The following is a 123,281-nucleotide window of genomic DNA, read 5'->3' as shown; positions in this document are numbered from 1 at the left end:
CCTTTGTGACTGAGAAAACTGTACTGATGCAGCGTTCCCATGACCCTGCGTCTCCATGCTGCGGCCCACCGGTGGGTCCTGACCCACAGCTTGAACATCACTGCTCTTAGGTAGAATGGCTTTAACAGATGCTCACTTCACTCTTGAGAGTTTGTTTGTTTTTTTTTTTTCATCGAACCATCACCAAAGTGTCGTGATGTGAGGAAGTGTGTTTTCTACTCATCGCGGCTCTATGAGGTCCAGGGTGTGTTGGGAGGATAGAAGCGGGACGTATAGATAAGCAGGACATCCTGAGGCTCGCGGCGCGGCGGTTACGTAACCCGGAGAGGCGCAGGGCCGCTCGCAGGCTGATTAAGATGAAGTTCACTTTTCCAAACACAGTGTCGTGAACTTCCTGCCTCCTGCCGCTGCTGTGAACACATTCTGCTCACGTGCCAAGAAAAACATCTCAGGGGTGGAAGTTACACATTAAAATTTTTTCTTGTTATTGTAAGGAGGTGAGCAGCCTGGAAAGGTGACATTTCACCCTCTGAACAAAATTCACTTTTTTCTTTTCTTTTGTTCATGTACTTATTAGTTCATTTGTTTTTTTTTTTGTTTTTTGTAATTTTGTAATAATTGCGTCATTCTAACAAATTTTGCTATTTCTCAGATAATATTTGGCTGATCTTTATTTTTTAATTTGATTTATTTATTTATTTGGTTGGTAATTTTTATTTATTTTTTCTCTTTAATTTCTTTTTGAACTTATTGGCTTATTTGCTTATTACCCTTAACCCGATGTTTCTAAAAGATTTTTTTTGTCTTTTAATTAATTTTTTGGCAAATGTAAAAAAAAAAAAAAAAAAAAAAAAAAATGTATATATACAAGGATACAAGGAAGTTTATTTGTCATTATACAACAGGTTGTATAATGAAATTAAAATGTGGTTCCCTCTTGATTGATTTATTAAACATGGCATAATATATATGGCATAATATGGCATAATACAGTATATATATATATATATATATATATATATATATATGTGTGTGTGTGTGTGTGTGTGTGTGTGTGTATACACACACAAACACCCCCACACCCCCACATATATACTGTAATTTTCTTCCAGTTAAATTTAGTATGTAATTATAATTATTATAAAGGTTGTTTTGTGTCATTTTAACAATTTTTTTTGCTATTTTTCTTGTCACTTTGCTGATTTTTATTTTTTAAAGCTTTTTTGAAAATTTGATTTTCTAATTTTTCATTTTTTTTTTTTTCTCAACTAGTTTTTGGCTTATTTGCTTCTTAGCCTTTAGAATGCCATGAAGTGAATTTGCTCATTGTGTTTAATTTAATAACTGTTTGTACCATCAGGTGTGGCATTTAAACAGCTTCATATGGGATCGATAAAGTTGTTGTTGAATTGAAGCTCATTACCTGCTCCGTCTCCTGCAGGAGAGTCTGGTTCTGACTGACGTCTACACCGAGCTGAAGACGGGCGTCGTCCTGATCCGCCTGTTGGAGCTCATCTCCAGGGAGACGCTGCCTCCACCCAGCCGCCGCAAACTCCGCGTGCACTGCCTGGAAAACAACAGCATCGCCATCACCTTCCTCAAAACCAAGGTAACTTCCTGTCTGCTGCTGCCAAAACTAATGCCTGTTACACACTACAGGATAATCGAGCCGATTTTTGTCCTGATCTCCCCCATCAACCATGTTGTCTGTGTCATTGTCTGTTGTGCTGCTGCAGCTGCGTATGAAGAAAAGTTGATTTATAATGAAAGATATATATGCAGTGGCGGTTCTGCCCATGTTGCCGCCCTGGGCGAAATTACTGCCTTGCGCCCTTCCGTGTCCATATACTTTTCATTATAAATCAACTTTTGTTCATACGCAGCTGCAGCAGCACAACAGACAGTGACACTGACAACATGTTGATTAGTGACTGCGCAATGCCAATGCGGCTATTCGCCGGTAATCGCGGCATCAGGCGAGCCTACCCAGCTGGCATTCAACCGACAACCAACATTGAAATATAATTTAAAACATGTCAGTTGTTGTTTCAACACTGAAACAATGTTGAAATTATATATAAACCTAACAATTGCGGAAACGTTGACAACCTATCAATAAATCAATGTTGAAATATAAACAAGATCTATATGTTGATTCAACCTATTGGCCTCTTCCACCCAGCTGGCATTTTAACATTTAGTCAACACTGAATCAACATCATAACTCATGGGTGAATCTGTGTTGAATTTGGTTTTGATTTTGCAAAGCGAATCAACGTTGATATCGTGATGTTGTTTCAACATGAGTGAACTAATGTTGAAGGCACAACAGTGAATTAATATTGAATTAAGTGTTGATGTTGCAAAGTGAATCAACGTTGATATCGTGATGTTGTTTCAATGTCTTCCCAGCTGGCGTTTTAACATTTATTCAACACTGAATCAACATCATAACTCATGGGTGAATCAATGTTGAATTTGGTTTTGATTTTGCAAACTGAATCAACGTTGATATTGTGATGTCAACATGAGTGAACTAATGTTGAAGGCCCAACAGTGAATTAATATAGAAAATTCCGTTCCCGCTGCCGGGGGGTGCGCGTCTGAATCACTAAAAATTAATAAGGAGAAATTCTGAACGTGTTTGCCACCTTTGCGACCGCGTGGTAACCCACCAGCCCTATGCTGTTAGTAGGTGGTGGGGTGTTGGTGTGTTGGAGTGTTTTCAAGATCACCTGAAAACACATGGAATGGGAATTTGCTCCCCTCAAAAAGGGGGGGAAGGGACATGTTTAGCCATGTTGGTCATACCAATTGATTGACAATCCTTACAACTTATTTCTCATTGAAAAGGGGACTAATCAGGCTTTCTAACAGTATAAAAGACAACACCAATCGGTATTGATAAATGGGAGAAATGATCAACTGAAAAAATATCGGAGGGGATTTTGTCAAAAAAAAAAAAATAGGTCGCTTCCCACACAATTCCCGGTGTCATTCATTCCATAAATGCAGGATCCTTACAAGTTGTATCTCATTGGAAAGAGGACGAATCGGGCTTTATAACGGTATAAGATACAACACTATCTTGTATAAATAAAGGGGAGAAATTATAGACTGAAAAAGCGGTGCAGAACTTTTTGCCTAGTTTACATAAATCATTGTTTTAACATGGGTGTCAATGGGAAATTGAGACATCACCTATTTCAGCATTTTTCAATACTTTCCACCACTGGGATTTCTTAGGACTTTTGATATGTTATAACCAACATATTTATGAGACTAAAAAAGTTGAAAGAGTTTCTGTTGCAATTTTTCCTAGGTCACTTTGCATAATGCCTATACTATAAAGTATAATCAATCAATCAATCAATCAATCAATAAATCAACCTGTCTGTCTTGGTAGTATCTCTGCTCTTGTCGTTGTGTACAGGGCTAACACGCTCACACCAACCAATCGCTTTCTTCCCTTCAGATTCGAGTGGATCTGATTGGCCCAGAGAATGTGGTGGACGGCGATCGGACGCTGATCCTGGGTCTGCTGTGGATCATCATCCTCAGGTTCCAGATCGGAGCCATCAACCTGGAGGAGGTCGGGAATCAGAGTATTAGATACTCAGCGGGATTCACTTCATGACATATTGGATAGTTTCACACCAGATGTGTTTTTTATGATTTATCTCAGAATCTGAATCAGAATCTGAATCAGAATCTGATTATTCACATGAAGGCAGTTCCTGTTCAGTGATGTTGGGGTGTCATCTGCTCTGTGAGGGTTAGGGTTAGTCTCGGTTTGTCCTCACTGGACTGGGATCTCCTGTTAAGGCAGTAACAGGATGTGAATCCGGCGTCATGTGCTCTGCTCCTCAGATGGGGCTTGAGGCCAGTGTGGCTCGCCGCTCGGCCAGGGAGGCTCTGCTGATCTGGTGTCAGAGGAAAACAGCGGGCTACGGCGGCGTCGACGTCCAGGACTTCTCAACGAGCTGGAGGGACGGACTGGCCTTCAACGCCCTCATACACGCCCACCGGTACGCCCACCCGTCCAATGAAAACTGGGGAACTTGCACATTTAAAGTATAGATGTTGTTATTATATGAAACTAGATGATCCAAGGAACCTGTTGCAGCCATGCATGTCATACTAGGCCGCTAGCAAGGCGGATAAATGTCACTCCAAAGTTTGGCAAAATGTTGTTGAGGTAAAAACTGTCATGTCTGTTTCCAGCGGGTCCCTTGACCTCTGACCTCCAGCTGTGTGAATGAAAATGGGTTCTCTGGGCAGCCACGGCTCTCCCCTTTGCAGACACGCCCACCTTCTGCTAATCCCATGCAGTTTGGGCCCCAAAGCCTGCAGTCCACATGTGTTCTTGTGGCCTGTTGTAAAATGGTGTGTGTGTGCAGACTGGGGCCTAAACAGTCTTGGAGCTGCATCAGTTGGCTTTGACTGGAAAGCTGAGACTCTTGTGGATTCAATGAGCCACATTTGATTCCTGTGTGATGATGTTGGCCCCCATAGCAGCCATTTCACTGCAGGCAGAGACTTTTGTCCAACTGTACGTGGCTGGAGAAAATGACCTCTAGTGACCTCTAGGAGAATCACAGCCTCATCAAACTTTACAGACACAAACTAGAGGAGGATTTTAAAACAACTAAAGCATCGTGACAGTATCGAATCAGGAGATAAACACATCGTCCCGGCCCTGTTAACTCTACGTTCTTCTTCTCTTCCTCTCCTCTCTTGTAGGCCTGACCTTTTTGACTACCGCCGTCTCCATGGCGACGACCCCAGGCGTAACCTGGGCCACGCCTTCTCTCTGGCGGAGCGCGAGTTTGGCATCATGCAGCTGCTGGAGGTGGAGGACATGGTGGTTCCTCACCCCGACGAGAAGTCCATCATGACCTACGTGTCCCTGTACTACCACTACTTCTCCAAGATGAAGCAGGGACAGACCATCCAGAAGAGGATCGCCAAGGTCTGTGCTCCGGACATTACTGTGGAAAAAAAAAAAAAAAATCCTGTAATTTTACACATTGATCTTTACACATATGGAAGTCCAGAGTGCTTGTGGAAAGTCTGAATTTCTTGATTTCTTGGCTAGACATGGTGGAAGTCACGTGACTGCTCGCTGTTAGTTTGCTAAATTTTCCATTTTCACCAGAAAAGCTGGGGCCAGCTGTGATGCCGAGTTCAGCTGCAACAGATGTGAAAGTATTTGCTTGCACTAGCATTGCTCAATAGCTAATTTAACATGAGCTGATGTTAGGTTTGACTCTAGTATCATCATCACTGTGTTACATAAAGGTGAACTGGCAGAGTAAAGGCAGTCGCCCTCTTGGACAACACTTGTATACTATAATTTTTCATTTGAATTAATGAAAGACAAGAAAACATGTATTAAGGTGCATGTTAGCATGCAGTGTATTAAATAGTCAGAAATTTGCAATTTGATTTTTACAGCATTCAGCTTTTACCATTACAGCTTTTATTATTATTATTATTATTATTATTATTATTATTATTATTATTAACATTATCATTATTGTTGTTGTTGTTATTACGATTATTATTATTGTTATTATTATCATCATCACAAAACATGCTGGGTCATTTAACCCCAGATGCCGGTTTGAGGCTGGTGGGGTTTGACCCGGAGCAGCGGGTGGCAGGTAAAGGCTCACCTGGCCTGACCTTAAACCTGACCCTCCAGCAGGTAACAGGAAACAGTCACACAGTAAAAGTGTAACTCATTCAAATTTCACTGATAACATTAGTCCAGTAATTTAAGGCCAAAATTGGGGTCAACCTAGGACAAATTGCAAGAGAAGCAAACTCAACTGATTTTGTATCCTCAGTTTGTCCTGAGTGAGGGAAAAAAGTCCCAGGAAATCCCATTGGTGGAAAGTTTTGAAAATCACCTATTTATGACCACATATTACCAAAAAACACTGTTTTTAACACACAGGGGAAAGGGGTTCAACATTTGACTTTCAGATATCACTATAAAAATTCACAAGTTGATTACACACACAAAGACAAGAAAAAAAGTCAATTACAAGTTCTTTGAATTATTCTGTTTACACATGCATATCACACATTATCTGATTTGATATGCGCTAATAAGGAATATAAGGACTATATATATAATAACCTTTTAATTCACTGTTTAAATATCTGTTCTGGCATTTATTCCTTATATTCCTTCCTTAAACTGAGGATCCAGAATCAGTTGAGTTTGCTTCTCTTGCAGTTTGTCCCAGGTTTTTTCATAAAATGACTGGACTACATGAACTAAAAAATAATGTTATCTTGATGTATTATTAACTCTGGTTCACACAAGACAACAAGCTAACAAGCTAACCGCTAGAGTCAGCTAGCGAGCGCGACCTTTAAACAGCTATACATATAAACAGAGCTACAGATCACGTTAGCTAGTTTATGCTAACTGTTAGCACGCTCCCAAGCTATAAACAGTTTGTGTTAGCTAGGGTCAGTCAGCGCGGGCTAATTATAGCGTATAGTGTTGTCAGCATCAGCTATTTATAGGCACCTGTTTACACTTTTAGATACTGTGACACACTGTGCTAACTATTAGCGCCATGCTAACGGCCAGCACGAGGAGCTAACCGTTAGCGCCATGCTAACGGCCGGCACGAGCTAACCGTTAGCATGACGCTAACGGTTAGCATGAGTCCAAACCAGCGCGCACAGTGAACAGGTGTAAACAGGTGAGTCGCCCTGAGGCCTGTCATGATGACAGTGATGATGATGCAGTTTCATTACAGTCAGAGGAAGATGCTGACAAACGGACAGGTGTGTCAGGTGTATCAGGTGTATCAGGTGTGTCAGGTGTATCAGGTGTATCAGGTGTATCAGGTGTATCAGGTGTGTATGTTTGGTGAAGCTGCTAGCTAAACCTTAAACATGACATGAACACATGAGCAGCTAAAATACAGACAGCTAAGCTAAGCTAGCTGTACACACCGAATTTAATGCAGAAAAACGTCATACTGGGAGCAAATAATAATCACGTCATATCATTACCAATAAGACATAATAAACATATTTGGCATAGTTGTAATAGTAACAGTCGTGTGGTATGAGTAGTGGCAGTAGTAGTTGCAGTACTACTGTAAGTATCCTGCTGTAGTTGACAGCAGCTGTAGCCGACAGAACTTTTACGATCACAACTTATATTATAATTTATTATTTTACTTATTACATTGTTGTTTATCACACATTAATAATAATCGTGATGGTAAGGTGGTAGTGGTGGTGGCAGTAGGCGTGGTAGTAGTACTGTAAGTATCCTGCAGTAGTCGTGGTAGTGGTTGTAGTAGTGGCAGTAGTCATGGCAGTAGTCGTGGTAGTAGTACTTTAAGTATCCTGCAGTAGTTGTGGTAGTGGTTGTAGTAGTGGCAGTAGTCATGGCAGTAGTCGTGGTAGTGGTTGTAGTAGTGGCAGTAGTCGTGGAAGTAGGCGTGGTAGTGGTTGTAGTAGTGGCAGTAGTAGTGGCAGTAGTCGTGGTAGTGGTTGTAGTAGTGGCAGTAGTCGTGGAAGTAGGCGTGGTAGTGGTTGTAGTAGTGGCAGTAGTAGTGGCAGTAGTCGTGGTAGTGGTTGTAGTAGTGACAGTAGTCGTGGTAGTGGTTGTAGTAGTGGCAGTAGTCGTGGTAGTGGTTGTAGTAGTGGCAGTAGTTGTAGTAGTGGCAGTAGTGGCAGTAGTCGTAGTAGTGGTAGTAGTAGTGGCAGTAGTCGTAGTGGTTGTAGTAGTGGCAGTAGTCATGGCAGTAGTCGTGGTAGTGGTTGTAGTAGTGGCAGTAGTCGTGGTAGTGGTTGTAGTAGTGGCAGTAGTTGTGGTAGTGGTTGTAGTGGCAGTAGTCATGGCAGTAGTCGTGGTAGTGGTTGTAGTAGTGGCAGTAGTCATGGCAGTAGTTGTGGTAGTGGTTGTAGTAGTGGCAGTAGTCGTGGAAGTAGGCGTGGTAGTGGTTGTAGTAGTGGCAGTAGTAGTGGCAGTAGTCGTGGTAGTGGTTGTAGTAGTGGCAGTAGTCGTGGAAGTAGGCGTGGTAGTGGTTGTAGTAGTGGCAGTAGTAGTGGCAGTAGTCGTGGTAGTGGTTGTAGTAGTGACAGTAGTCGTGGTAGTGGTTGTAGTAGTGGCAGTAGTCGTGGTAGTGGTTGTAGTAGTGGCAGTAGTTGTAGTAGTGGCAGTAGTTGTAGTAGTGGCAGTAGTGGCAGTAGTCGTGGTAGTGGTAGTAGTAGTGGCAGTAGTCGTGGTAGTGGTTGTAGTAGTGGCAGTAGTCATGGCAGTAGTCGTGGTAGTGGTTGTAGTAGTGGTTGTAGTAGTGGCAGTAGTCGTGGTAGTGGTTGTAGTAGTGGCAGTAGTTGTGGTAGTGGTTGTAGTAGTGGCAGTAGTCATGGCAGTAGTCGTGGTAGTGGTTGTAGTAGTGGCAGTAGTCATGGCAGTAGTTGTAGTAGTGGCAGTAGTCATGGCAGTAGTTGTGGTAGTGGTTGTAGTAGTGGCAGTAGTCGTGGTAGTGGTTGTAGTAGTGGCAGTAGTCATAGCAGTAGTCGTGGTAGTGGTTGTAGTCATGGCAGTAGTCGTGGTAGTGGTTGTAGTAGTGGCAGTAGTCGTGGTAGTGGTTGTAGTAGTGGCAGTAGTGGCAGTAGTCGTGGTAGTGGTTGTAGTAGTGGCAGTAGTTGTGGTAGTGGTTGTAGTAGTGGCAGTAGTCATGGTAGTGGTTGTAGTAGTGGCAGTAGTCGTGGTAGTGGTTGTAGTAGTGGCAGTAGTTGTAGTAGTGGCAGTAGTCGTGGTAGTGGTAGTAGTAGTGGCAGTAGTCGTGGTAGTGGTTGTAGTAGTGGCAGTAGTCATGGCAGTAGTCGTGGTAGTGGTTGTAGTAGTGGTTGTAGTAGTGGCAGTAGTCGTGGTAGTGGTTGTAGTAGTGGCAGTAGTTGTGGTAGTGGTTGTAGTAGTGGCAGTAGTCATGGCAGTAGTCGTGGTAGTGGTTGTAGTAGTGGCAGTAGTCATGGCAGTAGTTGTAGTAGTGGCAGTAGTCATGGCAGTAGTTGTGGTAGTGGTTGTAGTAGTGGCAGTAGTCGTGGTAGTGGTTGTAGTAGTGGCAGTAGTCATAGCAGTAGTCGTGGTAGTGGTTGTAGTAGTGGCAGTAGTCATGGCAGTAGTCGTGGTAGTGGTTGTAGTAGTGGCAGTAGTCGTGGTAGTGGTTGTAGTAGTGGCAGTAGTGGCAGTAATCGTGGTAGTGGTTGTAGTAGTGGCAGTAGTTGTGGTAGTGGTTGTAGTAGTGGCAGTAGTCATGGTAGTGGTTGTAGTAGTGGCAGTAGTCGTGGTAGTAGTCGTGGTAGTGGTGTAGTAGTGGCAGTAGTCGTGGTAGTGGTTGTAGTATTGGCAGTAGTCGTGGTAGTAGCTGTGGTAGTGGTTGTAGTGGTGGCAGTAGTCGTGGCAGTAGTCGTGGTAGTGGTTGTAGTATTGGCAGTAGTCGTGGTAGTAGCTGTGGTAGTGGTTGTAGTGGTGGCAGTAGTAGTGGCAGTAGACGTGGTAGTGGTTGTAGTATTGGCAGTAGTCGTGGTAGTAGCTGTGGTAGTGGTTGTAGTGGTGGCAGTAGTAGTGGCAGTAGTCGTGGTAGTGGTTGTAGTATTGGCAGTAGTCGTGGTAGTGGTGTAGTAGTGGCAGTAGTCGTGGTAGTGGTTGTAGTAGTGGAAGTAGTCGTGGTAGTGGTTGTAGTATTGGCAGTAGTCGTGGTAGTAGCTGTGCTGTCCTGGTGTCTGTGATGGTCTGAGTGTTTCAGTGTTTGATGAATTAATTTGAATTTTCTTTCTTTCTTTCTTTTTTATTTTAAATGTGAAAACAGAAACTGAATATTGGCATAAAATATCATCTGTCAGTCTTCTTCAAAAACTTTGCATATGTAAAAGAAGACACACACACACACACACACACACACACACACACACAAACACACTCCCACATGTACATGTTTCAGTGTTGTTATATTCAAAAGTGGTAGTGCTGCTCCCTCTGCAGGCGACTCTGAGAACTGCAACATAACATTTTTACATGTTAGGGTGGCATGTTTTGTGGCAATGCAGAAGAAGAAGAAGAAGAAGAAGAAGAAGGAGAAGTAGAAGGAGAAGTAGAAGAAGATGATGATGATAATGATGGTGGTGGTGCAGGCACATGGCGGCCCGCTGGCCACGGTGGGTTCACATGACAGAGCCCCGGTCAGTGAGAGTGGATTAGTGCTGGATTAGACAGGAGGCTGATGGGAAGTTCACTGCTGACAGAACTAGAGCAGATAGATCAGACGTTGTCACTCCAGGCAGCGCTCTGAACTGCAGCTGGAAAAGAGGAGAAAGCATGGAGGAGAAGCAGCAAACACACTCCAGAAAACTCGACTAAGTAGACCAGGGGTCACCAATCATGTGCCATGGAGGGCCGAGAGGCTGCAGGTTTTCATTCCAACCAAGACCTCCACCAGGTGATTTCACTGATCACCTGGAGCTAATCGGTGAAATCACCTGGTGGATGTCTTGGTTGGAATGAAAACCTGCAGCCTCTCGGCCCTCCATGGCACATGATTGGTGACCCCTGAAGTAGACCTTTAAATGACAGATTCTTAAAAAAAATTGTAAAGAAATCAATTATTAAACCTCCGTAAAAATGAATTGCTGTAAAAAATTCTGAGGTGTTGATCACTGAAGAATTTTCTATCATAATGCAGTTTTTTTGTTTTGTTTTTGTTCAGTGATGTTGCTGAAGTATGTAACGTTCAAAGATTGTCAGTATATAGACCTAAACTGAATTTGGATTAACCCTTTGAAACGTGAACACATTCATTTGATTTCTATCTTTCACAAACATATATTTAAAATTAAATGACAAAAAATGCACCTTAAAGTTGCCACAAAATTACACAAAACTTTGATTTGAAGAAAATTGCCAGAAAATTACCACAAAAAAAAAAAAAAAAAAATTGGAAAAATAGTACGTACACACAGACACACACAACAGAAAATGACCAGAAAAAATAGAAAAAAAAGAAACAAGCAAAAAATACAAAAATGTGACCACAAAATTACTGCAAAATCAGAGAGAAAAAGAGTAACAGTACATAAAATTACCAAAAAAAAAAAAACGTAAGCAATATTTATAATTATTATTGTATATAATTATCTCTAATTATTAATTCTTATTAAATTAATGATAAGAAAACTACAAAGACAAACATAAAGTTACCATACAAGTAAAAGTTTAGTTTATTTTGTTATAAGAATAAATAAATTAATTAAAAATAGTAATTAACATAATAATAACAAGTAGCAGTATGAACAAAGCAGTATGAAGTGTCTACTTAGTGCTTTAAATGCAGAGAGACACTAAAAAGGCGCTGGCTCAGCATCCTGTGGTAAATAGCGTCAAAAGCTCCCAGTTTTCTGACTCTTGCACATTTGCATATTCTCCAAGCATGAAATGAGGCTCAGAGTCCCACAGCCCCTCAGCTGGCCTCTCTATCCTGTGTGGATCTGTGTGTGCGGCTCGACACAAACTAAGCTAATCTAATCAGATCAGCCTCCTGCAGAGACGCTGAGATGTTGCCGGAAGCAGCAGCAGCGGAGTGTGTGTGTGTGTGTGTGTGTGCAGTCATTGAGGAGGCTGGCAGGATAGCTTCCATTCAGTCAGTGTGAGACCTGCCCAGTGAGCCGGGACATGCGGCGGTGTGGACGGTCCGGTCCCGTGTCTTTAGACGCACAGAGTTGAGTGTGCTGGAGCTCAGGTGAGGCCAGGTGAGATGTCAGGGCAGAGAGTGAGGGAGCTGCAGGCTGCAGCCGACGCACCCAGAGCAGCAGGCAGCCCGGCAGACGCAGCTGTAAGTTACATTTAAAACATGCACACTTTCATTTTTCTGTCGTTCAGTGGCACAGCGTGGAGCAGACAGCCCTCAGAGCCTCTGTCCTCCTGCAGCATTTCAGCAGCTCCTCCTAACTTTGGCTGCCAAAACTATTTTAACTCTTTAAACCCGTGGATCCAGTGGGCAAGCTTTTGTTAGTGTATGTTGAGATTTGAGGTGCAGGATTTTCATCAGGCTTAAGTATGTTTTTTGTTGTTGCTTCTTATATTTTATTCAGTATTTTATTTTATTTTATTTTTATTTATTTATTTATTTATTTATTTATTTATTTATTCATTTATTTAAAATTAACCATATTTTATGAGCGTGCATCGGTCTCCTTGTCCTTTCACTTCTTTATGCTTATTTGTCAATCAAGATGTAAAGCACCTTGAATATCATGCATTTGTTTGAAAGGTGCTATATAAATAAAATTTGATTGATTGATTGATAAGTATTGGACGTAACAAGTGGACCAGGTGTGTTTCAGGTGCGGTCTAACCATCTAGAGGCATTCTAGTGGTTACCTGGGTTATGTACCGTAGTAACAGGTGAGGTCATCAGCTGCAGGCTTGATATGCCACAAGCGCCCGCAAAGTCAGCACATGTGGCTCCTTGGCCAAAAAGTAAAAGAAAAAGTTTTTTTTCTTGTACTTTTGTGACTTTTTAATCTCTGAATTTCCCGTTGTACTCCTCGTAAATGTATGACTTTGATCGTGGAAATTCTGAGATTTTCTCTTAAAATGTTACCCCCCTCCATATTTTTTTCCTATAATGGCACTAAAATGCCGTCTTAGATTCTTACCTTCCTTTCAGTGTGGAGAGTCTTTTTTTTTGTTTGTTTTTTGCAAATTGAATGCAGGAAATATAATGCAGTAATTTCCCGTGTGTGCTTGTGTCTCTTCCCTCAGATCGTGGGGATGCTGAAGGATCTGGACGATATGAAAGTCCGGTATGAGAAAATGGTGTCGGAGCTGCTTCACTGGATCAGAACCAAGGTAAAGGAAAGAACCAGACAGAGTCAAACTGGGAATCCGACACCGACGCCGGGTGTCGGGCTGCTCCTCACACTCCCTCCTGTGAAGAGTCTTGTGTTACTGCGTCTGTATGACATTTAATTAAATCAATTTATTCGTCCAACACTTGTACATGTGAGGAAAAAAAAACGGTTTAACATTTTTACGCAAACACTGTGCAGCCCTGTTGCCTCAGGTTAACATTTTAAGGTTGTGTGTGTGTGTGTGTGTGTTTGAGATGCTTCATTAGATTGGAAGTGTTGTCAAACTTGCCAATATTTTCACATCAAATATTGATTGTTGATGCTGTTGACTTCGGACCGTCTCTGCCAGAGATGATCTTAGATTAACTATTAAAGCACCGGCTGGTTTATTTTTGTTTACACTCAAATCAGTTCAAATCAAAAGTACGACTGACACGGCTGCTCTTCGCTTAATGAATATATTTTTTTTAGTTTGTAGCGCCAACTATGTGTACAGCAGTGATAATTATGTTAAATACCCGTCCTTACAGATTCTTTTTTATTTTTCTGAATTTATGTTTTGCTGTGGATTATGAATAATTAATATTTACCAGCTGATAAATTAGCTGTTCATATTTATTTGTGTCTTGTTGTGGAATGAATAAATCTTGATAAAAAAAAAAAGCACTTAAACATCGAAACGTTTGAACATATTTTGGTAATTAGAAGCGGCAATGTGTTTCAGTCTGTCGACACCAAGCCTTGTATTGATATGTATTGATCGATTAACTGACCGACTGATTGATTGAAGGTGGTGCAGCTGAACGACAGGAGCTTCCCCAACTCTCTGAGGGAGATGCAGACGCTGATGTCGGCCTTTAAGATGTATCGCACCGTGGAGAAACCTCCGAAATACCAGGTGAGGAGGCAGCACACACACACACACACACACACACACACACACACACACGCCCAGCTGAATATGAGTGAGTGATGATAAAATAAAAAGAAAAATGTCCTTAAAAAAACTTTAATTTTATCTACGCCGTGACGAAATGCAGTTCTCTCTCTCCTCAGGAACGCGGGGCGATCGAGGCTCATCTGTTCAGTCTGAAGACTCAGCTGGCAGCCAACAACCAATGGGCTTACGTTCCTCCAGAGGGTACACACACTCACACACACACACACACACACACACACACATACTCACAAGCATAAAAACACATTTGTAGATGCAAACACAAACACACTTTCTCATAGTTTTCTGTGTGTGTGTGTGTGTGTGTGTGTGTGTGTGCAGGTAAAACCGTGGGTGACATAGAGAAGAGCTGGGTTTTGTTGGAGAGAGCTGAGCATGAGAGAGAGCGAGCCCTGCAGGGGGCGCTGCTGCGGCTGCAGAACCTGGAGCAGCTGGCCCAGAAGTTCGCCAGGAAGGTAACAGGAAATACAAAAAAAACAAACAAACAAACAAAAAGAAGGTAACAGGAAATACAAAAAAAAAAAAGAAGAAGGTAACAGGAAATACAAAAAAACAAAACAAAACAAAACAAAAGAAGGTAACAGGAAATACCAAAAAAAAAAAAAAAAAAAAGAAGGTAACAGGAAATACAAAAAAAAAAAAAAGAAGGTAACAGGAAATACAAAAAAAAATAACAAAAAAAGAGAAGGTAACAGGAAATACAAAAAAACAAAAAACAAAAAAGAGAAGGTAACAGGAAATACAACAAAAAAACAAAAGAGAAGGTAACAGGAAATACAAAAAAAAAAAAGAAGGTAACAGGAAATATATATATAAAAAGAAGGTAACAGGGAATACAAAAAAAAAAAAAAAAAGAAGGTAACAGGAAAAACAAAAAAAAAAAGAGAAGGTAACAGGAAATACAAAAAAACAAAAAACAAAAAAGAGAAGGTAACAGGAAATACAACAAAAAACACAAAAGAGAAGGTAACAGGAAATACAAAAAAAAAAAAGAAGGTAACAGGAAATACCAAAAAAAACCCAAAAAGAAGGTAACAGGAAATACAAAAAAAAAACAAAAAGAAGGTAACAGGAAATACAAAAAAAAAAAAAAAAGAGAAGGTAACAGGAAATACAAAAAAACAAAAAACAAAAAAGAGAAGGTAACAGGAAATACAACAAAAAAAAAACAAAAGAGAAGGTAACAGGAAATACAAAAAAAAAAAAAAGAAGGTAACAGGAAATATATATATAAAAAGAAGGTAACAGGGAATACAAAAAAAAAAAACAAAAAGAAGGTAACAGGAAATACAAAAAAAAAAAAAAAAAAGAGAAGGTAACAGGAAATACAAAAAAACAAAAAACAAAAAAGAGAAGGTAACAGGAAATACAACAAAAAACACAAAAGAGAAGGTAACAGGAAATACAAAAAAAAAAAAAGAAGGTAACAGGAAATACAAAAAACCCCCAAAAAGAAGGTAACAGGAAATACAAAAAAAAACCCAAAAAGAAGGTAACAGGAAATACAAAAAAACCCCAAAAAGAAGGTAACAGGAAATCCAAAAAAAAGCACAAAGTGGCGGCGCTCCGGACACGCTGGGGGAGTTTAGATGGCGTCTTTGGCATCTCAGTTTTGTGGCAGCATATTTGGGCCGTTGTAGGGAAAAATATTCAGAGAAAAAAAAATATAGAAGATTGAATTTGTAGATTTATGAGAAAAACACTTGGATATTGACCGATTTTTAAAGTGGTCAACTGATGAGAGAAAACTCACAAATTTATGAGAAAAAAACTGTTAAAACTAGTTTGTGACTTTATAATCTCAGAATTTGTTCTTTTTTCTCTTGTTTTCTCCCCTAATATACTGGTGTATCTTTGAGTGTTGCTCATTTAGGTCAGATGTGTGTGTGAGTGTGTGTTGGTGCTGCTGGTTATTGAGACTGGGACGTGGACATGACTGGGAGTCTCTGCCTTCACAAAGAAAAGAGCTAATCTGACAAACAGCGGCCAGATTAGAATAAAACAACTGACTCCCACTGACACTGACAGCAAGAACAGCTCAACTTGACAACACAAGACCATGGCTTGGCTTTAAATGATTTTATCAAATGGTGCGATGACAACTTCTTGGATCTTAATGTAGCAAAAACAAAGGAGCTGATCATTGATTTTAGGAATAATAGCGCAGAGCCAAAAAACAGCCAGATACATGGGGAACCGGTCCAAATCGTGGATACCTATAAATATTTAGGAACCACATTTGACTCCCATCTAAAGTTTGACAAAAATACAGAGTCACTTGTCAAACGGGGACAACAAAGAATCCACTTGATGCGGAAGCTCAATTCTTTTAATGTTTCTAAAACCATTTTATGTTCCTTTTACCGTTCTTTTGTAGAGAGTCTTTTAACTTTCTCTTTTATTTGTCGGTTTAACGGTCTGTCTGTGAAGGACAAGAACAGTCTTAATCAGATAGTCAGAGTCGGCTCCAGGATTATAGGAGTCCAGCTAACAGACCTGAGTGTGCTATGGAAAAAACGTGTGGTCCAGAAAGCAAAATGTATTGTGAAGCAGGGAGATCATGTCATGTCCAGTGGATTTACTCTAATGCCCTCAGGGCGGCGCTATTATGCACCCCCGAGGAAGACAAATCGCTACTCCAACTCCTTTATCCCTTCAGTCATCAGGCTGATGAATGCTAATTTTAAGGAGTAGGTTGTGCTTGCTGTCTTTTTACTTATTATTTATTATTATTATTATTTTTTTTTTTTTTCTCTCTATTTATTCATTTCCTGGATTGAATACTTAATTTTGCATACGAGCCATGTACAAGAAGTTGCTGCTGGGAAACCATTAGCTCACCTGACTTACTGACAGTTGAGCATTAGAGTTGTATGGCCAGTGAATAATTGTTGTATTGTTGTGCTGTGCGTGAACTGGGAGCTGTAAACTGAATTGCCCGTTTGGGATAAATAAAGTTTTCTGAATCTGAATCTGAATCTGAACTCCAACTCAACATTTTCACACAACAACAACTCAACTGGGACCAGTAAACCCAGTCTGGAGACTGAGCTGAAAATAAACTGGACTGACAGCAGAAATTAAAAAATGCAATAAAAATAAAGGCTGATGGTGATGCCTGTGGTCCCAGGCGGCGCTGAGGGAGAACTACGTGGAGGACACGCTGCGGCTGATCCGCCGGCAGGACGTCCGGGCGCTGTCTCTGTCCGGCCTGGAGGAGGCGCTGGCGGCCCGCCGCAGTCTGGAGGCGCTGAACGCCGACGTCCAGGCCAGAGAGCCCCGGTTCAGTGCCCTGAGAGAGATGGCAGAGAGCATCGAGAGAGGAAACTACCACAGCAAGGAGCAGGTGATGAGCAGGTGAGATTTTAATCCACTTCTTCATTTTCATTATTAATGTTTTTTTATTATCACCGATTACCACCACAGCTTTAGCAAAACATACTGAATTGTCCATAAATTCAGAAACTCTGCCTCCAGAGTTTTAACTAGAAATAGACACAGAGGGCAAAGGAGATCCTGCTGATCTGACCCAGAATCAGCAGATTGTTTTCTTCTAAATCGGCCCAAGTCACAGCAATGTCTCTTCAGAGTCCAGATGCTGAGGAGGAGATTGGGGTTCTGGACTCAGGATTTCCTTCAGACTGGATCCCACAGATTATAAATTTGTGAATTTATAATCTCAGAATTTTCATTTTTTAGTCTGATATTCAGAATTTTATTTTCTGAATATTAGCTCCGTCCCTGGATTCATGATTTTTTTCTCCTTACAGTGGCCCTGAACCACTGTCGTACATCCCTGCATCAATCAGGCTGGGGGTGTTGCAGCTGGTGTTCCACTAACTGATCTGTGTGTGTGTGTGTGTGTGTGTGTGTGTGTGGCAGGGAGCAGAGTATCAGCCGGCGTTGGAAGAACCTGTTGCAGCAGCTGGAGGAGCAGAGAGGGCTGCTGGGAAATGTAGTCCAAAGTCTGAGTGTCCTCCGAGACATCGAGCTGGTCTCCCAGGAGCTCCAAGAGCTGCAGGTGTGTGTGTGTGTGTGTTTGTGTGTGTGTTTGTGTGTGTCTGTGTAATCTTCACAATTCCCCTTTTCCAGCTTTAGAGACATGAGAGCATCTGTCTGTTTTTGTGGTGTAAAATTTCAACTGTTGAAAATCAAAAAGGATGCACAGATGAAGGACTGTATGAGATCAGTGCTGTTTTAATTTTTTTTTTTAAATAAATTGAAATAATAAGATAAATGATCAGATCAAAATTATAGGAATAATAAAGATAAATAAAGATAAAATAATAGGATAAAATAAAATAATAACTGGGGAAACAGGATACCTTTAGGAATAGAGCAAACAGTGTTTTCAAAGTAAAGCGCAGCTGATATTTCCAATATTTTCAGAAATGTTAAGCTGAAATATGTGAATTAAAAAAAAAAACAACAGTGTGAATTATGGTTGTGTGGGACCAAACTGAAGCAAAGAGAACAAGAATGTAAACGAGAAGGCTGCATCATGGAACTATTCCTCCAAGTACACTTGTATAAAACTATGAAAAAATCTGTTTTAATTTTAGTCTTATCGCCCTTCCTGCTTCCATTCTGCTGAGTCATGATTTGCATCTGTAGTTCACTCCTATGTAGCCACTCATAATAACCTGATAATCCTTAGAGCACATTAAACAGTGGATAACAGAGTGACTAATAAACTGGAAATTATTCTGGGCAAACAACAGAATAATTAAAACAAGAATAAAAAACAGAATACAGACAACACAGTGAAACCAAGCCAAATAGCATAAAATAATAAATGAAAAATAATAAATCAAATGTGTTTTTTAAGAAAGTTGGCGGTGCTGTTGAGTTATTTCTGAACATCAGAGGAGGACTGGAGGAGGTGAAATACTGGAAGGTAAAGTGTGAAGATGCAAGTTGGAGTTTCCTTAATAATAGTAACAATATGACCTTTCATTTTGTTTTATTTAAGGCGTAAATGAAGACAGTGCAGCTGCAGCAAAACTTACTGAGACCGAAAATAAAAGTCTGGAGTGCGACCCTCGGCCTCTTTAACCGGCTCCTTTAGTTTCATCTCTCTTATTATGTGATTGTTGCTTTCAGATCTTTTCTATTTGCTCAGTGGGTGTGGGTTAGCTCCTCCCTTTATACTTAAGCCACGCCCCCTTCCATAACCTGCTCTTGGATAATAGAGCACATTCAAAATGTTCTAGTTTTTATTTCCTGTTCTCTGGCAAAGTGAAGTCAAATCCTGCAGAGATTTAAATCTGAGCCTCGTCCTGTGCAGTTTGGTGTTGTGTCCAGTGGGGGCAGCACTGAGCTAAACAGAGCAGAATATGTGGCGGTCAGTGGGGCTAAATGCTCTAAACTGATCAGTCCATTTGATTCCAGATATTGATTGTGCAATAATCCATATTGTGCAATAATCCATATTCAATACCATACTTATGTGCAATAACCTGTAGTACAATAACTCCTGTCCATGTTTGCACTTGTACATATTTTTTTATTCTATATATATTTATATTTATATTTATATTTATATTTATACATATATTTATATTCGTTTCTTTATTTTTCTTGACTATTTGCTCTTTTTACTTACTTTTTACTTACTTACTTGGAGTGGGAGTTGTTGTTATTCTGATTCTGATTCTGATTCTGATCAGTAACTGGACTGTTCCTGTCAATATTTCTAATGCTGACAGGATTATAAGCTGAGGTGAAATCCATGCAAAGTAAAAAAAAAAAATTAAGATTTACGGAGCTGATTTTCTGGAAAAGTCCAACCGACCACCGTTCATTTGACTCTGTTTAGCTCTCTGTTGTGTTCACTGTAATTTGATGAATGAGTGCATGTTGTGTTAATAAACTGTGCTGTGCTGTGTGTGTGTGTGTGTAGATAGATAGATAGATAGATACTTTATTCATCCCGAAGGAAATTCACAGTTTTCAACAGTATCCACAGATTACAAGATTAAATAAATAAAAAATAAAGAATAAAAGATGACACTAGAGATCTAAGTACCCAATGTGCAAAAAAACATGTGCATAGATGTATACGTGTGTGTGTGTGTGTGTGTGTGTGTGTGTGTGTGTGTGTGTGTGCAGGCCCAGGCCGGCTCCACAGAGCTGGGGAAGCAGCTGGCCGAGGTGGAGTCTCTGCTGCAGAAACAGGACCTGCTGGAGGCTCAGATCTCCGCTCACGGAGAAACCATCAGCTCCATCAGCAGCTCGGCGCTCAAGGTCCTCACTGCACAGACAGAACAAAACAAAAACAAAAAACTCTGACTTTTTTTTTTATTTACTATTTTTCTATTAATTTTGTTGGAATCATTTTTTTTTTTTTTTTTAAGCAGTCTAGTGAATTTTCTCAGGTTTCATCCACAAATTAAACCAGAAAGAAGAAAAATAAGCACAACAAGTAACAGTGTACTTGTAATAGCTTTTTGATTATTAAATTATGTTTCTGACACACTGAAGTACGCTGCTTTTTGACCTGGGATGTAACTGCAGCCGTCAGATAAACACTGTGCAGGAACATTTCCTTAGTTCTCCTCTCCTCTATGGAATAATTTGGTTTGCCGTGCAGAAAACCAGAAGAAGGAATGGAGAAAGACGGAGGAGAAGAAGTGCCAGAGGAATACAAAAAGCACTGCACAAGTTCAACGCCTCAGAGATTTCTGTTTATTGATTTGATTGCATTATTTAATCAGATCTGTCTCTCTCTCTCTGTCTCTGTCTGTCTCTCTGTCTGTCTCTCTGTCTGTCTGTCTCTCTCCCAGGTGAAGGTGACAGAAGGTCAGCAGGTTCACATCAGGGTCAAAGCTCTGGATGCTCAGTACAAATCTCTGGTGTCTCTCAGCAGCAGCAGGTTTCACCTCCACCGTCATTTATCCTCTTTCTCCCCTCCTCCTCCTCCTGCTCCTCCTCCTGTTTTTCCTCCTCCATCTCCTCCTCTCCTCTCCATCTTTGTTCCCTCCTTCTACTCGTCTTCATCTCTCTCTCTCTGCAACTCCTTCTCTCCTCCATCATCTCCTCCTCCCTCGTCCCCCTCCAGTCATTCATTAACTCCCTTAAAAAGAACCTCTGTTCATCAGTGTTGGATAGTTTGAAGATTTTTTTTCCCATGAAAATAAATTCCTGAGTGCCTTAAATGCAATTCTAAATCTTGCCAATTAAAAATGCGCAGATCTATGAAAATGCAAATTGTCCCCTCCTGCCACCGTCATTAACATTATGCCAGATTTGAAAATCTAACCATGAAAAACAATATTTTCTTCAGTCAGTCTCTTAGTTCCACTAACACTGTTGATGTGAAGCAGCCGTTTCCAGTTTGGTCTGGTTGTGTTTTATTCAAAATGAAACACTTTTGCCACTCCGATATCTCACATGCCTTTCCTGTCACGGTCAAGTAAAGCAGAAATGCCAAAAAATAATCTTAAAAAAAACAAACAAACAAACAAATAATTGAAAAATAAAACACTCGAGATGGAGAGCTCTGTGTTCAAAGAACGTGGAAATCCTGTCCTGTGCCACTAAAGAAAATTGCAGAGCCCAGCTCACACACTTTAGGAGGCAGAAACAGAAAAAAACTCATTTCTGAGTGGAGAGGGACTTTAAATGTTACATAAAAGTAAAAGTATAAATCAATGAAACACAAGGATCAGTGAAGATGACACAGATCCCCCCGCAGGAGGAGGCAGTTGGAGGCTCAGCTGCGGCTCTTTGAGTTTTTCCGGGACTGTGAGGAGTTGGAGGCGTGGCTGTACGAGCGCTGGCTGCCGCTGCAGACCGCCGGCCTGGGACGCGACCTCAGCCACATCCAGCTGGCTGCACACAAACACAAGGTCACAGACGCACACACACACACACACACACACACACACACACACACACACACTTTTGTATCGTACTTTGTCACTTTCAAAAAGTCGGAAAGCTGGCAGTTCCATATTTGGTGATTTTCAAATCAGCAAAAGTGTGACTTTGATATATGTTCATGGGTTAGATTTCTGTACAGGATTTGGCGTTTGCTTGTTTGTAAAGGAGTTAAAGATCTTTTCTGAGCGCTCCGTCTGGTTCCAGGTGCTGGAGGCGGAGCTGCAGGCCCAGCAGGCTCTGTTCCAGGGAGTTGTGGGCCGGGGCCAGGACCTGCTGGCGAGGCCGAGCCCGGAGAGCCAGCGGGCCGTGCAGAAGTGGATCCGAGCCCTGAAGAAGCAGTGGAGCCGGCTGAGCGACGAGGTGGCGGCCCGACGCAGCCGCCTGCAGGCCGCCGCCACCATCAAGCAGGTCCGTGTGCAACTGTGAGCCGGAGGGACGGCAGATGTTAGGAAACATAAAATAATTTACCCATAACCCTTTGAAAAATGAGCAAATTCACTTGATTCTTTTTATTACAATCATAAAAATTTACCATGAAATTACTACAAAATTAGCTAAAGCATTGTCAAAAAAATAAAAAATGGAGTAAAATTATCATGAAATTACCACAAAATTACAGAAGAATATTTTTGGAAAATTACTAAAAGAAAGAGCAGAAAATCAGCGACCAATAAATAAATAAATAAATAAATAAATAAATGAATAAAATGTACAAGAAAATTACCTGAAAATGACCAGAAAATTTGGACAAATGTAGAAATTTTAATTATTATTATTAGAGATACATATTAAAAATAAATTGAAAGAAAATTAACCAAAATTAGCTAAATAAATAAATAAATAAATAAATAAATAAGTATCCTGCTCATTTTTTATTCTAACATATTTTGAAATTATTGTTTCCATTTGCCGTAAAATTTGGTGAACACATTCATACCTGACCTGAGCTGGTGCTCGCTGACAGCAGCCTCCTCTCCTCTGCTCAGTACTTTGCAGACGTGGCGGAGGCCAACTCCTGGCTGGGCGACAGGAAACCGCTGCTGACCAGCGAGGATCATGGGAAAGACGAGTTGAGCACGGCGGCACTGCTGCAGCGCCACCTGCGGCTGGACAAGGAGATGGCGGCTTACGGCTCAGAGATGAAGAGGCTGACGGAGCAGGCGAAGAACGCTGCACAGCTGACTGCTCTCACTGTGAGGACACACACACACACACACACACACACACTCACACACACACACACTCACACACACACACTCACACACTCACACACACTCACACACACACGCACACACACACACGCACACTCACACACACTCACACACACACTTACACACACACAGTAGGACAGACAGTTGGATAGACAGGCAGATCTTTCTAGAGTGGAGCAGAGTGGAAGGCGTTGCCAGCAGGAGGCGCTGTGGCGTCTGTGACACGCTGTCGGTTTTTGTTTGAAGTGATTCTGTGTGTCAGGCTCTCCCCGTGTGCTGCCTTCAGGTTCAGCTTCATTTTAAAACAGGTTTCACTGTTTCCAGTCCAAGTGGGTGGAAGTGCCGTCAGACTGTTGACCAGTTGGAGCAAAACGTGAAACTTTTGTTTCGTAAATTTGAACGATTTAAAGACGGCGGAAACATTTCCACTTCCTGTCGTAGGCGGAGCCTCAGCAGAGCAAGAAGACCCAGTACAGCGACTCATCTGATGAGGAGGAGGGGCCTGGCTCTGTGACATCATCACCCAGCGCCAGAGGTGGGACGGGTGCTGGGAGGCAGGAGAGCAAAGCCAAGGTCCGCTTCAGATACAGCAGAGGTAAGCAGAGAGAGTGAGTCTGTTACCTGCACAGGTGTGTCACCAGCTACTTTATGCTGCACTTTGTGCTGAAAATGAATCCTGTGCAAATAATGACAATGATACTACTTCAGTAGTAATAATCTCTATGTTATAGGAGTTCTCATCATTACATCATAAAGAGATAAAACACTAAGAAAACTTTAATAGTTTAATTGAAATGTTTAATTAATTCAAATCAAACTTTAATAAAATAGATGTGATAGTGATAATAATGAAGGGATTATTATCTGTCTCTGTATGGTTTGCTTGATCTATTATGTTTACGACATACGTGTTGATCTTCTGACATTTTGGCCAAGACTCGCTGGCAAAACAGATTTTTAATCTCAGTGGGATTTTTTTCCCTGGTAAAATAAAGGTAAAAAATGCATTAACCGTCCTGCTGCCTTCAAATTTACTAACATTCTTTATCAGTTGGACTCATTTTGACCCCACTAATTTAAATCTCCAGAGACTGACGATAATAAAAATTGTTACCCAAGTTCATGAGCCATTATGTTACCACAGGTGTGGTTCTGTTGCTCCAGGTGTGTTATGCTTCAGGTGTGTTATGTTCCAGGTGTGTTATGTTCCAGGTGTGTTATGTCAGGTGAGGCTCTAAAGCAGAGGGCAGTTCTCTGCAGATTATAAAGGTCATGTTCTCGCTCCTCAGTGTCCAAAACAACAGGAACAAATGTGGGTAAAATGTTGATGAATGATGTTTCTTGTGTTTTGTGCAGCTGAAAGAGGCTGCAGGTCAAACTGAGGCCAGAGAAACACTGACGCTACAAAACGTGTCCAGGAACCTGAAGACACATCATCATGTTCATGTTGACCCGCTTATCCCTGTTAATTTAGGAAAAGCCATGAAATATGAAGCAAAAAAACAACGTTAATTATGAATTTAGAGACGTTAAACATTGAAGTGGGTCAGATTAACCCCAGAGATGACAGGAGGGTTAACAACAGAAAAAACAGACTCATATAAATACAGTTACACATGGAGGATTGGTTTAATCTGCTGTGACGGGAGCTGGTTGAACGTAACGGCAGCCGGCAGACGAGCGTCCTGCTGTGTGTTGGGACGTGTTGATGTGAAGGCGCTGCCGTGTCCCGTGTCCCCGCAGGCTCGGTGCCCTGGGACAGGAACGAGGTCGTGAGCGTCATCAGCTCAGAGCCGGACGGAGACAAAGTCCTGGCCCGAGACAGCAGAGGAAACCAGCAGCTCATCCCCAAAACCTACCTGAACCTGCTGCCGGCCGCCGTACGGACCACACACACACACACACACACACACACACACACACACACACACACACACACACACACACGCACACACACACACCATCAGCATCAACACACACCATCAGCATCAACACACACCATCAGCATCAACACACACCATCAGTATCAACACACACCATCACCATCAACACACACCATCAACACACACCATCAGCATCAACACACACCGTCAGCATCAACACACACCATCAGCATCAACACACACCATCAACACACACCATCAGCATCAACACACACCATCAGCATCAACACACACCATCAGCATCAACACACACCATCAACACACACCATCAGTATCAACACACACCATCAGCATCAACACACACCATCAACACACACCATCAGCATCAACACACACCATCAACATCAACACACACCATCAGCATCAACACACACTATCAACACACACCGTCAGCATCAACACACACCATCAACACACACCATCAGCATCAACACACACCGTCAGCATCAACACACACCATCAACACACACCATCAGCATCAACACACACCATCAGTATCAACACACACCATCAGCATCAACACACACCATCAGTATCAACACACACCGTCAGCATCAACACACACCATCAACACACACCATCAGCATCAACACACACCATCAACACACTCCATCAGCATCAACACACACCATCAACACACACCATCAGCATCAACACACACCATCAACACACTCCATCAGCATCAACACACACCATCAACACACACCGTCAGCATCAACACACACCATCAACACACACCATCAGCATCAACACACACCATCAACACACACCATCAGCATCAACACACACCGTCAGCATCAACACACACCATCAACACACACCATCTACACACACCATCAGCATCAACACACACCGTCAGCATCAACACACACCATCAGCACACACCATCAACATCAACACACACCATCAACACACACCATCAGTATTAACACACACCATCAGCATCAACACACACCATCAGTATCAACACACACCATCAACACACACCATCAGCATCAACACACACTATCAACACACACCGTCAGCATCAACACACACCATCAACACACACCATCAGCATCAACACACACCGTCAGCATCAACACACACCATCAACACACACCATCAGCATCAACACACACCATCAGCATCAACACACACCATCAGTATCAACACACACCATCAGCATCAACACACACCATCAACACACACCATCAGCATCAACACACACTATCAACACACACCGTCAGCATCAACACACACCATCAACACACACCATCAGCATCAACACACACCATCACCATCAACACACACCATCAGTATCAACACACACCATCAACACACACCATCAGCATCAACACACACCATCAACACACACCATCAATACACACCATCAGTATCAACACACACCATCAACACACACACACCATCAACACACACCATCAGCATCAACACACACCATCAGCATCAACACACACCATCAACATCAACACACACCATCAACACACACCATCAGTATCAACACACACCATCAACATCAACACACACCATCAGCATCAACACACACCATCAGCACACACCATCAACATCAACACACACCATCAACACACACCATCAGTATTAACACACACCATCAGCATCAACACACACCATCAGTATCAACACACACCATCAACACACACCATCAGCATCAACACACACTATCAACACACACCGTCAGCATCAACACACACCATCAACACACACCATCAGCATCAACACACACCATCACCATCAACACACACCATCAGCACACACCATCAACATCAACACACACCATCAACACACACCATCAGTATTAACACACACCATCAGCATCAACACACACCATCAGTATCAACACACACCATCAACACACACCATCAGCATCAACACACACTATCAACACACACCGTCAGCATCAACACACACCATCAACACACACCATCAGCATCAACACACACCGTCAGCATCAACACACACCATCAACACACACCATCAGCATCAACACACACCATCAGCATCAACACACACCATCAGCATCAACACACACCATCAGTATCAACACACACCATCAGCATCAACACACACCATCAGTATCAACACACACCATCAGCATCAACACACACCATCAACACACACCATCAGCATCAACACACACTATCAACACACACCGTCAGCATCAACACACACCATCAACACACACCATCAGCATCAACACACACCATCACCATCAACACACACCATCAGTATCAACACACACCATCAACACACACCATCAGCATCAACACACACCATCAACACACACCATCAGCATCAACACACACCATCAACACACACCATCAACACACACCATCAGCATCAACACACACCATCAGTATCAACACACACCATCAACACACACACACCATCAACACACACCATCAGCATCAACACACACCATCAGCATCAACACACACCATCAACATCAACACACACCATCAACACACACCATCAGTATCAACACACACCATCAACATCAACACACACCATCAACACACACCATCAGCATCAACACACACCATCACCATCAACACACACCATCAGTATCAACACACACCATCGACATCAACACACACCATCAACACACACCATCAGCATCAACACACACCATCAACATCAACACACACCATCAGCATCAACACACACATCAACATCAACACACACCATCAGCATCAACACACTCCATCAACACACACCATCAACACACACCATCAGCATCAACACACACCATCAACACACACCATCAGCATCAACACACACCGTCAGCATCAACACACACCATCAACACACACCATCAGCATCAACACACACCATCAGCATCAACACACACCATCAGTATCAACACACACCATCAGCATCAACACACACCATCAACACACACCATCAGCATCAACACACACTATCAACACACACCGTCAGCATCAACACACACCATCAACACACACCATCAGCATCAACACACACCATCACCATCAACACACACCATCAGTATCAACACACACCATCAACACACACCATCAGCATCAACACACACCATCAACACACACCATCAATACACACCATCAGTATCAACACACACCATCAACACACACACACCATCAACACACACCATCAGCATCAACACACACCATCAGCATCAACACACACCATCAACATCAACACACACCATCAACACACACCATCAGTATCAACACACACCATCAACATCAACACACACCATCAGCATCAACACACACCATCAGCACACACCATCAACATCAACACACACCATCAACACACACCATCAGTATTAACACACACCATCAGCATCAACACACACCATCAGTATCAACACACACCATCAACACACACCATCAGCATCAACACACACTATCAACACACACCGTCAGCATCAACACACACCATCAACACACACCATCAACACACACCATCAGCATCAACACACACCATCACCATCAACACACACCATCAGCACACACCATCAACATCAACACACACCATCAACACACACCATCAGTATTAACACACACCATCAGCATCAACACACACCATCAGTATCAACACACACCATCAACACACACCATCAGCATCAACACACACTATCAACACACACCGTCAGCATCAACACACACCATCAACACACACCATCAGCATCAACACACACCGTCAGCATCAACACACACCATCAACACACACCATCAGCATCAACACACACCATCAGCATCAACACACACCATCAGTATCAACACACACCATCAGCATCAACACACACCATCAGTATCAACACACACCTTCAGCATCAACACATACCATCAGTATCAACACACACCATCAGCATCAACACACACCATCAACACACACCATCAGCATCAACACACACTATCAACACACACCGTCAGCATCAACACACACCATCAACACACACCATCAGCATCAACACACACCATCACCATCAACACACACCATCAGTATCAACACACACCATCAACACACACCATCAGCATCAACACACACCATCAACACACACCATCAACACACACCATCAGCATCAACACACACCATCAGTATCAACACACACCATCAACACACACACACCATCAACACACACCATCAGCATCAACACACACCATCAGCATCAACACACACCATCAACATCAACACACACCATCAACACACACCATCAGTATCAACACACACCATCAACATCAACACACACCATCAACACACACCATCAGCATCAACACACACCATCACCATCAACACACACCATCAGTATCAACACACACCATCGACATCAACACACACCATCAACACACACCATCAGCATCAACACACACCATCAACATCAACACACACCATCAGCATCAACACACACCATCAACATCAACACACACCATCAGCATCAACACACTCCATCAACACACACCATCAACACACACCATCAGCATCAACACACACCATCAACATCAACACACACACACACCATCAGCATCAACACACTCCATCAGCATCAACACACACCATCAGCATCAACACACACCATCAACATCAACACACACCATCAATACACACCATCAACACACACCATCAGCATCAACACACACCATCAACATCAACACACACCATCAACACACACCATCAGCATCAACACACACCATCAACATCAACACACACCATCAGCATCAACACACACCATCAACATCAACACACACCATCAATACACACCATCAACACACACCATCAGCATCAACACACACCATCAACATCAACACACACCATCAGCATCAACACACACCATCAGCATCAACACACACCATCAACACACGCCATCAACACACACCATCAACACACACCATCAGCATCAACACACACCATCAACACACACCATCAGCATCAACACACACCATCAACATCAACACACACCATCAACATACACTATCAGCATCAACACACACCATCAGCATCAACACACACCATCAACACACACCATCAGCATCAACACACACCATCAACATCAACACACACCATCAACACACCATCAGCATCAACACACGCCATCAACACACACCATCAACACACACCATCAGCATCAACACACACCATCAGCATCAACACACACCATCAACACACACCATCAGCATCAACACACACCATCAGCATCAACACACACCATCAGCATCAACACACACCATCAACACACACCATCAACATCAACACACACCATCAGCGTCAACACACACCATCAGCATCAACACACACCATCAGCATCAACACACACCATCAACATCAACACACACCATCAACACACACCATCAGCATCAACACACACCATCAACATCAACACACACCATCAACACACACCGTCAGCATCAACACACACCATCAACACACACCATCAACATCAACACACACACACACACCCTCAGCATCAACACACACCATCAACATCAACACACACCATCAATACACACCATCAACACACACCATCAGCATCAACACACACCATCAACATCAACACACACCATCAATACACACCATCAACACACACCATCAGCATCAACACACACCCTCAACATCAACACACACCATCAACACACACCATCAGCATCAACACACACCATCAACACACACCATCAGCATCAACACACACCATCAACATCAACACACACCATCAATACACACCATCAACACACACCATCAGTATCAATACACACCATCAACACACACCATCAACACACACCATCAGTATCAACACACATCATCAACACACACCATCAACACACACCATCAACACACACCATCAGTATCAACACACATCATCAACACACACCATCAGCATCAACACACACCATCAACATCAACACACACCATCAATACACACCATCAACACACACCATCAGCATCAACACACACCATCAGCAGCAACACACACCATCAGCATCAACACACACCATCAGCATCAACACACACCGTCAGCATCAACACACACCATCAGTATCAACACACACCATCAATACACACCATCAGCATCAATACACACCATCAGCATCAACACACACCATCAGCATCAACACACACCATCAGCATCAACACACACCGTCAGCATCAACACACACCATCAGTATCAACACACACCATCAATACACACCATCAGCATCAACACACACCATCAACATCAACACACACCATCAGCATTAACACACACCATAAGCATCAACACACACCATTAACACACACCATCAGCATCAACACACACCATCAATACACACCATAAGCATCAAGACACACCATCAGCATCAACACACACCATCAGCATCAACACACACCATCAGCATCAACACACACCATAAGCATAATATTAGGGATCAATACTAAACATTGCCAGTGTTGATGATTGATGTTATTTCAGGTTATAAATGCATCATAGCTCCTCTCTCTCCCTCCAAACAGGCTCCGCCCCAAACCCCTCCCCTCTCCACCAGTGGCGCGGCAGAAAGCCCGAGCAGGAAGCTGAGCGCCCCGAGGCGGAGCCGCTCGATGCGGCGCAGCACGACGGAGATCCAGACAACATGGCTGCCCGACCCGCAGTACCAGAGGGACGCCGTGGAGGCGGCGCAGAGCGGCCTGGAGCAGGACTACAGCGCCCTGCACAGCCTGCTCAAGGTCAGCAGGGCATCATGGGAAATGTAGTCCAGTGTTTAGAATGACCCTGAGCCCTGAGCCTCACACACCTGCTTGATCACAGTGAACACTGAAGTGTGTGTGAGTGTGTGTGTGAGAGAGTTTAAGGGCCTGATGGGGCGCAAATAAGAGCAATGTGGGACTCTGTGACATCACGTTGCCATGACGACGACACCAGCTGTTACTGCTCTGCTTCCTAATATAATTATTATGGATATTTTCACTCCTGTGTGTGTGTGTGTGTGTGTGTGTGTGTGTGTGTGTGTGTGTCTTCATTCACTTCATCTACCTCGCTCGACCACCTCTCTCCCACTACGGTCGTCTCTCAATGCAGTTCACTGTCTGCCTCGCTCTACCACGGATCTCTCTCTCTCTCTCTCTTCTTTTTTTTTAAATCCTGTTGTGGGTGTATCTGCTCTGATCGTGGCTGAAAAACTCACGGAAGTACATGTTCTGCAGACTGCCAGTAAATAGTTGTGGGAAAAATCTCCCCAAAATAATCAGATTTACAGAGAGTCTGCTTTTTGTGTGAACAGCAAATAGTGTCCCTGATTTTTACTTTATTCCATGTTTTGCTGAGACTGCAGTGACTTTCATGTGTGTGAAGTCTTTAAAGTGGTAGTTTATTTTGACGTGTGTGTGTTGTCAGTCGAAGCTGAGGAGTCTGGAGGAGACGCTGCGTCTGCATCGTTTCTACAGCAGCTGTCAGGAGTTTGAGTCCTGGATGGAAGACAAGGAAAACGTCCTGAACACCTTCAGTGGCTCCGCCCACGACGTGGCGGCGGTGCAGGCCAAATACGAGGTAAAGACTCCGCCAGGCCAGATGAATGAATTTTAACATTATTTTGTGATCACTTCATAACAGCCAAAACCTGTGTATTAAGAAGATTCTGAAAAACCCAGGACCACCAGACTTCATGAACAAACATCATTCAGAATAATTGTTAATAATTATTTTCATGGAAGTGAAAGGAGTGTAAAGTTAAGATTATGGCCAGGATGTATGTGTGCCATCATTAGTGCTCAGTAAAAAAAAAAAAAAAAAAAAAAAAAAAAAAAAAACATGAACTAAATGAAATAAAATAAAGATTAAAAAATTTAACAAAATAAAAAAATATAATACAGTATAATAAATAGAATAAAATAATATAATAAAATGAAATAAAAAATAAAACATTAAAAATAGTAAAAAAAAAAAAAAAAAAAAAAAACATCTTAGCATTGTGTTAGCTTTTCTCGTCAAAACCAGCGGGCTTTTTTAGATGACAGTTATTGACTCCGCCTTCGTGTTTCAGAACTTCCTGACTGAGCTGGCGAGTGGGCGGGGCCAGCTGGACGACGTCATGCGGCTGGCGGAGGAGCTGGTGAAGAGCCGGCACAGTAAACACAGAGAGATCCAGGCCAGGCAGAGACAAATCTCCAACAGGTACAACGTCAGTCCCTGTGGAGAAACACCTGCGATTCAGCCTCACCTGATGGAACCAAATGCACACTGAGCATTCCTGTTAGCTTAGCATAAACACTTGAAGTCTATGATGAACTGAACCGCCGGACTTACACGTCTGCTCTGATGTTTCCAGGTGGGATCGGATCCAGCGGCTGAAGGACGAGAAAGGCCACGAGTTGCTCAGCACGGCGGACGTCCGGTCCTTCCTGCAGAGCTGCGAGGAGGCGAAGGTGCAGCTCCGAGGCCAGCTGGCCCACCTGGACACGGTGGACGTGGGCTGCACCCTGCCCACCCTGCGGGCCGAGGAGAAGAACCAGGCTCAGGCCCTCAGAGACATCCAGGCCCTGGAGGGGAAGATCGCCTACCTGAAGAGCGTCGCCAAGATGTAAGAGCCTCCTGCTGCTCGGCCTGCCACACCTGAACCTGAGAGGCGCTGGCTTTGATTTTAAATCAGTGGTTTTAGTTTAAAATTTATGAGAAACACACTCTGTTATTCTGGGCTAAAATCAGCAGGATTTCCTTCTTACTAAATCCCATAGCAGAAGGAAAACAACTTTTCCCAGTTTTTTTCCTCATAAATTTAGGACTTTAATCTTGGAAATCCTGAGTTAAATTTTTTTCCTTCCAACAGTGGCCCTAGTACACCGTCACACATTTGGGATCACTGTATGGATCATTTTTCTGACCTGTGATACGTATTGTTTTTTATACCACAATAAATTAAAATTCGGTCTCATATTTTGCATTAGTGTTACAGATGTTATCATATTTCAGTTCCTGTGTTTAATGAACTGGTTGATGTTTAAAAAGCAGCAGTTTTCTGTCAGAAGTCCACGCTGCAGTGTGCTCATGTCGCTGTGCTGATCAGTGTTGTCTCTTGTCTTTGTGCAGGAAGCAGGACTGCAGCCCGGCGGAGAGTGCAGCCATCCTGGAGGAGGTTCGGGCGCTGGAGGCTCTGCTGGAGCAGGTGAGGGTCGACTGCAGACCAAACTGATCTGAGAGCTGCTCATCTCACCGGAGCGTCCTCTGATCTGTAGACTGGACTCCCCTGGCAAGTCGGTTATAAACTAACAAGAAGAGAAAAACAACCTCAGGGTTCATTTCCTGGTCTGATAAAACACCTGGAAGGATTTATGGTGTTTTTGTTGATGTGAAATTCAAACTCTGTTCATGACATTCAGTCCAGGAGCAGTAGTTTTTGCAGACGGTGCTGCTCTGTGTCGTTGGAATCTGCTCTTAAACCGTGGAAACAGAAACCTGTGACTGCCCTCTCACCAGCTCATTACTATTATTATTGAAATGAAGTTTGTTTCAGTTAACCCATTTATGAATCTAAAAGCTTCTCCCTTTCCCTGTGTGTGGATGTAAATTATGTAGGGTCATTTTAAGAACGAGGTGCCATCAATCAATCAATCAGTCATAAAATTTAAAATATCGAAAGAAAATTAGTAAAAAAATGAATTACAGTAATTTCATTAGTACCGCCGTCAGAGTGTCATGGTGTCACCCGACACGTCAGCGTTCAGACCGCCTGACCAGAAACCACATTTTTAAAACTCCTTTTTTCTTTATTTTGTTGCTTTTTGTTTTTCCTCCCATGTAAGTGCGTTGTGTGCACGACATGTACCTCATGATTTTTCTCTCAGGTGAAGCAGCAGGCGGCTGACAGACAGCGCCTCCTGGAGGAGGCCAGGAGGCTGCAGAGCTTCCAGCAGCAGGCCAAGGAGCTGCAGCGCTGGATGGGATCTGTGCAGGACCGCCTCCTGCAGGAGGAGCCCGCCGCTGACATGGCCTCAACCGTCGCCCTGCTGGAGCAACACGAGGAGCTGCAGCGGGAGATGGAGGGGCAGAGGAGCAGGTGAGGGGAGGAGAGGACAGAGGAGCAGGTGAGGGGAGGAGGGAGGAAGGAGGAGGAGCAGGTGAGGGGAGGAGGGAGGAAGGAGGAGGGAGGAGGAGCAGAGGAGCAGGTGAGGGGAGGAGGGAGGAAGGAGGAGGAGCAGAGGAGCAGGTGAGGGGAGGAGGGAGGAAGGAGGAGGGAGGAGGAGCAGAGGAGCAGGTGAGGGGAGGAGGGAGAAAGGAGGAGGGAGGAGGAGCAGAGGAGCAGGTGAGGGGAGGAGGGAGGAGAGGAGGAGGGGAGGAGAGGAGGAGAGGACAGAGGAGCGGGTGAGGGGAGGAGGAGAGGAACAGGTGAAGTGGGGAGAGCAGGTGGGGGGACAGGTGAGAGGGGGAGAGAGGAGGAGCAGAGGAGCAGGTGAGGGGAGGAGGGAGGAGGGGAGGAGAGGACAGAGGAGTAGGTGAGGATAGGAGGAAAGGGGCAGGTAATGGGGCAGGGGGAGGAGAGGAGGAGAGGACAGAGGAGTAGGTGAGGATAGGAGGAAAGGGGCAGGTAATGGGGCAGGGGGAGGAGAGGAGGAGAGGACAACACAGTTAACACAGTTTCATTAACCCATCTTTGACTTTCTTTTTATGGTTTATTTGTGTTTCCTTGCTTTTATATTTCTCACATTGCTTTATGGCTTTTGCTTTTACATATTTTTATGTGTTTTGCCTCTCATGTGTGAAGTTTGACGGGAGTGTTTTTATTATTATCGCTGTGTAAGTTAACTGTTCCAGGCTGAATTCTGCTGCTCTGCCTCTCAGGATGACGGAGGTGGAGAAGCTGGGCAAATCTCTGCAGCGGGGTTCCTCCCGCGGGACGAGAGGAGGCGTCGACATCCAGCAAACCGTGGATAAGCTCGCTGCCGATTGGTCGAAGCTGGATGGGATGTGGGCCAGTAGGATGGGGCGTCTGATAGAGGTGCATATGTGGCATTTGCTCAACCATGACGGAGACCGGATCGAGGCGGCGCTGTCCGGACACGAGGCCCGGCTCAGGGTCAGGGATGTCGGGGTGAGAGAGGCAGGCGCCTCGGCTACCTTCATCACAAATGAAAATTAAGAATAAAAAATTAAGAATAAAATGTGTGCAGCCTCGTAGCTCACCTGGTGGAGCGCATACCTGTTGTCAAGGCTGAGTCCCGACTGCAGCGTCCTGGTTTCGAATCCAAGTCCAGGCCCCCTGCTGCATGTCGTCTCCTCTCTCTCCCCCGCCCCTCCTGTCTCTCTATACTGTAGCTATCAAAATAAAAGCAGAAATGCTGTAAAATAATCTTTAAAAAATAAGATTAAGATTGTACTCCAGACTGTAAGCAAACCCCATGGTGGGACATCAAAGTTTAATAATAATAATAATAAAAAAAAAAAAGGTCCAAAAAGAGGGAGCCGGATGCGAAGCTTCACTGTTGCCCGTTAGCGTTCGGTGGGCAGTGCTGAGGGTCCGGAGATCTGTCTGAGGTGCAGTTAGGGATAAATTAACTTGAACTAGTTCATGTGTTCGCTGATGGCGTGTTTCTGTGTGCTGCCTCAGGACTCGGTGAACAGCGTTCACAGTCTGCTGGGTCGGCAGGACGAGCTGGAGGGTCTGCTCAAGGCTCTGGACCAACAGATCAGCTGCTTCACCGAGACGAGCCAAGAGCTGGTGGCCAAACGGCACCACGCCGCCGAACAGTAAGAGAACAGAGGAGGGGAGAACAGAGGAGGGGAGAACAGTGGAGAGGAGAACAGAGGAGGAGAGAACAGTGGAGAGGAGAACAGAGGAGGAGAGAACAGAGGAAGGGAGAACAGAGGAGGAGAGAACAGAGGAAGGGAGAACAGAGGAGGAGAGAACAGAGGAAGGGAGAACAGAATGGAGCAGAAGGAAAGAAAAGAACAAAACTAGACAGACAGAAAGAACGAAACAGTATAAAACTGAACAAAAGCAAAGAGAAGTAAAAACAAAACAGAGCAGAGCGAAAGAACAGAGCAAAGTAAAATAGAAAAAATGAAAATGAGTAAAATACACAGAGCAAAATAGAATAAAAAAGAAACAAAATAGAACCATATAATCTGTATTTCTGCCCATAGGCCTAATGATCACTGCAGGCCTGAATCAGACGATGATTTTCTTAAACATTTACTTACACATCAGTGTTTTATTTACACGGGCCGATTTCCTAATTGGCTCCGTTAAAGGTTCAATATATAATAATTTACTTGCTCAAAGTGTTTTTGATCAGTATCAGATAATCAGCTGTTACCTTGATGGCTGCTGGGATCCAAGCTGGTTCGGTCCCTTTATTTTATTTTGGAGAAAATTCTCTGTAAACATTTGTAACATTTTTTTGTAAACCTGACTTGTGTTTTTGGTATGAAACAGTAAAACCCATAACAGTGACAAATGAAATCTTATTTACTGTATAACTGGTGTCCTCTTGAGTCTATATAAAGTATAAAATTACATATTGTACCTTTAACTTTAAACTGTATCTTATGTCAGGGTCAAATGTGGGCTGTTTTTTCTACAGTGGCAAATTAGGGCCATTATGGAGGAGAGAAATATTTCAGAACTGGGCGAGGAGGGGAGGTATTCTGAGAAAAAAATCTGAATTTCTGAGATGATAAATTTACGAGAAAAAAAACTTGGAAAAATAGTTATTATCTTATCCGAGTCAGTGTGTTGTTTTCTTCTGAATCGACCCGAGTCACAGCAACGTCTCTTCAGAGTCCAGATGCTGAGGAGGAGGTTGGGGTTCTGGACTCAAACCAGCAGGATTTCCTTCTGACTGAGTCCAGCTGCTGTTCTGGACAGAAGACACAGTAAAAATTCAGCAAATTTCTGAATTTTTACTAAAATGTATTACTTTATAATTTCATTTTTTTCCTAAAAAATGTGTGACTTTTTTCTTGTAAATTTATCATGTTAATCTCAGAGAACATCCAAGCTCTTTTCTCATCAGTTTAAAGTTTTCATCATGTTCCTGTACCAGGAAATGGGCTGCTCAGGTCTGGGTAATGGCTCCATCTCATTGGCTGATTTGTGTTGTGCTAGGCTAACAGCAGCAGCACCACTATCATGATATTTCTGTGCACATGAATATATCCCTACATCTGTTCTGTGGCTACAGGAATATATTCATGTGCACAGAAATGCTTTTTGTTTTGAAATACTGTTTGTAGTGTTTGATTGATTTAATTTAACTGTGGTTTGTCTGGTGGGAGGGGTTTCCGGTATAAAGCCGGGGGAGTTGAGGCTCCTCTCGGCAGTGCGGCTCGGGTCTGGAGGGGCAACAGCTGCTGGAGCCCTGCAGCCACAGGCCTACCGTTTGTTGTTCCTTATGCATTAGAAATAAGTTAGGTTCTGATAAATTGAAGACTTTGTAATTTAGTGCTTCTTGTTTCATATTTTTCCAGTTTTATAATTTTTATTGCAATATACCTTGCACTTTGCAGTGCACTGGTGACGGCAATAAAAAAACATCAGGGGAATATTTTGAATCTCTGTCTCCTTCTTCCACCAGTCGGCCACGTCCTCCAGTTCCCGTCTGAATTCTGTGGTTATAAAATGAAGGAAAATGTGTGTTTGCAGGAGTGTGTTTGTGTGTATTAGTGGAGGTGTGTGTATTTCTGTGTCAGAGTGGCACCAGGTGAAGTGTTTGTGTGTTTTCAGCATCCAGCAGAGGAGCAGCAGCATCCAGGAGGCCAACAGGAGGCTGAGAGAGAGCAGCAGGCAGAGGAGGAGTCTGCTGCTGGCCTCCAGGAAGTACCAGGTACTGAGAGCGGCACGCAGCCCTCACAGGGTCTGGGCCTGTCCGAAAACACACTAAAACAACACATTCACAAAGTCACATGTCGAGCCGTTATATTGCAGCATGTTTTTGAGTAACACTCAGAAATCTCCAGGAAGATCTGCTCTGCAGGCTTCCTGAGTGAAAACTGCCAAGCTGAAAACATTCCCTGTATCCTGTGACCCTTTTCCTTTTGCCTGATTAGACATGTTGTTAGAAAATATCTGTCAAAGTCTAAAATCTCACCTCTATGTGGCTTACTTAAGATAAGATAAGATAAGATAAGATAAGATATTCCTTTATTAGTCCCACGGTGGGGAAATTTCCCGCATCACAGCAGCAAAGTGGATAGCAAGATACGAAGCACAATTTACACAATAAAGCAATATAAACACTGTAAACAAGGAATGAGCAATATAAACACTGTAAACAAGGAATAAGAAAAATACTCTGTGAACAATTTGAACCACAGAAGAAAAAAACCCAAAAACCTGGGGAACAACACACTCCGGAGGTTCAGGGTTAGTGTGAACCCATGAGACCAAGTGGCAGAACCTGACTCCCGGACTGGGTCTCAGGAACTGTCACACTTGATCCTGCCTTATGGGTTCACCCCTTCCCTCCCGTCTTTATGTGTGTGCAGTAGTGCAGTGTGCGTGTGTGTGTATGTGTGTATGTGGGTGGGGGTGGGGGTGGGGGGGGTAGTTAAGGTGTCTTAACTACTTACAAACGCAAGTTCTCTATCAACATTCGTTTCGGTATCTCACTATGGGACACGCTCTCCGAGCTGTCCCCCAGAAGCTTTACATTACGCCAGTCCTGACTGGCAGGCAGACGTGACGTCTGCCTCCTAGAGGAGGGACTTCCTCCTGCTATAAAAGCCTGACGTAACGTCCTACCTTCAGTCTTAAACCTCTTCTCGCTCCCAGAAGCAACCTCTCAGACGGCCGGTGTGGTTAACGGGCTAGCATCCCGGTTCTCAGAGCGAGCTAATCACTCGGTCACTGATCGCTACCTGGCGCTGCACCGCTGCTGAGCTAGTAGCTAGACTGTCTCCAAACAGTAGCTGCTGCGGCTGGACACCATACCAGACGCTCACCGCTTCTCGTACCAAGCAACTTGAACGGAGCAATGGCGGAGCCTACACCTGCCCTCACCACGGACAGCTACCTGCTAAGGCGTGCGCATGCGGCAACAAAATTGCCGGAGCAGACACCCATTCTGCTTGTGGCGCGTGTCTAGGGCTGCAACACGCCCAGGCCGTGTTAGCATCCCCGGCTACCTGTGAGCACTGTGCACGCCTCTCAGTCAAGACCCGACGACGCAGGCTAGCACGCCAAGCTAGCCTGTCGGAAGCGGACCCTATGATGGGGGTAGCCAACCCCCCACCTCAGGGATTGACGGAGAGCCCCGAGGGACACACCATCCCGGCGGGAGCCAGCTGGGGCGAACAGCTCGACGCCGTCGCCCCGCTAACCGACCCCGACAAGCCCATAGCCAGCCTGATGGCGGAGCATGGTGACGTTGTGGCGGATGAGTCAGGAGATGAGTCAGGAGATGAGTCCATCAGCATTAGCCTCGGTTCTTACGACGACGAGGACGATGATGATGAATCCTTTATCCTTCCTCCGGCTGCAAAGCTGACGGCCGTGGGTGGTGCAAACAGCGGATCTCCAAATCCGGCTGCCAGCATGGACATACACGATGTCTGCAAGTGAGCGGCTGCAAAGCTGGGCATCGAGTGGCCTGTCGTCCTCACCGAGACCACCACTTCCCGCTACGAGGGAAAGAGGCTGCCGACAGTCAAATCCTCAACCTGACAGCTGATGCCAATTTTCCCCGAGTGCCTGGAGGAGGCTACTCGGTCATGGAGCAATCCACTCTCTGCCAAGAACTCCGTCCAGGGAGGGTCGGCGTTTGACTGTGTCGACATTGGAGGAAAAAGGTTTTTCCCACCTGCCCCCGGTCGAACCCCTGCTGGCATCACCTCCACCCGGCGCAGAAGTCCACCATGACTTCGGCAGGCCTTGCTTTGCTCTCCAAAGCAGACTGCTTCCAGTTGTCGCTGACCGAGACAGGCTACAAGGTGGTGGCTATGTCGGTGAGGTCCCTGAACGTGTCGTCGATGCTGCTAGCCTACCAGGCCAAACTGCAGGATGACATGTCAAGCTCGCTCACTTCAGTGCTGTGGGACAAATTGTGCGTGGTGACGGACCTCTGCCTGCGTCTCCACAGGTGTGGCTCCGGAAGAGCCATGGCCTTTATGGTCGCTCAAGAGAGAGCTAGATGGCTCAACCTCTCCAGTCTTTCCCAGAAGGATAAGACTCAACTCCTCGACATTCCCGTGGGCCCGAAAGGCTTATTCGGCCCAGCGGTCGCCACTATGCAGAAACGTTGTGAGGAAAAGAAGAGAGAAGGTGAAGCACTGCAGCTGTGCCTTCCCAGGAAAGTGCCACCTCCTCCTTCCCCAGCCGCACCCTGGCAGACGTTTGCCCAAGCCGTGGCTCGACCAGCCTTCCGCATCCCCAAACGTCAGCCCCAACCCCAGGAGGGCGCCCGTTTTGTTGAAGGAAATCGCTTCCCTGCAAGACAAGAGGGCTATTCGAATAGTTCCGCCAGAGCAGTGCCAGAGCGGTTTCTACTCGAGGTACTTTGTGGTCCCACAAAGGGTAGGTCTAATATGGGTCTGAGGCCCATATTAGACCTACGCGCTCTAAACCAATACATGAGGCGGTACAGGCTCAGAATGCTGACTCATTCGACTCTGATACGCCTCGTGCGTCCAGGCGACTGGTTCACGTCCATAGACCTGAAGGACGCATATTTTCACATCCCTATTTATCCCCCTCACAGAAAATATCTCAGATTTGCCTTCCAGGGCGTGGTGTACGAATATCTGGTGCCCCCGTTCGGACTGTCATTAATCCCACGGGTGTTTGTAAAGTGCATCGAAGCTGCCATTGCACCCCTGAAGGAGGGAGGAATGCGCTTGGCGACATACATAGATGACTGGCTTGTGGTGGCACAGTCCCCCCAACAAGCCCAGGCTCACACCAGGTTGCTCACGCCACATCTGGAGTCCCTGGGTTTCACGATAAACCGGGAAAAGAGCGTTTTGTTCCCAGCCCAGAATATTACATTCATAGACCTGTCTCGCATTCAGGGCTCATCTGTCAGCGGAAAGGGTGAAAGCCTTTCATGCTTGTCTGGCGCTTTTTTGCAGGAGGGCGATGCTGCAGTTCAGAATGTGTCTCAGACTGCTGGGTTTAATGGCATCGGCAGTGATAGTCATCCCACTCGGCCGCCTACACATGAGGCCTTTTCAGCGGTGGGTCGCTTCACTCAAGCTGAACCCCGTGCTCCACGGCCACCGTCGTGTCCCGGTTTCCATGGCGTGCGTACTCACTCTGCGCCCTTGGAGACGCACAGCTTTTCTAACCTCAGGCGTCGCCATGGGTGCTGTCCTGGCAAGAAAAGTTATTACAACGGATGCCTCTCGGGCGGGCTGGGGAGCCACGCACGAGGGTAGGATAATAAATGGCACATGGAGCTCTCAGATGCAGTCGGTTCACATAAACTGTCTAGAGCTCCAAGCTGTCGCACTGGCACTGAAACATTTTCTGCCCTTTCTGAGAGGGCAGCATGCTCTGGTCAGGACGGACAACACCACGGTGGTGGCGTATGTCAACAGACAGGGGGGGCTGCGTTCACATCATCTGCACACGTTGGCACACAGACTGATTATTTGGAGCAGCTCCCGCTTGCTATCACTAAGAGCCACGCTCTATTGAACCTGGGGGCAGATTTGCTGTCCAGAGGCAATCCTTGCTACAATGACTGGAAACTCCACAGCAAGGTAATGGTTCAGATATGGAAGAGATTCGGTCGGGCAGAGATAGACCTTTTTGCGTCGGAAGAGAACGCTCAGTGTCCTCTGTTCTATTCCTTGACTGGTCAGAGTGCTCCGATGGGGTTGGATGCTTGCGCACGAGTGGCCGCGTGTCCTCCTGTACGCCTTTCCCCCATTAGAGCTGATCACTCCTACTCTCGCGTGGGTGCGGGAGAAGGGTCTCACTCTGATTCTGATAGGTCCCCGCTGGCCGGGGAAACACTGGCTAGCGGAGCTATTTCAACTACTGTGCAACCAACCGTGGCCCCTGCCCTTTCACAGGGATCTCCTGACGCAGGCACACGGGGAGATCTTCCACCCTCACCCAGAGCACATGGCTCTGTGGGCCTGGCCCGTGAGAGATTGAATTTGACTACTGTCGGTCTTCCTTCGAGTGTCATTTCGACTATCCAGAGCGCCAGAGCCTCCTCTACACGCTGCGCATATGATGGTAAGTGGCGCGCGTTTGAGGATTGGTGCGTAAACGCAGGGGTGGTGGCTTTCCAGAGCTCTGTCCCCGTTATTCTGACATTTCTGCAGGAACTGTTGGATAAAGGCTTGGCGTTCTCCATTGTCAAGGTGTACCTAGCCGCAATATCGGCGTGTCACATTGGCTTTGGAGACAAAACAGCAGGCCAGCATCCTCTTGTCTGTCAGTTTATGAAGGGGGCGCGGTGCCTGCGGCCGGTGTCAAAGAGCCTCACTGCTCCATGGGACCTGTCCATGGAGCTGGATGCGTTGTCGCGCCCACCCTTTGAGCCGCTGCAACAGGTAGAGCTTAAAGCGCTCTCCTTTAAAACGGCTCTGTTACTCGCATTGGCGTCGGCGAAACGCGTAAGTGACATCCATGCTTTGTCAGTAAATCCGGCATGTATGCAATTTGTAATGGGGGATACGAAAGTTTTGTTGAAACCCAATCCCGTGTTTGTGCCAAAGGTTTTCAGCCAGGCATTGTCATACCTGCCTGCCAGCCAGGACTGGCGTAATGTAAAATAGCTTCTGGGGGACAGCGCGGAGGGCGTGTCCCATAGTGAGATACCTCACTCATGTTTCAGAGAACCGGGGTTAATTCCTTAACCTAAAGTTTCAAAATGGCAGCTTTTATTCTTTGTCTGTTTTCTGTGCGGTGGAAAGGTGGGAAAACAGCTCATTGCTGCCCCCTTGAGACTACAATGGAAACTGTATTCGCTGGCAGACTATTTGATTATTTTCCCCACAGGGATCAATAAAGTATTTCTGATTGTGATATATTGTATCTGTAGCTGTATTTTATCCCTGCTTTTCCTCGTTGTGCCTCTGTTTTATTGATCTGTTATTAATCCTTTAGTCCTCCTGATTGTTCTGAAAAGTGCTTGATAATTAAAGTTGATGTGATTTGTCTTTGCGGTGCAGGAGTTCCAGCGGGATGCGGACGAGCTGCTGCTCTGGATGGATGAGAAGTTCAAGGTGGCGGAGGACGAGTCGTACCGCGACCCGACCAACGTCCTCAGGAAGCTGAAGAGACACGAGGCGGCCGAGAAAGAGATGCAGGCCAACCAGGTGTGGCTGGAGAGGCTGGTCCAGGTAAAGATGAGGCGGATCGGCGGGTCGGCCGCCAGGAGACGTTGGAACGCACCAGTCACTTTCTTTTTGTACATGAATCGCAAGGAACGCTGTTCACTTTCCTGACAACACAAAAGATAAGAGGAATGGGTTAAATATTTTCTCTCTGTGTGTGTGTGTGTGTGTGTGTGTGTAGGCGAGTCAGGACATGCTGGCTCAGGAGCACTACAGCAGTCAGAGTATTGGCAGGACGCTGGTGGAGCTCAGCAGCAGGTGGAACGACCTTCAAGACAAGATGGCCGACCGCGGAGACAAGCTGAGACAGGCGGGCCAGCAGGAGCAGCTGATGGAGCTGCTGCAGGTCGGTGGACCAACAAACTCCTACAGGAGTCTGACCAGACGACCGAATGAGTGAATGAATGAATAAATGAATACATGAATGAATTTATGAATAACTAATTAGCTAACTAGCTGACTGACTGAATAACTAGCTGAGAAGCTTCTTGAGGAACAGCCCAGCCTGCGGTTGGCTCTCATCTGGAAAGCACTGAGGGAGAGGAGGAGGATGAAGAGCAGAGAGGAGGAGGCCAACTCTGAACCGCAGCGACTCATCCTGCTCCTCCTGCCTTTAACTAACCGACTAACCGACTGAGTGACTGACTAGGAAACTGAATCACTGCGTTAACTAATTAACGATGTAACAAATTAACTAACCAGCTACTCAGCCAACTAACTCTGACCCTCCGTCAGGGCGGGTTGTTCCTCAGGTTTAGGTTATTTTCTACTGTTGTTTAAATTGTTGATATTTCTATTTTTTCTGTATTCCTTGTTTATAGTGTTTATGTTGCTTTTTGCTATTTATTATCTGTTTATACTGTTTATAATGTAAATTATGCTTCATATTCTGCTATCCACTTTGCTGCTGTAATGCTTGAAATTTCCCCACCGTGGGACTAATAAAGGAATATCTTATCATATCTTATCTTATCTTATCTTATCTTATCTTAACTAACTAAGTGTGTGCCTTCTCTCCTCAGGATGCCAAGCTGAAGATCGAGGCCATCCAGCGGATGCTGCACAACGCTGTCAAAGGTCACGACCTTCGCTCCAGCAGACAGCTGCTCAAGGTGAGCTGCCGTGACAGGACAGCAGTCAGATATTGTTACTGTAGATCAGGGATGTCAGACATATGGCTCGGGGGCCAAATCCAGCCCACGAGCACGTCTCATCTGGCCCCCAAGAAGATTTTTTAAAACTGAAATATTTGACTTGTAGAAAAGTAGAATTTTTCCAGAAAGATGGAAAGAGCAGTTATTTTGTTTTCTTCTGGGAGGCAGATGGCAATTTATGCTATATGTATGTTTGTGCATTTCTCTCTTCTGCTTGATGTAATTCTACATTATTTGTTAGTTTCATGCAATTTACTCATTGACTGGTCGGCTATAAATTGATTGATTTAAAATAATAAGTCAGAAAGTAGCCTAACATATCCATGTGAAGGTCTTATTTGAACTCGTACTTCCTTGATTTGATGTATTTCCTGTTGAAACAGGAAGTTTGGGCGAGACATGGAAGGAAGAGGATGTTTAAAGATTTGTGAAAGTCTTATGGATTGAAATTTGAATGTACAGCCACTAGTACAGGATGACGTCACTGTTTAAGATGTTGTTTTACTGTAAGTTGAGGTCATTTGAAGTCATTTCATGGGGACTTTAGCCAAAATATAGAACCACATACATCTGACCCCCCCCTCCCGTAAAACCTCAGTAAACTATGGAGCTTCATCAGAGCTTCCAGGAGCCAGTCAGAGCTCTGATGCTGCACCTCCAGCCTCCTCAGCCTCCTCAGCCTCTCCATGTGTGCAGCGATTTGTAGATTTGTAGATTTATTTATTTTTTAAAAGAAATGGGACAGTACATGTTAAGGCACATATAAATGTGAACACATGAGATTGTAGCCGTGCGGCTAATTTCCATCTCTAGTCCCATTGGGAGGTTGGTGTTGTACATAACGCTCATACACAACAGAATAAAAAGAAACAAAACAAAACAAAACAAACAACATAGTTGATCATAAAACATACAGGCCAAGGCTCAGGGGACCATGCGCATTTCACCACAGCTTAAACACTAAATTATATATCCAGGGGCTGATTAAAGTGCAGAGTGCTAAAGTGTAAAGTGCATTATTATATTGCAAATTGCCCAGCGAATATAAAGTGCTATTTTGATTGCCCAATACTCAATTGCATATTACAATAATTTAATACCAACGATGGTAATTTGTGATACCTAGAGTGCCTAGTTGTATAGAAATATAAAGTGCTTGTTGCATTGCACATTGCCCTAGTGCCTAATAGGTGAGAATTGCACACTGCTCGATTACATATTGCAGTAAATGAATATATACCAACAATGGTAATTTTATGATACTGAGAGTACCCAATTGTGTGAAAATATAAAGTGCATGTTGCATTGCACATTGCCCTACTACCTAGAAAAATAAATATATAATAAATAGAAAAAGAAAAAAAAGTTAATAAGGAAGAGTAAAGTAATAATAATGTATGTACTCAGTAGAAATTGCGGATGGAACCCTTGACATTTTAGATAACATTAAACAAATACACAAGTTTAGGCATGGTGATGCTCAGCAGCTGCTCTGTGTGTGTGCACAGGAGCACCAGCAGCTGGAGCAGGAGGCCAAGGAGCTGGCCGACAAGATCCACTCCATCGTCAGCAGAGCCAAACACCTCGCCTCCAACCACTTTGACTCCCAGAGGATCCTCCAGGAGACCGACACCTACCTGAGACTGTGAGCCGCTCCGCCGCCGCTGCAGTACTGACCGCAGCAGCAGAGATAGGACCGATATGAAAATTCAGAATTACAATTAATGTCACCAAAATGATCATGATCTCTAGCATTGTTGCGGTAACGTTGTGCTACCTGTTGAAATCATTTCTTCCCTGGTCATTTTCTGTATCCGCCTGCTGCCTGGCGCCGTCTCTGCCGCAGGTTCGAGTCCCTGCAGAAGCCTCTGGACCAGCGGCGAGCCCAGCTGGAGGCCTCCGTGCGGCTGTTTGGTTTCTACCACGACGTGGACCTGGAGCTCAGCTGGATCTCTGAACACTTCCCCGCCTCGGCCGCCACGGGCCACGACAAGACGCTGGCCGGAGCCATCAGCCTCATGCAGAAACACAAGGTACACTGCCAGGTGTGGTGTGTGAGCACGTACCTGGACCCAGCAGGCTAACGCTGACCCAGTTATTTAATTTAATTTAAGTATTTATTATTTACATATTTTTATTACTTTTGTTTAATTTTTAATTTAACTTAATGTATTTATTTCTGTTTCTATTCTTTATTTTTGCATTCTTTATTATTGTATTCACAGCTGTGTTACCTTGTCATTGGTGTGTGTGTGTGTGTGTGTGTGTGTCCCCTCAGGAGTTGCAGGCGGAGGTGAATGCCCATCGTAAACACCTGAGCCGCATCTTGGAGAAGGGGCGGAGCCTGGCAAAAGCCAGCCAGTCAGATGGAGAAGAGGTGCTGCAGAGGTGAGTTTTTATTTTTTCAGGACTGTAATTTTAGCACTTTCATGTATTTTTTTCTCTTACTTCTCCCAGCCTATCACAGCTCAGTAGTTCAGACTTTTACATTTGAATTTACTTCTTGAAGGAAACATGCATGCTGATAAAAATCAGTGTGGAAGTAAGTGTGGATGTGTGGCTGCGTCGAGGATAATCTTTGACTAAAATGTTTCATAAAAGGAAGGCACTTACACTTGTTATTGATGTAGACTGATGTGTGTGTGTGTGTGTGTGTGTGTGTGTGTGTGCGTGCAGGTGCAGTCAGCTGAGCGCTGAGTGGGAGGAGCTTGAGGAAGCCTGCGAGACGAGATCAGCTCACCTCAGCAAAGCTATCACCAGGGAGCAGGTAAAGACAGAGTAAAACGGCTGACTTTAAAAATACTGAAACAGAAACAAAAATAATATAATATTGTGGCTCTTGGCTAAAAATCACCAGGATTTCCTTGTTACTAAATCTGACTGCTGTTCTGTATTTGTATTAAAGCATTTGGAAAAGAAACACTGGGCAGAGGAGACTTCATTTACTTCGTTTATTTACTGAAAGTAGACGACCAAAGGAATCCGTTGGTGCCAAGCATATCACGCCAGGTTGTCGTTGAGCTAAACATCGCTCCAAAGTGTGGCTAAATTTTGGCCAGAAAATATTGGCCATTTCCAGCGGGGTCCCTTGACCTCTGACCTCCAGATGTGTGAATGAAAATGGGTTCTCTGGGCAGCCACGGCTCTCCCCTTTGCAGACATTATCTCCCCATTTCATTGTAGTGAAATCGTTGTTTGAACTTTGACATGACTGTATAAAATAACCTACAGGGTAATCACAGCCAAATCGCAATACTTAAGAATTACAGTACATATGGAATCGGCACCTAAGTATGGTGATAGTATTGAATTGGGAGATAAACATATTGATCAGTCCTATTGAAACAGTGTGTGCTGGGAAAAACAACAGCATTGGAAGTGCTGGAGCTGCTATTGAGTGTTCACTTGTTATCCAGAACGGTTCAGTAGTTTAATAGCCTGTGGTATGAATGAAAACTGTTTGTGTCCTTTATCTACAGCCAGATGGTGTTCAGCTACTATCTGGCCAAAGATTTAAGACCCCTATGGGACTGCTTTTCTGTTTTCTCTGAACATGAACCATCTTTTCAACCTGTTCTGTGTCCAGCTGCTGTTGGACTGCGCCGAGCTGGAGTCCCGGCTGGCAGAGACCCTCAGCCTGGTGAACACCGACGACTACGGCAAGAACCAGCTGGCCACCCAGAGCCTCATCACAAAACACCAGGTACACCGCAAACTCCCAGCGGGAAAACGTCTTCCACATAGCCGGAGTGGGTCTGTGGGTAGCAAACGTTCTTCAAGGAACCCAGAAGGTTCCTCTCATGAAGAGTTCAGGGGCAAATCTGTGGGCATGCATTATGAATCTGAGACCACAGTTTGTAAACTACACTCTCAGATTTCTGAGCTGGGAGTGCAGATTTGCTTTTTTTCCCTCAGCTGACCTCACAGGGGCTTCATAGAATCCAGATACTTTAAACAGAATCAAATGAAAAGACAAGGGCAGGGAGGAATTTGTAATAGCAAATGATAATTTAGTAAATAATATTAAACTGAATAAATGGGGAGCCCCCACAGGTTCCTTGGGGCACTCCATGATCAAGAGACCATGAACCCTGAGTGCACCTCCTGGAATGTCTAACATATTTAAGGTTCTTCAAAGAACCTTGTTGGGATATTTTTTTCTACTGAGGAACGTTACGATGTGCCCCCCCAGGTGTTGGTGGGGCAGCTGGAGGTGCTGGAGGTGGAGGTGGAGGAGCTGGGAGACCAGGTGGAGCAGGCGGTTCAGACCTGGAGGCTGGAGGAGCTCAGCAGGCCGTTTAACCGTCTGAGCAGCCTGGCACAGCAGCTGCAGCACCTGGCAGCTCTCAGGTGACTGCACCCACACCCAGGACGCAAAAACACGGAAGTTCAACAACTGCCTCCCTCGTGGCTCCCTGTCTGCTGATTTTTTTTTTTCTTCTACAATATGTTATACATATTCAGTGAAGCCATGCAAAATTTTACCTTCCCTCACTGAGCATTATCATGATTGTAAATCCTTTCAAGAGTTAGTCCAATCAAATTTTACATTTTGTGAACATCAAAATATGTCTCTGTTAGGAAAAAATGTTGACACAGAAGGAATTATCGCTAGAACATGAGTCTGGTCTGAAAATGTGGCTAAAAATGAGAGCTCTCTTCTGCCAGAACGTGTTTTTACCAGCCACCTGTCCCACATGGTGATCTGACTCGTGAAAGATTTACCAAAATGCACTTTTTCAAGTTTTCTCTGAATTATCAGAAAACATACGACACCTCCAGGACACCAATTCTTGTATTAGCCTGTGTCACAGACATGACACTGGTCCAGTCTTGCTGTTGAAACTTTCATTTTTCCCAAGATATTGATGCTCAAAGTTAAGAATACAGTTAAGAAACGTCTAAATATGGGCATCAGTCCAGACTTGATTTTGATTGTTTTTTAGGGTGACTTCCTGTAGCTGATTGCGATTACGCTCATTGTGTTTCCGTGCAGTTCTTTGGTGCTGTCATCATTCAAATGGCTGTCTCTGTCTGTCTGTCTGTCTTCAGAGGTCAGAGGCTCAGGGAAGTCCTCCACCTGCACGAGTTCAGACGGGAGTCTTCAGAGTTTGAGGACTGGATGAACCAGCAGAGACAGATGGCAGAATCTCAGGATCTGGGAAACGACTACCAGCATGTTCAGGTGATCTGATAACGACTGAGACCTGCCAGCCTCTCAGAGGAAACTAGCAGCACCATATATTAAACAAGCACCATGCAGAATTTTCCAATAGTTGACTGAAGTGGGGACCCTTTAGGCTCCAGTGACAAAGCAGATTATTTGATGGTGTCCAGACATTACCAGCCTATCTGCATGGGTTGCTGTGGTAACAACGTAGATGTCAGTAACTACGGAAAACTGGTAAAGCAGGAGAAATGTCCAGAGGCACCCACCAAAGTGCCAGCAGACGTTTATTTCTAATATTCATAGGGGCTAAGGGGTGGCATGAAAATTTTACAGGATAGGACAGATAGAGGACTTCAGTGCACACAGATACAGGAAACAGGGTAGACAGATACTTTTGTTAATGAGCAAACAGCACAAAGTGTTTGAATCCAGAGCCTCCAGCCTGACTCAGGTCAGATTACTCTCATTTCTTCTGATTGAACAGTAAAAATGAGCTTCCTCTGGTTGTATCAGTGGCTCTCTTTCTATCACTGCTGAAAAATGCGCGCTGCAGTTTCATACCTCAGTCACTTGCACTTGGGCAAGTTTACTTTCAGTCTTGTAAATTTCCACCCGGCGACAACATTTACATTGTTCTTTCGATCAGATTGCCCACCCTGGGGTGGCAGGGCCTGTTTCCAGGGTGGCAGATGCTAGCCCATGCCGCCGTGCTACATCTGCTCCTGTGTCATCATCGTATGTCGTGTTGTGAGGAACGCAAAAGACGGTTTGAAACCCCAATTTGAGCGTTGGGACTGAGGTGCATCTGTAGAAATCTCCAGATGTGGCTTGGATTTCATGTTTTTCTGTCTAGACTTTCTAAAATCAATCTGAATGCAATCTGGATATCTGGACAAAAAATGGGTTTTGGCTGTCAGTCTGAACAAAGCCTGAAGGATCCTCATTTCCGTTCTGCATGGTGCATCTGCAATATGAAGGAGATTCAACAATAGGAGCATTAATCAGTATGTTCAGATTAGCACTTCTAAGGCTATTATATCAGCCACGTGCAAACATAGATTGGAAATAAGTTTTAATTGAAAGATGAAAACTACAAGCAGAATAGATTTTTATTATTAATGAAGACGTGTGAAACCATGCATTGAGTCTTAATAACTGTAGTTGGGAGCAGAGGTCGCGTTAACCGAATATTTTCCGTCATTGACGTTTTTTTTTAAACGGTGACGGAAAAATCTGAACGCCATCTGTCATTTTGACAGATTGCAATTCACACGCCTGACCACTTGGTGGCAATGACAGGGCAGATTGCAGTCCGGTGCCGTGCCAGTTCTCCGGCTTACCGGTGTGACTGCGAAAAAAAAATCTGGGTTCGCCCAGCTTTATCTAACAGACATATCTCTGGATCCAATAGAAGTGCAGCTTTCGTTCTCAACCACACTAACAATAGGCCTCCTAGCCAATCAGAAGTAGGGCGGGGCGGGACTTGGGTGTTGACAGTGAGGCGCTCCATGTACCGTCCAAAGTGAGCCTCGTCAGCCTCGTCAGCCTTCAGTGACGAATTGCAGCCCACAGGATGGACCGCAGGTTCATGAAGCCCGGGGAAGACAGGAAGCATGTCTCTTAAACCGATGATGTCGGCGCCGACAGGATTCAGCATGCCTACTCTACATATCTTTATCTCCTAGACCGTTTATGACATACAGAAACTTAAAAAAAACGTCTGAAACCGGAGAAACGGAGCTTTGCGCCTATATACAGTGCCATTACGGTAACTCCTTAGGACTACTGACACTTCGACCGTCCAATCACAGAAGAGTCCCCGGTGTGTCACGTTTGTAATATGAACTACCGTAACTCCTGAACCAATGGTGCGACCGAAAAAAAATGAGACGGTTTCTGAGAGCAGAGAACCGGAGCTTTCCGATGGTGTGCGAAATCACTCAGTTATTGCACAATTCTAACAGTTCTACAACCATAAAAAGCAAAATAAATCAAGGCGGATTTAGTTTAATTGCAGAGTTAATAAGAATAAATGGCGATGGGCTTGGAATGGCAATAGATAGTTACAAGATAGTTAATATTTCAAATAATGTATATATGTTATATGATGAAATTTGCCGCATTCAAAACGTCGCGGCAGTTGAGTGGCAGAAGTTTCTTTAAAAAGATATGGTTTGGATTTTCTGTTCAGCTAACTTTGGACTGAATATTAATTAAAAATGAATGAAAATGAAATGCTATTGCATATGTCCTTCTTATCATTTAAAAAATTAAAGTGACTGGTAAAAATAGATTATGACGGGATTTTTATGACCCTGTCAGTCAAAATGACAGACAACGAAAAAGTGTAGCGCGACCTCTGGTTGGGAGTAAACCAGCCTCTCTCATGGGTTTCAGCAGGATAAGAGCAGGATAAGGCTGTTGTAGTGACATGTTAGCTTGTGTGTGTGTGTGTGTGTGTGTGTGTGTGTGTGTGTGTGTGTGTGTGTGTGTGTGTGTGTGTGTTGCAGCTGCTGCGTGGGAAGTTTGACGGTTTCGTGAAGCAGCTGGATGTCGGAGAGGAGAGGCTGCAGAGCTGCAGCGACGTGGCCAACAGGCTGATCCACAACAAACACCCACAATCCCCTGCTGTCAGGGAGAGTCTGCAGCAGCTCAGGTAAGCAGCTCCTCCCGAGGTCCCTGCCTGTTAGTGACGCAGTTTGTTGGTCATCCAGGTGGTCAGTTTGTCAGTTTGTCAATTAATTAACTAATCAGTAAGTTCATCATTAACTCAGTCAGTCTGTGAGTTGGGGAACTGATCGGTTAATTTGCATGCTAATTAGATAATTTGTGTTAACACCAATGCTGGTTGTGTGTGTGCACATGTTGCAGTGCATGCTGGGAGGATTTAAGGGGTGTGGCTGCACAGCGTCAGGACCAGCTGCTGAGAGCTGAAGAATGTCATCGTTTTTACCAGGAGCTGAGCGACGCCCTGACTCTCATCCGGGTACCACGCCCTCTTCACTCAGCTGCAGTCAGCCTGAATGTATTATATGTATATGTATATGTATAAATTCAGACTAATGCAGATCTCTCTCTCCAGGAGCGTCAGAAGAGCATCCCAGACGACGTCGCCAAGGATCTGAGAGGAGTGACGTCCCAGCTGAGGAAACATGAGGCTCTGGTCCACGAACTGGCCGCCACAGAGCAGCAGGTAGAGAGACAGAGGATCCCATCCAACCCAAATGTCTGTAAATTATGATGCATTCAGATCAGAATAAATAGAAAGGCTACATTTTAGATTGATTTCATTAGGATTTTACCAAGTACATCCATAGAGAGGGGAGAATAATGATAACAACAACAATAATAATAATAATAATAATAAGTTGACCAACACTGATCACGTCTTGAAAGACTTTGCAGTTTTTTGGTGGATGTTTTGTGATGTCGCTCCTCTCTGTGAGGTCACTTTATTCACTTCAGCGCCGCCAACAGGAAGTCTGAAAACTTATTTACATCTGATTTTTGTGGCATGTCAGAAATCAGATGAAATGGAAATGTGTGAATGTGTGTGTGGAAACGTGTGTGTGTGTCACAGCTCCAGGAGCAGCTGGATAGAGTCGACTCCATCCTGGACCTCTGCTGGCCTCACCTGAGGCTCCGCCTACAGGAAGTGCAGCAGGAGGTGGTGGAGAGGTGGGAGGAGCTCCGACTTCACACGGAGCAGAGGGAGGCGGAGCTAAAACGGGCCTGTCAGAGATACCAGTTCCTCAACACGGTGAGGAGAGACCATCTCTGTTACTACTGCTAGTACCGCTAGTACTACTACTACTACTACTACTACTGCTACTGCTACTGCTAATAGTGCTACTGCTCCTGCTACTACAGTACTACTACTATTGATGATGCTATACTACCACAACTGCTAGTACTACAGTTGCTACTACTACTGTTACTGCTGCACTACTCATGATAACCTTTATATAGATCACACTCAATGATATTGATTAAAGAATCAAATGAGAGACAGTTATTACTGCTACTAATAAAAATAATCAAAGTTATTGATATAGAATTTATTGAAATTTACAGGAGTGCAGAAAGCATGCAAATTAAATTAAAGGTGCAGGATACGAAGCTCCGTGGTTCATCACAGACTGAAGTGCATCAGTCATCCTGCGGCTGCTCTCAGACCCTTCTCCCCTGTGGCTTTGCTCTCCAGGCGCAGGACTACTTCCTGTGGTGCAGCCAGCTGATTGGCTCGATGGCTGCGGAGGAGAGCATCAGCGACGTGGCGACGGCCGACCTGCAGCTGGCCCAACACCAGCAGCTCCGAGCCGAGATGGAGGCCAGGGACGAGAGCTACCAGCGAGCCCTGGACATGGGAGAGGAGCTGCAGGAGCAGGACAGAGCTCACAGGAAGGAGGTGAGAGGAGGAGGAGGAGGAGGAGGAGGAGGAGATCCAAGAGAGGCTGGAGCTCTGGGAGAGACGTTACAGGAACTAAACAGGGATCGACTGATATTGATTTTTGTATTTTGGGGGCTGATACTGATTATTAGTGGGGGTGGGGAAAAATATTCACCTAAGTAATGCGTTTTTTAAATCATTTTTTATTTTTCTGAAAGATACTAAGGAATCTGTTGGTACCAAGCATGTCATGCTAGGCTGTTGACATGGTGGCTAAATATTTTTAATTAATGAATTAATTAATAATAATTAAATAATCTTGGAAATCCCCCCCCCCCCCCTCGATAGGTTGTGAGATCTTAAATGACTGGATGGTTCTGATCAGGTGTAAAGTGTAAATGTTTTATTTGGTCCGATCCGGCGTCAGACAGTGCAGCGGTGTGTTTCTCGGTCCTGCCAGGTGTTGGAGAAGCTGCAGGCCCTGCAGGTGGAGCGGGATCGCCTGGAGGAGCAGTGGAACAGGAGGCAGCGCTGGTTGGAGAGCGTCCACCAGGAGCAGGTCTTCTACAGGGACGCCAGCAGCATGGACAAGACCTGCAGCTCGCAGGAGGTAAACCCACCGTGTGCTCTGTGAGGAAACGCCTCCACACGGGGCCGTTCCTGTCACATTTGTTCTCTCGGTGTTGCTTAAACGTGCTCTGCTTGTCATTAGATCCTGTTGCAGAGCAGCACTCTGGGAGGCACGGTGGACGAGACGGAGGGTTTGATCAAACGACACGAGGCCTTCGAGAAGCTGCTCGGCTCCCAGGAGGACAAGGTCCGCTCCGCTCGGTCCCCATCCTGTGAAGCAGGACCAGACCGCTGTGCATGATTTTTATCCAGTGCAGACAACAATATAAACACTGAGCAGCTCACACTTAACAGGCCACATTAGTTTCCTTTCTACATACACACATAGCAAAACACATCTAAAGACCAAGTACAAATGGACGTTTTTTTGGACTCGCGAGAATGAATTTTCCCACCGTATTTTGACACCAGAACAAGCTTTATAAATAAATCAGTGATTCTGGATCAGATTTCTTGCTTATAACTGTGAAAGACGGAATGCATCTGGTGAAACCAAAATGAAAATTGTAGCCTTTCTCTCCTTAAGTAATTCAGACAAAGTGGTTTCATATCAGCCATCATGTAAATCAAAATTACAGTACCCATTGGAAAATATATTTTTAAGTTTGTCTCTCTCACTGATTAATCGGTTGACCCCTGGATCCCAGCTGCTGAAAACTTCCCTCTTTCCCTCCAGCTGTCGTGTCTGAAGGAGCTGGCCGAGCGTCTGAAGAGCGAGCTGAGCAGAGACGAGAGCGGGCGGATCCAAGCCAAGCTCAAGGCTCTGCTGCGTCGGCGTGACAAGATCAAGGAGCTGTCCGTCAAACGCAGGGAGGAGCTGGAGCTCTCCAGGCTGCTGTGCATCTTCAACCGCAACGCTGCTGAGGTAAACCAACCGAGAGACTCCAGAATGTGTTCATGTTTCCGTTATGGCTACATGACCTTTAGTTGGTACATTAGAAACATTACAATGGATGAAAACGTGACGAAGGGTCAGGGTCAGCTTACAGTAACTACCTGATCCCTACTAATAAACTTGGAAACTACTCTGGAAGTGTTTTCTGACATGGCTACATCAAGGAAAACACATTTTATTCCAAGCTTTACTTAAAGCACTTAAAGCTCCATTCCAGTGATTTTGAATGTTTGGTCCGTTTACTACGACGCCCCCACATTTTCTACATCAACAAACCATTTATCAAATGGTGGAACTGAAGATTTCACTACACAGAGTCAAAATGTGAGTTTCTGGCTGAAGCAGCCGCCTGTTCTGCTTCTGCGGCGAACAAAGTCCTCAACATTTATTCTGTTGATGGAAAACTGGAGTGAAGAAAGTCTGAAGTTCATGTTCATATCGTAGTGGAATGAATGGAAACCACCAGCTGGAGGAAAGGGAAAAGGAATGATGTGGCAGATATTACACCGAACATGCAGAAGCTCTGGCATGGAGCCTGAAAAGTCACTTGACTCTTGGATGAAAACATGAATTCTCATTGTGTGCTGGTCTGTGTTTCCACTTGTCTGTCTGTGTGCAGGCGGAGGAGTGGGTGGAGGAGCGGATGCAGAAGATGGCGGAGGACGGGAAAGCCGACCTCAGCAGCCTCCAGACCAAGATGAAGCTCCTGCAGAAGCACCAGGTGTTTGAGGCTGAGATCCTGGCACACAGCAAGATCATCAGCTCCGTGCTGCAGGTAAGCCCCCCCACCTGACATGATGAAACCAGACCAGGTGAGACCAGAGGATTTAGGGGAGTTATCAGTCGTGTGTTTCTGATCACTTGTTCTGTTGATTTAACTCTCTGGTGTGTTACAGATGATGCCATATTTGTCCAAATATCTGTTTGTTGTTCAATGATTTTGCAATCCCTGTGCAATAATTTCATATGCATATGCTCAATTTGTCATTTCTGTATTTATTGTAATATTTTGTAGGAATAATGCACATATTTATACATGATGCACATCTTATTTCTTTTGCTGATTCTTATTTAATTCTTCTCTTGAGAATTTGAGAAACTGCACCTGAGCCGATTTCCCCTCGGGGATCCATAAAGTATTCCTGATTTTGATTCAGATTTTGATTCAATTCATGGCCCCACGACTGATGAGAGACGATGTCATTATGTCCATTTAACTCCAGCTGTTACATCACAACGCCGTGTTTCTGTTTTAGCCGCTTGGTCAGGTTCCTCATGTTTCCTGAGTATTTTATCTCATACTGGCATCGTTTGCATGCGGGATATGATTTGTCAATTGACCTGCCTTTGCCCTGAGATCCAAAATATTTCCATGCTGCTGATTTAATCCCCAGAGGGCAGCAGACATCCTTATTGTCTTTGTCTTGGCTGCTGCTGTTTTCTGCCTGGCGCTACCGCTGTTGAACATTTAGGAAGCCGGTTTGCTTGGACAGACGTAGTGACACAGACGTGCCATGGGAATTTTAAAAAAAGGCGGATCTCTATGATGATGATATAAATTGATATTTTCAATCCAGATTGATGGATCTTTATATGCCTAATCCCTACACTTCAGACTTACTGACTCAGACCTCCCTTTTGTCCCGTGGCTCCAGGCCGGGGAGGAGCTGGTCTCCCTTCACCATCCCCAGGCCAGGGAAGTGCGTCGGAGCACCGCCGCCCTGAAGCTCCACTGGGAGGAGCTGAAGAAGGCTGTGGCCGCCCGAGGGAAGGTTCTGGAAGACAACCGAGACTTCCTGGAGTTCCTGCAGAAGGTTGGAGAGGTGGAGGCGTGGATACGACACAAGGTAGGAGACCTGATGGAGATCAAGCAAAATATTTTTTGCCTCCAGGAGGAGCAAGTATAGCTTTGGCGACGACACAAGGATCGATGAGGTTGATATTGTCTTTAGTCATTAGCGCATAATCTGTTAATCTGTTCTTGGTGCAGCTAAACTCATCAGGCCTGTTGCACACTTGAGGTACAGGTGTGCCGGCTGACCGCTTCTTCAGTGATTTCCTCTTTCATTTTGCACTAAATCTTTCCAACATGGCACATGGTCCAGTTTTTGGACTATATTGCTGTTGTCACACAATAAAGTCATGCCATTATTCCAGTTTTTCATATTTTAACTTCTGTTGCAGGATTACATGCTCTTCTGTGTTTTTTAGAGAATTCTGCCACGCTTCACAAAAACCTTTCAAAAAACCATAACTGAAACTAAAAAGTTGCGGTGGTCAATCTGCAAACAAGGCTAAACTTCTTAGTAGGGATGCAAGATATTGGATTTTTTTGCCGATACTTTCTAACTCTTATAGTCAATATATGCACATATTTTTTTGCACCTGATTGCAGAGAACATCAAGTCTCTCCTGCAGTGGAATAAACATTTTATTATTATGCCTGCTCTTATTATGATGGCTCACTGGCAGATGCAGATATAAAATGCAATGCTTTTCAAAATGTACACATTCACATTCAGAATAAGAAAACTACTTCAACTTAACATTTTCTTTCATACAAAACTTTAACATTCATCGTACATAACAGGCTTGGATGACTCGCTCTCTGAGACTATCCTGACAGCAGCCACAGCGAGACCCCAACCCCAACCCCAACCCCAACCCCAACCCCAACCCCAACTCCAACTCCAACTCCAACCCCAACCCCAACCCCAACCCCAACCCCAACCCCAACCCCAACCCCAACCCCAACCCCAACTCCAACCCCAACCCCAACCCCAACCCCAATCCCAACTCCAACCCCAACCCCAACCCCAACCCCAACCCCAGCCCCAACCCCAGCCCCTGCCCCAACCGTTGTTCTGAACGTGGTACAATAACTTGGTTCCACATTTTTGTTCACAGGAGTGTGTTTTTGTCGAGTGATGGCTGTGCTCTGTTCTTATGTTACCATTTTTTGACTATGCTGATGTTGTTTATCACAGTGCATCTAAAACTAACCGTTGACCCCTCAGTACAGCATGCAGTAATCTCTGTAGACTTGCTCTATGATGTTCTTTTAGTACTCATCACTGTAAAATGTATAATTCACTTTAATGGCCTCCACTCAATAGAAGAAGACACATTCGTTGGCTTCAATTCATCTTTAAATGAGTACATTTTAATTACCCTCACTATCTACGACAGTTTTGTGTTATATTCATCAGTGTGTCATCTGAGGCTCTGTCTGCAATTCTTTTCCATTCTTCCAGTCAGATAAGCAACTGGAAAAAGAGCTTTTATGTTTGAGGCTCCTCCAGACTGGAATTATTTACCTTCAAACATCATTTGTTTAAAAATAACCTGTCTTCTTATTGTGAGATTAATTGTAAATGTTTTACATGATGCTGTACCTATATACAATATAAAATTCAGTGTAATTTTCTATATTATATTTTTGCTGGGCTAACATTTGTTCATGGTCTTCAAGTGGTCGTGTTCGTCTTCCTGATGATTGTGGGTTGATTGTCTTAGTTGTACTGAGTCTGTTGAATTGTTTTTTTTGTCTTTAAAGACTTTGTTTTGTTTTATTTTGTTTTGTTTTTTGAGTTTGGCTTGTATTGTATGTTAGGACCCCCTTGAAAATGAGAGGGTTCCTCTAAAGAGGTTTATCCTTGTTATGGATTTAAGGTTCGAACTGCAGCCACAAACCACCAGGAAACAAGGGTTACAGTCAGATGTCTGGTTTATTTTATGCTGTTGATGTTGATTGTCATGATGATTGCCACAGTCCTAAAAAAAAACCCATAAGTATTTCAAATAATGATTGGCCAGACGTACTTAACCATAATAATATTACATAAGAATTTAGATCAAAATTATCAATTAAATGTCATATCAATTCTTAGAAACATCATAATGACAATAAATTAAAAAGAAAGTGTTACTTACATTGAAGGCTACTCAAAAGACACAAACAATACAAACACTCCATCAGCAGACAAAGAAAAGAGGGAGGTCCTTTTCCAGGCCTCTGTTTATAAAGTCGGAGGCACTACAACAAACCGCTGGACCACCACTCGATGCTCCCTTGTGGAGATAAAGGGCAATAAGTTTGCAGTTTCTAACCATCCTCATGAATAAACTTAAATCATCATCTGTCCTGCACGGTTTGTGTTTCAGGAGGTGATGATCAGTGTGGGGGATGTCGGGACAGACTACGAGCACGGTGTTCAGCTGCTGAAGAAACTCAGCGAGTTCAGAGGGACAGGCGCTGGGGTGAGTCCTCTGATAAGACAGACTGTCCTGTAGCCATGAGTCGTAGGTTTGATCCCCACAATAGTAGCTGTCAGTCACACTTGACGTGCCTTCTTTGGGTATCCAGGTCCTTGTAAGTTACCCTCGACAAGAGTGCCCAAACTCAAGATACATGGATTGCAGTTGTATCCACAGAGAATCCACGGATCAGGGCGGGTTGGGTCATAAAAATTCGGATTAAAAGCAGGTGGCTTAAAAAAACCTTCATTTTATTAAATACTTGCAGCAATGATGAATCACGGTGATGAAAATCCCCAAAACATGGCTTTGGACACCATCCAAGTGTCTTATGCAGAATTATAAATAGCCACACTAGCATAGGACACTTGACTACAAAGTGTAAATGAACCGAAAAGGATGAACTGTCAGAAGGGCTCAGGGATCTCAGGCTACACAGAGACATGCTTTAAACATAAAAAGCAAAATTGAGATATCTTCTGTATGTGGAGCTGATGATAACGATGATGAAGGTTTATTTAACCCGTAGGAGGTGACGGTGGACGACGCCCACATCACCGCCATCAATACACTGGCAGCCAGACTGGAGAAGAGGCAGAGCGCCGATGAACTGCTCACTGTCAGACAGAGGAAACAGCAACTTAATGACAGGTAACACACTTATGCACACAAAATTACACTCAGTTTACACTCAGTACACTCTGTTTTCTCAGTTTACACAGAAACACCTCCTCCCTTCTCTCATCCAGGTGGAGTAAGTTCCATGGAGATCTGAGCAGTTACAAGAAGAAGCTGGAGGAGGCGCTGGTGGTCCACGCCCTCATCAGAGAGCTGGAGGAGGTCCGAGACAGAGCCAATGAGAAGGTTGGTAACACACCACTACTGTCAAACTGGACTAAACTTAGATTAGCAGAACCCATGTTGTTTAACTCCATACCATTGCCCTTGCCCTTGCCCTTTCTTGGACAAATTTTTGTGATTAGGCAGGGGATCATCATGGGAAAACAAAAGGTCAATGGTCAAAGCCAAATAGAAGTGGTAAACATCTTCTGAAAGCTGGCAACCTGAAGATGAAGATGCAGCTCAGCTCCGTGTCAAGTTATTCCAGTCATTAATCTGGAATAAACATTGTGTTTTGGTTAGGGATTTATTTATGTTTTTGTTTATTTAGTGTGTATTAGGGTTAGAACATTATAATGGAAGAATATGATGTTCATTCCCACGTTCAATTATGTGCCATAAATTTTTGCAGCAAACTTTAGGTTGATGACATTTAATACCCAGGTGATGTTTTCTGTCATTTTGTTTGAACATGGTCTTGCATGTCCATTTGCCTGTACAGATGCTGCTCCTGCAGGGTCAGGACTGTGGTTTTGATGTGGAGAGTGTGGAGAACCTGATACGACGACATGAGGAAACCGAAAGAGAGGCTGGGGTCATCCAGGAGAGGTCAAAGGTCGGCAAGAGTCATCGCTGAAGCTGGGGAACTAGCTCAAGGCTGCAACTTGTTTTACCTGGATTTTATACTCTAGAAATTTACTGGCTGTAAAAGGGTTTCAAGGAACCTGTATGGTCTCTTCAAATAACAAATGCACAGGTGCCCAAGGAGGTTCCTTGCGGAACTCCTTCATAAGGTTTTCATTTTTCCAGGTGGTAGCTCCTGGCATTTGGGGGAATTTTTTCAAGGAGTTCTTCTTAAGTTTGGTGTGGAACTTATAAATGCTTTCTGGTTACCTTTAGTTCTTACATGAGACCTTGATGAATGCCTAGTTCTCTTTTTGTAGGTCCCATACATGGTAGACATAGCATATTGATATGATGGCTTATACCGTCGTTTTGTATGTGTCAGTGAGCAAGGCACACACACAGTGGAGCATGGCACTGTAAGCTAGCCTTCAGCTTTGATATGGGAATATGTACATGTCCCAGTGATAGATATAGTAGATCCAGTGGCAAAGGAGCAGAACTTTGGTCCAGATCCTCACTGGACATGACACTGCTAACACAACAGAACTCTGCACCATTTGAACACCACTCATGGTCTGTTTCCTGCGCAGTTCTTTCAGCACGTCCTGTCCGAGAACTGAAGCTGAACACACCTCAACCACGCTTTCCCCTCCTCCACAGGTCCTGGACAGGGAGGTCTCCGATCACCTGAAGGCCCGATCGGTCATGACAGACAAACTGAAGAAAAAACAGAAGGAGGTCCAGTCTGCACTCAAGACGCTGGACAAGCAAGTGAAGCTCAGGTGATGATAATGATGAGCTTTATTATTAGTGTTAGTAGAAGCAGCAGTCAACAAGACAAGAGGAACCTGCTTCTACTTTGTTGGTTCTACTTTTTGCCATTTCCAAATTTCACAATAAAAGCTGCACCATGAAAAACTGCAGTGAGGACCAGCTAGACTCAACTGGCAAAACATGTGGAATAGGTGTGGGGAAAAATGGAAATGATCACAGCTAACACATTTACTGTTTGGAAAAAGAAACTCTGTAACTTTTACTCCCAGTACATTTTAAATGAGCTACTTTTTATTTTTACTTAAGTAGATTTTTACAGAAGTACTTACACTTCTGGGTAAGTAAAATATCATCAAAGTAAATTCACTTCAACTTGAGTAGTAACTTGTAGTACTCTTTCCACCTGTGGATATTGGTTGGTGTTTAGAATTTGGGGTAAACTGCGTCGTTGCAGCTGCACGTAAGTTTGAGACAAAAAAGTACAAAGGTTGCGTAACGAAGGGGCTTACAGCTGATTATGAACGTAGCAGATGGCTTCACAGGAGATTATGTTCCTTCAGGAAGGAGAAGCTCCAGGAGGCCCACCAGCTGCAGCTGTTTAAAGCCAACCAGCGCCTCCTGCTGGAGTGGAGTGTCAAGCAGAGCAGTGACATGGGAGAGAGGGGCCTTCCGAAGAGCAGGACTGAGGCAGACCGGCTCATAGTGGAGCATCAAGACTGGAAGGTGAATCCACACGGATGAAAATATAAAGCTGAATAACTGCAGTGGTAAAGGATAGACGTTTAGGTAGGAGATCAAGACTAAAAAAGCACTAAAGGAATTGAATAAAATGTAATAAATAATAAAAAAAATGAATTAAATTAAGAATAAATGGCTTGTGATAGATCTACAGAGATGTTCTGACTTTACAGATTTTACAAATTTATAGCCCAGTACTGCTGAGAAGGTGTTGACTTTTCACGTATTATCAGATTTGCAGATTATTTTATTGAAGAGGTGAAGTAATCATTTTGAGCATCTATCGACATATCGATTGTGCTGGAAAAGGTTGAAAATTCACCTTGAAAATATTTGAAAAGTGCTTGAATTTAAGGCTCAAACTAAAACTGTGATAGATTGGCAAGAAAGGAAAATGACGGCTTAAAGAAAGTACTGATTCTGGTTTTCTAGCCTTCTTTGTGGTTCCTCTGCCTGCTGAGCTCTGCCTTGGCTGTCCAGTGCATGAAGCTGTTTGTTTAAATCAGTGAATCAGCTTGTGCGGCCCCGCTGACACTGAAACTCTCCGCTGTGATTGGATGTTTCCAGACGGAGATAGATGCCCGCGCCGAGCGCATCGACTCTGTCCAGGACTTCGGTCTGGGTCTGGTCCGGTCGGGTCACAGTTTGAAGACAGAGATCCAGAAGGCCCTGAACCAACTGGAGGAGGCCAAGACCGGGTTGGACCGAGCCTGGATCAACCGCAAGACCACCCTGGAGCAGGCCCGCGCCCTGCAGGTACTGATCTGGGTGTACAGCAGTCACACATAAATAAAAATGCAACAAAAAAAAAATTAACATTAAAGGTATAGTATCATATATAGTATAGTATAGTAGATTTTCAGTGTCAACCATGCAGTATTAGAAATGCCAACACAAACCTTTCCTTGAATTAACAAATATTTAATTAACATGACTAAATTAGCAAAAAAAAAAACTGAAAATAAGCCAAGAAATAAATAAATAGAAATGAAACAGTATTCGTAATTATTAATGAAATGTATCTGTTTAAACACCAGATGAAATGAAATGAATTGAAATGAAAACTGTGATCCTTCTGTTGCCAAGGCAGTAAGGGCAGCATGCCACAAGTTAGTGTTTTTGTCTCTGTAAAACTAAATTAGAGACAGTTCCAGTGAACAGGGGAATGTAAATTAAAACCACATCATGGGACTCAAACATCGTGTCCTCTCTCCGCTCCACGCTGCAGATCTTCCTGAGCTCCGTGGAGCAATGTGAGAGCTGGCTCAGCAACAAGGAAGCCTTCCTGGCCAATCAGGACCCGGGGGTGAGTCACCTGCTCGTTCGATAAGTGACCTGACAGGCAGTTAGCCGAGCGGTCCGACACCCTGCTGTCTGCCTCTGTCTCCGCCCAGGGCTCGGTGACCGAGGTGGAGACGCTGCAGAGGAAACACGGCCAGTTTGAGGAGGCTCTGGAGGCCCAGACGGACCAGCTGGACCAGGTGGACAGACTGGCCCAGAACATGATCCAGCAGAGCCACTACGACACTGACAGCATCAGAGCCAAGAGCAAGGCACTCGCCACCAGGTAAACACAGGAAGAAGAACACAGCCAGGTAATAACATGACTGCTGAGAGGAGAAACAGTCAGCCAGGTAATAACATCACCGCTGAGAGGAAGAACAGTCAGCCAGGTAATAACATCACCGCTGAGAGGAGAAACAGTCAGCCAGGTAATAACATGACTCCTGAGAGGAAAAACAGTCAGCCAGGTAATAACATGACTGCTGAGAGGAAAAACAGTCAGCCAGGTAATAACATCACTGCTGAGAAGAAGAACAGTCAGCCAGGTAATAACATGACTGCTGAGAGGAAAAACAGTCAGCCAGGTAACAACATCACTGCTGGGAGGAGAAACAGTCAGCCAGGTAACAACATCACTGCTGAGAGGAAAAACATTCAGCCAGGTAATAACATGACTGCTGGGAGGAAAAACAGTCAGCCAGGTAATAACATGACTGCTGAGAGGAAAAACAGTCAGCCAGGTAATAACATGACTGCTGAGAGGTAAAACAGTCAGCCAGGTAATAACATGACTGCTGAGAGGAGAAACAGTCAGCCAGGTAATAACATCACTGCTGAGAAGAAAAACAGTCAGCCAGGTAATAACATCACTCAGCAGCAGCACATTGTTAGCGACTTGACAAAATAAATATACGCTCTTATTGTGAAAGTCCAGCTGAGCCCAGCAGGGGTTAATGAAAGCTGCTGTTCCCGTTCACATGCTGTTTCTCTGGCTAGCTAGCTAGCTAGCTGTAGCAGCCTCCAGGAAACAGAGAGCAGCAGTGCCAGGCTCCGCCCACAGCTCACCTGGTGAATTTTCATTGGTTTAAATGGTGATGGCAGCCTGCAGCATCACCAGCTACTGTTTAAATTTCATTTGTCTGCACAAGATTACTGTGCACCTGTGTGTTTACCTGTCTGTCTCTCAGTGTGTTAACACCTGCCTGTCTGTCTCTCAGTGTGTTAACACCTGCCTGTCTGTCTCTCAGTGCCTGTCTGCCTCTCGGTGTGTTAACACCTGCCTGTCTGTCTCTCAGTGCCTGTCTGTCTCTCGGTGCGTTAACACCTGCCTGTCTGTCTCTCAGTGCCTGTCTGTCTCTCAGTGCCTGTCTGTCTCTCAGTGCCTGTCTGTCTCTCAGTGCCTGTCTGTCTCTCGGTGTGTTCACCTGTCTGTCTCTCAGTGCCTGTCTGTCTCTCAGTGTGTTAACCTGTCTGTCTCTCAGTGCCTGTCTGTCTCTCAGTGCCTGTCTGTCTCTCGGTGTGTTAACCTGTCTGTCTCTCTGCAGGAGGAAGCAGCTGCTGCAGCAGAGTAAAGCTCGTCACAAAGCTCTGGACCAATCCCTGCAGCTGCAGCAGTTCCTGTCCAGCAGCTACCAGGTGCTCTACTGTACTCTATTGTACTCTACTGTACACTGCTGTACTCTACTGTACACTGCTGTACTCTACTGTACACTGCTGTACTCTCTCATACTCTGCTGTACTCTACTGTACACTGCTGTACTCTCTCATACTCTACTGTATTCTATTGTACTCTACTGTACACTGCTGTACTCTCTCATACTCTGCTGTATTCTATTGTACTCTACTGTACAATGCTGTACTCTCTCATACTCTACTGTATTCTATTGTACTCTACTGTACACTGCTGTACTCTCTCATACTCTGCTGTATTCTATTGTACTCTACTGTACACTGCTGTACTCTCTCATACTCTACTGTATTCTATTGTACTCTACTGTACAATGCTGTACTCTCTCATACTCTACTGTATTCTATTGTACTCTACTGTACACTGCTGTACTCTCTCATACTCTGCTGTATTCTATTGTACTCTACTGTACAATGCTGTACTCTCTCATACTCTACTGTATTCTATTGTACTCTACTGTACACTGCTGTACTCTCTCATACTCTGCTGTATTCTATTGTACTCTACTGTACACTGCTGTACTCTCTCATACTCTACTGTATTCTATTGTACTCTACTGTACACTGCTGTACTCTCTCATACTCTGCTGTAGTCTGCTATACTCTCCTGTACGCTGCTGTACTCTATTATACTCTGCCGTACTCTGCTGTACTTTGCTGTTCCCTGACATACTTTACTGCACTCTACTGCACTCTACTGTACTCTACTGTACTCTGCTCTTCTCGTATGTACTCTGTCGTACTCTACTGTCCTGTGCTGTATTCTCCTGCACTCTGCCGTACTCTACTGTAGTGTGCTTGTCTCTTCTGTACTCTACTATCTGTTCTCTTCTCTGTCCCTGAACTCTACTTCAGCCTGTATCTACTGGAGTCTACTCTGTTCTAGTAAAGCTATATTCTACTCTGCTTCACTTTACACGACCCCATGTCTTGTCTGGGTGTGTGTACACGTTTGTTCTAATGTAAGTGTGTGTGTGTGTGTGTGTGTCCTGCAGGTGTGTGTGTGGCTGAACGAGCGTAACGCCGTGGCGTTGGATGAGAACTGGAGAGAACCAACCAACCTTCAGGCCAAACTGCTCAAACAGCAGAGCTTCGAGGCCGAGATCCTGGCCAACCGCTACAGGGTGGACGCACTCATCCAGGTACACAGGGCGTGTGTGTGTGTGTGTGTGTGTGTGTGTGTGTGTGAAAAATAAATGACCTGCCAGTCAGCTAGTAAATTAATGTCAAATCACAGTAAAAGTGATACTGACGACCTGAGACCTAAAGACATCAGAGACACTGTAAAAGTCTTGATGTGATGATGTGAACTAAAAACATCAGCTGATTAAAGTTCCTTATCTTTTGGTGAGCCACAAAAACAAACGCAGAGAAACACCAGATTCAAGTGAAGGAGGAAACCGGGGGTTCACTGAGAGGCGGCTTTTCGATGCTGGACCTCTGAGCAAAATACAGTTGTTTTTTTTAACTTTACCTGCTGAACACACTTATCCCTCCGTCTGTCGTGTCTTTAACCTCCGTATTTTTTTTTTTAATCCTGCAATGGCCCTAACATGCGATTGCACTGATAATGTGTAAAATGTCCCGTTTATCTATGGGACTTTGAATTGAGGAAACTTTAAATGTGAGTGTCCTGACGTGTCGCCGTCTGCAGGAGGGAGAGCGGCTGCTGGCCGGCGGCCACCCGGCAGAGGAGAAGCTCCGCCCACGACTCAGAGAGCTGAGCGACGGCTGGGACGCCCTGATCCACAACTGCCAGGAGAAGAAAACACGCCTGCAGCAAGCCTACCAGGTACACACACACACACACACACACGCACACACACACACACACACACAGCAAGTTTATTACAGTTAACTAAAACTAAGTAAAGACTTTTTTTTTTTCACTTTGGCTTTTCGATGGACCCCGGTGGGCGTCAACGTCGGTTAATGATGTCGACATTTCAACGGGTCGACTTTTAGGTTAATAGTCCAGTAATTTTAGGCCAAAATTGGGGTCGACCTAGGACAAATTGCAAGAGAAGCAAACTCAACTGATTCTGTATCCTCAGTTTGTCCTGAGTGAGGGGAAAAAAGTCCCAAGGAATCCCATTGGTGGAAAGTTTTGAAAATCACCTTTTTATGACCACATATTACCAAAAAACACTGTTTTTAACACACAGGGGAAAGGGGTTCAACATTTTACTTTCAGGTATCACTATAAAAATTCACAAGTTGATTACACACACAAAGACAAGAAAAAAAGGCAATTACAAGTTCTTTGAATTATTCTGTTTACACATGCATATCACACATTATCTGATTTGATATGCGCTAATAAGGAATATAAGGAATAAATGCCAGAACAGATATTTAAACAGGGAATTAAAAGGTTACTATATATACAGTAACCTTGAATTAAAAGGTTACTATATATATGGTAACCTTTTAATTCACTGTTATATAGTAAGCTTTTAATTCAAGGTTACTGTATATATAGTAACCTTTTAATTCACTATTTAAATATCTGTTCTGGCATTTATTCCTTATATTCCTTATTAGCGCATATCAAATCAGATAATGTGTGATATGCATGTGTAAACAGAATAATTCAAAGAACTTGTAATTGACTTTTTTTCTTGTTTTTGGGTGTGTAATCAACTTGTGAATTTTTATTGTGATATCTGAAAGTAAAATGTTGAACCCCTTTCCCCTGTGTGTTAAAAACAGTGTTTTTTGGTAATATGTGGTCATAAAAAGGTGATTTTCAAAACTTTCCACCAATGGGATTCCTTGGGACTTTTTTCCCCTCACTCAGGACAAACTGAGGATACAAAATCAGTTGAGTTTGCTTCTCTTACAATTTGTCCTAGGTTTTTTCATAAAATGACTGGACTATAATGCCGTTGTGTCTGGTAGCATAAACAAATCCTTACTACATTTGGGCGTTTTGAAAGCTGCAGCTGTGCGTGTTGCGTTTCAGGCGCTGCAGTTCCAGCGCTCCCTGGACGACATGGAGGAGTGGGTGGGCTCCGTGGAGAGGGAGCTGGCCAGTGAGGACTGTGGAAGCGACCTGCCGTCCGTGGGCCGGCTGCTGAAGGCTCTGCACGGGCTGGAGGAGGAGCTGGACGGACACCGAGACAGAATCCAGGTCGAGATCTCTGCCTGTGTTCTGCACGAGCTGCACCGACTGCAGGAGAAAACACGTTTGGGAAAAATCTGGTTTTGGCAGGGATTTCTTTGTGGTTAATATTGCAGCAAATGCATCAGATTTTTTTAAGTTTAATTTGCTCTTTTTGTTTGTTTTGTTTTAAATTAACAGAGCCTGGTGGACGCAGCAAAAAGCTTCCAGTCTCAGGGAAACTTCTTGGCTGAGGAGATCCAGACCAGAGTGGCACACACCATCAGCAGGTCCGATATCTGTGGATATGTATTTAACCCCTTAAATGGTTCATACCATTTGTTTGCACAGATTTGGTGCAAATTTTAACCATTTTTGGCTACTCAAGAATAAATAAAAATTCATCCAAAACACCACATTAGGGCACCAAGACCCGCAGAAACACCACAGAAAAATTCAGGCTTTGATTTGGTGTCAAAAACTCTTGACATCTGGAGGTTTCTGTAAGAAATATTTTTTGACAATTGGATGGCGAGCGTTCTGTTGTGGAAATGTGTCAGAAACTCGAAACGTGACAGACTATAATATACAGTAATATATACAGCCCTGTGATATGAATATTTAGGATAAAGCTGCACTAAAATGATGATGAATGTCTAGTAATGAATTAGTAATGCAGGAATGACATGAGTTAATCTTTGCTGTTTTATAAGTCTTAACACTAAAATGATGGGACCCCTCCCCCCACTTTTTTGCACTGCCTGTATGAGCGGTGCTATGTAAATAAAGCATTACTGTTATCAGTAAATGTTAATATTTGGCTGTCCTGCTCACCTGTCAGGTTCACGGGGCTGTCGCGGCCCCTGCAGAGTCGCAGGGAAACCCTGGAGGCCTGGCAGCTCCTGTTCCAGTTCAGCAGAGACCTGGAGGAGGAGGTGGCCTGGCTGAGCGACCGCCTGCCGCACGCCGCCGCCAGAGACTGGGGAGACACGCTGGGCAGCGCGCAGCAGATGGTTAAAAAACACCAGGTACTCACACACTCACTCACCTTCTCCTGCTCTTTGTAGTAACATCTGCATGTTGTAATAACTTCAGCCTCATGTTGAAATAAAAACCTTGAATACAAAACGTAATACATTTTCCAGATCTGCCCACAGAGTGCAGGGGAGGCACTGATCAGGTGTTACAGGCTGTGTGGTCATATGGGCTGGAGGACTTTGCAGGGTATCCGCGGGGTCTTGAAAAGTATTAAAAGGTGATAAATCAATTTTGGGAAAATTAAGACCCTTAAAAAGTATTAAAAAGTCTTATCACGACTTTATAAAGTCTTTTCTGAATTAGCTGTCCAAGAGTTTGAGTCCCAAAAACATCGTAAAAGTGTGTGAATTTATTCATTTTTATTAAAAAACAAAGATGAACAGGTACATAAAAAAATAGGCTAGTGTGGGTGCGTTCGTAAATCGTCTCTGAGAGCGCCAGAGCGGGCGGGCGGGTGGAAATTCAGAAGCACAAAGTACGCTCTGGCGCTCCCAGTGCATATAACGAACGCACCGAAATGTGACATGAATCCATGCGTTCAACTTAACTAGGGCCGAATCACGGAGTTAGCCAAATAAAAAGGAATCTATTTTTTTTTTTTTTTTTTTGAACTTTATTTTTTTTTAAGTAGTAACACAGTACAAACAGTACAAAAGTTCCTTGACAACATCAAAAATTATATATGAGTGCATCGGACATGACAAAAAGACAAAACAAAACAAAAACCAGTAGGGTCTAGAAGGCTGAGTATACTGAATCAGAGAGAAATAATAAATAGACAAATAAATAGGCAGATAGACATTTAGGACAATCCAGCATAATGTGGGATTCTCTTCAGTTAGAGAGATATCTAGCTATAGGTAGCCACCTCCTCCCAAAGACATCAGACCTTAGTTGTAATTGAGCAGTTAAAGCCTCCATTCCATACACCTCCCTCAATTTCTCTTTCCACTGTGCCACTGTAGGTGGCTGTGGATTCAGCCATTTTATTGTTATCATTTTCCTAGCAGTCATCAGGAGTATATGTAACAAGTGCTTTTGGTCTCTAGTGTACATGCCTTCAGGAGCTAGATCAAACAGAAACTGACTTGGAGTAAATATTATATTAATATCCAAAACATTATCAATCTCCCTCTTTACCCCCCTCCAGAAAGGAATAATCTTTGGGCAGTCCCAAAATATATGTGAGTGGTCACCAACCACTCCACATCCTCTCCAACAGTATATTGCAGTTGGGTTATCTAGAGATTTAGAGACAACAGAAGGTGTCCTAAAAAACCTTGTTTTCATCTTCCAATCGAACTCCTTCCACATGTTACTATTAATACCTCTGTGACATCCACTACAAATTGTTTCCCACTCCTCATCCTCAATTATAATATTTAACTCCAGCTCCCATTTATTTTTTATATAAAAAGTATTGTCTGATGTATCTAGTAACAGATTTCTGTATATGTGGGAAACATGTTTTTTATTGGGTATCTGATTATTAATTATATTGATGAAGTAAGATTCTATGTTGGTTGGAGCATTTCTAATTATATTCCAGTCTACATGGTTTGTGATGTAGTGTCTTATTTGAAAATACCGGAACATATCCCTTTGGGGTAAAAAAAAATTATCTTGGAGATATGCAAATGGCTGTATACCAGTGTCACAGAGCAACTGGTCAATGACCTTTAGGTTTCTCCCTGCCCAACTCTTAAAAGTGATATCTGTTGTTGAGGGGGGGAAGTCCGGATTTCCAGCGATCTGCATAGCCCTTGAAAGGGCGACTGTCCCTCTTATTCTCTTTTGGACTGTTGACCATATTTTCAAGGTGTGTTTCACCCATATATTTTTGATTTCATGTTTCTTCTGAGACTGCTTATTCAAAAACACTAAGGAGGATAAAGGTAATACTTGCAATGAGTTCTGTTCAATGTCTACCCACCCTGATTCCGAATCGTTGTTGACCCAAGCTACCACTGCTGTTAATTGTGCAGCCCAATAGTAATATTTCAAGTTAGGAAGGCTGAGTCCACCCCTGTCCTTCCCAAGAGTGAGCGTTTTAAGCCTCACCCTTGGTTTCTTATTTTGCCAAATGAATTTAGATATAAGCTTGTCCAGCATATTGAAGGCTGATGTTGGGATCCCGACTGGGAGAGACTGAAACAAGAACAGAATTCTGGGAAGTAAATTCATTTTAACAGCCTCCACTCGGCCCAATAGAGATAATGGTAGGACATCCCATCTTGCCAATTCATTTCTAAATATCCCAAATATTTTTTTGTAATTCGCCTGGTATAGTTGTGCTACCTGGGGAGTGAGTGTGATCCCAAGGTATCTGAAACCCTGTTTAGATCTGCGAAAGGCCACAATATCATCAAGCTGGCTAGGCCATGCCCCGGACACCATCATCGCTTCTGATTTACTGGGATTAACTTTATAACCGGATACCAAGCCATATTCATTTAGGCTTTGCAGAAGAGCCGGGATTGAATGGGAGGGATTTTCAATGAATAACAATATGTCATCTGCATATAAAGCTATTTTATGTTGGTTTCCCCTCTCATCCCTTATTCCTTGTATAAGGGGGTTACTTCTAATCAATTCTGCAAGAGGCTCAATGCTAAGTGCGAACAGGGCTGGTGAGAGTGCATCCCCCTGCCTTGTGCCCCGTCCCAGCTCGAAGAAATCAGAGCATTGGCCATTAACTCTGACTCTTGATCGCGGGTTCATATAAAACACTAATCCAATTCAAAAAAGTTTCATTGAAGCCCATATGAGCCATTGTTTGCTCCAAAAACGCCCAGTCTAGTCTATCAAATGCTTTCTCAGCATCTAAACTGAGAAGCATTGATGGAGTCTTTCTACCAGAGGCTATAAATTGTAAATTTAGAGCTCGTCTGACATTATTGGTGCCCTGCCGTCCAGTTATGAACCCAGTTTGATCACTGTTAACTAATTTACGGATGTATCTTTGTAATCTATTTGCCAAAATGGAGGTCAGGATTTTTAAATCCTGGCAAAGCAAACTAATCGGCCGATATCCTGTACATTGAGTAGGGTCCTTTCCGTCTTTGTGTATAACTGTGATGATTGCCTCTGCCCAGGTTTTTGGGGGGTCCTTTTCATCCAGTGCGTAGTTATAAACCCGACATAAAATTGGGGCTAGCTCATCAACAAAAGTCTTGTAATATTCCCCAGTGTATCCATCAACACCTGGGGATTTACTATTTTTTAATTTACTGATACTATCTATTATTTCCTGTACTGTTATGGGGGAGGATAGCAACTCAGACTCATCCTGTGATAATCTGTTCAATTGGATTGAGTCTAGAAAGTTTGTTATTTTTTTCTCCTTCCCAGTCACTTCTTGACCTTCATATAATTTTTTATAATATGCAGCAAACGCCTCTGCTACTTCTTTTGGTTGAGAGGTAATTCTATTTGTGTCGGGGTGTTTAATTTTAGGTACCACACGGTTTGATTGAGCTTTCCGTAACTGAAAAGCCAATAATCTACTCGCTTTATTCCCCATTTCATAATATTTTCTTTTTGTAAATCTGAGCATTCCCTCTGCTTTATATGTGAGGAAATCATCTAATTTTTGTCTCTCCTGTTTTAACAGTTCTAATGTGATCCTTTTTCTTGATATTTTGTGTTCTTTCTCTAGCCTGATAATTTCAGTCTCTAGTTCAAGTCTCTTAGCTTCCCTCTGTTTTTTAAGTCTCGATGTAATTTGAATGATGTGTCCCCTGACAACAGCTTTGGCACCATCCCATAAAATAGATGGAGTAACGTCTCCAATGTCATTTAAATCAAAATATTCTTTTAGCCTGTCACGTAGTTCCTGTTGGATAAGGGGGTCATTCAATATTGAGACATTAAGTCTCCAATATCTGATTTGTTTTTCTTGACCCAAGTTTATTTTCATCACAATGGGACTATGATCTGACAAAGTTATAGGTTCTATTTTGCATTCTGTCACTCTGTGCACATCAGCCTTTGAAACAAGAAACATATCTAATCTGGAGTAACTCCCATGAACTTGGGACCTATATGTATAGTCTCTGTCTCTGGGGTGATGATATCGCCATACATCAATCAAGCCAAGTCCATCCATCATTCCCAGAACAGTAGTTGTTTTTCTAGTTCTAGGTCCCTTTTCAGGAGGTAATCGGTCCGTATTTGAGTTTAGTACACAATTATAGTCCCCCCCAACCAATATGATTCCTTTCCCCTCATCCGCCAGTTTGGAGGCTATTTTCTTGAAAAAGAGGGGACAGTCCTCATTTGGAGCATATAAGTTCAAAAATGTAAATCTGTTCTCACCAATCGTACCTATCACCATGATATATCTACCTTCCTTGTCTTTTAACACTTTCTCACAATTAAAGAAAACATTCTTTCTAAATAAAATAGCGACACCTCTTTTCCTCCCTCCTTCATGAGATGCACTGTATATTTGTTCCACCCAGTCTCTCTTTAGTTTTAGATGTTCTGCTTCGGAGAGATGTGTCTCCTGTATCATTGCAGCTGAACAATGTAGAGCTTTAAGTTGGTTAAGAATTTTTTTCCTTTTGATTGGATTTCCCAGACCCTTTATGTTATAACTAACTACAGTTAGATCGTTCATATTACACTTATTTCAATCCTTACTGTCGGGATGTTTTGTAGTCAACTTATACATGACAAGTGCACCATCATCTGTTGTAGAAGACCTATGAGTTGTCAAGGATGTAACACAAAACAAAACAGAAACTATACACATTTCCCAACAAAAAACATTAGAACTCAAACACAACAACCTGGCTTCCAAGTCCTCAACTGGCCTATCTCCAGTAGTGGCCAGTCCCCGTGTAGGATTGGGCAGAGGGTGGCGGGAGCCCTCCGGGATAGTGTCACATCGTGCGGCAGACCCTTCCTGTCGGGTTAACTGCTGCAGCCCCATAGTGGCTGAGTGTAAATCACTCATAATAAGTCAGTTACAGCCGATGCCACAAACCAAAACGACCAACTAATACACTGTTGTTACATTCTGGACTCAGCAAAGTGTAGATAAATATAAATAAGAGAAATATAAACTTAAAACAGTGTTTTTTTAAAAAAAGAAGAAAAAGGATATGTATATTTAAAACATATAGCCCAACACACCATTATCATTAAAGGTAATAAGACCAATTAACTATAACCATTTACCATTAACTTATTTGTTGCTACTCAACTGTCTAGTTAACATGGAGAAACCTTACTTTTTGCCCAGTATTTCTCCTCTCTTCAGTGAAAAAAGAACCTGCAGTCTTTCTCTGTAAACATGTTGACATTCCGTCCTCCTCGGTTGGCAGCCCGTCTCTCCCATCTATGTCTGGCCAACTCGCGCTCTACTTTATCCCTCTCGTCAACTCGGATCTGGATGTTGAGGTCTTTAAGCACCTGTGCTGCGTCCATCACCGTCTGGAAAGTTTTTTCCTCAGATCCCACCATCATCCTCAGTCGGGCTGGGTACATGCACTTCGCTTTCACATTTTTCTCCTTGAGCTGTTTCACAACATATCTGACCTGAGCGCGTTTCTTCTGTAGTTCCGGCGAGTAGTCATTATCAAAGTAGATCTGTTTCTCACCCAATTTCACTGTGCGCTGTCTCCAGGCGTGCTGTAGGATTTGTTCCTTCACTGTGAAGTCCGCAAATTTAATCACGATGGATCGAGGCGGATCGTTTTCTTTCGGTTTTGGCATGAGTGCTCTATGCGCCCGGTCAATCCTGATGTCGTCTTCGGTTAACGGCAGATTAGTCAGCACCGTCGGCAGTAGCTTTCTAATGAAGGCGACCATGTCTCTCCCCTCGCTTCCTTCAGGAACCTGATACAGCCTTAGGTTTTGTCTTCTGTGCCTATTCTCAAGATCCTCACACCGTTCAAATAATTCTGCCTCGCGTTGCAGTAGGAAGGCGATGGCTTTTCCGTGGGCTGTGTTGGTTTCCTCAGTGGTTGTTATGCGCTCCTCCGCATCAACGACCCTCTCTTCCAGCTTTGTTAGTTGTGCACTCAAACCTCCAACTGATGTTTCAAGCCTTGTGAATGATTCCTTAGTTTGGCCCTCAAATTCCTTTACATCCCTCCTCATCTGTAGAATGTCCCCCCGTATTTCTCGGTTCGACTGAGCGATAGCTTGTAGCATCCCCTCCAGGTTGTTAGCGGCAGTTTCAGTTGCATTGCCAGCGCTAGCTTCGTCGGGGTTAGCAGGCTTGATAGCATCAGTTAACTCCGATGATTTTTCATCCCCTTCTCTGTTTCTAAACTGATATCTAGCGAGTCTATCGGTAGCGCTCGTTTTTGTGGTGTCGTTGGGCATATTTTTGCTGAGTGTTGTTCAAATATCGTTTTGGTAAGTTGGCTAATCAGCAGAGCTCAAATTTATGCGTCCTACATGAACTTGGCGCCGCCGGAAGTCCCCAGGAATCTATTTTTTAACGCGGAATTTGACATAATTTGAATGAAATGCTGTTTTTGTGTGGAATATGAACGTATGTCTGGGGAAAATTACATGGAGGGAAGCAAATCTGGGTGGCACAACCCCTCCAGTCGTTTCACCTGCACCTGCACCACCAAGAAAAAAAAAAACATTACAACACCTGCACCGGCACCGTACCAGTCCAAAAGGCAAAGAAACTCTCCAGCTACAGCAGCGCACTGACATAGATTGTGTAACAAAGCGAAGAGTCGCCACTCCGCTCTATTTTCACTGGCTAACAGCAGCACACTGACAGCTTAGCTTGTCTATTCAGAGAAGAGCTATCACTTTGGCTTATTTTTCAATCTATGTTATCACAGGCATACTGCTGCTCATGGTAGTTGAATTGTTAGGTCCGTTTGATAATTAATTTACATTTTTAAAACAAATAATAATTTAGCATCTACTCCTTCAAGATAATTTATTATATTCTACAGCTCATAAACATACGCTAACACTACATACCGAGTGTTTGAGCAACATATCTCCTCTGTGCTACAAAAGATCCGTGGTAAAAAGTACTCTGTTGTTGTGCGCTGACGTATTAAAAAATATTGAAAGGGTCTTGAAAAAGTCTTAAAAGGGTATTAAAATTAACTTCAAGATTCCTGCATATACCCTGCTTTAAAGGAGGGGCCGTGACACACATGACACACACGTATTCTTTAGAATAGTACAATTTACTGCAGTCAAGCTCAGTTTCATTTAAGTAAATAAGGTGTGTGTTGTACTAAGTTATTAGTTGTATGAAGTTGTTATAAATTACAGAGTGACCAGCTGGTTAACCATCTGACTGACTGATTCAGTCGCTCTGAAACAGGACGAGTGACTGACAGACTAATCAGCTGGCTGAGCGAGTGACTAACTAACAGACTTTAATAAAATTGTTTGCTCCATCTTATCTGCGGTTCCAGGCTCTGTGAGAGGGACCCCAGAGGGATTAGTGCTAAATAAAGACAGAGGACTGCGAATGGTCTCTTTGATTGTGATTGTGTGTTTTCAGGCGATGATGCAGGAGATCTCGAGCCGCGCCCCACTGGTCCAGGCGGTCCAGGAGGCGGGACAGAGTCTGGTGAGGAGTCTTTCACTTTTTCTGTCTTTTGTTTGTTTGTTAGTTTGTTTTTTGAACAAAACCTGGACCAAACCTGACACTCTAAAACTGAAGCAAACCATTTTCTGGGTGAATTTGTGATCGTACACACTGGCATGCTAAAAGGAAGTAAAATCAGGAGGATTTTGATGTGAAAATGCTTGAACTTTATTAAAAAAGAGGATATTTTGGCATTTATTGTGGAATAAACTCTATATTATGATGTGAAGAATTGATTAGCAAGGGGAAAAGGTAGTTTTCCTTTACCTGTGAGGTTGCTGTTTTCCTCCCTCAGGTCAGAGGTCGGCACTTTGCGTCTCATGACATCAGGGAGCGTCTGGAGGAGCTGAGGAGCCTCTACGAGCAGCTGAGGACCGAGGCTGAGAACAAGGGCAAGCTCCTGCAGGAGGCGCTCAGCATCCACACCTTCCTCACTGAGGTACGCTGTGTGTGTGTGTGTGTGTGTGTGTGTGTGTGAAAGATGCAGGAGGTGGGTTATGCAATATGATGATGTTTATCATCCCAGTATAGAAAAACGTTTCATGTTTTGCTTTGTTTTGTTTATTTTGTGGTGTCAGAGATCAGCTCACTGTGGGAAGTTATTTTCTCCAACACCTGTGGCTGCGTTTTAACAGAAAAATGAAATGGCTCGGGTAACTGACTGAAGAAATGCTGCTGCATATGGTGCATTCATGGCACTGTTGCTAACTGGGAAAAAATTGCGCCAGCATCTGGAAGCATGTACAGATAGACACATTACTCATGGTCATATTTTATATTTTGTTTAGAGTTAAATTGGTTCAAAATAAAAGGAGAAAAATAATAAAATACAAAGTACTTTTTGTCAACAGTGTAATTCAAAATCTAATGTGAAATAGGCCTTTCCATGTGGTCATTTTATGTAAGCTGTTTATTCATGTAACTTACAGAAAAAGTGCGATATCCCAAAATGCAGGTCTGCGCTCCCAAAATGCAGGTTTACTGGTGGTTCCCAAAATCTCTAAAACCAGATCGGGGGGCAGATCCTTCCAATGCCAGGCTCCCCGTTTGTGGAACAATCTTCCTATCTCAGTTTGGAGGGCAGATTCACTCTCTATCTTTAAGAGTAGACTTAAAACTTTCCTTTTTGACAAAGCTTATTAGTCCAGTAATTTTAGACCAAAATTGGGGTCAACCTAGGACAAATTGCAAGAGAAACAAACTCAACTGATTTTGTATCCTCAGTTTGTCCTGAGTGAGGGGAAAAAAGTCCCAAGAAATCCTATTAGTGGAAAGTTTTGAAAATCACCTATTTATGACCATATATTACCAAAAAACACTGTTTTTAAAAGGTTACTATATATACAGTAACCTTGAATTAAAAGGTTACTATATAACCGTAAATTAAAAGGTTATTATATATATAGTAACCTTTTAATTCACTGTTTAAATATCTGTTCTGGCATTTATTCCTTATATTCCTTATTAGTGCATATCAAATCAGATAATGTGTGATATGCATGTGTAAACAGAATAATTCAAAGAACTTGTAATTGGCTTTTTTTCTTGTCTTTGTGTGTGAAATCATCTTGTGAATTTTTATAGTGATATCTGAAAGTAAAATGTTGAGCCCCTTTCCCCTGTGTGTTAAAAACAGTGTTTTTTGGTAATATATGGTCATAAATAGGTGATTTTCAAAACTTTCCACCAATGGGATTTCTTGGGACTTTTTTCCCCTCACTCAGGACAAACTGAGGATACAAAATCAGTTGAGTTTGTTTCTCTTGCAATTTGTCCTAGGTTTTTTCATAAAATGACTGGACTATATTGTTAGGGTCGGCCCAGGTTGCCCTGGACCAGCCCTTAGTTATGCTGCTGTAGGCCTAGACTGTCGGGGGACTTCATATCACGCTCTGAGCACTTTCCTCTCTTCTAATCTTCCTCTTCCCTCTTCCTTTCTTCTTCTTCCTGTCCCCCCCATACCCTTTTTTTTTTTTTTTTTTTTTTCTGTGCAAGCTTGTTCCAGAGTCCACTGCCCCTTTGCTTTCGTTGTGCTTTTTGTGTCTTGTCTAGGTCAAACTGTCCTGCTCATCCTGGAAGGTCATCCAGCTGCAGATGAGAAGGCTGGATGCTGCGTGTCACTTCCATCTAGATTACCTGTTCAGGATATCCTGCTGTTTCTGCTGTTGTCTGCTGTCCCAGTTTGTCCCTATCTCCCTGTCTCTGTCTCCTTGTCTCTCTCTCTCCCCTCCCACCCAACCGGTAGAGGTAGATGACCGCCCGCCCTGAGTCTGGTTCTACCTGAGGGTTCTTCCCGTTAAAGGGGAGTTTTACCTTGCCACTGTCGCCAAGAGCCAAGAGCTCAGGAGGGAATCTGTTGGGTTTCTTGTTTCTCTACTATAATTTGTGGAGTGTGGTCCTTACCTGCTCTACCTGTAAAGCGTCATGAGATAACATCTGTTGTGATTTGACGCTATATAAATAAAGTTTGATTGATTGATTGATTGATTGATATGTATGGCTATCAGGATATGAAATGACCGATATCAGGATATGAGATTTTGGGCCCTATCTTGTGCCACCCGCTACCCGTGAATTGTGGATTTAGGAACTTCCGCTATCCCTAAACGGTATCTTGCGCCCACGCTACCCGCTATCCGTTATGCCGACTGCATCATTTGCGCCTGGAGGTGTGTCCGTGGGCGTGTTTCATGCGCTATCCCTAAAATTGCTATCTTGCACACACACTTTAGGGATAGCGGATAAATTAGCGGTTAAGATAGCGGTTTGGGCTGTTAGGAGAGCGCGTCCAGGCGGCTTCAATGCGCGCCCCGACGGAGCCTCACCACGCACACGGTCGGACTGATACCGGGACGCCGCCGGAATGGACTGAGTATATTACTCATATAGACTGTTTAGAGGAAAGACTGTTTTAATTGGACACTTACGCAGGCACGTTTTATTGTTTCATCATAAGCCAGCAGCTGTGCTATATTTTTATTTTTCATATTTTATTTGCCCAATCTACCTTGTCAATAAATTAGTTTACACATAGTTCCACCTCTGCCTCTTGTGTGTGTGTGGTGTGACCCGGGGATTTTACTCAATCAGTACAACCTTGTGTATGTGTGCTTGCGAGTGCCCATGAGTTTGTATGTTTTGGATAAATGACAAAACGGCCAGAAGGTTGGTAAGGCAACCCACCTCATCCTCGGGCCCTGAGCTCACCCCAAGTCCGTCTGGCTGCCCAGGTGTCGGAGCTGGAGTTGTGGCTGGAGGAGCAGCAGGTGGCGCTGGAGTCCCGGGACTGTGGGAAGAGCGAGGAGGCGACGCAGGGCCTGCTGAGGAGGCTGGACTCCCTGAACGTGGAGCTGGAGAACCAGAGGACGACGGTGGAGAGGCTGCAGGAGACCGGAGCCTCGCTGCAGCATCTGGGACATCCAGACAGGTACACAGAGAGGACGGACGTCCAAACGGGCACACGTACGGATTAGGAGGGTTCCTCAAACATCCCCTTGTGTAGGCGCTATATTTTGGAAGGGGAATGCCTCTGAAATCGCCCACAAGCGAGAGCCATTACCTCAGACCACCAGCTCCTCCGGGTCCTTGGTCTGCATGTTTTGGTCATTCAGTTTTCCTTTCAGAAACGGGTTATTTATTCATTTATTTTAGATTATTTTCTTGGCATTTCTGCTTTATTTGATAGTCACAATAGAGAGAGACAGGAAAGGAGAGGGAATGATATTTATTTATTTATCTATTATTTATTTATTTATCTTTTTTTCTGTATTCAGTATATCTCATTGTATTCTAAAAGCCTGACCAGGGACAAAGACTGCAAATTAGCTGAAGCTAGACGTCTTATATACATCACATTTTCCCTTTTTTGTGGCAATGTTGTTTGTATCGCCCCTGTCAAATAAATATTAAATAAATAAATAAATAAATATTGCCCTGTGATGGACTGGCGACCTGTCCAGGGTGTCTCACTGCCTTCGCCCTATGTGCGCTGGGATAGGCTCCAGCACCCCCCCGCGACCCTAGTGAGGATAAGCGGTTTAGAAGATGAATGAATGAATGAATAAATAAATATGCAGCAAAGGGCCTGTGCTCTGATTTGACCCCGGGACGCTGCGGTCAGGACTCAGCTGCATGCATTTTATGCATTCTGTGGCTCCGTTATGTGCTTGATATGACCAAAGACACAGTTACCATGGTTACAACATGAGAAGCTGCAAGGCAGAATACGGTCATCTTGATGTGTGGATAGCAAAATAAATGCAGAGTTTTGTTTTTCTGTGGCACTGAAGTCACTGAGAAAACATGTATGACTCTGTTGTTTACTGAGTCCCTCAGTGTGGGAAACAAATGAGAGTACAGACGCTGGAACACCACATGTAGGCGTCTACCCTCTTCCCATTCAAACAGACGGGACTCTCAAAACTCTGACGTTGGGAAAATCGTTATTTTCTGACAAGCGTTGTGGTAGATGGATGTCATTTTAACTGCAGTTGCAGCATTGCGCCGATGCGGTGGCGCTGTATCAACAAGACTGCACCGGAAGTCGCTGCCAAAACTGCCAAAGAGGAAGAACAGAGCCGAGAAAGGGTTTTGTTTTGTGTTTCGGTTTCTTCGCTAGTGTGTGTGTTAATCGGCATCCTGGTAGTGGAAGTGAAAATGCAGCTTAGTTTGACTGCTATATGATGATACACGACGAGCTCACACACGCTGCCGATCTGTGCGGCGTGTGTGTTTGCCCGCTCACGTGTGAATTAAAGGATCTTGTCAAACCAACCGACCTCTCAAATTTCCACTTTCCCAGCCCTCCTCTTAGCTAGCTGTTTGTGTTTAAAACACAGTTCAGTAAGTTAAAAAAAAAAAAAACTGCCAGTGGAACAAGGAAAATGATCCTGAAACAAGTGAAAGTGTCTAAAAACAACTTACTTTTTAGGCGACTGTCTTATTTTACCGGGATTTCCAGGCTACAGCAGCGCACTGACATAGATTGTGTAACAAAGTGAAGAGTGGCCACTCCGCTTTATTTTCACTGGCTAACAGCAGCACACTGGCCTAGCTTGTCCATTCAGAGAAGAGGTATCACTTTGGCTTATTTTTCAGTCTGTGTTATCACATGCATACTACTGCTCATCCATTGGTAGCTGAATTGTTAGGTTTGTTTGATAAGTAATTTACATTTTTAAAATAATAATAATTTAACATATTGTTCACATAAACATACACTAACACTAAATACCGAGTGTTTGAGCAACATATCTCCTCTGTGCTCCAAAAGGTCCGTGGTAAAAAGTATGATCAGGATGGTACCACCTCTGCCTCAATTTGAGTCAGGAAAAACCCTGTAATTAGTCTTCAGTTTTAGTCGGGTACCCACGTTTGTTCAGGAATGTTAGTTGGACATCTGTCTTCTAAGATCTTGACGATCATGCATCCTGAGGCCGTAACACTAAAATCAGTAAATACCACTGAATGATGTTGATTCCACTGTGAAGCCTCTCGTCATGAGGAGCCTGTCTCAGTTCTCCTGTCTGTTTCTCAGCCACCTGGTCGCTCAGTCCCTCCCGGACGTCCTGGAACATTACCAAGCTCTGCTTCGCCTCTGTGCCGCGCACCGCGCCGCCCTGGAGGACCAGCTCCGCCTCTACGTGTTTGAGAGAGAAGCCAAAGAACTACAAACATGGCTGACCTCCAAGAAGGTGGCGGCAGAGTCCAAGGACTGCGGACAGGATCTGGAGGATGTAGAGGTGAGTCTGGATAAGAGTAGATAACCCTAGTAAAATAAAAATAAAAATACAAATTTAAAAAAATCAAGCTTAAGGTAGAGCATTTCTATGACACAGCGGCGTATCGGATAAAATAAAGTGCGGAACCGAGAAAAAAACCCAGAATTTCCGAGATTAACATTGTAAATTTCTGAGGAAGAAACTCAGATATTCTCAGATTAAAGTGGTAAATTTACAAGAAAAAAATCTCAAATTCATGAGAAAAAACTCAATAGTTTTACACATATATGATAAATATAAATATATTATACATATACTATATACATACACTATTATATAAAATAGTATTATACGATTGAATTAGATAACAAGAAAACACTAGTGATTTTGTGCCAATTTTTTGACTTTATCACCACAGAATTTTCAAATTGTTTTTCTCTTGTAAATTTACAGCTTTAATCTCGGAAATTCGTAGTTTTTTCTCAGAATGTTACCTCTCTAAGAGCTCTATAATTTTATTTTCCCTACAATGGCACTAATACGCTGTTGTACTATGGTGATTAAAAAATGTTATTTTTTTCTGCAATGGTGAAAATAAGATTCACATTCGGATGGCTATGGGATGGTTGACAACAGGTACACTGCACCTTGGGAACCTCAGGGTTGAGAAATTGAAAAATATTCAACAGCTTTGTAAAAAAATATTTTGCTATCTGTATCAGTGTTCTTCCTCCTTTATCATCCTCCTCACTCGTCTCTGTGGTTCTCCAGGTGCTCCAGAAGAAGCTGGAGGTTCTGGTGTGTGAAATGTCGGGTCTGGGCCGGAGCCGGCTGGCCTCGGTGCAGCAGCTGGGCCGGGGGCTGCAGCAGGCCGGACCGGCCCAGAGGAGGGAGGAGGCCGTCAGCCGACTGTGGGACGACCTCAACGACACCATCAAGACCAGAGAACAGGTTCAGCCCATGTCCCCGCGTCCTCTCTCACCACTACACTTACATCTCATGTAGATATCTCAGCATGCATCAGAACCTGGCTTTCATGTTAGAGGATTGAGGTGATCAGGGCCGGACCAACGCAGAAGTGAACTAAGTGCCTGCTTAGGGCCCCCCGTGGCCACCAGAGGGCCCCCAAAAGCTCTGCCAGGCCCAGCCGACTTACTGTTTTACTGTTTTAGGGACCCTCCTTACTTTGAGCAACAGACAAAAAGATTTGACTAAGGAAGCTGTAGAGGGCCAATATAGGTCAAAACTATGTCAGGGCAAACAAAAGATGATAAATAAAACAACACAAGAACGCCATCTGCTGGTCAATATTCAGTTCACTCCTTACACAACGAATAAACTTGATAACGGCTGTGCTGGATAATCAGTGGGTGTGTGATTGATTAAGCGTTGACAAAAGTCAGTTGTATTGGCAGCACCGAGGTGGTGGGCCCCCATATTGAATTCTGCTTAGGGCCCCATAAAGTCTAGGGCCAGCTCTGCAGGTGGTGGCGCTGATTCAGTCCTGTCTGCTGCAGAATCTGCGTTCAGCAAAGGAAGTTCACCAGTTCAACCACGACGTAGACGAGCTGAAGACCTGGATGGCTGAGAAGGAGGCCGTGCTGGACTCGGAGGACCCGGACCACGACCTGCACTCCATCCAGACGCTGCTGAGACAACATGAGGCCCTGGAGGTAGGAAATGTCCTGGACTTCTACGCCTCTGAAGGGATACGGAGGCAGGAAATAACCTCTTGTTTGGTAGTTTCTATGGGCACATGGAGGGAGGATGTACCCCCCTGGTCTGCTCGCTTCTCTGAGGAAACACCACAGCAGGAAGCATTTATGGGCTTATGGGCCTTCGGCACATCACTTGGGCAATAGAAAAATGTGGGCTAAACCTTTGCAGTCCCCGAGTAAACGTTGGAACAGCTGATTTTACATCAAGGCTGACAAATGATGGTTAAGTCGTCTGACCCATTTTCAGTTTATTTCTCTCCATAAAAGCTATCTCTTGAATATGTAAAGCAACATTATCAGCTTGTTCTTCACCCGTACACGATACAAGGATGAAAATAGAGAAACAGTTCAACAGTTACTTTATATGCGATTCCTAACTCAGCCAGTGTTTCTAGGGTTTGCTTCTTCACTCAGGACGTCCTGTAGTTACACTGACTTGTCTCTGTCCCCAGCGAGACCTGGCGTTGATTTCGGAGGAGGTGTCCAGGAGCAGGGAGGAGGGCAGGGCTCTGCGCAGACGGCAGCCCCAGGCCCGGGCCGCTGTGGACGGGAGGCTGGAGGATGTGGGGGTCTGCTGGACCGGCCTGCAGGACAAGGCGGCCCGGCGCCGGGCCAGGCTGGGCCAGGCTGAAGCCGTACACAGATACCTAACCCACTGGACCGAACTCATGTAGGTTTCCCTCAGGTTTTACTTTGTGCTGATACAGAATGAGAAGAGCCTGTAAAGCCGCCACTGTGAAAACACAGCAACAAACTGACCGTGCTGAGTAGAACTGCCAACAAGGTATTCAGATATATTGGACTGAAATTCAGACAAAAACTCTGTAAACATAGATTTGACCCATATTGGTTTGGCCCACAGTATTGTGTTGTACTTACTGGCTTAGCACAGATGTCAGTGCAGCAGCTCTGGTCAGTCGGTGCTGGTTCTGCAGACTTTAACCACTCGTTTCCTTCTTCCCTCTCGCGTTCACCACACCGAGTCAGCATGACTGTGGAAATGCAAATGCCGTTTGTTCTTGCAGACTGAGGCTGCGGGCTGTTAGCACCGTCTGGCTGGAGTATAGCTCTCATTCACGGAGGCACCACAGTGGGAAGCTGGCTATACAGTGCTGGGATAGGATTTTATTTCTTGGTGCATATGACAGACGTTGTGGTGTATTAAAGTGGACTGGTGTGTGTGTGTGTGTGTGTGTGTGTGTGTGTGTGTGTGTGTGTGTGTTAAGGGCCTGGCTGAGGGAGATGCTGTCCCTGGTGCAAGGGGAGGCGCAGGGAGGGGAGGGAGCTGACCTGGAACAGCTGATCAAAAAGCATGAGGAGTACCGGGTGCAGATTGACAGGCAGCTCTGCAAATCACAGACTGTGAAAAGTGAAGGGCGCCGCCTGGTGGAGGAGGGCAGCTTCATGAGCCAGGAGGTAAAGGAAAAGCACAAAGCACAGACTGAAACGTGGCTCCGTCCCTGCAACAGCACATGTGGACCAGGCCTAATGTTTTCTCTACGTTCCTCCTCCTGCAGGTGGAGGAGCGTCTGCGGGAGCTGGAGGAGCTGGAGGCGCGGGTCACTCAGGTGTGGCAGGACACCAGGTTGCTGTATGAGGAGGATCTGGAGATCCTGCTCCTGCAGAAGGAGCTGGAGCAGGCGGAGCGCTGGCTCAGCTCCTACGAGAGCTCGCTGAGAGCCGAGGACTACGGGGTAAGGACTGAGATTCACCAGGGCTGTGAAGTAACTCCGTAAAAATACTCTACTTCTACTTCAGTCGAGGTCCAATTAGAAAAAGGTCTTTTCATTGGTATAATCTCAGCTGTTTTTAGATGCTGGTCAGTAATTGATATTTTTTTGGGTGCATATTGTAAACATTCAGCTGATGTCACGGCATCGGCAGAAGAGTTTGTTTATGTCGGGAGCAGAACTGCACCGTACCTTTCACACTGTCACCTGTAAGATTTCTGTTATATTCCTATAGTCTGGGGGGAAAAAAGGGACTGTGTGAATTTGTATTTGTAATTAGCTCATTTCTGAATGTATAACTCATATTTTCAATCTCAGCATCATGTCTGGCATCATTCCTACAGTTTGGAAGACTGCCTGTGTTCTTCCCCTTCATAAAGAGGGCAGTAAATCTGAATTAAATAATTATAGTCCAGTTTCAAAACTATCCTGTCTTGCAAACTACTGGTCTCTCAGTGAACAGTGGAAATCATTTTTATTCCACACTAACTGGATTTCAGAGTGGCTTTTAGCATGACACTGTTTCTGCTGCTCCTTTAGTTATGAACATTATATTCCCCACAGTGTGCGGCTCTCTGTTGATTTAGGCCTCGACACAGTTGAGCCCGCTCTGCTTTTACAGACTTTCTTCTTTGGGTTTTGACAAGAGTAGCTGCTGTTGGTTACTGTGAATTTGTATGTAATGTAAACACTGGAATATGTGACAATGCATTTTATTATTGCAGAAGGCCTATATAAGTAAAACAGTGAGGTTAATAATGCTGAGGTGAGTGTGTGCAGCGTCTCTCCTCACGTTCTCCTCAGGTTCTCCTCAGGCTTTCCTCAGGCTCTCCTCACGTTCTCCTCAGGCTCTCCTCACGTTCTCCTCATGTTCTCCTCATGTTCTCCTCAGGTTCTCCTCAGGCTCTCCTCACATTCTCCTCACATTCTCCTTACGTTCTCCCCAGGTTATCCTCAGGCTTTCCTCAGGCTCTCCTCAGGTTCTCCTCATGTTCTCCTCAGGCTCTCCTCACGTTCTCCTCAGGCTCTCCTCAGGTTCTCCTCACGTTCTCCTCAGGCTCTCCTCAGGCTCTCCTCACATTCTCCTCAGGTTCTCCTCACATTCTCCTCAGGTTCTCCTCAGCCTGTGCAGCTTCACACTGGAACAGGAAATGTGAAGCAGCAGCAGCTGATCTGACCTCTAATAACTAAATGTTGACTCTGATATGTTGCTGGAGAACATTCTTCAACAACAGCACAGATCATTAGGATCAGCGTAGCTCCCATCTCATTAGCTAATATTAATGTTAGCCTGAGACAGGCCTTGAATTATCTTCTGATAAGCAGCATCGTTTTGAAATAACTTTATCAGCAGCAGATGATTTTAATTGGTTGTTGCTGCGACGCCGTGACAGAGAAACGTCACCATGGGCTTTTCAGTCAGGTTATTCAAACTAACTCCTCTGCTGACGCCATGACGTCAGCTGAATGCTGCAGCTATTGCCATGGCAACAGGAATCACCTATAAACACTGACTTGCTGTGAACAAAGGGCCCACAGAGAGTCCACTCCAGCTCTGCCTCTTCTGTTTCTATGTTCTGACATGAGCAGAGGCTTCCAGAGGACCGGATATTTGTCCTTGTCACCTCGACTTTTCTAAATTTTACATATTTGTCAAATGAATTGAATAAATTGAATCATTCACAAACAAGAAGTACATGGAATAAATGGAAATGTGTTTGAAAAATTCCATGTGATACCTTCACTGACCATCAGGGGCTGCAGGCCACTGGTTGAAAACGCCTGATCTAGACTACACTGAGCACTAAGATGGGTCTAAACCACACAGGAGGACTGTGCATTAGGTCTAAACCCATTGGTTCCTCCAGGAGGTGTAAATGTAGACCACGTGACTCTAAAACTCTGAATGTGAGATGGTTTCAGACGGATGGCAGTGCCGCGTTTTTCTTTGAAGCTTCTGGGACCTTCCCAGGACGTTTCCAGAAACCCATCAGACGTGTTTCTGCATGTGTGTGTTGTGTTTGTGTCAGGACTCGGTGTCTGATGTCCTGGAGCTGCTGAAGAAGCAGGAGGACCTGGAGGCCATGATACAGGCGCAGAGCGACCGCTTCATCACACTACAGAAGAAGAAAACACAGGTGGGCTGGAGGAACCGCAGAGTAAGGGAACAGGGGCACTAAGATTACAACGGCATATTAGGATCATAGCTGGGAAAAAATATTCCATCGCTGGGGGATGGAGGTTACTATTCTGAGAAAAAACACAGATTAGTCAAATTTATTAGAAAAAAACTCACAAATTTACAATAAAAAACTCAGAAAAGTAGTTTTTCTTATATTTTTTTAGGCTGTGGCTCCACATGTGCTGCCCCCTGCTGGCCGTGTCTCAGGCCTGCAGCTGATCCCCTCAGCAGATTCTGCTTTGATATGGGATTCAGGAACAAGGAGATCCTGCTGATTTGAGCCCAGAATCAGCAGATTGCAGATACTCGCAAATTTGTGACTTTATCATTTTCGAGTTTTGTTTTCTTATAAATTTGTGAGTTTTTTCTTGTAAATTTATAAATTTAATCTCGGAAATTAGCCCACCTCCCCTGGCTCCATCATTTTTTTTCTCCCTACAATGGCCCTAATGAGCTGTCATACTAAGATAGTGATTTAGGGGGATATACTTTGAAATCACATTAACCTCCATAATACTTCAAGGAGAACAGAGTGCGCTCTTTTGTCAGGGAGTTGATGACAGGCCTTTAACTGGACCTGAGTTTTAACCTGAATTTTCAAACAAAACTTCAAAACTATCTTCATAACCTTGCCACAGGGAGCACACCACAAACTCTTTCCTCTCTCAGATTTTACGTTAAATTTTCCTTTTATTGTTCAGAGGGAGAAGAGACTCGGTCGTCATGGTGACGATGACAAGGAGGCTCCAGACAGGAAGCCTCCGGCGAGAGTCTCCTCCCTGAAGAGGAAGCCGTCAGATCCCAAGGCTCCACCTGCCCCTTGGTCTCCTTCTAAACCCGTCGCCCGTCGAGTCAGCGGCGGCAGGCAGGCGGCCCGAACGAGCAGGCGGGCCACGGCAGACCGACAGGCGGCCGAGAGAACAGAGAGACAGCTGGCGACCGGTCTCACCCCCGCCACCAGCCCTCCTCCCAGCCCGTCTCTCTCTGCCGGCTCTCGGAGGTCCAGCAGCAGCAGCAGCAGGAGGAGGTTTGTGAAGTGGGAGAACGAAGAGGAAGGAGAGGCTCCCGGCCCTGCTGGGAAGTCCTGGAGGAGCCAAACCCAACCGTCTAACCCCGAATCTAAACCTCCCGTCTCACCTCGACCCTCTTTCTTCTCCTTGTCGTCTTCCAAACCTCCCCCCTCCCCCTCCGCCTCACCTGAGTTAGACCGTCCCGCCACAGCCAAACCGCCCAAACCGCTGGCTCCAAAGCCCAGAATCTCCCTCAAAGAGCAAAATGTAGGACGTCCCACTGAACCCGCCCCATCACAGCCCTCCAACCCACCACAGGCACCTTCCAGCCCACCTGACTCACCTCCACCAATCAGAAAGCTTGTTGCTCCGACTGAACCGCCACCCCCACCGATCACAGAAACACCTGCTCCTCCGGTAAGGAAACATCTCACTAAATCATCAGCGGAGCAGAAACAGCCGGATCTTCCTGACTCTGCAGCTCCTGGCTCGCCTCCTGTTACAGCAATCAGGGAGGAGGACACCCGGTCACCTGACTGTGCTCCTCCAATGAGAGAGCCTCCCCCGTCCCCTCCTCACCTACAGAGAAAGTCGGACGATGTGAAAGAGGAGCCGAGGAGCCGGACTGACTCCATGCCCGAGGTAAGACCTGTCAGTCAGAGTTCAAGCTCCATGCTGGAAACCCAGACGTTTCGTTTCCTATGAAAACACAGGAACATATATCCACTTCCTGATTTTGACCTAAATTTTACATAATTTATATTAATTATGCTAATGAGGAAAAGCTGCTTGGCTGCCCCGTGGTAATGGATGGATTTCTGCACATCACAAACGTGGGTTTAGACTCTTAGATCACCTTTCCAGGTTATGTAGAAGCTAAATTATAACCATTTCCACTTTTTGGCGATTAATTGGCTCATTATGCTAATTACTCAAATAACCCGACATGCAGTTTTTAGCAGTCAAGTTGAATTTCATCCACTCAGCCTGTAAGATGACATTTTCATCATAAAGGTTCAGTGAAATCTCCAGCAGACTAAAATCATCAGCATCTTAGCTCTGCAGTCGCTGGTTTAAACCAGTGAGATTTCACACTGATGCTGTTTTCAGTGCTTGTGCCTCTCCACGTTAAGACTACAATTCCCATCAGCCCCGCTGCTTCCTGCCCCCCCCCTCTCCCTGAAGAGGATCAGAGGCTGCAGTTGAATAGTGGAAAAAAAAAAACGTCCCATGTCCTTTCCTAACCCTTTTCCTTGTTGGATGAATCCTTAGATACTGATGTGGGACTGCAGAGGGACGATCCTGAATTATTATATACCCTGACTGAGCCTGTCTGTCTCTCTGTCTGTCTGTCTCCCTGTCTGTCTCTCTGTCTGTCTGTCTCCCTGTCTGTCTGTCTCCCTCCCTGTCTATCTGTCTCTGTCTCCCTGTCTCTGTCTCTCTCTCTGTCTGTCTGTCTCCCTGTCTGTCTCTCTGTCTGTCTGTCTGTCTGTCTCCCTGTCTGTTTCTCTGTCTGTCTGTCTTTCTGTCTGTCTCTCTCTCCCTCCCTATCTGTCTCTGTCTCCCTGTCTGTCTGTCTGTCTCTGTCTATTTGTCTGTCTCTCTGTCTGTCTGTCTGTCTCTCTCTCTCTCTCTCTCTTTCTCTCTCTGTTTGTCTGTCTCTCTGTCTGTTTCTCTGTCTGTTTGTCTGTCTCTCTCTCTCCCTGTCTGTCTTTCTCTCTCTCTCTGTCTGTCTCCCTGTCTGTCTCTCTCTCCCTGTCTCCCTGTCCGTCTTTCTCTCTCTTTCTGTCTCTCTCTCTGTCTGTCTGTCTCCCTGTCTGCCTCCCTGTCTGTCTGTCTGTCTCCCTGTCTCTCTCTCTGTCTCTCTGTCTGTCTCTCTCTCCCTGTCTGTCTCTCTCTCTGTCTGTCTGTCTGTCTCTCTCTCCCTGTCTGTCTCTCTCTGTCTGCCTGTCTGTCTGTCTGTTGTCCAGGTGACTGCAGGGCTGCCTCTCAGGATGGATGGCATGCTGGAGATCAAGCTGAAACAGGGAGGAAACAAGGTGAGTGATGTCACACAGGTGTGTTCACGCAGCTGCTGGAATGTAACAAAAAAAAAAAAAAAATCCTTGCATCTTAAATTAAATTATCTTTGGTGAGCCAGAGATTTCCCAGGAATGAAGGCAAACAGGAGCTGAAGGTGGTGGTTCACACTGATGGAGCTCGGCCACCTGGACGTTTGGTTTTTGCTCTGGTCGGCGGGAGGGAGGGGCTTAAAAACATTTCAGAGAGGGAACATTATGGGAAAAACGTCTGAGAACCACTGGTCAAGATTCAGATCAAGAAAATGACGCTTGATTCAAGAAAATTCTGGAAACAAGTGGGATTATCTCACCTCAGTGGGCAGATTTTTCATCTCGTTTAAAGAAAAACAAGATTTGAAACCTGAATATGAGACTGAATCACTCAGTAACATGGAGATCTTTGGCGCTATACAACATATAGATATATATGTACTGGCTGCATGTCCCTCACGTGTCAGCAGGCATGTGACGAGTGTGTGTTGTGGCTGTGTGTGTGTCGGGGTGTTTGCAGGGTCAGGAGCACTGGGAGAGTGTGTACGCCGCTCTGGAGGGGGAAACACTCCACCTGTTCAAAGACCGGACGGCCGCCGCCAAGGTGAGACCGGCCAGCTCAAACCTGCTAAAACCAGCTCAAACCTGCTAAAGGAAAAGAAAAAAGTGTGATTTTAAAATGTAGAGGTGGTTTAAAAAATAATAATAATAAAAAAAAAAGTTGTTGAGTTAGTTTTTAGGCTCTTTTTGTGGCTCTGAAAGGACGAGAGCACAGAGGTCAGACCGGCGTCTCTGAAGGAAAAATAAAAAAACAAAAAACAAAAACAAAATATATAGGAGGGAAACATGTCGTCAGATTCCTAGATAGATTCAAGGATTCAAGGAACTTTATTGTCATACCAGCTCACATTTACATGTTAGTGGTACGAAATTAGCACTCAGGTCCCGGTATAAGCCTAAATAAATGAATAAAGCAAGGTAAAAAAAGAAGTGTAAATATAGAATATAAGTGTATATAGAATATAGAATATAAGTATAAACAGTATATATAAATAAATATAAACAGCGTATGTAAATATAAATATAAATAGTATATATATAATAAATATAAATAAACAGCCTATGTATATAAGTAGATACTTTCCAGATACTTTACTGATCCTGGAGGACATTTAAGCATCTGGTAGCTTAGTACAATAAATAAATAAATATGATGAATTCACTCAGTCCAAAGTAGAAATTGGAAATGCACAGCATATTTGGGGCCTACAGTAAAATAATCTGAGCATGAAACAGTTTGTGCCTTTTTCCCACTTCAGGTAAAGTAAGAAAATTAATCAGCCAAGAAACTGCATTTTGCCGTATTTACTGTGTATATCTTCATGTATGGAAAGACCCAGAATGAGCACTGCAAGCAGACTGTGTGATTACAATGAGCAATTAAAGGGCTCCTCAGTGATTTTTCAGAATAAAAGCTTCTCTGAGTGTTTTAAATCAGATGACTGTGTGCAGGTTGAAAACCAACATGAACATGTTTGTTGGCCGGTTCTCCACGTTCCTTGTTCCTTCACTGGGTTCCAGACGAGCTATTAAAAATGTTTTCTGATGGTTTATAGAGCGAGACATTAATCCATTCACTGAGGAAATAATCTGCACATTAATCCATTCACTGAGGAAATAATCTGCACATTAATCCACAAGGAAAAGAATTGTTAGCACCAAATAACTCCAATAAACATGAAGAACCATTAGCACTTTAAAGAACCACAGAGAGTGTGTGGAGAACCAGCCCCTAAATAAAGAGGTTCTTCAGCATTTTGAAGAACCATCTCTGAGAGTAGAAGAAGAGGAAGCTTTTGGGTAAAAACTTCCAAACAGCAGAAACTGACATGTAACAACACCGCAGTGTGTGTGTGTGTGTGTGTGTGTGTGTGTGTGTGTGTGTGTGTGTGTGTGTGCGTGTGCGTGTGCGAGGCTGCACATCCTACATTGGAAGCGGCAGAGGAACAGGTCGACGTCTTGTTGCTACAACTTGGACGCGTTCACAGTCCACTCGCTGGAGCGCCTGCCTCCAAAATAAAATGATGCATGAATTTAAATTCAACCACAAACAAAACTTGTTTTTTTTCTTCTTCTTCTTCTTCTTCTTCTTTTTCTTTTTTTTTTCCATGAGCGCAGCAGACTCTATTAGTGCGAATGTAACTGATAATTTTGATATTTATAATCTTGGACTGCCAACCTCAGTGGATTTGCTGCCATGTTTGCTGCCTGTGTTGACACACTTCCACAATTCATCATGCCAAAAAAAAAGATCCCTCATGTCCTACTTGTAATTATTGTTTTTTCCCAGTTGGAATCTTGTATTTACTGTAAATCCAGATTGAGAGCGAGTGTATAGCCCTCAGACCTCAGCTCGGCTGCTCCAAGCTCCATCACTTTCTGATCTGTCACTCCTTTACTTTGCATGTTAAACAGCAACACTGAGCACAAAACTCAACCCAAAGGCATTTTAAACTGAACAGAAGTACAAAACTAATCTTTGTACCCTTTCACACGCACCTGTGTACGTCCTCTTTCCTTTTACAGTCATCATAACAAATATTTCAAAATAAAAGCTGTACAGACACTTCAAAACTGACTCATATGTATCATTTGACTCAACTAGAAGAGTGAACTCAGTACAGAGCAGAGCTCCACCAGGTGTGTGTGTGTGTGTGTGTGTTTATTTTTCTTACTATTAGCATTATTTTCTCCTCTTTCCTTTCTGAAACTGTCCTCACTCGTTACCTCCTTTCCTTTCCTTTCCTTTCCTTTCCTTCCTCTATCTTCTGTCCTCCTCTCCTCTCCTCCTCCTCTCTACTCTTTCTTCTCCTCCTCTCTCCGCTCTTTTCCTACCTTTTGTTCTTTTACTTTCTTTTTTCCTTCCCTTTCTCCTCTTCTTGCTGTTAACTCGTTTCTGTCCTCTTTCTCTCCTCCATCCTTCCTTCCTCCTCTCTGCTGCTCCTCTGCTCTTTCCTTTTCCACCTTCGCATCTCCTTCCAATCTTTTTTGTTCCCTTCTCTCCTCTTCTTGTTTCCTCTCCCCTCCCTCCCTTATTTCCTTGTTTCATCTCCTCTCCTCTCTTGGTTTCCTCTCTTGTCCTCTCCTTGTTTCCTCTCCTCATTTCCTTTTTCTCCTCTCCTCGTTTCCTCTCCTCTCTTCTCCTCATTTCATCTCCCCTCCACTGCTTGTTTCCTTTTCTGTCCTGTCCTTGTTTCCTCTCCTCTCCTCCTCGTTTCCTCTCTTCTCCTTGTTTCCTTTCTTCCTTTCCTGTGTGTGTGTGTGTGTGTGTGTGTGTGTGTGTGTGTGTGTGTGTGTGTGTGTGTGGCCTGCCGTCCAGACACCGTGCCCCGAGCATAAATCAGCCTTAACGTGTCCCGAAACATACGCCAGCCTTTCAGTCTGTGGAAACAGGGCGTGACCAGAAAGAACTGAAAAAACTAAACAAGACTCCAAACTGAAGCTGTGGCTCGTCGTTTGCGCCCCCTACTGGCCGGTTCAGAATAGTGAAGAGTCAGTGCTCACAGGTATAAAACAGGTTTTCAGAGCACCAAACATATCAGGCTGTTATGAGAGATGAGCTGTATATAATATAGCACATAAATTATTTTTAAATTACACCTGTACAGATTTTCTGATAATAATAATAATAATAATAATAATAATAATAATAATAATAATAATAATGTTTATGCCAGATAAATACATAAATAAATTATGAATGAATTACAACATAAAACCAAATTAATAAAATAAAACAAAACAAGTCTTTATTTAGCTTCGTGTTGAATAATAATAATAATAATAATAATAATGAAGGAAAACAGCCTCTTTTTGTTTTATATCTGCTGGAATGTAATGGGATCATTCATGAAGTAACTGGATGACACTGAAAAGGTGTGTGTGTGTGTGTGTGTGTGTTACCACAGAGGTCCTCTAGGTGGCCCCCTATCCACGTGTCTGGAGCTGTGTGTAAGGAGAACCCGTTCTCCAGGAGGAAGGAGAACACCTTCAAACTGATGTGAGTCACGCAGCGTGGGGAACGTCATGAGCTCTATTTGCTCTGAGCTGGCCCTTAACCTCTGGAGTAAAACATTTTCTGATTATAATAATAATAATAATAATAATAATAATAATGTTTATTTCTCCAGCAGCTTTCAAGGAGAGATCAGGATGAAACAGGAAAACAGAAGGATGTTGAAAGATGAAGAGAGAAAGAGAAAAAAGCAGTATCTGTTACTGCTTTTTTCTCTTTCTCTCTTCATCTTTCAACATCCTTCGTTGTAATTCTGTGGCAGTTTATTTGATAAAAAGAAAAAAGAAGGGAACTAAAAGGAAACATCCAGAATCATAATGAAATGTCTCTGTCAAACGAGTTGGTAATGATTATTTGCTTTTATTTAGATCCACATCGGCTGCAGGAATCACAACAGATTCTCCTCCTGGGTGCCACAATTATCTCTCCCTGTTTCAACCCTAACCCAATCCACTGTGACGTCTCTGTGTGTGTGTGTGTGTGTGTGTGTGTGTGTTAAAGGGTTCTAATGCACAACATGAATTATCCCTTAGTTATCAACTCCATCCTCCCTGTTATCTGTTGACTTGAGCTGAGAGGCACCAACTGTGTGTGTGTGTGTGTGTGTGTGAGGAAAGGCTCAACAGGGGCTCTATTGTGAAGGTACAGTAGGACACTAGGACTGTGTGTGTATGTGTGTGTGTGTGTGTGTGTGTATTTGTCAAGGTGGGAAAACTACCCAGCAGCCATCAGCCAAATACTGGAGATTGATATTCTTTGTATTTGGTAAAATGATTGAACCAAACGTGTGTGTGTTGTGTGTGTGTGTGTGTGCGGTGTGTGTGTGTGTGTGTGTTTGCAGACTGGAGGACGGCAGTCAGTACGTGTTTGCGGCGTCCAGCAGAGCCGAGCAGCTGCTGTGGGTTCAGACTCTGCAGAACCTCAGCGAGTCGACGGGCAGCGACTCGGACGACTCAGGGTAACACGCCGCCTCGGCTCACAGCGCCAGCCTCCAGACAGTCAGTCGATCAACTGATCAACCGATTAACTGATTAGTTATTAGACTGAAAACTGCTTAGAATTTTGTCCATCTGGCGAAGTCGGGAAAAGAGGATTTTGCCCCAAAAAGTTGGAATATTCCTTTAAAGAACTCAAAGTAACTCAATGAAAGCGCACAGGATAATCTGAGGATAATCTTGAGTGAGGAATAATTTGAGTTCTTTTATTTAAAGAAATAAATAAAAAGAACTTGAAATAGCTGCAGATAGAGTGACAGAGTAAAGCACGCTCCTTTTTAGAAGAAATACTGCGATGCTGTAACTGGATTATTCCTCCTGTGCACTTTGAGTTGCTACCTGACCAGGAACCTGGATAAAAATAACAAAACAAAAAAAAAAAAAGTGCCTTTGTTCCAAAAGCACGGCAGCCGCTCTCCGTCTGTCTGTCCGTCTGTGCAGATGTTTTCTGGTTCTGGCCGACCAGGATGTCTGCCCGAGGTGTTTGATGGAGTTTCTTGCTGGTCGTGTTTTTTCTCCTCCCTGGAACAGTGGAACGTAATGTGACTTTGACTTCCATATCTACCTGTTCACACTGTGCACTGCAGGTACGCCGGGCGCCATGCGGGAGGCAGAGCGCCCGCACCAGCAGGCCTGTTTTTAATGAGACACTTTTTGACAAGGTGGATTTTGCTCAGTAAGCGCACATGAGCGGGCACACGATGAAGACAGAAACACAAGAGGCAAAGGATATAGTCATGTTGTCCTGTTTTTATTTATTTTACATCTTGTTGAACAAAAGTGATACAAAATACTCTAATAAAAAAAGCATAAAATCAGACAAAAAAAAGGACATAAGGTCTAATAATAATACTAATAATTTTCTTTGATAGGTGCCTTTCTAGACACCAGTAGTCGCCTTACAAGAGAAATAGCTTTTATTAAATTACACAGTAACAGTAACAGTTTGTGCTTGTGAGATAAAAGGCATGACAAGTTTATTTGTGTAGCATCATTCACACACAAAGCAATTCAAAGTGCCTTACAGAGGCATAGCAGAATACATTAAGAAAAATAAAACGATGTTTAAAATCAATAAAGGTTTAAAACCATTTTAAAAACCGTAAAAAACAAAAGCAGGAACAAAAGAAGAACGAGCAAAAAAAAAAGACTGATTACAAGGTGTATGTGTTTTATTGGTAAAGCTGCAGCTAACAATAAAGTTTTAAGCCCTGATTTAAATGAGCTAAGCGTCGGCGCAGTGCTCAGGTGTTCAGGAAGTGGGATCCACAGGTGGGGCTTGTAAAGTGAACTAAATAAATGAAAGAAACCAATAATCTGGAAATCAAGATAAGCGCCTCATGTCCTGGGAAAATGATTTCTTTAAAGAGTGCGAACGCTGATAATGGATGTTGAGAGAGACAACAGCCTTTTAGTTCTGTCTTTATTGTGTTTTGTTGGATGTCAAATTTGGACAATTTGTTGTTCAGGCGAGCGTCATCAGTCAACCTGAGTTCGGAGAGGCTGGCGGAGGGTCCGGACGATTCAGCCTCGTCCAAACCACTGGACGGGACGGCCGACCTGGAGAGGCAGTCGTCCACAGAGAGAGAGCCTCCCCCGAAACCCCCCCACACCTACTACGACAAACACCGCTACCCGGACGGAGGGGAGGGCAGGGAAGCTGGTGAGAGCACGTAGACCGTCGCTTTTCCCTGTTTCCTTCTTCAGCTTTGTTTCAGTCGGTCAAGTGACCCTCTCCTGGGTGAGTGTCTCTGAGTCCGGTTACATTCGAAAACAGCAAACTGAGGTTCATGGTGTTTATGGCAACAAGTAAAGGGAAAAAACAGCTGAAAAGTCGTGCTGTTGTCTTGGTAAGTACGACTGTGCTTACAGCAGAAATACCCGGGGTGAAGGTTGACTCTTGGCAATTTCTGCATGTCATTTCCCATCAGAACTGAAAACCAGCTAATTAACATCTGAGGATTAAGTGGAGCGATGACCGTGGTTCCATTATAATGACATACACTAGATGATAAAATGTGGACTCAGGTTGTAAACAGTGCAGGAAACCACAGTGGAGAACATTTTCATTGTTTGGCATGGATTGAAAGCGTCATGCCCGACCTCGGCCAGGCTCTACAGCAGAGCTCAGAGCGGCGTCTCGGCTCTGTGACGCTTCCCGTTGGACTCGGTTCAGCTTGAGGTTGAAATGCTGCGTGCGGGAATGCGGCCTCAGAACAACCTGACCAGACAAAATGGTCACAGAAGGCGGGACTTACATCGGTAGTGTTTGGAGTGGCAGTTCAGTGTTACCCAGCAACCAGTACGACACACACCGTGCACTAAACCAGCTGTCCAAGTCCGATCGCAGTGTGATGGTCCGAGGTGTTGGACAGTGAAACATCTTGCCAGACTCAGTTGGGATCGACCAATTATTGGACTGAAATTCCAAATTTTTCAGTGATTGATATCATACTTTTGATTTACATGGTGACACCTTTCACAAGCACTTAATCGCAACAAATCTGTTAATTCAAAGCAAGATTTCTGTCGGTGTTTCTAATACTGTAAATTTTTAACAGTGCAATTTTCAAATTTACAACAAATCAATATTGGCCCTAAATATTGGTTATCAGTGTCCTTACAATTGTTACTGGTATCGACCCTGAAATATCAACACCACTTGATCCCAAATGCTCAGCCGAGGCTGATGATTGATCGAGAGGCCGACATCTAATTCTGCTATGTTACTTAATATTTTTAGTGAGCATGTAAATTTCTCATTGTTGGTATCCTGTTTTCTGCATGGCAGGTACACAAGGCCACCGAAGCCTGCCGAGGAGCCAGCCTCCCCCGTCGATGCCTCCTCCTCCCCCACCAAACTCCCAGGAGCCCCCCACCTCACCTGCTCAGGTAACGGACGACACCAAGTCAAAGATGAGCGTCTTCAAAAAGTTTTTCGCCAAGAAGTAGATCTTGGACAGACCTCCTGTCTGCAGCCTTCGCTTTGGGATTTGGGGAAGCCAAATGGTGCAGGAGACACGGCTACACCCTGCCCGCTCCTTAAACACAAGCTTTTCAGCAGCTTTTCACAAAGAGCGGCCATGCCTGTCCGATTGACCTTCATGATTTCCTGTGATTTCACTGTAGATTTGAAATCACTGTGATCATGGCAGTAACTCAACATATGGAGAGGAAAATACACTTGATATACACGTAAAAAAGCATGAAATACTGAAAATGGACACAGTGGTGGAGAGGTTTTCCAAAAGCCTTACCAGAAGCCTAGATCAGACGACAGGAGTCTTAAAAAACAGCAGTCTAATAATCCTAAGAATGAGCCAATTAAATTCCGCAAGTTCACTAGAAACAACATTGATAATTTTAAGTCAGCCATTAGCTCTATCACATGGGATGAGGTTCTCATGTCGCGAGAGGTGAATCAAGCATATGAATTATTTCTAAAATCCTTTAATAAGGCCTTAGATGTATCATTCCCCTTGGTAAGCACAAAATCTAGAAAAAAATCCTCAAAGGGGAAGCCATGGATAACTGATGAATTAAAAAAGCTCTCCCGGAAAAAAAATAAACTTTATAAGAGATCTATTCTTAACCCCTCCCCCACGAATACTGGAACCTATAAGAAATGTAAAAACCAGTTTACAGCCTTAGTAAGAAAAGCAAAGAAAATATACTATTCTAATCAATTTACTCAAGCTTCAAATAACATTAAAACAACTTGGCACCTTATTAATCACCTACTTAATCGCACTAAATCTCCATTAGCTGCCCCCATAGAGATGAATGGTAAGAATGGGCTCCTCTCTAACCCTAATGATATTGCTAATGGCTTTAATAACTTTTTTATAAGTGTGGGCCCGGATCTTGCATCTAGCATCAAAGACTGTGACATAGACCCCTGTCTTATGATTAAAGGCCAGTATCCTCCACTCCAAAATTTTGACCCGCCAACATCACAAGAGGTTCGTGATATCATTATGTCATTGAAAAATTCAGCACATGGTCATGACGGTATCAAAAGTGTCCTCATTAAAGTATCCATAGATTACATCATCAAACCTCTCACCCATATCTTCTCTCTGTCTCTTAAAACTGGAATTATACCCCAGGATTTAAAAATTGCAAAAGTCATTCCCATCTTTAAGACAGGCGACTCCAAGGAATTCAGTAATTATAGGCCAGTATCAGTTTTACCATGCATATCCAAAATCTTGGAAAAGCTTATCTATTCTAGATTATCTAATCACTTAGCAGTCAACAATATTCTATATAAACATCAATATGGCTTTCGTAAACAATACTCTACTGAGCATGCCCTTCTACAGCTTGTCAACTATATTTCATCAGCTCTCGATAATAACAAATTTGCCCTTGGAGTCTTCCTGGACGTGAGTAAGGCGTTCGATACGGTCAGCCATGACATATTGATTGCCAAACTAAACAGATATGGAGTGGAGGCAACTGCCCTGAAATGGTTCAAAAACTATCTTACTAACAGAGAGCAATATGTGCATCTGGCTGGTTTTTCTTCCAAGAAATCACAAATTTTGTATGGTGTTCCTCAGGGATCAATCCTGGGCCCTCTGTTATTTTTAATTTACATCAACGACTTGGCCATGACATGCACCAAACTCCGCCCAGTATTATTTGCGGACGATACAAATCTTGTAGCTTTACACAAAGACTTCAACACCTTAATCAAAATTGTCAGTGAGGAACTATCTCGTGTTGCGCAATGGTTTCAATGTAACAAACTAACCCTCAATGTGAAAAAATGCAATTTCATGATATTTTGTAATATTAATAAACATTATCCTATAGAATTAGCTAAAGTCTTGATCATTTATGCTGAAATTGAATTGGTTCAGCATATTAAATTTCTAGGAGTTATCATAGATAGCGGCCTTAAGTGGTCTGACCATATCGACCTTGTCTCAAAAAGATCTGCGAAAATGCTTGGCATATTGAGGAAGGTTTGTCCTTTAATTCACTCCTCAGCGCATTTAACCCTATATTATAGTTTTCTATTCCCATTCATCAATTATTGTAATATTGTCTGGGCAGCTACCTATCCTACAAACCTGAATAAAATATGTGTCATACAGAAGAAATATTTAAGATTTATATCCCATTCTAGTAGATATGCACCCTCGGCACCCCTTTTTAAAAAATATAAAATACTTCCCATTCATAAAGTAAATGTCTATCAAACATGCTCATTCATACACAAGTTTATATATCGAAAACAAGATCTTCCAGTCACCCTTCAGAATTTGTTTATCCCCACCACAAATGTCCATTCATATCACACTAGACACAACAATAACAGTCTACTCTTACCACGCACACGGACGTCAAGACACCAATTTAACATCACGTTTAGAGGTCCTAAGCTTTGGAGTGAATTAAGCCTACCACTGCGATCAATGTCCTCCCATTCTGCTTTTAAAAAGCACTTGAGGAAACACCTACTGTCCTCCTGATCTCTGTACTCATCCTTCTCTGAGAGATTTTTGTCAATCCTTTCTGACTAACTGTGGGTTGATTCGAATTGCATACTACTTCACTGTGTGGAAAAGTAGTGTAGTATATGTGTGGTGATGTGGGTGTTTGTGTGTGTGTTTATGCATGTGTATGTATATATATATATGTATATGAGTATATATATGTGTGTATGTATGTGTATGTGTGCATGCATATATATATGTGTATATATATATATATATATATATGTATGGTGTGTATGAATATGTGCTTGTGTATGTGTATATGCATGTCTATGTGTGTGTATATGTATGTATATATACTACTATACTACACATACTGTATCTTGTGTGGACCATTGTGCACTAAAAAGCATGTGGTATGCAGGTTATACTATATCTTGCATACTACATAGCTTGTAGAAGGTGGAGTGCAACATGGATGCACCCATCATTTCACTCTTCGCCTTCATGTCTCTGCCACAGATGAAAATTGCTTTTTCCTTGAATCTAACATGTAGTTTATTGTTGTTTTCTTGTTGAGTGTTTAGCCTGCATGTCATGAAATCGATATGGGCAGGTGTGGAACTCTGTACAAGCCTGCTTTTTCCTTGAATCTAACATGTAGTTTATTGTTGTTTTCTTGTTGAGTGTTTAGCCTGCATGTCATGAAATCGATATGGGCAGGTGTGGAACTCTGTACAAGCCTGCAAAGGCTTCGTTCCCACCTTGCACAGATTTCCTGGGCCCTCTATTATTCTGTACAAGTTTGAGGTCCCAGACCGGCTTTCTCCTCTGTTTGGTGGGAAGGGTGAGTCGGGGTTAAATTGGCCTAACCCTAACCCAAAATTCCTATAGTTTGAGCCCAGCGTAACTTTACTCACAAAGTGCTTTACAGAAAACCAAAGACAGAACAACATAAGAACAAGGGAAAATAAAAACTTGAGATTGAACTCAAAGAGACAGTGTCAGACCCGCTGAGGGATTAACAAGCAAACAGAAAGGAACGGCTGTGAGGTGGGACTGAAGCAGAACTGACCATATTCACACGGCGGCCATCTTCCTCTGACGTCACGTTCAGGGAGGGAAACTCAAACGCTGCGATCGAAAGGATAAAACTGTGCCAGTTGTCTGTCGAACACGCAGGAAATCCAACAAAACTTGATCCTTTCCTTTATCGCTTCTTGATTGATCAGCAACTGAGAAAACAGTGGATCCAGAGGGACATCGGGCCATATTTCAAATTACAACAACATATTTCTTCATCTGTTAGCCACCGTTAGCCAACAGCTGTTGGTATCATTCAGCCGCTTCCTAGCTAACGTTACTGTTTGATATCGTTACGTGTTACGATAAGTTCATGTGCCGAACGAAACACCCACTGCTGAAGAGCTTGGATCATACTTCTGTTTTGGATGTAATCTGTAGGAACGTCATACAGAACCCTGTGTTCCAGACAGCAGAACGTGGCAGAACATTCCTGAGTTCAGCAGAACATTAAAACCCAGCAGGACAGCTAACGTTACCCTGCTAACATTAGCCTACTAGCTTCAGCACAGCCAGTGGCTTTCACTGCCACACTTTGATAACTGAGTCACCATGTTCACTGAGATTTCACTGTTCATTTACTCCTGTCGGATCATGTGACGCTTACGGTAATGTTAGCTAGGAGGTGGCTGAATGCTAACGTTAGCTGCTGTAGCTAACAGGTGATCAAATCTGTAGTTTGAGCTTGAAATCTGAGCCGACGTTCCTCTGGAGTTTCTCTCCCCATCGTCTCTTCAGTTGTTCCTCAGTCATGAAGCGGTGGGACCTCAGCAGTTTGACGGGTTCTCTGTGGTTCTACGCCGACCCTGAAGATGGCCCCGAGGTGAATCTGGTCTTAATGGGTCTCAAGTTAAATCCTGCCGGTCTGTTTGTTCCGTCAGCAGCAGTTTAAATTTTTAGGCGATATTTGCAAAACAGCGTGACGGATGGTAGTGCTAGATGTTGACTCTCTAACAGCTGACAGTCGGTTTCCATCACATGTCCTGAGAATCTGCTTGTAGTGAACCTGTTTGAAGAGACAGCGCTCACAGAGTTTGGCTCTGGAATTTGATCGCCACCGTTTTTCAAAAGTGACACCTACTCCTACAAAATGATTGACAGCACAAAACAGCATTTTACAGATCCTCATTTTTTAGATGTTATGAGTAATGAACTTTTATTCAAAGTTAATTTTTAACGTGTTCATCAATTAAAACGTCTGCAGATTCACCCTCATCTTAATTTAAGAACCGTAACTGACATTAACAATATTGAGGTAAAAAAGTGAGATCACGATTTGTATCAGAAATGTGGAGTTCTTCCACTTTTTGAGCCTTGAATCCAGATGAGACAATTTCAGTGTTTTAGCAAGAACCAGCTTTATTCAAATAAATGCTCCCAAATGGTCTGGCAACTCATCTTGTAGCTCGTAGTTTATGAATCACTGTTAGACGACAGAACTGTCTGAAATCATAACTTAAATCAGCTTTTTCTCATCCAGTATGACGTTATTACCTGTTTGATATTAATCCACATGAGATGGCCTTGTGGTTCCTCAAAACATTGAGTCAACCTGTTGAAAATGAACATAAGACAAAATTGGTTTTGTTCAGAGTGTGAAAATAAACACTTTAATTGATATTTCGTATTGATTTATAATGTCATTGCTATGGATTAAGTGAACTGTTTTCATTGCATTTACTGTGCTGCAGTGTGATGGAAAAATCTTTTTAATATTCATCAAAAATTTTGATGTGAAAATACAGTTTCAAAGAGCACTCATGTTTCTGCAGTAGCTGAGCTTATTTAATTGCACTGAACATTCAATAAAATGCTTGAGTTTCACTCCAAATCTGCATTCCAGCTTCTTCCTGTCCCTCCTTGTTTTGTTCATTTCTCTTCCCGCTCTGCTGGAGCTGGACGTCACACGCATGCAGACGTGTTGTGTGTTCAAAAGCATGTTGTGTAGCAACGTGCAAATACTGTGCGACCTGTTGACCTATCGATTGATTGATCCAGCTGGTAACTGTCCAGAGCCATGTTTCACATGCTGTGGACCATTCAGGTTCCAGTCAGAGAGGTCAAAGGTCAACCGTCAGACCCGGAGAGGGATGCAGGGGTGGGAGGTAGGAACAGAGCTTTGACCAACCTTTTAAAGAGATTTTTTGCACTGCAACTGCAGGGGAACCCCAGAAGGTTCCCTGAGGAACTCCTTCATAAACAGTTCCTGAATTCTGACTGTGCTTCTGCCTACATTTTACAACAGGGTGATTGTTCAAGGGACTCGAGCAGTTTCACTTTGAAATGAAATCTCAATGATCTAACACCCACTCTGAGAGGAAGTTCCATTTTTAGGTCTAAAAAAACAAACAACAATCAAACTGGAGCCTCGTCAGTGAGGAAAAGTAAATGTTGACTTTTGGACTCAGAGTCACTCTACAAAACAGTTTGACTGCGCTGAATGAGCTTCAACTTTTTAAAAACTATATATCCCTGTTCATTTCAACAGTTTGTGAGATAGCTGAGATAGAGCTCTGACTGTTTTGTTGGTCCTGCTGCAAAACACATGTTGATGGAGTTTTTGGTGGCGTGGGGGTGAGTAGATCACTTTAAGGGTGAACTCCTGTAAGGCAGCGATGTTATGTTTCAGTGCTATAAAAATCCTTTCACATGTATTACAGAAATCAGCTGAAGGTGTTTACATGACTTTACATGACTGGTTTTAACTAAATGGAATATTACAAAGCAGGTTAGGATCCAGTTATTCACTGGAACAACAGCAGGTACAAGGCACCGCTCATGAAATGGAGAGAGAGAGAGAGAGAGAGAGGGAGAGAGAGAGAGAGAGAGAGAGGCCGGCATGTAAAAAAAAAATCAAAATATGAAAATAATCTGGTGTCTCTGTGGTTGTTTTTGTACAAACAGACCAACACACGATGGAGGAGGCGTCTGGCTGAACAGAGTGTGTGTTTGTTCTCTCCTGGCTGCACCTAAACCCATTAAAAAAACACAAGAACACAACTCTGCACATGCATTGTTCTGTGTGCAGACTCTCTCTCTCTCTCTCTCTCTCTCTCTCTCTCTCTCTCTCTCTCTCTCTCTCTCTGTCCCTCTCTCTTCCTCTCTCTCCCTCTCTCTCTCTCTCTCTCCCTCTCTCCCTCCCTCTCTCTCCCCCTTCTCTCCAGACAGTTTTTCATGCGTTGGTGTTAGATTTCTGCAGAATTTGAATGGGTGCTGTGGGAGTCTGGCCCACAGTGTAATGTAGTAAATTACATCACTCGCATCACCTCACATCACCTTGGAATGTAGTAATACTTGTAAAAAAAAAAAAAAAGAAAAAAGAAATGACTCATGAGGCGTGTTATGAACAATCATCGACTATTTCCCCGTCGCTAATTCACTCTTGATCCTGATCAGCACAGTCATTGATGAAATGCAGAAAAATGAATCTGTTTGGTGGAACTGGAGGAAAAAAAAGCCGCTGATGTTGTTGCTGTGATACTGAATGTGAGCGAGTCGGAAAGAAAACATCAAATCCTCTGAGGAGTCAGAGCTGCGTTTCCTGCAGCCTGCCGGGGAATTTTAATTCACTTTTGGAGTGATGACGACTTCATGGCTTTGTCCCTCAGAGACCTGTAACATGGCCGGGCACACTGAACTTAATTTATTGTGCATCATAAAGGAAAAAAGAAAAGAAAAAAAAAACATAACAGAGCAGTAAAAAGGAGGAGAAATATAAACATGAGGGGGAAAAACGCAGGAGGCACCAATAAACCTGTAGCCTTGTCATAGAGTTTGTCAGTTGATTACACACAACACATGAAGTAAAATTTACATGAAAAAGTAAATAAAATGGAAATAAAGTCCCAAAAATCCATTATTGCAAAGGGTTACAAAATATAAAATGGCATGAATAAATAAATAATACACAAAACAAAAAGAAATAAAAACATTTTAACATTTTAATGAAGTTAAAATGATGTATTGCAAGGGGTACGAAATACAAAATGGCATGAGTGAATAAATAAATTTAAAAATTAATTTTAAACAAAATGAACAAATAAAGCTCCACTAAAAATTGTAAAAAATACAAAAATGGCATGAGCAAATAATACGTAAAAAATTACAAAATAAACATTAAATATTTACAAAAAAATGAAAAAATAAAGCTACTCTAGAAATGAAGGAATAAAATAAAATAAGAGGTTCAGCTGAGTGAAGACCTGGCGCTGCAGTTCCTCTGCTCCGCCGCGCGGTGTCGCTGCAGACGGAGGAATGAGCGGCTCCCGGCCCGCAGATCGTCCAGTTCAAAAGTTCATTTTCAGCTTTTGACATTGATTGAACCATTAACCCCGCGGCGCGACACGGCTAATGATTTTCCTCCGGAGCTTCCTCTGCTCTCACATGAGGCCAGCGCCGCTTTTCTCTTCTTTTTTTCTTTTTAATCCAACCATTGTTTTCTCCTCCTCTTTCCCTTTCTTTCTCTGTCCTCCTCTTCTTCGCCTTATCTGCCCTTGTCTTACCCATATCTAAACCGTTTTTTATTTTTGTGAATTCATAATTTACATTTTAAGTGTGTTCATTTGAGGTGGGTTATACACACTTCTCAGTTTAAATCGGCCTAATTAAAGTTTCCCAAATTTCCCAGATCCCGAGCCAGGCCTCTCAGCAGGCCTGGGGATCCTATGTAAAATCTAGAACTTTATAGAGGATAAAATTTGCTTTTATGGAGGCAATAAAATATAGGATAAATATAGAAAATATAGGAAAATACAGAATGTCGCAAGAATCATAAAATATATAATATATAGGCTATGTAGGCCTAAGCCTAAATAACCAGGCTGAATATTATTTACTCTTTTTATAGGTCTGGATTATAGATACTGTACTGAGATTATAGTGAAATGATATTTCCTATGAGCTACAGCAGGCCTGTGCACAAGCTTTTATGGTGAAGCAAATAGAAAAGAATCATTTCGTCGTGTAACAATAAATAATCCGAGCATTAAAACGTGTTTATGTATTGATTATCGGCGGCGGCGCGGCGGGCCCGCCTGCGCTCCGCCTGCTGCAGCACATTTTTCCATTTCGGCTGAAAATATTTTTCCAGCCTCCGTTTGATTCCCGTTTCCACATTCAGCTCACGGCGGAGAGAGACACGGGCTCCGACCCAGCAGGAAGCTGTCTGTCTGTCTGTCTGTCTGTGTTCCCAGCAGCTGCCTGTCTCTCTCTCTCTCTCTGCAGCTAAAAACCAGTTTAACCCATTTCTGGTTCCTGGGCACAGGCCACACTACAGGCTGCTGCGGCAAACTTGATGCAGCTTATCTGAGCAAATGGTTTTACCAAACAAAAAAAGTATAAATTAATGTTTCCCCCTTTTTTCCTTTTACCTGAAGTCACAGCCTAAGCATTTTTAAATTCTTTATTCTTTATTCTTTGTATTTTATTCCTGCTTTCTGTTGTTTTTCGGCCGGGGGTCAGAGGTCATCCTCCCTGCTCTTGTCTTGTCTCTTCTCCTCTTGGTGATGCGTGTTTTCTTTCCATTTCAACTGATTTACAGTTTTCTGTCTGTCTGTCTGTCTGTCTGTCTGTCGTCGCTCCGTGCAAACAGGTTATTTTATATTTTTTGCTGTTTCTCGGTCGCAGGCCGGGCATGCAGAGGGGAGATTATGGGATGAAATCTGTCTTTCGTCTTTTTTCTCTGCACAGACTCCTGCGTCTCTCTCTCTCTCTCTCTCTCTCTCTCTCTTTGTGTGTGTGTGTGTGTGTGTGTGTGTGTGTGTGTGTGTGTGTGTGTGTGTGTGTGTGTGTGTGTGTGTCTCCTGGGCGCTTCAGGGAGAAATAAAGCAGGTTCTCCTCCAGAATTTGGAGAAAAAAAGTGGCAGATCCTCTGACAAAATGTCGCGCACCACAAAACCCACACGAGGTGATTTCAGGCTGTTTTTTTTTTTTTTTTTTTAATTCATCCAGACACAACAGACTGGATTATTTGTAGATTTTTTAAAATACAACCTCAAGATTTTTTTCTCCCTTAGAAAGCATAAATTGCATTTCGGAAATTAATTGTGCAGATGCGCCCTCATGCAGGGACGGAGCCGCTCAGACTGAATGCGGCTCCTCTCGTTGTCCGCTCAGACGCCAAACCGCACTGAACAATGAAATAAAACTAATTTTGTTCATTGTGTTTCTTCATTGTGAATCGTATTATTTCGAAGCCGTCACAATTAATCAAACATTTACTCGCTAAACCTCTTTTTCTTTTTCTTTTCTGAGACGGCGATTTGGTGAATAGAGCCGCGTTCCGCCCGCACAATAAAAGATGCACGGGAGATCTGAATGGCGAGGAATATTATAGAAATATTACACTGATAGGTTATTATCGGTGACAAATGTGACTTTAAATGCCATCAAACGAGCACGAAAGACAGTGAGAGGAATTATTATAGGATTATTAGAATAATGGGATATACTTTAAAAATGGCATTAAGCACAAAAATCACTATACTCCCTTTTCAGTAATAATATTGTAGTGCGTCTGTGTCGAATATTATAGGAGTGACACTCTGATATTATAGCTGACAGTGAACCGTAAAGCATGGCGACGTCACTATAAACTGAACTATTGCATCACTAAAAAAAGAAACTCTTATAGTTATGTTGTAGTGATGCCATAGAAAATAAAAGTACAATAACGGACAGGATAAATGATATAATCTAATATTACAGGGAATCTCATGGTGACTTTTCATCCCTGCAGCTCCTCTGAGGCTCCTCGTTTCCTCCGAACTGGAAATAATTTTAAATATGCATTTAAAAAATCACTTTTCTCTTTTTAAAACTGTGTAAGGACACCGCCAGCCCATTTATCCTTCTGCGCTGATCACAGGCCTGTTGTCTGAGCTGTGTGTTGCTCCCGGCGTCTCGCTGTGTGCAGATAAACTGATCAGCCTGGGACATGTGAGCTTTTTTCTTTCTTTGTTTTTTATTTTAGCCTGTCAGATTTTTAACTGCTGACATTATTTCACATTACAGAAATCAGGTAAACGTGCACGCGCCTGAGGCTGAGAAGCACCTGTTTTGTGGTCATGTTAGGAGATTATTTGAGGATCACATGGAAATAAAGATTTTGACATTTTTCCTGTGCTGTCTAATTTTCCTGATTTTATTTTTTTTCTAATTCCCTTTTTTTCCTCCGTAAAAAAAATGACCGGAAATAACCGGAAATGAAGAAAGGAAATGAACTTGATGAAATAAACAAATTTTGATCAAATCGATCCGGTTGAATTGTTTTGGTAGAAATGATGTGATCTGAGCAGAAATCTGTCCTCGTGCCCCGGAGCCGCGCGAGCCTGCCGGTGTTTCCTCGTGCGGCCGCTGGGTGGCGCCTCCTCCCTCCTCCTCACACACAGGCTGTTTACGCAGCGCGCGGCGCCCGTGTATTCAAACACATTCATGATTTAAGTCAATAATAAAATCCACAGATTAACACCTTCTGCCGCCGCGCGCTCCGCAGATTACAGATTACAGATTACAGCAAGTTTGTGGAGCTGTTTTTTTTTTTCTTCTTTCTGTCTTGTTCAGAGCGGAGTGACATGACCTGCTCTCCCCTCTGTCACCCCTCCTCCCCCTCCCCGCATCCCCCCGGGGGCAAAGGTCACAGGTGAGCCCCCCCTCACCCTCTATGAGCTCGTGCACCCAGAAAAAAAAGGTCCCTCCAGGGTTCCTCCAGAAAGATGGAGAAAATCCTCCAATTTGTTGATAGATAAAAAATAAAGATCCCAGTTTGGGTTCTGGTTGGTTTTGTGACACCTCAGGCGTTCTTAAAGCGGTTCCGTGTAGAACATGACACTGTGGAGAGCCTTCTGATACGGTTCTGTTGCAGCACCGTGCAGATTCTCTTGCACGGTGCTACAGGGAACCTTTCATGAGAGGCTTCTCAAAGGCGCCATGAGGCGTCTTTACAAAGCTAATGGAGCATGGTGCCATGGAGAACCTCTCTGAGAAGGTTCATTACGCCACCATAAAGGGTCTCTGTGGCACCACTCATGTAGGGAACCTTTCACAAATGGTTCCTTTCTAAAACGGTTCCTCACAGCACCGTTTGAGCACAATGATTTTGATCCTTTGAAAAGTGTTCTTATAGACACCCTAAAGGTTCCCTTTAGAATCATAATAACAGTAACATGAAATGATGTCATTAAAAAACAATAACAGCATAATACTGTTTCTGTGAATTTGGTTACAGCACCAAGAAGGTGTTTCTGCAGAACCCTGCAGGCACAATGCTTCAGAGAACCTTTTTTGAAATGGCACTTGAAGGCACCACGAAAGCCCTGCATAGAACCATTTGCACATAATGTAATAGAGAACCTTTGTTGAACAATCCTTCATAGCTGTAGAACCGTTTGGGGAAGGTTATTTAGAGAACTGGTTGTTAAAAGAACCATAAAGGTTCTCTGTAGAACCACATGAGCATGGTGCTTAAGGAACCTCTTTTCAAATGGTTCCATTGAGGGTTCTGCTAAACTTGAGGAACTGTTGAAGAGAGCCCTGTTGCTGTCATGTGGGCCTGAACTGAGTTTAGCTGCACACTCTTGGAAAATCGGGTGCAGGGTTCTACCTCATTTTCTGACAGAGCAGTGGTGGTGCTCTGTGGTGCTGCTTCTTCAGCTTTTTTGAAGAACCAAACACTCAGCAGACCAGAAACCCGAGGAACCAAAACTGAGAAGACTTTTGCTGTCAGCTATGTCTTAAGTCTATAAGCATTTTACTGTCATTTTAACTTTTACATATCAAACCGTATTGTTAAGCTATTAAACTTCATTATAATGTCTTACACCTCCAGGGTGTGAAGTAACAACGAAACTGATTATTCCTTATTTTTCTGAGGAGCCTTTGGAACCTCAAAAAGTCCCGGAACTTCCTCAAAGAAGACAGGAAACTTGCTTTAAGTCCTCTAGAACCCCTTCAAGGAACCCAGGAACCCACTCTGTATGACCCCTATACTCCTGAACACCTTGCAATCTCCTTTTACACTCCTATAGAACCCCGTCATGGAATCACAGAACCCGCTCAAGGACACCTGCAACACCCCTGTAGGACCCGTGGAACCCTCTTAAGAAACCCAGGAGCACCCCTCCTCGTAGACTCCTTGAAACCCCCTCAAGGACCTGAAGAACCCATTCAAAGACACATGGAACACCCTGGTTCCTCCCAGAGGACCCCCAGAACATCTCAAAGACTCCTGGAACCCGCTCAGTAGAACCCCTGTACTCCACCAAAAACACCTGGAACACATTGGAATCTCCTTTTACTCTCTTATAGAACCCCCTTTAGGACCCGTAGAACCTGCTCAAAGCCATCTGGAACACCCTGGTACCTCCTCGTGGACCCAGAACATCTCAAGGCCTCCTGGAACCTCAGATTTCTGTGTTAGACCGTGAACTCGGGTCAAAGGAGAGGAAACAAAAGAAACACAGAGAACCCAGAATCCCTGCGTCTCTTTTCCTTCTCGTCTCTCTTCTCTCTTTCTTCTCATTTCCTTCACCTTTAACTTTGCCTCTTTTCTTTTTTCTCTCCCTCCTGATCAGGCGACCGGTTTGCTCCTCGGATCTGTATTGATCATGACAAAGTGTGTTTCTCCTGGAGGAAATGTGGGTTCCTCCTGCAGCAGATGGCCTGCTCGCTCTGTGAAGGTGACAGCCTGCCTGACATCTGCATCTCTCCAACCCAACTCCTCTTACAGCCGCTCCTGTCCGCAGGGGAACCGCCGTGGAACCTCCAAGCACCGAACTCACCAACAAGTACAATAACCAGCAGCAGCTGACGAGAGAAATGAAACCGGCTGAGACCGCAAATCAAATTCTAAATTATAACAACATGAAAAATACAATTTATTTTTGCGGTTGAACATGCTTCAGCCGGGGGTCAAAGTTCACGCTGCGTTTTATGTCTTTTTGAATCACAAAAAACAATTAAAGAAAGGAAAACCCTGCACGCAAAACCTTTTTTTTTTTTTTTTTTTTTTTTTTTTTTTTTTAAATACAAATATTCCCACAGTAACTACACATTTCAGCATTTATTATGCTTTCCAAAAAATACTTTTGTCATGGTTTAAATTGACCTTAACAATCTTTAAAATTGTGTTGAATCAAAAAGCCAACAGTATTATTTTCTGCATCAGTTTTGAAAATTGAATCAATATGTATTTATCTGATATTTGATTAACAGTGAATTCGTCGTTGAGAACTACACGCTATTTAACATATTGCATTTCCTGAATTAGTCAGTGAGATTTAAATTGTTAATATGCACATGTGCTGATGGGCCTGCCTATAATTTCACGTGATGAGGATAAGCCTTTTTACCGTTTGAACAGACGCATTTAGATTAAAATTCATTGTTGTGTATCATCCGATTACAGCAAAATGTTTCCAGATCTCGGCTAGGCAGAGCCGAGCGCCGGGGAGCCACATAAAACGAGCAAAATTTTCTTTTTATTAGCAATTTTCCGTGGAAACGGTTTTATGCCCTCGTGTTTGAACGTTTGGAAGTAGAGCAGAAGCCGCACCGAGCCCGGTGTGATTCGGTGTGATTTGGTTTGATTTGGTTTGATTTGGTTTCTGAGCAGCGTCAGAAAAAAAGCAGAAACAATAAGTTGACCAACAAAGAGACACCTAATGCAAGCCAACCTCTCTCTCTCTCTCTCTCTCTCTCTCTCTCTCTCTCTCTCTCTCTCTCTCTCTCTCTCTCTCTCTCCATCATTCCCACTGCAAAAAAAAAAAAAAAAAAAAAAAAAAAAAAAAACATACGTAGCTTCATATCGAGCCTTATAATCTGATTTTGGGTTTTTTTTAAACAGGAAAAATCTGCCATTTCCGTCAGGTGATTCCACTTGTTTCCAAAAGTCATTATCCTGAACTCAGGGGGGGAAAACAGAGCGGAGCGGGTCAGCCGCTGCTGGACGGGGCCAAGCGGCCTGGAAACCAGCGGGACCAGCTGAAGCGCCTGGCAGCGGCTTTTCTCTCCGCTCAGATTCTTCAGCCTGATATTTTTTGCAGCGGCTCCTCCTCCTCCGTTCAGATGTCTGCTGTTTGGATGCTGCAAGTCTCACATCCCGTCAAACACAGGCAGGAATTTACCTCAACACACACACACACACACACACACACACATGCACACACACACACACACCACCACCACCAACAACAACAACAAAAACAACAAGAAACACATAACAACGTGATTCACCTTCGCTCTGAGATCATCTAACACGAGCTCTTATCATGTTATTTATAACAATATGAAGAACAACATCATCAACAACAACAATATCAACAACAACAGACTAATGCAGAGGTTTTCGACGCCAAATGCGCATCCAAAATGCGTTTTTACGCACGAAATGTGGAATTAATACACCGAATGGAAGTTGAAACGGGGAATATAAAAATATCTCTCTCTATATCCATATCTATATCTACATCTGTATATCTCTATCTACAGATATAGCAATATATATTTTTATACTCTCCGTTTTAACCTGCATTCGGTGCATTAATTCCAAATTTCGTGCGTAAAAACGCATTTTGGATGCGCATTTGGCGTCGAAAACCTCTGCATTAGTCTGTTGTTGTTGATGTTTTTCATCAGTAATAATTTAGATATTTACAGACACACACACACACACACATACACACACACACACACACACTCCTTGCGCAAGGCACTGAATTTCCTACCAGCTCCACTATTATTATTCTCTATTCTTTGTTCTTTATTATTATCATTATTTTTATTATTATTATTGTTGTTGTTGTTATTATTAATCTCATTATTGAGTGTAATTTGTCTTAACTTGGTTGAATAATCATGATGAACTCTCCAGCCGTCACATTTTCAGACAGAATATGCGGGATGAGGATTGCACAATAAGAATGATAATTCTTTATTTATGGAGCACTTAGTGGAACCGAGTTACAAAGTGCTCCGGCGGATGAATTAAACATGTGAACAGTGAATAAAAATAAAATAATAAAGAAAGAAATAAAATAAAGCCGTTCCACAGTAAATACAGAGCAAACAGGATGAAACACCAGGAGAGCAGAATTCAAACGAGCATGAAAACAAACTCCAGGCCACAACCGGAGGCTCCGCTCACGGCTCTGTCAGATGGCATTTGATACAGGAAGCGGACTTTTCAATATTTTCCCCGTCAGCTCAAAGCAGAGAGAGATTGTGCCTCGACGCTGCAAGAAATATCCACTCCAACAAGTCATTTACAGCCTTAAAATGATAGAAATGACGTGTAATAAATAGCCAGTTCATCTCTTCACTCCAGATGAAACTGCAGGAGGTTTGTTGGGTTCTGTGCTGCAGTGATGTGACTTTTGAACAAACTTTGTGCACAAAATCAATGAAACCAGCTTTGGAATGGAAACTGAAAAACCACAGCTAATACAAAACTAAAGAAGTTTTTTCTAGTGGAGGAAGCTCACTCACCAGCGTTGATAAAATTCAGATTAAAGACGCACTGTGGAGCTGAACGCTTAGTTTTTCATGGTTGTTGATGTTTTTCCTCCTGTGCGTATTTTTTGCAGCGCGGACGCGTTTTACGCAGAAACATGTGCGCAGATGAAGCGGGTGTCAGCTTCTGAGACGAGACTGCGCGCTGACGGCCGCGGTGTTGTGACTGGGAGCTCCGCTAACTCCAGTTCACTTTGTCAGAGTTGTTGTGACCCTCGCAGCTCCAGGGCAAATATTTCCAACACTCCACTGCAAAAAGTGTCTGCTTTAACGAGTCATTTAGGCAGAAAATATTAGTTGTTTGTTGTTTTTTTGCCATTAGACGAGACATTTTTGCCAGAAGTGCAACAACTCAACTTGTTTCCAATCCAACGTCTTTTGATTTGGGAATCTCCCAGAGACCGGTTCTAATATCTTCCCCAAAAAGGCAGATAACTGCGCTTGGATCTGTAAAAAATAATAATAATAAAATAAAACAATAATAATAATAATGATAATAACATAAACCCATGCCAACCAGTTTATTTGGAATGAAAGCAGAGCAGTTTGAATGAAAGCGCCTTGAGAAAGAAATGAGATTTTAAGAGGTAATCAGACTAAATAATTTGTGTTTGGTGGCGCAGGGAGAGTTTTTACTTTTTATAAGGAGAGAAAATCCCTTTTGTTGTTTGGCTGTCAGGAGTCACATCACATCAGATCCAGAGCAGGAAACGCCGCTGCGGGCTGACAGATTTCTGCTTCATATCAACTTTAATAATCCTCTGAACGTTTCCATAAGAATCACCTCAGTGCAACTGTTGATACAGCTCTTGATCAATATATGCATACTCTGTAGGGAAATGCTCAAGTTTCACTACTAGTGGTATTATTACTATTATTTGTATTATTATTATTGATGATCATGATGATAATAATAATAATAATAATGATAATATCAATAATAATAGCAGTAGTAGATGTAGTACTAGTAGTGGTTGTAGCAGTAGTAGCTGTAGTACTAGTTGTAACAGTGGTTGTAACAGTACTGATCATACTGGTAAATAGTGCTAGTATGACTAATAGAAACAATGTGAACAAGAGGGTTAGTGACAGTAGTACTATTCATAATAGTAACAGTTGTAGGCTTGCAGTAGTATTTGTTTTAATAGTAGCAGTAGCAGCAGTAGTAGTAATCGGACTAAAAATAGTGCTGGTAGTATTTGTTGTGACAGCGGGAGAAGCGGCGGAGCTGCCAGATCCAAACTGTTGTTTTCACAGAAAAGGGGAAATAAATCCTTCAGGCTTTAATTATCATCTGGGGCAAAGTTAATGTCTGATTATTATTTAATTATTTATTTATTTTGCTGATGAATAATATTTTCTGGAACTACATTCTGGAAGTCATTTGTTTTTTGTTTGATTTGGGGTTGTGGTGTTTTAATATTTTCGTTTAAAAAGAGAAGCCCTTCTTCAGCCGGGCTCAGACGGCCCTGGGCCAGACAGACTGACAGTCATTACAATTCATACAATATTTACAGAGTCTGTTTCTGTTTCCAGTTGTGTTCGTGGAAACGCTTCACGGCGCTACATGATGCCGCCTGGGCGGAAAAGCCTCCTGGAAGCGGACACCGTGTTTACGCCAGCGAACATTTACGCACAGTTTACGCACGGAGAAGCAGTATTGGGGAAGGGAAGAAAAAAAAGCGAGTCATACAAGCTCCTATCTGCTTTAGTTCGCTCTGCTCTGACACGTAAAGCACCTCAACCTCCCCGGATCATGTCGGCGTCCCTTCCCTTCCCCTCTTCCCTGTTTATTTGCCTTCAGATGGGATGTAAACAGTTTTGGAGACGCCGAGGGGGAAATGTTGAACCGGAGGACTGTAAATATTCGGAGCGGCGGGGATTTGGGTACGCACGGTGTGTTTTCCAGCCACGGGTTTAGTTTGAGGAAGAGAATGAAAGTGGGAGGGGTGGGGGGGCAGACGAGTGTTGATAGGGGTGAGTGTGTTTTCTGCGCTGCAAAAAATGTCCGTGTGAGGAGGCCGTTTGAGTCTTGTAATCGTTCCGAAAATCGCACAGACTGACGCTTAAATAAAAGTGAAAAAATTGCACCAGTCTAGTGAGATTATTCTAATATTTTTTCATCAAACTTCGCTTTCCCCAGGATTTTTTTTTATGTAAACAAGGGTTCATATCCCTCGGTGAGGCAGCCTGAAACAGATCGTATTAAAAAATAACACCTGAATCACCAAAAGTCTTGACGCAAATAGCGCACGTTGGAAATAAATAGAATTATGTGCAGGCCCCCGGCAGATTTGAACACTTTTTTGAGTGAAGATAACAGTTTTAGAGAGTCGACAGCAGATTACATGTGTGGTGCAGACGGACACTTTTTGCAGCGTGCAGCGCATTGGTGGATGTGTGTATATCCCAGTGCATCATGATTGGCTGAGAGCTCAGAGGACGCCTTAATATTTAATACTAATGTTCCCCTGGTTGGCTGAGGACTGGAAAGGTCCAACCAATGTTTTTTACTTGCTTTAGTGGCTGTGGCTCCCTAATTAATTGCAGCTATCTGTCTCCTATCGATGTGTGTGTGTGTGTATATGTGTGTGTGTGTTTCTTTTCTCTCCCCAAACCGAACATGAAATAGTTTGTTGGGCTATACTTTCTTTCTTTCTATCTATCCCCCCTTCCTTCCTTCCCGTCCTGGTTTGCAGGCAGAGACAGGACAGATTGAAACCCAGCTGTGTGCGTCGCTTTTGGTTGTTGCCATTTTCCCCCCTCATTGCCCGGTGATGTTGGATATGGGAGAGCGCAAAGAGGTGAAAATGATTCCCAAATCGTCGTTCAGTATAAACAGTTTGGTGCCCGAGGCCGTCCAAAACGACAACAACCACCAGAACCAGCATCACCAAAACCACCACCAGAACCACCGGGCCGGCGGCACCGACGACGCCGAGCAGAAAGCGCCTCTCCCCGCCGTGCAGCACGACAGCAAACCGGACCCTAAAAGTGACTCTTCGACCCACGAGACCTGCCCGGAGGAGAAGGAGAAAGCGGAGGACAAAAAGGACGGGAAAGACGGGGACGGCACCACCGGAGGAAAAGACGGGGAAAAGAAAAGCGGCAAGTACGAAAAACCTCCTTTTAGCTATAACGCCTTGATCATGATGGCCATCAGGCAGAGCCCGGAGAAGCGGCTCACCCTGAACGGTATTTATGAATTCATCATGAAAAACTTCCCTTATTATCGGGAAAACAAGCAGGGCTGGCAGAACTCCATCAGACACAACCTCAGTTTGAACAAATGCTTCGTCAAGGTGCCGCGGCACTACGACGACCCGGGCAAGGGGAACTACTGGATGCTGGACCCCAGCAGTGACGACGTCTTCATCGGCGGTACCACCGGGAAGCTCCGGCGGAGATCCACCACGTCCCGGGCCAAGCTGGCCTTCAAGCGGGGCGCCCGGCTGACCTCGGGGCTGACCTTCATGGACCGAGCAGGCTCCCTGTACTGGCCCATGTCCCCTTTCCTTTCCCTGCACCACCCGAGGGCCAGCGGCGCCCTGAGCTACAACGGAACCTCCTCCGGCTACCCGGGCCACCCCATGTCCTACAGCACCATGTTGACCCAGAACATGGGGAACAACCACTCGTCCTTCCCGACCTCCAACGGGCTCAGCGTGGACCGGCTGGTCGGCGGAGATCTGCCCTACGCCACGCACCACCTGACGGCGGCGGCCCTGGCGGCCTCGGCGGTGCCCTGCGGCCTCTCCGTGCCTTGCTCCGGGGCAACGTACTCCTTAAACCCGTGTTCAGTCAACCTGCTGGCCGGACAGACGAGTTACTTTTTCCCCCATGTCCCGCACCCGACCATGAGCACGCAGAGCGGCGGCGGCTCCATGCAGGCCGCCCGGGCTTCGGCCTCCAATTCCCCGCAGGCTCCGTCGTCCTCCTCCCTGCCCTGTGACTCTCTGAGGCCGTCACTCGCCGGCTCTCTGCCCGCCTTCTCCTCGGGACTTTCCGGGGGTTTGTCTGACTATTTTACGCATCAAAACCAGGGGTCAACCTCCAACCCGCTTATACACTAACACCACCATGCCCCCCCAAAAAACTCCACCTTTACCCCCATCCATCTCTTCATCCACCCTCCATCCACCCAACCTCTTCATTCCATGCTAAAGGAGTGAAACTCTAAATGACTGGAACTGTAAGTTGAACATTTTACACTGAACATTTACATTGTAAAAACAAAAACCAACAAAAAAAATCAAAATTATTATAACTACCTGCTATAAAAAAGAGGAGAGACTTACTGCAAAACAAAAAAGAACAGCACAGAGAAAAACACACACAGAAAGCAGCCCGAAGTTTCCAGGTATTTTTTATTATTATTGCTTCTTCTCCTTGCATTTTAATTTCTGTGTACATAATGTCTAAGTGTCCCGGGTTTGTCTCTAGTACTGTCAGCGACGTGCAATGTGATCTGAGAAAAACGGCGAGAAAGAGAGAGAGTGAGAAATGTAGGTTGATTTTTTTTGTTGTTGATGTTGTTGGAGGAGGCATTACCTTTTTAGAATGTGTATTTAAATAGTTGTCTGCAGATTATTATTTTTTTTTTTGCCTAATTTTAATATTAAAAAAAAGATAAAATAATATGTCTAATAGCGTCACCCGCACCGCCACACCGCATGTTTGCAGTATTATCAGGTGTCATGCGGCTCCGGGGCGGTGAAGAATGATTTATTTTACAAGAAAAAATTAAACACTAATTTTTTTTTTTTTTTAATTTTTTTTTTTCTATTTTTTTTTCTACAGATAAATGTGTTTTTAATGCAGAGAGCAAGCCCAGAGACAGAGGAACTAGGCTATGGCTACTGCCATTTTGTAGTCCCGTCTCTTATCATGAGGCTATATCTCCATTCATTCATTTTCCAGTTAAAAAAACTACTGTTAATACTTTTATATAGACCAAAGAATCGGTTTTTAGGACATTTATAGAAACTCAGTATTCAGCTGCATATGACAGGGGCCTGCAGTAGGAAGGACACCCAGTGAATGAATGAATGAACGGATGAATGAATGAATGCCTCCTATACACTGCAAAAAAAAAAAAAAAAAAAAAAAAAAAGAATGAAAGAAAGAAAAAATATCCATCCTAACACGTCATTCATTCTGGTACTAAGTTTTTAAATCGCATTTTTGCTTTTTTTTTTTTTTTTTTTTTTTTTTTAGGAAAAAAAAAGTGAAAAATTCCGCAACTGTGGTGCGATAATTCCATTTTTTTTCCTCAAAGCACTTGAATGTTTCTTGACGCAGCAGGAGTCATTTGCCTTATTCTGCCTCGTTTCAACATTTTCACACTTCTCTCTAGGTGGAAAAAAAGCTCAACTCTACTGGGGGAAAAGGTGAAATGAACTCACCGGTTTGGCAGAATTTTTCACTTTTCTTTAAAAAGTCAGATTTTAGGGCTGAATTTGCGACTTGCTCAGATGGATATTTTTTTTGCAGTGTTCAGCCTGTGATGTGCTTTCTTTACTGTACGTGATCGCCGAGAATCGGGCGTTCACGCCTTTTTGTATAATTAGTAAAAAAAAATGTCAATACCTATTGTAATTTTAAATGGGGTTTACTTTGCGGAAGAACAATGTAAGAGTAACCCGTGTTTGAAAGAAAGCAAAAAAAAGAAAAAAAGAAAAAAAAGAAAAAAAATGCCTCATTATCTAATACTTGGAATGATTGTCCTTGTCGTCTCTAAGATTTTTTCATGGTTGTGATACTATTGTGGTCTTATTCTTATTCCCGTGTTTGTCGCTTACAAAAGTAAAAAAACTGTTTTAATCGATCAAAAAATAAAAGAATAGGTTACGTTCATAACTAACGCAAATCCCTTTGTCTTTTTTATACTATTTGCCGTGTTGCTGCTATTTTACAATAAGAGTTGCGCACGGTGGTTGCGGGTTTCCACCCGATGAAAACAGTAAAAGAAAAAAACAAAAACTACTTTTATTATTTTAAAATCCTAAATCATCATAATCATGAATCCTCTGCAGTGCGCAGTTTATGCGCTGGTTTGCTGTGTTTGGGCTGCTGCCGCTGCGTGGTTTGCGTGAGTTTTGCGTCAGCTGGGTTGGTGAGGTGTGGCACTGCTTTACCTCTGGTATCCTGTTTTTTTTTTTCATGGTGATAATCCAGAGCAAAAATAATGCAAAATATTACAGAAATACGTTTGAAAGCCAAATCTTGAAAAAAAAAAAAAAAAAAAAAAAAAATCATGACAATCAGGGAGTATCAGGGCCATCGTTCCCTCTGAGCTGATAGTTTGGTGACTAATAATTTATCACACTTATCAGATAATATTATCTTGCCAGTCATTGGTGATTGCCCGACTTTCCCACAGAGTCCAGCCTGTTGGTGTTTTGGGAGTTTTGGTGCCAGGTGAGATCAGCTGCAGGTTTTTTGCAGCAG

The 123,281-nt window shown here is 43.7% G+C and overlaps 2 protein-coding genes and 1 long non-coding RNA gene across 5 annotated transcripts; all 3 read left to right on the top strand.

The window, feature by feature from the left end:
- Positions 1 to 11,602: 11,602 nt before the first annotated feature.
- Positions 11,603 to 101,407, top strand: sptbn5 (spectrin, beta, non-erythrocytic 5). Of its 3 annotated transcripts, none has more exons than XM_030044087.1 (75): positions 11,603 to 11,873; positions 12,806 to 12,892; positions 13,685 to 13,792; positions 13,951 to 14,035; positions 14,174 to 14,307; positions 16,983 to 17,209; positions 17,735 to 17,873; positions 19,964 to 20,098; positions 20,638 to 20,726; positions 21,549 to 21,702; positions 21,941 to 22,144; positions 22,723 to 22,929; positions 23,389 to 23,542; positions 24,691 to 24,827; positions 31,380 to 31,592; positions 32,260 to 32,412; positions 32,906 to 33,036; positions 33,191 to 33,442; positions 33,949 to 34,024; positions 34,704 to 34,915; positions 35,698 to 35,947; positions 36,464 to 36,603; positions 38,582 to 38,681; positions 43,981 to 44,151; positions 44,327 to 44,491; positions 45,168 to 45,257; positions 46,808 to 46,944; positions 47,146 to 47,332; positions 47,578 to 47,687; positions 47,976 to 48,066; positions 48,886 to 49,002; positions 49,492 to 49,649; positions 50,352 to 50,484; positions 52,980 to 53,125; positions 53,341 to 53,455; positions 53,552 to 53,662; positions 54,050 to 54,229; positions 54,674 to 54,877; positions 55,320 to 55,469; positions 55,572 to 55,676; positions 56,166 to 56,354; positions 57,004 to 57,159; positions 58,040 to 58,231; positions 60,549 to 60,644; positions 61,171 to 61,292; positions 61,391 to 61,505; positions 61,984 to 62,097; positions 62,769 to 62,890; positions 63,443 to 63,605; positions 64,188 to 64,376; positions 64,849 to 64,926; positions 65,015 to 65,187; positions 66,449 to 66,539; positions 67,586 to 67,732; positions 68,245 to 68,382; positions 69,556 to 69,723; positions 69,895 to 69,983; positions 70,535 to 70,721; positions 78,230 to 78,298; positions 78,612 to 78,755; positions 81,547 to 81,743; positions 83,853 to 84,057; positions 84,808 to 84,987; positions 85,554 to 85,709; positions 86,207 to 86,424; positions 86,981 to 87,170; positions 87,272 to 87,448; positions 89,515 to 89,622; positions 90,368 to 91,318; positions 92,647 to 92,715; positions 93,248 to 93,331; positions 96,696 to 96,787; positions 97,644 to 97,760; positions 99,267 to 99,460; positions 100,589 to 101,407. In XM_030044087.1, the coding sequence occupies exons 1-75, from the start codon at positions 11,796 to 11,798 to the stop codon at positions 100,747 to 100,749; spliced, it is 11,676 nt and encodes a 3,891-aa protein (XP_029899947.1). In that variant the 5' UTR covers positions 11,603 to 11,795; the 3' UTR covers positions 100,750 to 101,407. The 3 variants fall into 3 exon arrangements, with proteins under 3 accessions (XP_029899947.1, XP_029899946.1, XP_029899948.1); XM_030044086.1 differs by having other exon boundaries at positions 55,287 to 55,469; XM_030044088.1 differs by lacking the exon at positions 100,589 to 101,407 and having other exon boundaries at positions 55,287 to 55,469; positions 97,644 to 97,800; positions 99,267 to 99,348.
- A 691-nt stretch (positions 101,408 to 102,098) lies between these two features.
- On the top strand, positions 102,099 to 106,158 carry LOC115354004 (uncharacterized). Its single transcript, XR_003927747.1, has 2 exons — positions 102,099 to 102,770; positions 103,802 to 106,158. It is a non-coding gene; the product is annotated as an uncharacterized LOC115354004 (long non-coding RNA).
- A 13,354-nt stretch (positions 106,159 to 119,512) lies between these two features.
- On the top strand, positions 119,513 to 121,119 carry foxg1a (forkhead box G1a). The gene has a single exon (XM_030044100.1). The coding sequence runs from the start codon at positions 119,609 to 119,611 to the stop codon at positions 120,902 to 120,904; it is 1,296 nt and encodes a 431-aa protein (XP_029899960.1). The 5' UTR covers positions 119,513 to 119,608; the 3' UTR covers positions 120,905 to 121,119.
- The last annotated feature ends 2,162 nt before the right edge of the window (positions 121,120 to 123,281 follow it).

The sequence above is a fragment of the Myripristis murdjan genome, chromosome 22 (assembly GCF_902150065.1).
Source record: "Myripristis murdjan chromosome 22, fMyrMur1.1, whole genome shotgun sequence".
Lineage (NCBI taxonomy): Eukaryota > Metazoa > Chordata > Actinopteri > Holocentriformes > Holocentridae > Myripristis > Myripristis murdjan.
This window is presented reverse-complemented; position numbering and strand designations above follow the sequence as displayed.

Bases quoted from the DNA above. Each gene is read 5' to 3' on its own strand.
- sptbn5 (XM_030044086.1), top strand. From the start codon at position 11,796: ATGTCAGGGCAGAGAGTGAGGGAGCTGCAGGCTGCAGCCGACGCACCC. The intron at 12,893-13,684 runs GTAAAGGAAAGA...GATTGATTGAAG, and splicing joins TTCACTGGATCAGAACCAAG to GTGGTGCAGCTGAACGACAG. The intron at 53,126-53,340 runs GTAAGCAGCTCC...CACATGTTGCAG, and splicing joins GAGAGTCTGCAGCAGCTCAG to TGCATGCTGGGAGGATTTAA.
- foxg1a (XM_030044100.1), top strand. From the start codon at position 119,609: ATGTTGGATATGGGAGAGCGCAAAGAGGTGAAAATGATTCCCAAATCG.